Below are 144179 nucleotides of genomic sequence, written 5' to 3'. Positions count from 1 at the left end.
ATAAAATTTTAAAATTACAGGGGACAGTGAATGATAAGAGTCCTAAAAAATGGCAGGTGTTTTTGTTATTGTTGTTTTTAAATATCAAATTGCTAACATATTGCTGTAGGCAGCACCCACAGGTTAAGCTGAGTGGTTCTTCCAGCACAACATAGAGAAGCAGAGACTCCTGCAGATCAAAAGCAAGCATCTCTCTGCAGTTTTAGGGACTGTGTTTACTGGACTGCTCACTTTTATTTTATAGTATTTCAGTAGTGTGATGCACGTTATTAGTTTTATCTTCTGAAAACACAGCTTTGACTGCAGAGGCTCAAATACTTGACGCCTTTAATTCAAGGTGCTGGTTTTCCCTGACAAGGAGGTTTCCCCAAACTCTCTCATCTCATTTTTGTCATGCACTTGAGAGCACTCGTTAAGTTTGCAGTGAAAGGAGGTGGTTAGAGCAGAGCAAATTGTCAAGTGGACTCTTGCACAGAAGCTGCTTTTATAAGGTCATGGTCTGAACTGGACACTGCTGCCTCGATTTTCTTATGCAGGTATTTATATATGCATGTGCACAAGGCATAATTTGTGTGCTTTGAACAACATCCCCCAGATCTTTATGGGTAGTATTTTCTGATGACAGCCTCCATTTATGCACATGCCAATATTTAGTGCAATCCTTGCACAAATAAAGATTATTGTCTTCATCTAGCCAAAGCAGGAACCTCAAAAATAACACTCATGATAGATATGTGTACAGAGATTCAAAGATACAGTTGAAGCCTTCTATATTCATCTGTTATAATGTGTGCCAAACCAATAATGAAATGCAATGTTGCGTTCATAGTCAGATCAGAGCTCTGTGGTTTTACTCTCTTGGAAGTCCTATGGTTCTCAGGCTGACATTTCTACCCAATGTGCCCCTAGGGAGGGCTACAGAGCCCTGCTGAATATTTGCAAATGTGTCTGCTTCTTCTGAAAACATGATACAGAAAGTTTTACCTTCAAACTGTGGGGTGAATGCATCTCCCAGTTCATGAAGGAAGGAAAGTGATCATGGCTTAGAGCTGGAAGACTCCTTTTTTCTTTTGCGTTAGGGAGGTTTTACCTTGTTTCACAGAATCACAGAATCACAGAATTGAAGGGGTTGGAAGGGACCTTGAAAGATCATCGGGTCCAACCCCCCTGCCAAAACAGGTTCCTTAGAGCAAGCTGCCCAGGTAGGCATCCAGATGGGCCTTGAATATCTCCAGAGAAGGAGATTCCACAACCTCCCTGGGCAGCCTGTTCCAGTGCTCTGTCACCCTCACTGTGAAGAAGTTCTTTCGCATGTTGGTGCGGAACTTCCTGTGCTCTATCTTGTGGCCATTACCTCTTATCCTATTCCCACAAACCACTGAAAAGAGGTTGGTCAAATCCCTCTGTCTCCTACATCTCAGGTATTTATACACATTGATGAGATCCCCTCTCAGTCTTCTTTTCTCCAGGCTGAACAGACCCAGGTGTCTCAGCCTTTGTTCATAGGGAAGATGCTCCAGGCCCTGTATCATCTTTGTGGCCCTCTGCTGGACTCTTTCCAGGAGATCCCTGTCTTTTTTGTACCGGGGAGCCCAGAACTGGACACAGTACTCCAGGTGAGGCCTGACCAGGGCAGAGTAGAGGAGGAGGATCACCTCCCTTGAACTGCTGGCCACACTCCTTTTAATGCACGCCAGGGTCCCATTGGCCCTCTTGGCCACAAGGGCACACTGCTGGCTCATGGTCAACCTGTCGTCCACCAGGAATCCCAGGTCCTTCTCCTCAGAGCTCCTCTCCAGCAGGTCATCCCCCAGCCTGTACTGATATGTCTGGTTGGTCTTTCCCAGGTGCAGGACTCTCCACTTGCTCTTATTAAACCTCATTTGGTTTCTTCCTGCCCATCTCTCCAGCCGGTCCAGGTCTCGCTGAATGACAGCACAGTCTTCTGGCGTGTCAGCCACTCCTCCCAGTTTTGTGTCATCGGCGTACATGCTGAGGGCAGAAAGTATTCCCTCATCAGGGTCGTCGATGAAGATGTTGAACAAGATCGGACCCAGCGCCAACCCCTGGGGAATGCCACTAGTCACAGGTCTTGTGTTTCCACTCATGTTTCCATGAGTGAGAATTCAGTCAGTCACTGGAAACGGAGCAAGCCAAATTCCCAATTCATTGTACTGAGTTTTGTATTTTACTAAACCAGGAAGAACATACAGGAAATGAAGATTTACAAAACCATTAAAAAAATAGCTCGAGAGATAGTTTTTGACCAACTTATGATCTGTCTATCATGTATAGAAAGTCTCCAGAGGCGAGAGTTAAACAAACTCCCTCAAGTCTATGCCCAGTGGGTTCTGCCTTCAGAGTCCAGTTGTTGGAGAGCCTTAGATAGGTCACTAATTGCCTCACTACCACTTCTTTGAAGAGGATTAACCCAAGGACAATTTTTGGCCAATCTATCAGGCTGTGGTTTAAGTTGGACATATAGTACTCCTGCATTCAAGACACTCCAAAACAACTGGGGTGGATGTGGCAGAAGCTGCCAGGACAAATAGAGAAGAGTGGGTTTAGAGGGCAGCAATCCAATACCAGCACAATTCACACAGTACTCACAGCCTAGTAGCCTGCACGGGCAACAGCAATAAAAAAAAAAATGCTTTGGACTGGAGGAATGTTCTAACAATGGATTATCTTCTGTTGGCTGTGGGAAATAGCTGGTGCAAACCTCAGGAGCCGTCCTAACCTTTGAACGGTGGTGCCGCACCAGCTGCAGCACCGCTCCACTTCCTGCTTCAGCTGCCCTAATAGGTTATAAATATGTGCTCTTTCCTCCCCTAATTTTCACCATAGGATGGGAGCACCTGCCCCAGAAATATTTCCCTGGAAGGTATTATTACCATAAAAGAGCACATCTATATGACTACGTGAAAAGAGCTATACCACACTTACAGAGAAATGTAGGAAGGTGTCTTTTTCATCTAGAAAGGAAAATGGTTTCTTTCAGTTGTCAAATTATAATGTCATAAATAGTAGATTGAATGGATATTTATTAATTATTCCCCTTCAAAATGTCCCCCAGTGATGTAAATTGAAACTGATGGGTTTCTTCGGGGGGAGTTTTTTTAAATATTAATTTGCATTTGCTGGTTTTAATAGAGTTTAATTAAAAGAAGGAAAATAATACTGTTTAGTAAATGTCAACATGTTCAGGCTTTTTGTAGAATCCTAACAGGCAATACATTTTTCATTTTCCAAAAGCTATTTTTTGCCACAACACAAAGCAGATCATTTTTATCTGAAGTTCGATTTTACACAACTGATTTAAACACGCGAATTGCCATGTGTACTCAATGACATGCAGATAAATGCAGCTACCACAGAGCCTCGCTTGCTACGTCAGGAACACTCCAACCATCCAGGCACAGAGAGGTGAACCATGGCTCTTTCCTTCAGCTGGAGCTAGAGGGGATCTGCCATGTGGTGGAAGAAATCGATTGTATTTTCGCTGTTTGGAGCTCCTTAGTAGCCCATGCAGAACGTGCTGCCCATGATCTGGTCCCCTGTCTGTTCTGTAGGGGTCATTGCCTGCCCACACTGGGGGTGCTCTCCCTCTAGCAGAAAAATTAATTCTCCTGTATGCACTGTTAAAACAATAGTGGAATATTTCACTGTAAGATGCACTGTAATCACACCGAGGAATACTGGCATGAGCTGTTACAAATAGAGTTTCTGGTCCAGATTGTCAAAAGTAACAATAATTTATGTAATTATTTTATATTAATTATAGGTCATTTACTAAAATCTTTAATTAATTAATGCTGTAATATGATTATGTAATTTATAGTTACTGTTGGAAAAGGTTAATTTGTCAAGAAAGACACAAGGTAAACAGAAATGTTATTAAAACCCAATATAAACATTCAATTCAAAACTTGAACTAAACATAAAGAAACAGTACAAAGAAATAAATGCCTAACCATATACCTATATCTAAACACCCATATATCTATTGCAGGTTCACAAAATAGTTGGATTTCTTGCAGGTATTTTTTTCTCTCCTTACAATTGAGAAAAATATAATTTTTTATTTTTGTTTCAGTGGAAATTTTTATCTTAAAATGTATTTTTCTGGTCTCTTAGGGAAATTGTTCCTTTTGCAAAATTTTAGTCAAATGAATTGTTTTTATTATGTTTATTTTATTATTGTGATTTCCTTTACAGGGAAATTTGGTCTTGTTGAGGATAAATGTAAAAGAAAGCACAAGTAGTTCTGTAATCATGTCAACAATGCTTTTTAAACAGCTTAAAATTAAAGTCCTTCGAATCTAAGCCACATTTTCTTCAAAACGTATTTTCAAAGATCTTGGGTTTTTTTTCATTTTATTTTATTATATAATCTAAAAAGTATATTTATCACTGTCTTGGCTGAATTTCCCAATACCAGAGGGCTTAGGAAACAAGAATTACATTCGGTGGGATTCACAGATCATTCATACCCATACTTTCCACACTTGGAGTGGGCAAAGAGGGCTGTAAGTCCCCCAGACCTACAGATCCCCATTCTCACAGTACAGAGTAGCCGTCAGGTTTCTTACATCTCTAATTGCAGACTATTTTATGCCTGAGTAACTGTGCAGCAGAATATTTCTTCTGAAATGACTGGAATTGCTCTTATTTAGGAGCTGACAGCTGCTGAAGTTCTCTTTTTTTTTTTTCTTTTTTTTGAGGCATGTTGCCTCTTCCTACATGTTTTTGTAGAACCAAGTGTGTTTTGAGCAGGATAGTAACCCAAACCATGATGAAGGAGGCAAACTTACAAAAACCATGTAATTGAGAGCCACAACGTTAAACAGGTGTAGTAAAATCAGAATCCATCCCTAGTGTTTGTTACTGACATATGCTATAATACTATTGAATTATTTCAGCAGCCTGATGTGAGAATGGGGTGTGGGGTAGAAATTTGCAGATGGTAACAAGGGCAAAAAATGCAGAATGAATTTTAAATCTGTGCAGCATAACATTTTAGCATCAAAGTGAGCATTTAGTACCAAATACCATTAATTAACATTTCCATGGGCTTTTTATTAAATGCTTGCTCAGCAAGTCAAGTGTCTTTCAAGCCTGCAACAGCTGTGAATGTATAAAAATATATTGACACAGATATATTCATGCATGCAAATAATGTATTTCTTTCATTTGTTGTGGATGATTGTTATTATATTACAGGTTTTTAACAAGTTAGAAACTAATTTGCATTATCGACCTGAACAGCTGAAAAAGCTGTCATGCATTACTACCTGTCTACCTGTTTGTAATCACTCCATAGCATCTGCTCCCAGCTAATCCTTCCTGTGTCCTACTTGTGAGCAGCTCACCCCCAGGAAAGGGGTACAGACCCTAACCCAGGTTTCACTTACAGCATCTCTTTTAGGGTTACTCAGGTGTTCATTTAACCGTGTCTCTAAATCAAGGTAAGAGTCAGTCAACGCCAAACAAGAAATTAAAAGGTATAAATTAAGTTTAAAATAATGCATTGCAACGAGCAGCTCTGCAACTAAGTGCACTTCTTACAGCTTAATCGTCATATAGCTTGCTAATACCAGACCCAGTTGGCAGTCACCTGATAGCTTTTGTTTAAACCCTGTGATAGTAACTAAATTAATTTTTTTCCTAATAAAATATTTCAGGATGTTGAGAAAATACAGATAAGTAGACAGAATCCTTATTAGGATCATCAGTATTAACATAAAATCCTTTTGTGCTCATTAAAGAAAATACAGTCAATTTAATTAATGCACATTAATCCCTAGTTGACATTAAAATCAGCTAAAAAACAACACTGATATAGATTATTAAAATGAGACCAAAAGAAAGTGTAGAAAGTGTCCTCTATAGGAAGAAAATTATTACTGAAGTCCAACATTCCTTTTTTTATTTGTTTGCTTGTTTTGGTTTTGGTTTTGGTGGAAAATGTAACCCAGCTGGAGCCACAATTGCCTGACCCTAGGGAAAGTCTGCACCCACCAGTGGGACTGGGGAGCAGAAAGCCATGCTGGATATGAAAATCTGTCCCATGCAATGGTGCTGGGGAAGAGCCCTAGTCACTGTTACACTAGTCCTTGTGGAAGTGAAGTAGGCTTCCACACAGGATACTGGGCTTTATTTCTTTCAGGGATATTGCTAAGCTTGAGATACTGTTTTCCACCTTCCTGCTTTTTGTACTTTTATTGCCATGGCCATGACTCAGCAGAGTGTTAAGACATTGCATGATCTCTAAGAGGGTGAGTGATCTCATCCCTGTTCAGCGAAGGCCTCAGTCTCACATTTTATTTCAGACATAAGGTGTCTTGTTGAAGTCTGTGAGATATCTCAAGTGGCTTCGGTCAAGAAGGCATTTAGGAGTGGCATTGTAAAAAAATGCGTAAGTGATTCAGGTGTGCATAAGGCTTATTTTCCAAAGTATTGTAAGTGTTTAGACACCCAACGTTCACAGGTTTCATATGTGGACTCAGATGTGTCCTGTGTGCTAGCTCTGGGAAAAATGTAGGTATATCAACCCCACCCAGTTAGGACCATTTTGCTGGCACCATGGGACGTGAGTTGCTTGCTCAGGGACCTCTAAAGCCAACTCTGCACTGAGGTTTGCAGACAAGCTATGCCAAGACGAATTTCCAATCCATCCTCAGGGATCCGGCTGCCTTAGGTGAAGCAGGAATCAAGGGGCCATTCAACATCCAGCCCCTCTCCCTTAAGAGCTGAAACATCAGGAATTGGGGGTGTCAGGGATGAGATTTGCAGCATCAATGCTTTTTCAGGCTTGCATGTTCTCTCTGGCCCAATTTTTCTGCAAAGTGGAACTGTTTCAGGAGGAATTCATGAACGTATGGTCCATTCCCCCTTATTCTCCCACCAGAGCTGGGGCAGGAGCTTATGTCCTCTCTTATGGAGCAGGACCTTGAGCATTGATCACCCCTCTGGGGCAACTCTGACCTAATGATATGAGGACAGCACAACTTCCAGAAGGGAAAAGGCAGCAGGTCAGCCCCCTTCCTTCATCAGGTCTATTTTCTCTTTTAAAGCCCTGAGAACTCCCCCTGAATGAGACCCCCTGGGTGAGCACAAAGGCCTCGTTTTGAAGGGCTCAGCGAAAAAGTAGAAAACACTGCGCTGTGCAGCACTGCCAAGGGACAGATGACCCCAGAACTGGCAAGGGGCAATTTCTAGGACTTGCCAGGCTTTAAGGAGAAAATCTGCAGTGCCTACAAGCTTCAGGTTTATTTTGACCAGCAGCCGCACAGGCGTTTTGAGAATCCATATTTTGGACATAGGTGTGTAAGAGCCTTTGTACACCTAGTCTAAGCTGCTTTTGAAAATTGGTTTTAGATGGCTCTGCAAATATTATCTTATTATTACTTTGTTGAATGGGGACCAAAATCATTTGCTCAGAAAAGGTGTGTGTTGGCTAGAAATTGATCTTCAATGTGTAGCTTAGATTTCAACTGAAGATGGCAGAAAAGCATCCTAAAAGGAAAATGTAATAAGTTCTGGTTTAGAATTCTTGTGTATATAGCAAAAATCAATTCATTTTTATAGAATCTAGGATCAATAATATGTATCTGTTCTCCTGGACACAAGTATTTCTAAAATACCATTCAAGTCACGGCAGAGCTTATTTAAGTTAATGAGAGTTTTGCCATTGATTGTTCGGTTACATTTCACTTTATATTTCTTCATCGGTACCTGGTGTTTTTGTTGCGCACATATTTTAACTCCTCAGTGAGGATTTGTTTGTTGGTTTTTTGTTGTGTTTTTTTTTTCCCCAGGTTTTCTGTCCTCTACTAAAACCCTATGCACTCCCTTCACTATTGATTACATGCACAGAGACTCGTGTCTTCACCCTATAACTTATTTATTCATTACTTGAAAAGAGAAGATAAAACATCAGAAAGGAAAAAGTTAATTGTGTGATTATCCCATTAACAGTACGTTTTTTTGAGAACATACCCATTTTCTAACCAAAGAGAAGATTTTTTTTAATGCCGTGACATGTTCCAAACTATGATAAGGTTTTGGGCTAATTAAATAAGAACTAAGGTTTGTTAATGTACTGTTTTAGTGATAGATGTTAGTATGTCGAGTCTTTGCTTCTCTTTTGCTTCATATTTTAAAGTTTCCTTTTATGTGTGTGAAAAATGAGTAAAAGCGTCAAGTCTTATCACACCTGACCTTGCTTTTTGGCTAGCCCTTTTCCCTTATCTATCAAACACATTACTCTCCCCATCATAACGTGGTAGTGCAAATATCGCAGCTGGCCAGCAAACATGACCAAAGCTACCTTTAAACTACCTCTAAACTCTTTAAACTCAACTAAAAGGCTGATTAGGTTCCACCTCTTTGGTCATTATCTCATTTCGATAGCCACGCAATGAAAAAGCAATCTAGTAAAAAGCTGTCTCATAGGAAAACTAGTTAAAGTGTGTGCTTGCTTAGGACGGCGTACTTAAAGAAAACAATTTATTCGTTTCTCCAAACCTACTGTGTAAACTAGTTTAGCTGTTTGCCGAGGCTTGGAATGAACAAACTTTGTCGTTTCCTCCCCGAAGCTCCCAAAGGAGGAGAGGGGAACGACCGGAGGCTTGGCGGGGCCGCCGCCGGCCCCATCCCGCGGCGCCCCGGGGCCGCCCGGCCCCGCGCCCCGGCGGAGCCCCGCAGCCGCCCGCGGGCGGGGCTTCGTGCCCTCCTCCCCCCCCCCCCCCCCCCCAGGAGCTGAGCAAAGCGATGGGCACATAGCCGTGCCCCGCTCTTGTTTGTGGCCAGGGGATGCTCGCCCCGGGATGGCCTGGGACGTGCGTTCCCCCTCCTTGAGCCCTGACGCCCCCCCCCCACAACCCTCTTTCAAACCAAATTTAAAAGGAAGAGATTAGGAAGGGGAGGGAGAGGCTGAGAGGCAGGGCGGGGTGCGAGGCTGCAGCCCGCATATGTAGGAAAACCACAAGCCTTTCTCGGGCGATGTTTGCTCGGGTTTCTTTTGCAAGCGCGGCACAATGGCAACTATTCAGGAATCGGTCAACATGACCTGGCGCTAACAAGCCCTAAAAACATATATGCTTCATGCTCACAGAGCCTAGGAATCATGTTTTTAAGTGGGATTTACTTTACTTTGTCAACAGAACAGGTACTGTGGCAAACCCCTGCTGTAGAGGGAAAGCGGTCAACGTTCCCTCCTCCCAGGAGACCCCAAAACCTTAGTGGGTCCTTGTACAGGGAGTCAAAACCTACAGGATTTGTCCAGAGCCAAAACTAGCCTGGAGAGGAGAAATGCCCTGGGATGTGCCCAGGCGATCCGCCCGGCCTCCCCCACTGGGCATCGCCCCCCCCCCCAGGGCTACCCGAGGGGGGAGCGGGGCGAGCTCAGCCGAGTGCCTGCAAGAGAGCACGGAGAGGCGGCCGGCCACGAAAGGGTTACGAGCAGGCGATCGGGGCTATTTGTCACCGGTACCAGCAAAAAATAAATAAAATAAAATACTGGTAATAATGAATTACTGATTAACGTGATCTGTCAACACTCCTTTGCCCCGCGGGACTGCAGCCGATCTATTAGCTGGCACCTCCTTTGCCATCTCCCTCACCTTGCTAAGCCTTTGCATCTCTCGCCTGGCCCTGAGTCACGGGTAAACAGCGCCGGGTGCCAGGCTGTGCCCGGGGTACCAACCCGGGGCAGGCACCTCCCGGGGCCGGGCGAGCCTCCTCGCCCCGAGGCCAGCTCGGAGGCTCGGCCTCGCCTCGAGGTTGGGCTCCGCTTGGTGCCGGGGGCTCCTGCGGGAGCAGAGCGTAGCCTCCAGGGCGCACAGGAGCGAGCTGAGCTCTCCATCTCCCCGAGGTGCGCGGCCAAGGGCAGAGGAAAGCCTCACCCGTAGGCATGTAGAGCCAGGGGTCGAGGGCTTGCTCCGGAGCGCATCCCTGACTCTGCAGGAGGAAGGGAAAAAAAATAAATAAAAGCAATAATTAATAAATTTTTTTTTGAAAAAGCTCACAGGTAGTTGTAAAAGTTTGTTTTGTGCAGCAGAGCGTGGCTGCTCGCAAAGGAAACGTGCAAATAAATAAAGTCAAGAGCACCTTAATTAAAATTGCTGGAGATGCACGGCCGCGGGGCTCGGCAGCTCCGCACCCCCGCCCGGGGACCCCCCTCTCGGGCAGCCCGGGGGGAGCAGCAGCAGCCTCGCTGCGGGGAACGGCCGCCGGGCAGCAGCCCTCCCAGCGCAAACTAATTCATCACAGAGCTTGTTAAACAATTTGCAGAGCGGGACTGTCGCGGGCTGTGTTTTATTCATTTATTTATTTATTGTTATTATTTTTCGGGGAGGGGGGTGGTGGTTTTGTTTTTAACCCCTCTCCGGGGGCAAACAGCAGCTGGCAGCCAAAAGACTTTCTGAACTGTTTCATCTGGGGAAAGTGTGGAGGAAAGCACCGGCTGGCTTTCTCCGCATCTAAATATGCTTGAATATAGTTGACCGACCGCCGCTATGAAGCATCTGACGTGGCTGATGCTGCTGTACTCAGGTGCTTTGAAAGTCCCAGGAAATGCTCATTTACAGGGAGAACTTGTTAAAAATAAAGGGCTCGGATTAAATGAAGAGGCTAAAGGCAATTGTTTGTGCGACCGCTCGCATCACGGTTGCAGAAGCACTCCTACACCCCTCTCCGTGTTTCAGATTTTTAGTTCAGAAAAGCCTGGTAGCTGTGCGGTACTAGTTCATAGAAATCCTTCACCGTATTTCCCGAAAACCTCGTCTGTGCTGTAGGACCTGCTGTGTTAAATTATGATCCAAAGGCTGTGGGGTGGGAACAATCAATCAGAATACCTGGGGTAGTGTGTAATGTGTGTGCTCTTGCCAGCGGGAGCAAGCGGCCCCTGAACACAGTCCCCCAGCAGGTTAAATAAATATGATACTATAGACAAACCGAGAGGATCACATGGCCGCATCAATCAGCTGTTGATAAAATACAATCTTCCTTTAATACACGCTGGGAAAGTTATTTAACACTTACAAAACCTGAATCCAATGCTGTTTCTTTTAGTAGAAAGGGAGAAAAATATTCTTTGAAGGTGCAACTCTTTTTAAAAGGCAAGGCGAGGTGACAGTTGCATTTTCCTGGGGGAAATAATAGAAAGCTTTTAATGAAGCCACAGACACCGTACAAAGTACGTGAGCCACGATGCTGGAAAAATACAGGAGCTATTAAATGAACAAGTCGGTCTCGAAGTGGCCGGAGTCGATGCGGGGCTACGCATTAGGGTTTATTTCCTTTTCATTCATGGTTTCACAGCCCGGGTGGCTGAAGGGCTCCCGAGAAAAATTTTTGCTTGGTGTGCAATTAGGGACGAGCACCTCGGAGGAGGGAGCCACCGGGGGCTCTCCCCTCCCGGCTGGACATTTAGGGCAGTCACCGGATGGTCTGACCAGCGGGGCGGACACGGGTGCCTTCAGTACGGGTTGTCAGAAAAACGAGAGGAGAATTTCCTAGAATTCGGTTCTCCGAGGTATTTTGGAAACAAAAAGTTGCCAGCAGTGGCTGATCGCGAGGGTGGGAGCGAGTGGGGCAATGGGGTGAAATGAGTTTCCCCTGTTCTCAGATAAGGGAGCGTGGAAGAAGGTTGGCTACTGAGAAAAAAAGGGCTGACACCCAAATACGCTTTGAAATTTCCTCCTATTCGTTACCTTCCCGCTTTCCCCTCGCTGACAAGCACTTTTTTTTAGTTACCAGCGGGGTGCCTCGTGCCACCGTCCCGCCGTGGCAGGCCCCGAAGCCCCCAGCGTGCTTGCAGCGAGGTGGGGGCAGCCGGGGGCTAAAAGCCCTTCCCCGGCCGCTCCCACCGCCCGCAGCCTCTCAAGGCACGGGGAGATAAGGCATAAATCACCGGGCAGCCAAAACCTCCAAGGGGAGAGGCGGGAGGAAATTCTGACAAGGCTTCCCCTAACAAATGAAGATTAATGCCCGCTCCATAAAGGAAGCGGTTTTAAGTGTTGTTTATAAAAAAGAAATCCTGGAAATGGGGGGGGGGGGGAATAATAATAATAATAAAAGAGCCCACGAGGCTGACAGTCCCAGGCTGATGTCATCCCAAGTGTTGAAATATATGGCTGATGAGCCAAAAAAGCCTTGGAAGGACGGTCTGTCCAGGAGGCTGCTGCCAGCGCTTTGCAGCTGGGGAGCAGCCGCGCATCCCGGCGGCCCTGCGAGGCTCTTGCGCGGCCCTGCCGGGCGTCGCGGGGATGCGCGGAGCCCTGCGAGTGCCGTCGGGGAGGTAGCAAAGCTTGGGAAAGCAGCGGGCAGGGCAGGGGCAGCCCACGCTTGGACGCGCAGCCCCGGGGTCCCCGGGACCGTGGGGAGGCGGCGGGACCCCCCCGCAGCCCCGAAGGAGCTCCCGGCGCCTCCGCTTCTCCGCTCTGTTTGGAAAGTTGCGCTAAAGAGCTCTTTACCTGCAACAGACACCCTTAAGCACTCTCCAGGGGCTTGTTGGGCAGATGTAATGGCAAGGCCAGGGGGTCTTGTTTGGCTAGACGTAGGGACATTTGTCATGGCTGACCTGTGAACTTCAGCTTCTGAGCCCAGAACTGTAAGAAGAGGCTCGGGCTAATGTAATAAAGCGAGAGAGACAAGAGGAAAGGCCTATCTTGCCCCAGGGCCACCACATGTTCACTCCGTTTTACTGTCAGTGCTACATGGAAGCGGTGGCTTCATTTCATATTCCATTAATATTTACAGCAGCGATTGAATTTCCCATTACAAAGTTCAGCATACACACACTGCTAATATGAAATATTAATAATATTGTGCACATTATGAAAAGTCTTACTATTAAAAAAAAATGCCGGGCAATTTGCACGGGTAAATTCATTTCCTGCGTCCACCTGGACGAGGGGACCCGCGGCAGCGCAGGGGCGCGCGGGTGGCACCCAGGAAGCAGCACAACCGCTCAGGGCCACCTCTGTCCCCAGTATGGTCGTTTGCTCCGGCTGGGTCACCTTTTCCGTCTGCTCTGGGGCATCCCCAGGGCAGGAGATGCCCAACGAGGCTTTACCCGGCGAAGGGACGGGGGTCAGGTGTGGCCGGTGGGGACGGAGTGCTTGCATTTTTATTTTATTTTTATTTTTGACCTCTTCCCCCAGGTCTGCTTTTCGAGCCAGTTTGGAGCAGAAGCAAACTGTATGAGTCTAAAAGATGAGTAATAGGGCATCAACTTACTTTGCAGACCGCAGCTGAGTCACTTCTGGGTTGCTGCTTAGGGCAGACAGAGAAATCCTATCTCCTGTGAAAGAAAAATTGGCCGCGAGAGTCCCAAAAGTGCCCTGAAGATCAACTGAAATGAAAGTAAACCGATAATTTCCAGACCGCGTGGAAACAGAGCAGCGTTGAATTCAGCTGGGGCAAACTCAGAGCAACAGGACGGCTTTCTCCTGGAGCACTTTCCTATTAGAGAGGGGCTACCCGGGATTCTTCTGCTCAATTTTTCACCCTGAACACAAACAGCCCTTCCTTTCCATGCCTCGCAGACCTGCAGGTCCTTGGGAAAACATAAACTTGCCTGCGAGCAAGGTGCAGGGTGAGAACCGAGCAGGTTTCCGAGCTGCAGCGTTGGCGGCTCCCAAGTTTAAGAGCCCCGCACCTAGCGCCTGCAGGTGTTAAAATAGTTGGGAAGAAAGTTGGCATGACCTGTGGGTTTTATGTTGGCTTTTTTTTTTTCCAGGGTGTAACACTTCAATTGCACTGGTTCGGGTCTGCTACTGAGATTCTTGGAAAAAAAAAAAAAAAAAGAAAAAAAACACTGTTTTGTATTAGGAGCTGGGCTGTATCGATCCACGCGGGTATTTACTTTCTGCTGATAGCAGTAAGTAAAAGCCGCTGTGGAGTCATTCTCTTCACCTTGAGTCTCGGGTGAAGGTTGTGCCTGAGCTCAGTTGGGAGCGCTTCGCCCCTGCTCTGCTCGGATCCTCGGGTCGGGGCCCGGGCTGAGCTGTGCCTGAGGCAGCTTTTTGACCATGGGGAGAAATCAAAGCCGGGATGAAGGCAGTGGGCAGCTCTAGGTGCTGCAGATGTGGCCACAGAGCCATCTCCTAGCGAGCGGGTCGCGGTGGCTCTTCTGTTTTCCCAAAGCATCCCCCACGCCCGAGGAGCAGAGGCTATTTATGACTCTTAATAGGTCTGGATTAAGGCAATTTAGGAATCCTTAGGTCCGTCTCTCGGCTCGGGAAGATGACAGGCTCTAGGAGGTATGGATGGGTGACATTTCCACCATGAGATCCGTCCTTCCCCCTACCCGCTCCCCCCTCCGCGTCCCCCCCTTCCAGCCCTAAATGTGTCATGCTTTGTCACATCCTCTGCGTGTGTGTTTTTAGAGAACATTTGAATAAAAGGCTCGATGCCAGGTATTGGTGACACAGTGGGTGGAATTTGCAGCCTTTCCACAAAGAGTTGGAAGCCTCCATTTGCATAAGGTCAGGGTACAGCTTCTCACAGAACTTTAGCAGCATCTCTGTCTCTTAGCAACACTCTTGCACTCTTGGTCCCTGCATTAAATTGACTGGTCCTTTCCTTTTCTTCCTTTCATAGGGAGGCTTACAATAAAATGTCACCCTTCCAACCTGTGCCTGTCACCCAGTAGGTCATCTGTTTCTCTTACACCTCCTTCCCCCCCCCCCCTTCATCTCCAATTAGGGGATGAGATTATTCATTTGGTGGATTCCCAAAACTGCTTCATTTTTTATTTTGTTAATTAATATTAATAACATTTCTCCTTTTGTATTAATAAAAAGGAGCCCTCATAAACAGAGAGGAGATAAGGAGCAAATTGCAGGCACCTGCAAAACAATGGGATTGGAGAGGGGTAATAAGGCGAGTGGAGATAGAGAGAGCAAGGTTTAGGTCATCCTCTCCACCCATTTAGTTGATGCAGGGTTGAACTCAGCATGGAAGCCTTCAATGTGCTCAGAATATTAGAGTCACCCCTCTTGGCTCCGGCATGGGAATTGGTGACAGAATACAGATGCTGATAGGTGGTGTTAATGGAGGGTCAGGCTTGGACAATAGTATCCATCACTTGCCTCATGGCTCTGCTGTCAGATGGAGTCATTTCTGACTGCTCTATCACCAAGATTTGGGAGGGATTCAATTATTACATTCAGCTTGGCAGCGCTAGATACAAATCTATGCCCAAAGGACCGGAAAAATCCCCACATCTCTCCCAGAGTGGGTTTTTCCCCCTTATAAATAATAATAATACATAAAGGGAATTAAAAATGAATGTTCAATATATCCTTTTACTGCGAGTTGCTAAACGCCAGTCAGCTGCAGCATCTCCGCCCGACAGGTACAGGCAGTTGTATGGGCGCAGTGAAAACTTTTTTGGGGGGAGATTTTTTGGGGGTGTTCAGGATTTGAAACCTGCATGGGGAGTTTGTGCTTTGCCTCCCAGGGCTCCAGCAAGGCTCCGCAGGGAAAGAACTGCTGTATGTAGGAGTGAGGGGCTGAGCAGCACCCGCTGAGAGCCCCGCTTCAGCCGGGCAGGATTTGAGGATTATTTGTCAAGTGCCCAGAAAGTGCCCTCATTGACTCTGAGGACGGGGCTAAAGGACAAACTTGAACCACGGAAAAGCTCTCCGTTTCCCTCTTCCTACTTTTAAAGGTATTTAAGTGGTGATAGCCGTTTTAAATTCAGTCCGGATTTTATTCCCCGGCTCCCTGTGGCGAACTGATCCACTTCTAAGGAGGAATGGCTTGTTTTCTCTAACACGTTATCCATCTCTTGAGTGGTGCAAATGCTAAGGTGAAACCTGGTGCTTTTCAGCGGTATTTCTTCAAAACTCTTATCCAAACGCCCCCCTCCCTCCTTGCTGCTTCTCCCGAAGCTTTCAGACACCGTAATTCCTGCAAGATAAATTCTCAGGTAATGGGTTCTGAGAAAAAGCAACAGAGGTTAGGAGTCAACTGCCTCCTCTTTAATAATTCACGTCATATTTCTTCCACTTTGTCAAGTTGGCTAAAGAAGATGGGCAGGGCTGAGACAGGCAGACACTTGAGTTTATTATCCACGGGCTGGGGGACCCAGGGAAGGGCGAAGCCCCCTCTTCCCCGAGCAGAGGGGCAAATCCTGGCTCCCGGGCTGCCCAGTGCCCCTGACCCCACAAAGAAACGCCTGGTCCCGCTCAGCCCCTGCCCGGCTTTCCCGTTCCTAGGACCCTCATGGAAAAGTCCCTCTCCCTTTTACCTTTGAAGCTGTTTACTACCCTTCGCTTCTTTTGCTAATATTAAAAACGAAATATATATATATATATATTTATTTTTTTTACAACTAAATCCTAGTGAAAGCCCATACTTATATATATATACATATATATATTTGGTTGGTTGGTTTTTAGCCAATGCGGTGTGATATAACTGTACCACTGCATTATAATGCTCTTTTGCATGGGTTATTTTTCTGTTCATACAAAAGTTTTGCAGCTCGCTAGCTCAAATTCGAACAGTTTGGGATAAGCAAAAGGAACATGGGGTTTATTAGTAACGTGAGAAAAGTTGGGGCTGGGCTGTGTTCTCCAAAGTACCAATGCAATAAAATATCGGCGGCTGCAAACGTGGGCAAAAACCTGTCCCTTAGGTAGAACATGCGAAGAGTTGGCCCTTCTGAAATTTGTCACCCTTCCTTAGGTAATACAGGTCCCCGAAGAGTATAGAGTTTATATATTATAATCCAATTAGTCCCCGATAATTTGTCTTTTCAGTGCGCTGTTAGAAAAACTTTTAGGATTTTCTGTCCTCCCCTTCCCTGCCCCATCCTTCGTGCATAGTCCCACCGCACTCCCCCAAACTTGGGGGTGAGGCTGGGTGCGGGACACTGTCCTGTACCGGTGCCCGTGTCGGCTGCATTTTGAAATAAAACACAAGAAAAGGGGAAGAGAAGCGGCTTCCCGAGCCACGCCGCCGGCTCTCGGGAGCGCAGATCCAGGTGAAAACGGGAGTGACAGCGGAGCGGAGACCCTCGTTATCCTTCTAGGAGCTGCCCCTGTCCCCCTCTTCCTATATCGTGATTTTCCTCATGCTGTGGTTTAAAGTAATACACTTTTTCAACAGTCTTTCATGTGAGCAGCAACACATTTTAACTGATCCTCTGCAGTGTGGCTGTAAGGCTTATCCAGCACAGTAAAGGCATCTGCCTTTATCTGCCAGGTTTCCGTAACTTTATACATGAAACGGAAGAGCAAGCAACTTTGGGGGATTTAGCGAAAGGACTTATCAGAGTAAGTAAGGATAAGGGCAAACCTTGAGGCCCATGGGAAGTTTGCCCTTGTGATACTGGCCGGGGTTTGTTACGTTTTTGGTTAAAGGCTCGTGACTTCCAGCCCTTCTGCAGGCATCGTTTCCAGCTCCAGGCAGCTCTGGTACGCGGTGCGCATCGCTCTGGGATTTCGTTGAGGTTTGTTTTTCCTTCGGAGGAAACCTCTCGTGTTACCGGGGGTTCAACACTTCAGAAATAAATATAAACCCGCAATCAGACCCCAGAGCCGAAGAGAAATCGCAGGCGTCAGACGCTGCCAGTCACCTGCCAGGGACCCGTGGGTTGTGCCCGCTGCTGCTGCCCCCGGTCCTGCCGCTGAAATACCGTGGCTCAAGGCTGGCAGGGGGACGCAGGCTGGCACAGAGGTCACCCCTGAGTTCCCGAACCCACACGCCTGTCCTCGGACTGTCCTTGCGATTGTCGCACGTCTGTGCCCTGGGGAGTTCAAGGGGCTCCCAGGGCGATGCTCCCCTGCCGTAAGGCACGGACGGAGTCACTCCGGCTGAAGCTCTTAAATTTACACTCTGACTCTTGGAAACTTTTTCTTTAGGATTATTCTTTTTGCCAGACAAGAGCACTTCTCCTTCTCCCCCGGCAGCCGAGATGGGAGCTGATTTTCCCGGTGCCAAACCGCTCCCAGAGACACCCGGCAAGCGCCGAGCGGGGCTCGAGGGGAGCGGCTGAGCCGTCCTCCGTTGGCAACCAGCAATAAACGCGCTTGAAAAGCTGCCAGGGAGAATTAGGATGGGAGCCCTATCCTGCAAAATCAGATGGTTTAAAGTGTCCTTGAACAGCTGTTAAGCTTGTCGGGTTTTTATTATTATTGTTATTATTATTTGCCGGGATATATTTTTTTTAACACCTGCGAAGTTTGTGCAGGAGGATGCCACTGAAGACAGAAGTACTGAGTGCTCGACAGACTCCGCAGGGTCCTTGGCATCCTCCTAACGACGTGACAGGTCCAAGGGCTGAGAGCTGGGAGCCGGGGTGTGAGCACAGCCCCGGGGGGGGCCCGGGCAGCAAAGAGAAGGGGCTGGGTGGGGAACCCGCCTGCAGCAGCAAAGAGAAGGTGGGGACCCCACTGCAGCTGCTTCCTCCTCTCAGCCGCACACAGCCTGTCCTGAGCGGCGCAAAGGGGGAGAAAAGCTCTCCAGGCGCTTAGATGGACCCAAACGGATAGCCAGAGGAAAAATGGAATGGAATGGAATGGAATGGAATGGAATGGGATAGGATAGGATAGGATAGGATAGGATAGGATAGGATAGGATAGGATAGGATAGGATAGGATAAAATGAAATAAATAAAATAAAATAAAATAAATAAAACAAAACAAAATAAAATGAAAATAAAATAAAATAAAATAAAATAAATAAAATAAAACAAAACAAAAATAAAATAAAATAAAATAAAATAAAATAAAATAAAATAAAATAAAATAAAATAAGGGAAGCGGGGCCCGGCGCTGCCCGGCCCTTTCCTCCCGCGGAGCAGAGGGCAGCGGCCCCTGGGGCTGCTCCGCTGCAGAGGCTGCGCAGTGCCGGCTGCCGCCGCTCTCCTCGGGGCTTTGCTAACACCTATCGCTTGAAGGCATCTCCGCTCCGTCTTCCCAACATCTGGAGCGTTTCCCCCCTCGCCCTTGATTCCGCTGGCTGTTTCTTCTTATTGAGCGCGCCGCGTCTCTCCGCGACTTGTCATAACCCGTAATCAAATGCCCTTGTTGTAGGGAGTTAAAGTCCAGAGGGCATCAGATCAATTTCCAGCTGACAGCAGAGAAGCGAGGCAGGACAGCGGCCGGGCGGTGGCTTTTGTCTGCCTCCAAGACTTTAACCATCCCCCGGCGATGCACCCCGAGGGCAGCCGCACCCCGGCCTGGCCCCCAGCTCCCAGGGCGGTGCCTTGCAGCCTGCAGCGGTCCCCAGCCCACGGGCACCTCACTGGGACCGGGGTCGGGTGTCCTGGGGAGCCCCTGTCCCTACAGAGCCCACAGGTGCCTGCTGGGACAGCCCTGAATGGCAGAGCATCCCCCTGACCCGTGGCCCGGCTGCTGGGCACAATTCTCATTTATTCTTTTATTCTTATTCTTATTCTTATTCTTATTCTTATTCTTATTCTTATTCTTATTCTTATTCTTATTCTTATTCTTATTCTTTGCTATTAAATATTCAGATATGACTGCCATATGCTATATATACAATTGTACATTATATAGAAGGAATGCGTCTCTTTATGTCCATATTCACACACATTAAGGATAATGCACAACCACAAATATGCAGTTATAAACATATGCTCTATATGTACCTATACTTATGTATATATATGTATATATAGACATACTGTATACATGTGTGTATGCACATAGAGTAAATGTATGTATCTAGACAAAGACAAGTTTTACGTGTGTCTCACTGCATATGATAGTGTGCAGCCTGCCCAGTCTGTAGCCTCCTCTGTTTATAGAGGTGTGTGTAAGATGGGAGAAGTACACTGCAACATAAAGTGTGTGAGGCCAATGAGTCCTTGAGGAGCTAAATATAATTTTATTTTTTTTAAAAGACCAAGCAAACCAATAACAAACAAGAAGCAGCTTAAAAACAAACCCGGCAAGGTGCACAGTGACCCCAGCACTGCCCAGCACGTCCTGACAAGGGGTAATGTTGTGGGGCTATGCCTCTGATCAAGTATTTATGGCCATTGCATCTTTCCATAACATTTACTTTGCTTTCTTTAATGGTTCTTCCATTCCTGTCCCTGCTCCTCACTGCAAAAAGCTTCAGTTCAGCCCCAGCCCCTGTGATGATATCAAGGAAGGTTTTTCTTTTTTTTATGGTCAAGCCAAAGCGAGGTCATTCTAATAATACCCAAGGTCACTGGTGGGAGCCACCGAGTCTCCCAGTCATTTTTCATTTGCTTGCAACAGTTAATGACAGTCACAGGGATGGAGCTGGGAGCTGACGGCCATGTGATGTCACCAGCACATGCTAGGGGATTATAAGGGCAGGTACAGGGCAAGGTTGTGGATTAAAAATGGTGAAGGAAAACAAAAATCACTATTAACCGCTTCACTTCAGCAGCTTGGTGGAACAAATAAATTATAGACAAAGGAGGGGGAAATATTCCCTCTCCACCCCACACCCCTCTAAATCAGTCCTTCAAAACGCCAGGTCAACTGCTCAACTTTTCCCTGATTCGGTGACTCAGCTGGAAAAGACATGCAAAGTGTGCCCGTGTGAGAGGGGACTCCGCGCACTGCACTGTGGACGGCCTGTGAAAGCAACCTGGCAATTACCCAGGGGTGGTCCCCTCCCTCCCACCCAAACCAAAGGCCTCAGCCCTCTCCTTCCGCTGCCACCGGCAAAACCCACGGGGACACCAGTGGGAGTCAGACCTGCAGGGGTCAGCTCTTTTAACTCCTCCTTTCTATCCCGGCTGCCCACTTGGAAGGAAAAGAAGGGATGGGAAGCAGCCCTCCTGGTTCCATCAACTCCTCTGTGGTGCTCCCCGGCTGGAGGAACCCTGAGGGCGGCGGGTATTGATCTAACCCCATGCACCAACTGCGAGGTTCATGCCGCCCGGTGCCCCTCACATGGCCATGCTCGCACCCAGGCGTGCCCCTCGCCACCCCAAGGGTCTTGGGCTTCATGTATGGCCCATTGCTTCCACCACGGCCCCGCACACCAGAAAGTCATGGCTCTGCACCAGCTTGCAGGGACCAGGGGAAGGAACTCCTTAAACAGCCTGGGTTCCAAGTTTCCTTTTAATTGTAAAGGGATAATTACGTTCTGCTCCAAAAAGGTGCAGAGGTAAGGAGCTTTGAACCTGTAGGGTAACTAACAGTTTGGAAAAAGAACTCTTTTTTACTGGGAACCAAACCAAAAGAATGATAAATTGCATATTAATTTCCACTCAGCCTCTCATATTGCCCTATTTTGTCTTACTTGTCTCATCTTATTGCATTTATTTATGAAACATGACCTTCCCATAGCTTTTGTTTCCACATTTTTATTCTTTTCTGACATAGCGACTGTACAATGACTATCAGTTTCATTGTTTATTGTTGTCACCACATATCTTTTAAACAATCTTGCTTGCCCTGATTTGGCAGAAGTCATAAATACCTGTTGAAAAAGAATTCTCCAAAGAAAGTTGGATATCAGGTTGAAATTTTTGTCCAATAACATTTCTTTGTTTTGTTTTTATTTTTTATCATTCAGTCTATGAAAGAAAAAAAAACGGTGGTCCAAATTAAAACAATTAAGACAGAAAAATAAAAAAAAAGAAAAAGAAAAAAATAGTGACTGCTTGGCTGATATGAGCACTGAAACTGTGGGCTGTTTCATAGCCTGCAATCACTCCTGAAAGTCTCACTGTTGATGTCAATGGACTTTGGATCGACTCCTCTTTAGGGCAGGATGGATCAATGAGATGCAGTGATGAATCCAAAGAGATGTAATTGTCTAAAATACTCTGGGATGTGTAAAACCTGCACTTTCTGTTTTCCATGCCCGTTATCTTCTCTCAATGCTCACTCCTGCAAATAACTTTTCCTTCAAATGCTGTGTCTCTTTTGAATGAAAAGGGAGAAACAGATGCAGCTGGAGGCTGAATTTTTGAGCCAAATCATGCTGTTATAAACAGCCATGGCTGCAGCGAAGTCCTCTGAAGGATGCTGGGCTATGGCAGGATGATAGCTGCTCTGATATGTGTTGTTAAGGATCTTCAGCTGTTACCCAGTATTTACTTAAGCAGTTCTGTCAGAATCAAAAGCTGATTTCTCTTTTTTTTTTCCCTTTTCTTTCTTTCTTTTTCTTTTTCTTTTTTTTTTTTTTCTTGAGAAGATACAAACCCATGTTCGGTTCCTTGGAAGAGAAGAAAGTGGTGCTTTCTTCCTATGTGCCTGTTTACCACAAAAGCAAATAATGTCCCCTTTGCAATTAGGCCTGACTTGATTTATCGTGATTAATAAGATTAGCGCATCAGCCTCTCTGAAATTCAAATGCACAAGAAGAGTGGTACCGAGATGCTGGTGTCGTTCTTCTCCTTCTGTGATGGGCACAATGACACACCTACGAGCAGAGGGGATTTGTCTGGTGGGAGCAAGTAGATTATCTGTATCTAGTGAAACAAGGCGTGCATGGCAACCTTTGCCAAGGCTCAAAGCCAGAACCTACTCACTATAAAATAATTGTGTCACTACCTAACCAATGCACTCTTCATGTTTCATTTATCTTTTGACTGTAATTGAATGGTTGAAAAGCAAAAAATGTAGACAAATTCCAGCTGTATTGAGATCTGTTTCTTTCTCTTCTACCATGGCCCATCATTAGATAGTTTCCCTCTCTGTACAGAAGGTCAGAGAGTATAAATATAAATTGCATTTTGCATTACTTCTAGATGAGTGAAGCTGTCAAAGCAATAATATAAGCTTTCAGTCCCACATTCTACCACTTCTTTCCCATTTTTTGGCCAGGAGGTCATGTGCAAATTGAACGTGACAGCCCAGACGACATGTCCAACAGGCTTATATTGTTAGACTGTTCTGCCATGGCACTCATCACAACATTAAACCCACATCGGACTTAGAGCTCTTCAGTAGCTGCTAACAGTATCTCATACTTCTTGCAGAAAAGTTTGCTCCACATCAAACTTACATAAAACCAACAGTTTTTTTTGAGAATCTCATTGAAAATGTAGACAACGGGAAAAAAATCTCACAGAAAAACCTAAAAGAGCTGATTATACTAATGCAAACTTTTATTCATTTGAAAGATGAATATAGTGTGTGTATACTCTTCACTTCTGTAAAATCTTGCTTTTTGATGAAATTTAGGTGGCCATTATTTTATCTCGTAATAAGCAGTAACTCAGTATTTAATGGATATTTTTGCTATCAACATTCAAATGATGGGGGAAAATCCCCTAATTGTTCACCTCTTGTTTTATGCAAACAAAGTTTGCTTCATGTCAGTTAGATAAAATATGTGTATGCAAATTAATAGTATCAGTGATTTGGAAGTAAGTATCTATCTATAGCATGAACATCCATGGACAGTCTCCACTAGCAGCTATTTGGATAATGTAGTCTAAAACTATTTGTGAAAATAAATGTTATCAAATATTGTATTTTATATTAACTTGGAGAAAAGTTTGCCTACAGAACACCCAAAGGACTGCAGCTGTTGTCTTCAGGTAGAGGAGAATCAGGTGTCAAAATAGGTTTAGAAAGTGCTTTGTGCTGTGCACAATGTTGAAGAAAAGATAATGCTGAATGACAGTGAAACAAGATCGCTCTGGGGATGGAAAACTGGATTTTGAGACCTTCACCTTTAGGTATCTAAAAATGCAGCACAGGTTGTGAACAACTGAAAATTCTTAGCATCTGGCAGCAGTCTGGTGGCCTGTGCTAAAGAGATGGCGGTCTTAGTCCAAGTCCCAGCAGAAAGGAGTTCACGTTATACATGGCATTATCTGGCAAATCTTTGCGATAGTCTGAGCAGAGGGCCAAGAGCTGACTTGGCACAGAAGCCTGTGCTTTCCCCCATCGCAGAAATGTTCTCCCTAGATAAGGGCTGAGGCGTACACACGGATCAAGAAAGGTCCCTGCCACTCTTGCTCTTCTGGCTTTCCATGAATTAACAAAGAACTTCATTTTCAAGGACTATCATGTTTTTGCCTTTTTTTTTTTCTTTTTTTTTTTTTTTTCCCCAGGAAGGGCTAAACTTAGAGTTGAGAGTTTGAGTCCCATCTGGTACAAATCGGTGGGGGCTTTGCAGGCTTCAGTAGAACTACACTGATTTACACCAGATGATGCTATTAGAGGACTGAACTATCCAACAATAATTATAAAAATGTCTTTGATTATGCATGTGCAACAACTATTTATGTTTACATTGCAGAGATTTGCATGTAGCACAGTGGGGAGTATTTTATCTCTTCAAAACATTGCACCAGCATAAATAATCCTCCGACATTCAAATGAGCAAAGAAATACCCGCTTTTTACCACAAGATGGACCATAAAGGTTTTTCTTCACGCATGTTTTCCAAACAGATTTGTCAATAATCCTCAAATGCAAAGTTCATTCTAAAGAAAGAAGCATAGGAAAAAAAAAAATGTTCTTTTCCAGGTGGCTACATTATAGACTGCTCTGAACTGCAAGAGTCTAGATGTGAGCCAGATAATCCTACATGTGAGAGAGAAAAGGATGGGGAACCAGGGAAAAGTAGGGCATAAAAAATGCCACACAAAAGCCATTACTGTACCTCATTTGAGAGTGTGTTCAAAGCATTCAGTCAAGGGATAGGAACCAGTTGAAATCCAGAGTGAATTCTTGAAGCAATTGGACACAAACCTATCAAAGGCAAAGATGGAGATAACCATGTGAAAACTGGGAGACGTTCTGTGGAAGTACCGGCCTGGAACGGCACAACAGGAGTTACCACTGGGGGAATTACACTGGCATTTAAGCTTTCAAAATAGCAATTGCTTAAAATATGCAGTACTATGTTGTACCTTTGACTCACAAGAGGAAAAGGAGATGAAAGCACAGGTAATGTTCCTTTGATGTTGAAACTACATACATAGGTCTCCCGCTTCAGCTTTTGCAGTGCTTTTTTTTTTTTTTTCTGTTTTTTCTGTTTGCTAATTTTGCTTTGGAGATTCTTTGAATGCATTAAATTTCTCAAATCAAGGCCTGTCACCCTACCCCAAATATAGCTTTCCTCCAGAGACCAAGGGAGAAAAGGGTTGCTGGAGTTTCAAGTATGATGCCCAGCAGAGAAGCAGAAGGTGTGCAGCCTCCTTTCCTCTGCACACCCTCGCTTCCAGAGGCCCCAGATGCTGGTTCCCATCACACAAGTCTGGTATGGCCACATGGATATGACTGCAAGGACAGCTCATTCCAGCGTGCATCTTTAGTTGAACTCACCACAGCCCCCACTCAGAGAGCCCGGGAAAGTCACTGGGAGGCCTCTGCATTGTTTCCATGCCCAAAAGGCCCCGCTGCATCCACATGCAGTCTCCACTTTGGCCAGAGTTGTTGAGGCTCTAGCAGGAATTGAAACACAAGAGTGAAGCTGAGACTTGACAACTCTGTGGCCTCAGCTCCTTCTTCTGCTGATATTTGGAAGAAAAAGCAGACAAAACAACAACAACAACAACAAAAAAACACAAGACACATGGGAACCAAGAGTAGATTTTGCCCCACGTGGGAAACCAGACAGCATTGCATTCATCTGAGTGATGTGGCAAGGACTTGGTCTGTGGTCCTGCAATAAAACACTTTGCCTCAGTTTCCCTATTAATAGAATGAGGGTGTGATAGTGTGAACGTGCCTCTTGGGAGCACTCTGAGCCGTAATTATTAATAATAATTTTTTAGCTCTTCAGAGATGAAATATGTCATATAAATGGTCAGAGTTATTAAATTGAATTTAATTGGATATCTTTGAACAAATGAAGGAGGTAGTGGACTTCACCCTGGCCTGAGGAGGCCCTTTTGTGCAACAGAACAACGCAAGAGCAGGACGGGGGAAGGAAAGCCAGCGCACCTGACCCTAACGGGAGCCTGAGGTGGTAAGTCATGTAAGGTATTTGCTCAGGATCAGTAAGAGACAGAAACCTGAGTGTAATTTCTGAAGAAAATAGGGTGAAAGTGAGCTTCTCTAGAGATGCTGTCTGCTCAAACTGATGGTAGAAGAGAAGGAATCAGGCCCATGTTCTTGCAGAGGAGTTTAACAAGGGGAGCACAGCTCAGCTGGGAGCATGTGAGCACCAGTTGGATGGGACAACTCCACATTTTTGTATCTTTGTGGATTTGTTTTTCTCTAAAAGCAGATCTCTATTTTTATGCCTGTTTGGGGAAAAAATAAGCTACTCTCTTTAAAACCCAGACTCTAATTCTGGCGAACTAGCCAAACCTCCAGGCACTCTGCTCACCAGAATTTGAGTACAAGAGGAATCTGTCACTTCATCACTGCAACATGGGGCCAAATTCTCAAAGATGTCCCTGCAATGAGACTCAGAAACCTGGTACTAAGCCATCAGGGGATTTGCATTCACAGTTTGCGTTTCCAACATGACAATAGGAAGTTTAACTCCAAATGCAACCGCACTGCACACGTGCATGAAAAAAATGTCAGAAAAGCCTCTCTTCATTTTCTGGGACAAGCATGAGTAAACCAAAGTGACAACTGTACTCTTGCTTCGCATACAGGCTTCCTTTGATTATAATGAGAGCTTGGACACCCAAAAGCTGTGTTTGTAGGAGCTCATCAGGAAAAGATAAAGTTTTTAAAACTTCTTCTCTAGTTTTGAAATTAATGAATGTTAAGTACTGAGGCCACTCACTGCGTATTCATTTAATACTCCTGAAACTTAATTTGCTAATGACTGTAAAGCTATCTCCAGATCCTTAGAGGGGCCACGTCTTGGATGCACAAGATGAATTGTTCTGACAGTCTAAGTCCAATTCTCTCCTTCAGCAGGGCGAGCAAAGGTACAGCCGGGTCACTGCAGGCTTGCTGCACTTGGAGAGGTGACAGAGAGGCTCTGCACTGCGCAAATGGATGTTGGGCACAATGGAACCAGGCACTTTCAATGCAGTTGCAGACTGATCTTCCTTAATGGCACCAGATACACAGAGTGTGCTTCTAAATCTGGTGTTTATTTTTCTCTTGGTTTTACTCTCCATCATGATTTAACCAGCTGGGTGAGCAACATGTCTCTTTCCAATTTTATTGCTAACAGGTTTTGCCATGGCTTCCTCTCTTCTGCAGTTTATGCATTTTAAATTGGTAGCTGCTTTATTAATATTTGCATCTAACGTCCCTCCCATGAACCACATTCACCATACAGTGCTTTTTCAAGCACCAGTGTCAGGGCTACTGTGTCAGTGTTTTTCATCCTTTTTCTCTATCCACCAGAGAAGTTTGGGATGGTCCATGAGAGACACTTGTGCTATATAAATTGGATCATTTATTTAATCTATTTCATAAGTTGTCACATTCATGCAGTCCCAAACGTGCAGGGTGTATAATTATGCACTGGGTGCTGGGCAAGAGCCTCCTTTGAGTAAAGTGCATCCACCATAGTTTAACCTAAATTGTAGGGACTATTCTTTGCCTTCTACCAATTCAATATGGATTGTGTGTGAATAGATACTTCATTAATTACTTGCATGTGAATTTTTTGTTTATATTTTCATGGTATGTAACAAAATATAATGAAAAGTGTTGTAAATATATCAATCTATAGTCTTTTTTCTTCTCCTTTTTCTTCTCCTTCTGCCTTCCCGTTACTAACTGATTAATAAATTAATTCTTAGAGAGCCCATATATGATGCAGAGAAAATGTGTGTTCAAACCATTCATTTAGCTTTCCTGTTTGCTCTGTGAATAGCTTCACAGCCGTTCATTTTTTTATTCTTACATCAGGATCTATGCCTCAAAGGTTTTGACCAGGAAGTCTTACCTAGACTCGAGAAGTCTTAAAGTTTAACTGAAAAATTAATGTAATTTATTTTGGACATTTATGTTTTCCAGTGGAAGGAATATATGCACATATGGGATTCAATCCACTGCTCTGGCTGAGGCTGAAGTGCTAAAAAGTCTCAGGGTCTCCTCTGGCAGCAGTTCTTAAGGCCTGTGGATGGACAAGTAGACCACGACCCCGTCCATCTTCCAGGGCTAGCTTCTGCAAGGGGGCAGTGCCTGAGGAGAGGGGAAACAGCCAGGGCTCCTCAGCCAGAGTGAACCAACCCTTGAACCAATTCACAGTCACCATTTGCTTCCCAGGTTATCTCCTCTAACACGATGTTATATCATCCTTATTGGAGCCTTGTGTTTTTTGTTTGTTTGTTTGTTTGTTTTCCCTTTAGAGAAAGCTGAAAAGCTGCAGTCTTCACCTTTATTTTCCACAGTTCTAAGATCAGTAATAAACACACAACATCACTTTCTTACCCAAAAGTATTTAATTTTCTGACCAACTTCATATCATATATGTTATAATAAGCTACCATTGTTACTGGGATGGTTAAGTGCTAATAAAATATTTCCTAAATAAAACAGTGCCAGATATATAGGTGTGTGTGAGCAGGAATGACTGACATTTTCAGTTACTCTTCTTCATACTTATTACTTGAGCAACTCAAAACACCAGCCCAAATTACTGCATCAGGTCTCCCCTGAGCAAGGCAAGTGCTGAGGAGAGGGGGTTGAAGAAATCGATCGCTGCACACATGTATTCTTTTGCAGGCATTGTGGCAGCTGCGTTCTCGCTGTCTTGCTTTGTCACCTGCCTCAGACTGTTGCTTTGGTGATGCCCGATGCAAGGCCAGCTGAAAAGAAGCACAGCCACGTCAACCGTTTGCACCAGGGATTGTGTTCTTGAAGGTGTTCAGGAGTCAGCTGGTCACGGTGTGGCAGGGTGACTCTGCACCATCCGTCTGAGTGACACCACGGTGCCCGAAGCCAGGCTCACCTGGCTCTGCAGGATGCTCCTGAACAGGGGCACCAGGTGGTGCAAAGCCATTGTAGTGGATCCGGTGCCATCTGCCCTCCTGGCCATGAGCATGGAGGCTCTCGGATGCGCCAGCGAGTCCTGGCTGCCAGAGCAATCCCTCGGTGCAGCTGACAGCTTGTACGAGGGACAGGACTGTGTCCAGATGGCCCCAGCTTTTGAGGAACTGCACTGAGAGATCAAAACTGAGCTCACCCCTCCCATGGCAGCGGTGGGGGCTGAGAGCTCCTTCTGCCCCCCTATTGCCTATATCCCACTCCTGTCGGCTGCCATGCCTGACAATATCTCCACCGACCTCGCCGTCCATCGCCCACACGGGCTGGCAGCCACCCCCAGCTCTCCCCGACCTGTGCCGCCTGTCACCTTCCCTCCGCCACCCCTCTGAGGTCCGCTCGGTCAGCTGCATGTCCCGTCCCCTCCTTGCTGCATCCCCTTCCTCACCGCAGCCTCCCATCTGTCATCCATCCCAAAACCAAATGACAAATCACTTTCCTCAGCCTCTTGTGCCTTTCTTCCAGGCATCCTTTGCACTCCTTTTTTCTTCCATCCTACGGCAAGGTCAGACTTCTTAACTTCCCTTTCCAGATGCCCATATGCTTTTTTTTTTTTTTTTTTTTTTAATGTCATTCTTCCGTACTATATCTCAGTCTCTTTTTCACCAGTGATGCCAGCTTGGATCATCTGTTTAGGCACATCTGCAACTATCTTTTTCCCTCCTGTCCCACTATTCCCTCTCCATGGCACTGCTGCAGCCAATGGGTGGCCAATGGTCCCTCTTTCCTATCCTGTAGGAAATGTCCCTGAAGTAGGAACTTTAAAAAATAGCCAAGATCTTGACAGGTGGGTTGAATGTAGCAGCCAATCTATCTCATAAATTGTCTTTTAATTTGAAATGGGGACCAAATGTAAAGTATGCAACAGCTGTGTAAGATGAAGGTGATGCAACCCTTCCTTCACCATTTGAAATTTATCTTGCAAAGCTTCAGGATAGTTTTAGAAAGTTTGGCTTCAAGGAGCACTTGCTGGATGTGGATGGACAGTTTTTAACAAGGCATTTGTTGTCACACAAAAAAGCACACAAGCAAACAACAACAAAAAAAAATAGCTTTTTTGTTTACTAAGATTTGATTTTACTGGGGATAGATTTCCTGGTAGGACTAAGGAGATTGAATCGCTCTTCCCTCACTAGCAAACAAAACACAGTTTCCCAAGAGAAGAAATAGAAGCCCGTGTAGACCCCCATCTCTATAATGATACTATTCAGGTCCATTTGTGAAGAAAACCCTCTCTGTGCTGCAAAAACAGCTCTTCTCACTAATTAATCTCTTTGCTCCAGAAAATATAAATGTTTCTTTCTGACTTCTTTTGTCTGCCCCAGGCGCACCACAAGCACTTGCTTATCATCTCCCTCCATTTCTCACCAGTCTCTTGTCACCAGTAACCACTGATAATGGCATGTCAGGAAACACCCTGACCCTTATTCTGAAGTTTCAAATAGGCCAGCTCTTCTTTAGTTTTTATTCTCACCGTTTGTACATCGGAGGTACGCAGCTCCGGGTGCTCGTCAGCTCAGTTTGCCATGCTGCCCAGCCTGCTTAGAGCAGTGTCTTGTTGATTGGATTACATCTGAATAGCACTTTAGCTGCCTTAATATCGGGAAGTTCACCAGAGCCCCTGTGATTGTCACCCTGTGTCTATCACTTAGAGAACACCGAGGCTCTATGTCTTCTTTGCTATGAAATAATGACTAACTGGAGTGCTGAACTTTGATCGGCAAAAACCCTTCAAACGTTTGCAAGTGTTCTGTCATTTGCCCCTCTGTGCTCACTGGAAATGTTATCGCAGAGCTTGGGGGAAGGAGAAGTGGCCCCCAAGCAGCAGCCGGCTCCACGGCCCTTCTCCAAGGGCTGGTCCTGCAGCCCAGACCATGACATGTGGGGAAAAGTCATGGAGAACACTCTGAATTTGTTTCTGAATGGTGCAGGATGAGACCACCCCCCCTTTTCCCAGGTGTGATTCCCAGAGAGGCAGCTACACCCCTCTTTCTGTTCCTATATGCACACAGATGAGTTCCTGGGAGAAGGAGGCACATTCAGATCACGAAGATGTGAAGGAGGCAGGAGCCAGACAGGATGGTTTCTTACCAGGATTTAAGGGTCCAGGATCTAAGGGTCCAGAGCAACACAAAAACATCAGACTCAGTCAAACAGCTTTTGAAGAAAAAACAAAAATGTTACAGATAAGAAAGACACAAGGAAATGTTCATACTTTAATAGCTAAACCGACTCTCCGTCTATGTAGGCCAGCGGTCCCCAATCCACAGTCCTCTGACGTTTCCTGTGGCAAAGGAAAATTTTGAAAAAAGTTGAAATTGAGACTGGCAGGCAGCACAAAATAAAGCATTGCTCGTGACATGCGAGCTGGTGTGTGGGCATTGTGCCAGGCTGGTGACCCTGACAGGCAGAGGTCTCCTCTGCTCCCGCTCCTTGCTCCAAGCACTGGCTTTCAGCCTTTGGCCAGGAGAGACCTTGTGGTCCGTGAGGAGTTGTAACACCAACGGGCAGGTCTGCGGCCAGTGAGAAGAATGGCAGCAGGGGGAAAAGTGAAATGGATTGAAAAATGCTGCCTCACGGGAAGAAATTCCTTTGCTTCTTTGCTTTTTGCTCCATCACTAAGAGGCGCCTGGACAGCAGGAAGCTAAAAAATACACCCATGGAGCTCAAACACAGAGATGTAATGATGTATAAACAGTCAGGATGGAGTGGAACTGAAGTTTTAATAGATGAAAAATTCAGCTGGCAAATCTACTTTTTATCCCATTACTTTTAAATGCCATCAAGATACCACAGTTCATAACATGTCCCCTGCACAGGGTGGCCATGCACGGAGCAAAGAGAGCTGGTTCTGTAATCAGGAGGTCCTGCTCTGCTCCCTGCTCCTGGTCAGGGATGGAGTTAACGTGTAAGAGCAGAGCCAGCTTCACGTGCCACAAGCTGGTCAGTGATTGTCCCTGATAAAACCCATGGCATGACAGACCAGAGAGCAATACGCAGCGGGGGGCTGCACAGGACATCATTTTAACTGAGTAGGTGAGCGGGGGTATTCTTCTGGCCCCTTGCTTCACACCCTCCCTTCTCTCCTTTTGAATGGAGCTGTTTCTTGTACATAAGTAGATGCTCATATATCATAAACAGGACTTTTCAGAAAGTTACAGTAGTTTATGCACCTTCAGGATGCGGCCACTAAGCCCTTCGCAAAGCATTCAAAGCAATGCCTCACAGAAATCTGCTTTCTGAATGAATCCAGACTATTTTAGACTAGGATATTTTTTGATGCATGAAAATCTGGCCAAAGAACCATCGGCAAAGGGAAATAATGAGAGGAACAAATTATCAAATTATCAAATTTGGGGCAGGTGCCCCCAGAGAGAGGCTGGGCTGTCCATGAGCTCCCCTTTAAAGGCTTATTTTGCGCAGGGGAAGGCTCCCACCTACCGCACTGCCAGTTCTGTCACACATTAATAGTCTCTTTCCATAGCAACACCTGACCCTTCCCTCCCCTTGCTGTGATTATACATACATATATACATATATACACATATATATATTCTCTGCCTAGGGAAAGGATGGGCAGCTGACAATTTTCTGTGGCATCAGCACAATTTAATGAAAGGAAGACTTAACAAAACAGCAAGAGAGCTGGAATGCTTCTCCTACAACAAGAAATATGGCGAGTCACAGGCTCCACAACTGTGTCAACAGCACAACAAGCTGTTATCAGTAGCTTCAGACTGGCTTCTGCTTCCAGAAGACGGTACTATGACAAGTACTGAATAAACACGGGTGACAGCACTTTGGAAATGGGCCATTGCCAGGGCAGCTGCAAGGGACGTGCAGAGAAGAGCTGCAGTCCGGTGAAAGGCGATCGCCCACTCAGAGGCAGCGGTCCTCTCGCAGGCAATGCGGTAATGTATGTCTACAAGAGCCTGGCTGAAATCCTGGCTCTACTCCTACCATCGCTGGTCACTGCTCTTTGAATGAAAAGCCAGCGTTTTGTGTTAGAAGCAGAAAAGTCTTTCCTGGTGTTGTTCAGCCCAAGGTATGTAAAAGAGGATGGGCAAAAAACAGCCTCCTGACACCTCCTGTAAGGAGGAAGGTGCACTTAAAAGCAAAAAGAGTTGCACCTAGGAGTAAAGTGGTAACCAGCAATGGAGTAGGTAGGAGCTGGAGAGGGATTCCTTCCTGGAGAACACTCCAGAAAATACACTGTGTTTACAGAAAAATTTGCATAAGTTTGCACAAATACAGAAGCGAGAAGTAAATCTGTGCACAAAGCAGACCTATAAGCAAAGGGAAAAATGTGCTCAGGTACAAAAACACACCATAAAGCCATTCAGAGTCAAGACGAAGCTGCTAATAGAAATCCCTCAAAACAAGGGATAACATCTCTTGATAAAGCAGCCAACACATGCAAGTGCCACGCAGCGCTGAGCCACAGACCTCTGTGGGTGATGGGCGATGCTGAGATGTCCTCGGGGTGAGGAGGACCAAGTCCTGCAGGCCTGACCCAGCACGCTCACAGGATGAGGAAGCAGCTGGAGGAGGTGAATTCTACAGGACAAGCTTGGGGTAAAAGCAGATCCCCTGATCAGGTTAACAGAGAAACAAAACAGACTTTTAGCACAGATAAAGCTTCAGAATTAAAAAACAATAGCTTGCACGGGAGATGTCATTGTATCTAAGAAATCCAGCACAGGATGGATCCACAGCCTAGAGATATGGGAACGTGCAGGTAAATTGAAGGCTGGCAATGACCCAAAACTGCTAAAGAGAGCACTGAAAAACATCAAGTGCATGCTACCGATACTCAGTGCTCTGATGTGAAGAAAAGGTATTACCCAGGGAAAGAAAAAATCATTCCTCAGAGCCAATAGATTAGGTAGCTTGTTTGTTCCAGCTGTGAGGAGCAGGAGGCAGCCTATCAACATACCAAAATATCTTCGCATCTCTCATTAGAGCTGATGAAATTTATCTTTTCTTTTTTTCCTTTCCCCCCCCCCCCTCTGATGAAACAGATGTCCAATTCATTGCATCTGAAACATTTTGTTTCATCCCTGAAGATCTGAGTGGCTCGCCCTGGGGTACAGCCCCGCTGAGGCTGCCCCGCAGCTCCCAGCCCTGTGAGCACGGGGAGCCTGGGGGCCGTCGGGCAGGAAGAGTCCCGGGTTCACGGCCCCGCAGCAAAGCCAACAGGTGTGGTTCAGGGGAGGCTGAAACAAAGGGGGGTTGAAATTCCCAATTTGTTAACCTTATGGACCCTCTGAGACTGCTCGCAGCCATAGGAGTTGAAAAGGATGGGAAAGGGAGTGGAAAAAAAAAAAAAAAAAGACTGCATTCCTTCTTGATATTATTACCCCTGGGCCAGCATGGGCTGGGAACCACTGGGGCAGAACAAAGAGTCAACGCAGTCATCAGTGTGCTCAGACGGAGGGTCCCACTTGCTGAATGAACCAAAAACTTTTGACTTTTTAATCCCAACCTCAGTCAGAAGGTTATTAGACCAATGACTGGTGGGCCTAAACCAACAGCAAGCCCCTGAGTGACAATTTCTACTGATTATGCTAATAAAACCCAGGACTTCTTTGAAGCCGAAGCATGTTTCTGCTCTCGCCATCCACAAGCCATCCCTGAGAACCACATGTGGTGCTTCCCTAGCATGGTTCGTCTGGCATTCTTGTGCATCTCTGATGAAATATGGTCCCACTAAAGGCACGAGCAAATTACATTCAGCTGTGGTGCAGCAAGGCAAAAACGCTCACGTGTATGTGTAAGAAAATCCTGCTTCTAAGTCAAACTGAAGAAACTCCCAGGCAAAGGCAGCTTCCTTAAACAAACCTGAGGGGGGAAGCCAAAAGGGAACCGTTAGCAACAACGTTCGATGTAGTAAAACTCTTGTTGCAGGGCTGAATCCTTCCTCGGTGTTTTCACCGAGCTCTGAACCTTGAGGCTGGATTAAGGGTCAGTCCCTAGAAAAATACCCAAAACTGATGTTACAGGCTGAAGCAATAACAAACTCCACAGGTCCTTTAAAATAACAGTTCAAGATATATTATGAACCTTTAAAATGCTGTTGATTATAACATTTTAAAAACTAGATGCTAGAAACCCAGGAGACAGAATTATGGTCCCTACGTCTAGCTGTGGTTCTGGTCCAGCCTCGCAGTCTTGCAATCTGCTCAGTCTGTGCTGGCCAGGTAGTTTTATATTGTTTCTTTGCACCAAGGTGTGAATCAGGAACTGGGGGCATAAATCAGGAGGAGAGATTCCCGAATAATCCCCCCAAAAGGCAAAGTTCTTTTTAGTTTTCATCTTATAGATATATATATGTAAATATATATATATATATATAATTATTTATGCAGAAAACTGCAAGGATTTGCCCTCTTGGGTGTCCAGAAACTTTACCGGCGCCCACCTGAAGCTGGTTTATTCCCTCTTGGAGAAGATTTCTTTACGGGGAAGAATATGTCTAGATTTACAGTTGGGTAAGTGAGAGTAAAACTGGAGTTCTCACTGGGGTAAAACAACCATGGGACACTGGGGTTGCCTTCAGATCAGCCCAACGGACAAAGGTTTAATCAGAAAAAGCGACCTGATCTTCGCTCACGATTTCCCACCCCACCTTCTACGAAGAATCTGCTCGGAAGGACAGACGGACAGCCCCCGAGGGATGCTGTGCCGGGCCGCTGAGCCCTGTACCGATGGCAAAAACTCCCAAAACTCCGGGCCCTGCTGCCGGGGCCGCCGTGCAGGCGAGAAAAGCCCGAGGAGGGTGGGAGAAGCTCGCCGGAGGAAGGGGGGCTCCGGGGGTCCCCCTCCGCGCCCCTCCGCGCAGCGGGAGCCCCCCGGGGCTCAGCGGGGGGGATACCAGGGGGGGATCCGCAGAGGGCTCGGGGGGGCCACGGGCGAGCCCCCATCCCGCAGGGCAACCCCCTCGGAGCTGCGCCACGGCCTGAGAGCGCAATTAGCGTTATCGTGATGAATTTATAGGCTGCGAGTCCTTGCTGTGCCTTTCAGGAGTCGCAGGGCACTCTGTCCCCATCTGTTCCTTTATGATTATTACTTCCACCCCCTTCCTTTTTTTTTTTTTTTTTTTTTAATAGTAATCGTTGACCTAATATATATGACTGGGGGAAAGGGGGAAGATGCGGCTCCTCCAACGTCAATCAAAACTCTTCCTCAAACCCTTCCCACACGAACACTTTCTATCTCCCAGCGGTACTGGCAAGATGTTCTTAGCCAAATACATGATTCTATTAATGAGCGCTTATATTTGATAAGGAATGCAAATTCTTTCTCTCCGTGTATTATTAGCTGTATCAGAATGTTTGTCCTTTCAGTCCTCTTTGAAGTTGAAGGAGGAAAGGCTGTTATGTGGCACTGAGAAGAAAAAAAAAAAGAGAGAGAGAGAGGGAAAAAACACTTCTAACTCCTCCGGGTTTTTATTTGTTCTCTTGCCAAAAACGCCAAAGGTAGCAAAAGTTACAGAAATTATTTAAAATGTGTGGTTTTTTTTCCTCTAAATTAGATAGATTTTTTCCAACTGATCGTCTCCTTTTACTAATAATGGGATCTAATGAACAGCCTGCTTTGAATCGACTTTACAAAATCATCTCTCTGATGCTCTGGAGGACCCGTTTCGAGTCGGAAGGAAACAAACCCGTCCGCCTCCCCCGGCGCTCCCCAGCCTTGCTCGGAGCCGGGGCCGCGCTGCGCGGACGCGGAGCGGGTTGCGCGGGTGCGCAGCGGTTTCCGCAGCGCTCCGCGGGGCCGCCGCGGCTCGGCTGAAGTTTTTCTTCCAGATAAGAGGGGAAAAAAAATAATAAAAAGGGGGCCTCTGCGGCGGCTAAACTTTTGTCATGTATCACTTTTCCTCTTGAAAGGTGTTATAACAGCAATTCAATTACAGTAAATAGTGTACATCATCTTCACAGCTGGAAAATTCTGTAACTAACTGTGACCAAACGTTGTAAAGGAATATAGCTTAACCGGTATTACTTTTTTTGTTGCTGACCACAGGTTAATTAATTTCAAGGAGCTTAGTATATCTAAACAGAAACACACTGAGATGCTGGCAAGAAATCATAAAATATAAAACGCGGAATTAGGGAGATCATGGGAAATCTCCGCAGCAGCTTTCGGTGCCTGGGAATAACCGCGGCGGCCCCCCCACCCCTCTCGGCCAGGCCCCTGGGCCCTGCTCCCCTAAAAAGCAAGGGGATGCGGCGACCCCAGGCAGGCACCCCAAAGCACCCACGGGCGGCCGGGTGCCCACGCGTGGGGGCGCATCCCCCGGGGCGGCTGCAGATGCCAGGCGGTGCGTGTCAGCACCACACGCTCCCAATCCAGCTGTGCCCGGAGCACTGTTTGTCTGTCTGTCTGTGTGTCTGTGTGTCTGTCTGTCTGTGGCAGGCCGTCCGTAGAGGTTTTCGCCGGGCATCCACTTTCAAGCCCAGCGCGAAGCGTGCGCGCAGAGGTGAAGCGTTTCAAGTCAGGGCAAAGAGGTGAGGTCCGAAAGAAACGCTAAATCACCCCCCGTAAAAAAAAAAAAAAAAAAAAAAAAAAAAAAAAAAAGAGCGAAACTCCCCATAAAGCGAGCGCAGCTCTCATTTCAATTAATGTAATATTAGCTGCCCGGCTCCTGTTGCAAAGGGGAAGATTTAAGGAGGATTTAATTCACTCGCGGCTTTATGAAAAAGGCGTTATGTGCCGTAGGAGGTGTTTGCGGTTCGACACATGGAAGCGATCCTGTTTCCACCTCGCCGTGTGGCAACCGGAGGAGATCCCTGCCCCTGCCCCAGCCTCCCCAGAGGCACCGGGGGGGTGCAGGATCCGGCCCGGGGAGTCACGGCCAGCAGGCAGAGCCGGCCGGGGCCTGATCCTGCTGCGGGAGCTGAGCTCGTCCTGCGTGGCTGGGGGGAGGCTGGGTGATGGGGGGAAGATCTGAGGGGGCAGCCCGATTTGGGGTGTAAGATAATATAAATACACACCCGAAAACAGAGAGAGAGGGGAAGAGACCAGGGTGTGAACCAGGTGGATTTCTCTGGGAAAGGGAGGCAGGATCGGGCCCTCTCTCCCGCTCCTGACCCGGGTTAGGGATGCTTTCGCCAAGCGGGCTAGAGTCACCAGAAAGGTTCCCATTAATTTCCACGTTCAGCAGGGAGCTGTTGGCCACGTTTCCAAAAAAATAAAATAATAATAATAATAATAACAACAATAAAGAACTCGAGCTGTGAAAACTTTGTTAAACAAAAACCTCAAAACCTCTCTCTCCAGCGAAGGACCGTTCTGTTTGCTTTAAAGAGAAAGCGACCACCGGTCGCCACCTCCAAACTGCAATCCTCAGCCCCAGAACAAAGGTCCGAGCCCCCACGTTTTACAGTTGTCAGGACAATCTTGTCCAGCTCTGAGGTGAAAGGAATACAAAATCTCTGCCTCCTCTCCCTCAGCCCCAGCAAAAACCCGCAGGAGGGGGCACCGACCCGGAGCCCCCCGCCCTACCCGCAAGACAGCTGTTTAATATTTCATTTTTTTTCCCTCTTCCCGAGGAAGACTTTGAGAGCTGAGCTCCTGCCCCGCTTCCTTGCCCAGAAAAACAACGATTCCCTCCTGAGCTGTTCGTTTGGGGCTCGTACCCCCCCCCCCCCCCCCCGCGCCCCGGGGCTCCCGGTGGCCGGGACGGGAAGCGAGGGGCGAGCACAGTCCTGCTGCTCTCCCGAGCACCTCGACCGCTTCCAGCTGCCACCAATTTTTATACTTTTTCCCCCTCCGACTGCACTTTGTTAAGCCGGAAGCGGGAAATTCGGCACTCGAGTTGTTGTACTCGTGCAAAAATACTTATTTTTTTTTCCTCCAAATAGGAAAATAGTTCTTATAAGTAGACTTATTTCTTTTCCTTCTCACCTGCTAAATGCATTTAATTTGCCTTCATTCTAACTCTCCTTTCCCCAGACTTTCTGTGCTTATTCCCTTATTTCCAACTTTGCACCCGAAATCCTGGATTGCAAGCACATCGCCATCCAGATACGAGCAAAAGATCACAAACGCCTGAACCCCCCCTAATTCTGGCTTATCTTTTTTATTTTCTTTAGGGAAAAAATTCCCACACCAAAAGATATTTCTGGTCGTCCTTTAAACCAACCCATCACTGATTGTTCGATTTATTTTAAATTCTTTAGCCTTGTTTATTATCTTCAGGAAATTGCTTCCCCTACCGCGTAGGTTCATTTTTGTGCCATCGCCCAGAAATATTCCCAGCAGAGGAAAATGCACATCAAACGCATCTCAAAAGTTTTTCTTCACACCGTTAAGTTCGTCGATAATTTTCTTTCTTAAAATTATCATCTTTCATTTAGAAAAGGTGGGGTCCATGCAAAACGGGGGGTTATATGTAAATTATCTGATCACTTCAGATGGCAAGAAAAAATTGAATGTTTTGTGCATTATTGAGATGTCATTTGCCAGAGGTACCGCTGTCAAATTCGGAAGGGGGGGAATGGGAAACTTTGCTTTTTAAAATATTGGTTTTCTTATCGTACCTTCAGCAGTGCAACCCCCTTCATTTGGGGCGTTTTGCAGAGGTTATTTTCTGCTTCTCAGTTTGGCAGGGCAGATATTTTTTATTTCGAAAGGTATTGCGAAACTCCGGCTACTCCAAACCCTTTTTCATCCCTTATAAGCGGAGAAATATATATATATATATTCCTCCTTCTTTTTTGATAATTGCTTTTCTCTCCCAGAGAAAGAAATGCCTGCAGCCAACCTCCACGGGCACATTTTCGCAGCTTCCCTGCGCTGCCCTCACCTGAGGAAGCCCACCCGGCGCCAGGGAAAGGTTACACGATTAAACAAACAAAAACCCAGCCGGGATGCGAGACACGGGGCAGGTTTTTTTTGTACCGCTCCAGATTTGGGCTTTACACAGCACCTAGGAGCAAACCGCAGAGGGGGGACCCCTCCCCTGCTCCGAGGTCCCCCGGGGCTCGCCTCGCAGCTAATTAGGAAGGAGCACCCCGGCAAGTTCCCGTTTCCAACCCCACCTCGTTGCTTTCGGGAAGTTTCCCGCTTCGTTTCTTTTCGAAACCGCAATAATTAGACCTGAGCTGAGTTAACTTCTCTTCCTCCTGGTCAACAAATCAATAGCAATTAATTTGAAATAGCTGAGATGATAAAACATTTCCTATTACACCTGACCTTTCCCAAAGAGTTGCAAAGTGGAATATACCGAATCTGTGTTTTAACACAGCTCCCGTTTGTTTAATCCGTCTTTTGCTGTTCCTCGGCTCCTAGGAGGAGACTTTTTATTTTCTCTTTCGGTCTGTTATTCCGACTTTTTTTAGACTTTAAACAAAATTCCTTAGAACGATTAAATGATTTAAATAAAACACTAGTGATATGAGATCTTTGTAGCAAAAATCATCTCTTTGCAATAAAGTTTAAGTTTAAAACCGCAATTTATTTCATGTAAGCGCATATGATAGATTTTTTACAGTATCAGACATGAATATACATCTAGCCGGTATTATATCAGTTATGCACAGGGTTTCTGAGGACCTGAATTGATCTAAAATTGAAATTGTAGAGGAGAAGAAGGTGATGGGGTGGGAGGACTGTAAAGGGAAGAGATCAGAAACGTTTAGGTGTGGAATATTAATTATAAAACACAGAACTCTTCACTTTTCTTTGCTTGATAAAAGAGCCTCGTCTTCCCCCTCTCCCCCTCTTGCTCCCTCTCCCTCTCTTTTATTGGAAAGAGGATCCTAAATTCCTTTTGACTGATAGGAAGTTACAAGACAAGATGCTATTTTCTCTTTCTTTTCTGACAACTCTGTCATCCCAGGGATCATAGTCATGTCAGAGTGTCTGTCTGGGAGAAAAAAAAAAAAATCACTGAAGCCTGTGGCCATCTTTGCATCAAAATTTTCCAGACCTCTATTTTTGATTGTGATCCCGCTGATCTGAGTTTGAAATGCGAACGCAGCAAAGCCCCTAAGCCTTCAATCGTGTGAAATTTTCAAAAGATCTCTAGAAGCAATCTCAGGCTGTCTGACCCCTGACAGGCGGAGATCTCTTTATACCTCTCTCTGCCAGCACTTCATTTGTTGGAATATCTTTCAGATTTGCACCTCCAGATGACAACCTGAGTGTTTATTATGTGTATGAATCTGAAATCTTCACTGCAGTACAAAGGAGACGTCTTAAACATCATATTTAATTTCAGATCACAATTACCTGCTCCTCTTTTGCTTCTAATTATCTATTCTTCCTTCCTTTCTGTGGCATGTTGATATTTTGTTGATTCTCCCTTTTAATCAGCCTTTCTTTCTTTTTCTTTCTTTTTTTTTTTTTTTAATCGTATTAGTTTAGTCCACGGGGGAATTAAACATGTCACGGTGGACACACATCATGCCTATGTGGAGAGAGAAAATTCGAGCGAGGAGCGTGTGCTCCCTATGGCTGTCTGGATACATGTATGTGCTCTGGAGAAATAATAACTATTCCTGCCATTATAATCCAGGTTGTTAGTATGCTTCATCTCCCATTAATCTTTATACATCAATTTAAATTGGCAGCAGTGTTTATGTTTTGTCCCGTGACGTAGCACCAATGTCACTTGGTAGCAACCAAAGCAGCCGAAGCCCTTTAGCGTCCTCCCTTCAAGAAAGCAAAAGGGGGGAAAAAGGAGGGGGGAGATAAAAAAACTGCACCACTTCTAACTTTTTTCTCTTTTCTTTAAGGGTTCTTACATATCTCCTTCGTGCCTTCCCGTTCACCTGTTTAGAAGAAACCCCTTTTCCCCAGACTCTTTGGAGAGCTGGCTACGCCTGTCGTGGTTATTTTAGTTTAATTTGTTGGCGTTGAGATCTCAGGTGAAATAGCCTCTGGTTAATGGCATGGGAGGTGTCCTTCCCAGTGCCTGGCTCATTGGCACAGCCTTGCCGGGGCAGCATCCCGCCTTGCTCCGCACCCTCTAACGGGGGAACGCAGCCCGCCGGGCTGCTGGGGACCCGAGGTCCACCTCCCCTTCCTGCCAAGGTGCTCGGGAGCCGAGGGTAATTTTTTTGTACAGGGATTTCCCATAACTTGCCCTTACCCCTATGCAATAGATCCGTGGTGTTGCTATGATTAACTTATTAAAATAACGCGTCATTAGTTTAAATTGCCCTGAAAACGCCTGCCTATGTGTTCAGATGTTTCTGTATTTATCCATTTTTTCCCATAAAACTTGTATTAAAACAAAATGTTACTTTTCTTTCTCTCAGGAGCTGTATATAGAGACCCTCCCTTTTTGAAATAGACCGCAGGGACTGTCATTAGATCAGATGGCAAGCCTTTATAGAAAGTGTTTTGCATAATTACATACCAAAGCCAGAATAGTCACCCTCACATTTTATGGGTCACAAACCATCAACAATTGGCACATTATTGTCCAAGAAACCCCAGTCCATTCACTGATAGAGAAAACTAGACTGCCTAATCTAGAACTGAAGAAGATTGAAATTTCTTCTAACAAGAACCCAGAGAAGATTATTTTCAAACTGACAACGTGTTTACATATAGTTATAAAGTTCAGAGGACCGGTGGGGAGAGAGAAAGGGTATAAACCACTAAACATGATTAAGAATCGCACAGTGGCCTAATATAGATGGTTCATGAAAAAGGAACAGACTGAAAGCTCCCCCCCTCCTCCACAGCCCCTCTCCTTTTCAGATCTGTTCCCTTTTCTACCGTTGTGATTCAGTAATTAAGATATTCTTATTTGGACAGACAGCTCCTCTGGTAACTGAATAATATTAGTTCCCTTTGATGTCAAACTTTTGACAGTTATCACACTAGCATTGGGCAATTTAGCACAAATGCCCTCTTTTTTTTTTTTTTTTTTTAGGGGGAAAAAAAAGTCTTTGAAGAAAAGTAATAAGTGTGATCGCTATCAGCAAATGATGTAAATCTCAGTGGACAGGCATCCCTGGGTATAAATTACATTTTGTTGTATATAATGAAGCGAGTTTTGTTTTTACCTCATTCGCTTATCATTGTCCAAAATTAAGGCAATAATCCCACTTCCTTCACACCAATTCACCACAGTCCCTCTCCCCCCTGATTATTTTCTTTTCTTTCACGGGAAAATTGGACGGCTCGCCGAACCCTCCCCCCCCGCACCGCTTCCCACCCACCCACCCGGCGCAGCGCGGAGCCACCGGCGCTGCGGTGCGGGGGAGCGGGCGGCAGCTGCGGGCGGCGCGGGGCTGCGGCTCCCTCCGGCTGCGCTGCTTCACCTGAGCCCGCCTCGCCCGGGAGCCCCTCCTTTTTCCATGCCTCCCCCCCCCCCAAAAAAAAAAAAAAATAGCAAGACGTATACTCCTGTTGCTGTGCCGCTTGGCAGCACCGGAGTGCCATAATAATAATATAATAATAATAATAATAATAATAATAATAATAACAACGTGGTAGGGGAGAGGAGAAAGGTGGCTGGCTGGGAATGGGAGAGTTGGAGCCTGGGGGAGTGGGGCAGGGGGGGATTTTAAACCTTGCCATGCCCAGCTCCTGACTTAGGGAGAGCTCTGCTGGGGGCTCTCTGCTTCTTTCCATCACCCCCTCCGAGTGATTTCGGCTGCAGCTTTAGGGGCGACCTCCCTGCCCCCCCCTCCCCTAGGCCCCGACTCCTACGGAGCGAGATGCTGCCACGGCAGCGGGTGGTGACGAGGTGGGGGAGACTCGTTTATTCTGCTTTTTCATCACAACTTTGGTCGGGGGGTGGGGGGGGGGGGGGGGGGAAGCGAGGCAGCTCTCGCCAGTTTGCCTTATCGCGAGATCTGGGCAATTAAAATAAAATGAAATGAAATCAAGCCACGCTTCGGCTCCTGGTGGAGTTGGATTTGGGGGGGGAGGGCAGGGCAGGGCAGGGCAACGCCCCCCCTCCCACCCCAATCTGCAATGCCCTCGCTAAGCGCATGATCCCCGCGACAGCTCGGGGGAAGCGGGGCGTCCTGTGTGCCCCCCCAGTATCCCCCAGTGCCTCCCCGCTCATTCCTCCGCTCCTGCGAGCAGCACCGCCAGAGTAAGGTGCCCGCCCCGGGGGCTCAGCACCGACCCCCAGCACCTCCCCAGCCCCGATTTGGGGCGCAGAGGGGAGGGGGGGCACAACCCGTGTGCGCCTCCCGGTGCGTAAATCCAGCTGCCGCGCTGCCCGGCGGCCCCGGCCAGCCCTCCCTTCGCTTCCCTCCCAGCCTAATTAGCAGCCATGGGGAGCGCCCTGATTAATTTAAATGCTTTTTGTAACACTGTAATGGCGAGGGAGAGGTCTGCGGCCGCGGACGGGTGGTGGTATTTTGGGGCTCACGTTTCGGATGCGCCCCGGGCGGGGAACGGGGGAACCGCGGAGGATGCGCCCCCAGCATCACCCCCAGGGAAGCGGGCAGGCTTTTCTGGAAACTTTGCTCCAAAAGGCTGTCCTCGTGTTGTGTAACATTTTCCGAGGATTTTCATTACACGTTCAGCCAAAAGTAACACAATCATAGAGGGGAAAGTTTCCTCCTGTGGCCTTTCCCCCGGGGCCGGGCACCTTGAAGCGGGCAGGGGCAGGGGACCTGGCGCAGGAGGGGGGCACCTATAGGGGCTGCTGAGAGGAGAGGTTGGGGGGCAAGGGAAACGGGGCCGAGGTCGCCCCCGCACACTCCTGCCGTAGAAATAAATCTTCGCCCGCAGCTGCCTCTGCATCTTCCGTGGAAAAAAAAAATATATATATTTTTTTTTTTTTAAATGGGGGAAATCTCCCCGCAGAGCCTGGAAAAACACAGGGCACGGGGGGGCGAGCACGACCCGGGCCCCCCCGGCTGGGACTCGTCGGGCAGAGCCTGGGAGGCAGCGGCAGCCTCCAGCCACCGGCTGGAGTTTTACGCTGCGGGACTGTGGGGGGTAAGAGGGGGGGCTGGTACGGGAAATGAGTGGGGAAACTGCACTTTGGGGCTTGCAACAGGTATGGAAGTGTTTTGCCTTTCTCCCAAGCTCCTCTCTAAAGAGAGGTGATTATTTTTCGAGAGAGGAAGAGCGTCATGCAGAGGGATCAATTGTTTTTAAAAAAGGGAGAAAACGTATTTGCGTCTCAATCTTTTCAAGGATAAGGGGACTTGAGAAGAGCAGTGGAAGCAGAAAGACAGGAAGACAGGTTCAGCTTTGGAGAGAGCGTAGTCAGCCAAGGAACTTCACATGGAGTCCTTGAGCGCTAAAAAGAGAAAGTGTGGAAACTTCCCCAAAGGTCACCTTTCAAGCAGCAGACAAACTTCTCTCTCGACTTCTCGGGGGTGAGGGCTCCGAGGATCCTAAAATCGATAGCACGTTAGAGAAGGAGACCGGACACAAGGTGTCCCCGGCCGGGGGGCGAGGCCGTGCCCCGCACACCCGCTCCCACCGCCCGGCTGCAGCTCGCCCCCGACTATCCCGGGACAAAAAGGGCACTGGCAACTCCAGGAGAAGTTAACAGGGCTGGGGAACGACTGAAGGCAAGCCCTTCGATTTCCTCGGTTTTCGGGGGGAAAAAATAAATTAATTAAAGTAAATAAAATAAGGAGAAAAAAAAATCCCGGCCCTGTGTTACAGACGCAGTTCCCGTCGTTTCTTTTCCTTATCGCATCTCTTTTTAAACTTATTTTCCAACCTCAAAAAAAAAAAAAAAAAACCTCTTTGGGATAGCCAGGCGGTGTCCCCACTTCCCAAGGAGCCACGGAACCTCCTCGGGGCAGCCACGTCCCGTCCCCGGCCGCAGCGGGACGGGGCCTCCGCGCCCCCCGCAGCCGGGAGCGGGACTCGAGGAGGGCACAGGGCGAGCCTGCGGGAGCGAACCCCCCGGCACGTGTAATCACCGTCGTTAATTCATTCCTAATAATTCATTAGAAAGGAGCATTAATTACTTCCTTTGCTATATTTTCGGGTTGCAGGCGCAGGGAAGGGAGCAGCGATGTCCAGCCCGCTCCGAGCGCTTGCAAGGAGAGAGCCTCCGCCAGCACAGATTGGCTTTTTTTTTTTCCCCGAAAAGGATCGACCGTTTCCTCTTCTGTTTTTCCTCCTGCCTATTTTTTTCCCCTCACACCGTGCCTATTTGCACGCAGGTAATAAATTAATCAGGTAAAAGAGAGGAAATGGCCCATATTTATTTTGAAACTGTTCCTGCGTGCAGTGCCTGGCGGACGTGGGGTCAGCGGTCGGATCGGTCTGGCCTTAAAAAATAGTAATGCGGCGAGACTTGTGCTCAGAAGGCCTCTAGAAATGAAGAAGGAAAATAGCAGATGCCTCCCTTTCCCAGCTGGATGTTGGGGATCGTTTAAATACCTCTTTTTCCCTTAGAGGATCCGTAATAAAAGCAGTGAAAATGACACTGGTTTCCGGGCAGCGTGGAGTATCTGCTGCTTTAGCGTAGGTTTTTGTTGGTGTGGGGGTTTTGGTTTTGTTTTTTGTTTTGGGGGTGGGGGGGTGGGGTGGTGCATCGGGGACAGGCTTGGGGACAAGGCTTGGAGACAGGGCTGCAGCACCCAACTCCGGCTCGGCTCCCTGCAGCTCCTAATGCGACACTGTATTAACTCCTAGTTAAGCCAGCAAATAATATTGTTCATTCATCTTTTTCAAAGTTGATTTATAGCAATCGACAGGTTAAAGCGTCATCTGACTTCATTACTTTTAAAAGCTGTCTATTTCAGAACTGTCACTTTTCATCACTTAAACCGAATAAAACGGTTGAAGAAATGAATTGAGAGAGACTTGGAGATCGTGTTTATAATTCTTTGTCTCGACGTTAACATTCCTAATGACCTGACCTGCGTTGGGAACCTGTATGCCTAACGCGGAGATTAAAAACAATAAGAAAAAAAAAATCAACACACGAGGCTCCAAAAGTTACAGAGCAGGTGAGAAAGTGTCAGGGGACAGAGGAAGAGGAGGACAGAGATGAAACGCACGCACTGAGGAGGCATCCTACAGGCGCTGCCCACACCAGAGGTGGAAGTTAGCACCGAGCAGTAAATAACTCTCTCCGCTTCCTCCTCGCACCCCTACCGCGGCTGTTTAAAATGTGGAAAACAAAACAAAACAGAGCAAAGCAAAACAGGAAAAGATCTCTCTCCCTTAGCTCACTGAGTGTTTTTTCATATTCCGTGAAAGGCTTTTTTTTTTTTTTTCATTTTGGAGAAGGTTGCAAGATGACGCAGGTATTGCAGGGAAAGAACAGACCCATAAGAGATCTTTTTTATTATTTTTTTTCCTGCCTTAGAGACGTTGAAACAGTAAATAAAATCCCAAATCACAGAAATGCAACCCGAAAGGAGAGCATTCGCCAAAGCGTTCAGGAACTTCAACCACATGAAAACTGGCTAGCTTGGATTTGCTTGCGATGCTGGGAATTCACCTTTGTAGGAGTTTTTCTGCCTGCGTGTTCAGGTTTTCGTAGTGTATTTTGATCCCAAACTACTGCCAACAACACGCGGTTATTAATAAATCCGCAGCCGAAGCAGTGCGCTTTCAGGGGGCAAAACAGTGGGAGAGGAGGAATTATTTTAAACAAACTACACAGGTTGTTCCCGTGCATTTGCTTTCACTTAATGCCGTGGGCGTGATGGCTCGCCTTCTAAAATAATGCAAAAAAAGCGCAGAGGTGCCCGGCTTCGCCCCGGGAGGGAGCTGCCCGGGCCCGGCTGCGCTCCACAGCCGAAAAAAGGGGTACGAGGCCAAAGGTGCGGGTGCGGGCTGCGCGGAAAACCCGCGGCTGCGGAAAGATGGTGAACATCCAGCTGCCTTTCGCGAGGTGCATTCGTCGCCGCCTCCAGCCGGGATTTTTAACGATAAATAATAATAATAATAATAATAATAATAATAACAATAACAATAACAACAATAACAATAATAAAAATAATAAAAATACAGAGAGGTCAGTTTTGGTCCTTGGAGCCATGCTCGGAGGAGGCGGCTCCGCGGCCGCGCAGCGCTGCGCTGCCGCTCCGCGCCTCCACCGCCCCGGGGCTGCGGCGCGGCGCCCGCCGCCGAGCGCCACCTCGCTGCGCACGGGGGCACTGCAGCCGCGGAGAGCTCCGCGCCCCCCGCCGCACCTGCGGAGCCGCCCGCGGGAAGGGCAAAAGCGGCGGCTCGGCTTGCACCGGGCCCCGGGGTGACCCACGCTGCGGCCTTCCGCGGGAGCTGTAAAAAAGGACACACGGCTTTTCTCGCCCGCCCTGCAACACCATTTTTTCCCCTCTTTTCTTCCTTTCTCTTATTTTATTTTATTTTGTTCTCGTGCCTAAACTTTCGGGGGGGGGGGGGGGGGGGGGTTGACCTCGAAAGTGTCCTGTAACACAAACAGCTACAACAGGCTTCTAGGTTCGGTTCAAAAGAGAAAAACCGAAGGATCGCTTTCCGCCGGTGATGACACAGACGCACTGCCGTAATTTCTGCACGAACAAAAAATATATAGGATTTAACTACTTTGTTTCTGTTGATCAAAATGGCCCTTAGCAGGCAGAGTCATTTCTTTAGCTACAAGGAAAACGCATAACTGTGACATTTCCCTGAATCCTTTTATATTTTTAATCTCTTTGTGTTTTTTTTTTTTTGGGGGGGGGGTAAAGCTGGAAAAATACACGAGCCTTAGCTGATACACTTCGAAATTCTAGTATCGATAAAAGGAATAAAAAGCAGCGAATAAACAAAGGTAAGAAAGAAGATGAAAACATGAAGTCTCGAAAACAGTTTGAGCCCTACGAGGACTCAATTGAAAATTATTTAAAAATGAAAAAAAAAAAAAAAAGGAAATAAAGGAAGGGGAAAGGGAAAGGAAGAGACCCTCCAGGCTAGGAACAGGGCCAGGAGCCGCCCGGCGCCCCGCGGGTCCGTGCGCGGCCGCTCGCAGGCAGGCGGGGAGCGGGGATCCGGGGGTCGGGGATCGGGGAACCCCCCTGGGGCACGGGCAGCGGCACTGGCTGGGAGGAAAGGGGCGAAGGAGCAGCCAAAGCCCAGCGCTGGGTGCGGGTGGCAACTGAGGGCGAATTTCTCCTGGGTCCGCTTCGCCCTCCTGTTTGCAGAGGATGCCTGCCCACCGTCACACATGGCGGGTGTTTAGCATGAAACGTGCTATTAAGTATTGATTAAGAGCATCCACATGTTATTCCGAGAATATAAAGGGCTATTAAGAGCCATTTGACTTTACCAGAAAGTAGCGAATATTAGTTAATGAGTGATGGGGAAAGTACAAACGCGCAGCGGCCGGGCCCCCGCCCGGCGTTAGCACAATTGGACTCTTTCAAAGAAGGCAGAAGAGGAGAGAAAAAAATCGCTCTATTTTTTAATTCCAGCGAGAATTTGTACCGGGAACAATATAACCCAACAGCTGCGACAGGTGGAAGAGAGATAATTGAGCAAAGGCTGCTTTTGACAGTTAATATTACGGGGAGATAACGTCCCCGCTCCCGTTTTGTTGAGAGCCGGGGGTGCGAAGGGGCAGTGCGGGGGCAAGGGGAGGAAGCAGCAGAACCCTGAGCCAGAATTGTGCAAAAAAGGGAAAAACAGGAGGGGGAAAATCATCGGGAAGAAATTGCCACTGCCCGGTGCGGGCGGCAGCTCCCACGGACTGAGAAGTTGCCTCGTTCCCCCTGCCCGTCCTGCCCTTTTGCTTTTTGGTTCAGAAAGGAGTGTTTCTGGTAGACAACTTAATGCCCGGAGTCTTTTTTAAAAATGCTTTTATTGCTATTGCACTTCCTACCACAAGATGCAGAGCAAGTCAGCGGAGTTTGTATTACAACTATGTCATAATGTTTCACTGATGCAAAACATGTAGCCAGAGGGGGTTGCTAATGATTCCTGGATTAGAGAGAGGGAGAGCGAGAAGTGAGAAAAAGAAAACCTGGTTTCATTTTTTTAAAGCTACGTAAACCCTACCCATTAATATCCAGCTCTTGCAACATCTCAGTATCTCGCTCAGACACGCGGATCTGCCATGAGCCATTTAAACACCGCAAACGTTTTGCATATTCCACCTATTAATTATGTTTACAGCCTATTCATTTCAGTAGGCTCTTTCCTAGAGAAGAAAACTTCAAACTTTGTGGGGGGGGGGGGGGGCGGGGGGGGGAAGGGGAATCTCCCGGGGCTTTCCACTCGGGATGGAGACAGCTGCGAGGGTGCTGGGCTGGAGCCAAACCCAGAGGGGTCCCCACTCCCCAGACACGCAAAGAGGGTGCCCTGGGTGCGGGGGACAGCGGGCCGGCTCCTCCCGGGGTGTGAGCGGGGATGAAGAGGGAGCTGGGGATTTTCCTGGGATTAAGGAGCATCCCGCAGAGATACTCCAGGGGGCTGTGGGGTTTTCCTCGCCCTCCTCCAGCGCTGGGCCCGGTGGCACCCGGGGCAGGGTGGGTGGTTTGGGAGCCGGGGTGCATAGGGGGTGTCCCCCCGAGGCCATCTGCCCAGAGAGGGGAGGGATGGGGAGGTTTGGCCCCGGGCAGCCGCTCGGCCCCTTCACTCCGCGGCCTCCCCCGGCAAAGCTGAGAATAAGAAAAATTCCCCCTCACCCTTTGATAAAACGTTTGTCATCATGATTTTGTTCGGTTATTTATTTCTTCTGAAATCTGGGAAGTGCGGGCGGGGGATGACGGGGCCGGGCAGTGCCCTTGAGGCCCGGGGGGCCGTCCTGCCCCCGACCGTGAGCTGGGCGGAGAGCCCGGGGCATCGGTCCCGGCACCCACGGGCTGCAGTCCCGCGGGCCTCGGCTGCGATTTATCCCCATCCGTCCTGGGGCTCCGCACCACTCCTGGCATGGCTCGTTTTCCCCGCCCCGTCCCTATCTCCTCGGCCCGGCCTGGCATGACCCCCGAAGAGAGGCAGGATCAGGCCCAGAGTGGGCAGAGGAGGAGGTGTGTGGCTCGAGGTGATGCGGAGCATCGCGGCCGCCCAGGTGAGACCAAAGGCCCGAGCCCCGGAGCATCCTCCAGGGAGCAAAGGGCTGGGGCCAGGGCTGAGCTCTGCCCCCATATCCCGCCCAGGGAGCTCAGGACCCGCGGGCAGCCCCCTGCCCCACAGCCCCCTGGGGCACGGCCCTTTTATCTCCAGATCTCGTTCGGGAGGAGACGAAAAATAAAAAGTTTAAAATGTGACCTAGTTCCATCTCCCCCTCCCCTCCCCCTTCCCTTTAAATATTCACGTCATCTAATAAGTTGGGGGGGGGGGAGAAGAGAGAAGCTAAATTTACGAGGTCTGGTGGGTTCTGGAGTCTGGGTGCTGGGAAACAGGTGTTGGCAGTTCGCTAGAGTGTCAGTCAACTTTTGGAGATGAAGTCATTAGGGAGGTAGTCTCCTCGGAACAATCTGGTGGTTTCAGTCGGAGTTAATTTATACCGAAAAAAAAGAGAGAGGGGAAAAAAAAAAAAGGAAGAAAAGAAATAAAGGGGAAAAAAAAAAAAAAAGAGCCTGTAGAAATACCGAAAGGGACAAACATAACGCGAACAGATTCACACTCCTACAGATTATGCCACTTGGAAGTCACATCCTGAGAAAAATAGCCGGCTCCTGCAGAGCCGCGCCGCGGGGCTGGGGGGGCTGCGGGCGGGCTCCGGCCGGGGCAGCAGGGCCGGGGCCGCCCAGTGGGGGCTGCCCGCAGCGGGGGCTGCGGGGAGGGGGCCGCGGGGAGGGTCCTGCCGCCAGCCCTGCCCGCAGCCCGGCCCTGCAAGGGGGGTTCCCAGCGCATCCCGCCCAATCCCACCCCGCTGCCCCCCCACCCCGGGCCGAGCCCCCTCCTTGCCCCCCGCCTCCTCTCCGGCTCCAAATGCGACCCAGAGGCGAGGGGACAACCGGCCGGGAGGCGGCTGGCCGGGGGTCACCTCCGCCTGTCGTCCCCCCCCTACACCCTCCTTGCCACCGGGGCTGGAAATTGTCAGTGACCCTGAACTGTTTCTCGGCTGTGTTTGAAAAGGCAGGCGATCCGCAGGCCGAGACAAAAGGTTTCATGTGCACAAATACAATCTACTTAGGGCCTAAGCACGGCGCTGCTCGGCTCTGATGCCGCACGTCCCGGCTCTCGGCCGCGCCGCTGCTCCGGGGAGAAACGGGGAGGGATGGAGGGGGGCGCACCGGGGGGAGCGCTCGGCAAAGGCGTGGTCTGGGAACCGCCTGTTAGGCAGGAGGCACGGCACGGCACGGCACGGCTCGGCTCGGCACGGCTCGGCACGGCTCGGCACGGCTCGGCACGGCTCGGCACAGCTCGGCACGGCACGGCACGGCACGGAGCGCACGGCGTGGCACGGCGCGGCGGGGCGCGCACGGCACGGCACGGCACGGCACGGCGCGGCAGGCGCTTGGCGCGGGGGGGGGAACGTCCCGATGCTCAGCTCGGTTCTCCCCCCCCCCCTTCGGAGCCGGGTGACAAATCACCTCGGCGGCACCAACCACTTGTTTCTTTCAGCAGCGCGGGGAAAGATTTCATTAATGCTCCTCCGGCCCCCTCCCCCACCCCTCCCTCCAAATCCATTCTCTCGCTCCGAGTGCGTCTTCTAATCATAATTAAAATCGTCTCATATACATCGGCGTCTCTTGTGTGCATATTGAATTGCAGGTGACTGGGCGGAATGTTATTTCACTCGCGTCTCTCATTTTTACATTTCCACCCAAACCGGCGCTGCCTTCCCCGGCCGCAGATAAGGCGGATTGTGAATATCGATAGAGGGGAGAAAGGCGATAGTCACAATCGATCGCTTACCAGGCAGCCGTCATGCATCATGTTCAATTCCACGGCAGCCCGGTACTTCACTTAATATAATTAAGATTAAAAACTCAAGTGGTGGCGGAGGGCCAGTCTATCGATGGCTCGCAAGGACAGCAGCCGGCATCCAACGCCCCAGCTCGGGCGGGCAGGGGTCATCTTTTAATCCAGCCTCTTCCCCCTATAGCACACATATATAGGCGCCTATAGCACATACACATAGGTGCCTATAGCACATATACATAGGTGCCGCTACGTCCCGAGGTGCAGGCTGCGCATATGCGCAGCGTGGGCGTAGGTGCGGCTCTGGCCCTGGGCAGAAAGCTGACTTTTTCTATTTTTTTTTTTTCCCTTAAGAGCAGAAAAAAAAAAAAGGATGCTTGCCGTTATTTACAGCCTCCGAATGAAGGCAAGATGATGGTTTGGAACCACCACTGCAGCCCCACTCGCGGCGGAGGGAGGGGAGGGCTGGAGCCAAGTTTATTGTCTAGCATTTCAAGGGGTTAATTTACGCGCTGTTATCATTTCTGTGCGTCTGAGGCCACGAGCAAAACAGAAATCGAGGTGCTGGGGTTTCATTCCAGGCAACGTGACAGCGCGGGCGCAAGGCGAGGAGGCACTGTGGGAGAGTTCAGCGAGCGCTGAAAGCAGCCCCACAAGCAGGGCTGCCAGGGCTTTTCTTCCAGGCTTACATGGGGGGGTACCATTCGTTTCTTTCCCCTTTCCCCCCCTTTTTCGGATTTGCCTCTCTTTTTGTTATCATTATTATTTTTTAACAAACGGACACGCTTGGCTCGTTTCATTTCCCGACACCATTTTCGGACTCGGTGCCTTAAAGTCCTTCTAGCGATAGGTCCGCTTTTACCTCCCCTGGAGCAAATGGACAATTCACCTCGGCTTAGAGGCTGCAGAGAAATCTTCTCCAAAAGCAGAAGCTCTGCTGAGCAGCCTGGTGCTGCTGATTATATAGTGCAACTTGAAATGATCTCAGCCGGTGGAATATTAATCAAATCAATCAGGGTTGACAAATGAGAAATATTTGAGGGAAGGTGGTAATTTACAACTTTGTTATTAGTTAAGAATCTCCCGCCTTGTAAGAGTAATTAATAACTCCTGGATGGGAACAATTTGGAGAAGGAAAGAAGACAGCGTCTTGAAATAAAACAGGATAAAGAGAGGGGTTGAAAAGTGAACTGCGCCTCTGTCAAAGAAAAATTGCAAATGATTTTTTAAAAGATGTCTACAGGGGCATTATACGTATAATATGTATATAATGTATACACACGTATAAATATGGCATAATCAGAGAGAGGGCGACCGAGCGAGGGAGACTACACAGGAAATAAGTACTGAAAAATAAATCAAAACATTGATTCTTGTGGTCTCATCTCCCATCCAGAGATTAGACGCGATGCTGGATTTCAAAGTACTTCAAAGAAATTATACCCAATATGCCAAAGTGCAAGTTAGAAACCAAAGGAGTGACTCGAAGCTGATTTGAGAAATGTTTTCCCCTCTCTCTCGTTCACCCCCGCACACTCTCTTCAATGCCTGATAAATGTGAAGACCCCTTTTCTCCCAAACTCCCGCTCAGATGGGAAAACTCAATTGTCTGTAATGTTTATAGTGTTAACCCTACTTATCTGAGGAACACTCCCCTCCCAACCCCTCCCTTTTCACTTTCCATAGACACACATTGATTATTAGACTGTATGGACCCCCCCTCCTTTACCACAACCCCACCCTCAACAACTGACCAAAATAATGACTTGTTGGAAAACTATAAATCATTTTCGTGTTTGAATCCCTGAAGACTCTATTTAAGTAAATAGGCTTACTGTGAAACAATGCATAGATCCAAGTCCTTCTCCGGATTGCTTCCAAATGCTGCCATCTTCAAAACTTTTATTTACAAGAGAAGAAGAGGAAGAAGAAGGGGAGGAAAAAAAAAAAAAAAAACTTTGGCAAACTTTATCTCTTCTTTATTATAAGCTTCAGCCTTGCCTTGGTAAACCCCAGTCTGTTCTACAAAAGGTGGCTAGAGATTGAGATTTATTGGTTTCCAAATGAAAAGATTCATTCGATATAAGAGGTTAACTCAAAGTTCCTTAAACCGTGACTAGCATTGGCAAGGAGCTTTGCCTAGTCAGCACAAAGGCAGTTCAAAGAAACCTTTAAAAATACACACAGATATACATACACACAAACACACTCTCACACTTTAGCCTCAACTGCAATTTTCTTTTCATTTTTGTTTCTTTCTGCCATTACAAAGCCCTGAGCCCCTTTGTAGGTAGCTGGAGGGTTTTTTTTTTTTTTTTTTTTTTCCAAGCTGAACTTTGCCATTTTGGTGTTGACCAACCCCCCTTTTCTTTTGCAACCAGTGAATGAAAAGACTCAAGGAAGAAAAAAAAAAAAAAAAAGATTAAGAAGTAAACGGGGTGAGCAAAAAAAAAATCCTTCTGATTTACAGCGAGCAGATCAACATTTAAAAAATAATACGACCCCAAAGAAAACTCCAAATCCGTACAAGGATGGGGGGGTCAGGCAAGGTGACACGCAGGAGAGAAAGGGAGCAGAGGAGGTGGTGGTGCCCGGAGCGGGGCTGCCAGGGGCTGGGGAGCGGGCATGGCACACGGGGTTCTGCCTGTCTGTCTGTTTGTCTGTCCGTCTGTCTTGGGGGTCTGTCCGTCTGTCTGCGAGGGGGTTGCCCGCCTGGGAGCCGCACACGGAGGCAGCCGGGGCTCGGGCTCAGGGCTCCGTCCTGTGTGTGGAGCCTGAGCTATGGAAATGGTAATGAGGGAAAATTAACCCGGCCGTTTGTTACATTGCAGGGAGATCAATGCCTGACCCAGGGCTGAGGGATAGCTTACTTCGGGAGGAAAGATATGAGATAATCGCTCTGAAACACGCTGGTGGCGAGGACAAACAGGGACCGAGCTGAATATCGCGTTTCATAATAATAATAACACCGAGCACGAGAATAAGGGCAAAGGAAGCCCCGCAAGAGCTGGGCGGCAGCTGCACGGAGCGGCCGCTGCTTTCGGGCTCCGAGGCTGCGGGGGCTCCGGGAGGCCGGGGGGGACCCCGGGGGGGTCAGGGGGAGCCCCGGCTTTTCCCGGGGGCTGCAAGAGGCCGGGAACCCCCGTTCTGCGGGGGGGAAGCCGGCAGGGGGCACGGCACGGCGCGGCCGGGCTGCTGGGGCTGGGGGCGGCTGGGCTCCCCCGGCCGGACCGTGCGGAGGGAAGCGTCGAAATAAAGGCTGAGAAAATGAAGGGGTTGGCCAAATTCAGCTGGAGGAGAGACAGAGTGAGCTGCTGGCTTAAAAGCAGTCAGCGGAGGCTAATGAGACCTTTGGGGTAGGAATAGTGTACTTCTTCTCTTTTTTTTTTTTTTTTTTTTTTGAACTAAGACATCAGTAAACCCACAAAACTGGAAACAGTGACAGTGCAAAATGAATCATCCTCCTATAAAGGGAATAGGAAGCGCAAAATACGAGCGGGGAGGGGGTGTCTATCAGGCGGGGATCATAATAAAAACAATTGTTTCAGAAGGCAGCACAGGAAGGTAGCGGTTCTGCCCGGGCTTCAGCAGACACATGGGCAGCGGGATGTGCTCTGACCTGCCTCCTATTGTACAAGCTCGCCGTTGGCTTCAGGGAGGCAAAGATCGGGTTGTAGATGAATAAAGTCCAGCAAAGTTTGCTGGATGGCAGCCCTTCCTCTGCCTCCTTCTCTGAGCTTCAGTCGGAGCCGTTGTAAAAGCAGCCTGGACGTCAAATGTCCCTCCTAAGGCTGCTCCCGCAAGCCAGTTCGCATATGTTTCTCCCAGAGGTTTTACCATTATTTTTATTTCGTGATTTATTTTTATTTTTTTAAGTTTCTTTTTAAGGCTCAGTGTAACCGCCAGCCGAGAGGAGGAAATTTTAGGTCAGCGTACAGTTAATTTCCAGGGGTCGTTAATTAGTAATGTCGCAGGAGTTAAGGCAGAAACTTGTTGGCTGAGATTAGATTCTGGAGGAAGGAAAAACCTGCCAGTGGACTCCATTACATCCACAACCGGGGACGACTTTCTCCGGAAAAAAAAAAAAAAGAAGATTTTTCAGGCCGGCCCGTGGGCTCCAGCCACCGGCCGGGGGCCGCTGGGGGGGCTCCGGGGGCCAGGGCTGAGCCGAGCCCAGCGGCCGCAGCGTGGGCACCGAAACGCGGTTCCGTGGGGGACAGCGGGCTGGGGAGGGCTCTGGGGCAAGGGGGGAAAAACACAGGGTGGGGGGAGATGGCAGTTAACGTGACGGAACTGTCCGTGATCAAGGGAAGGGGGCGGCTGCTGAAGCCGCTTTCAAATTGGGATTATCCCGAACCCTTGGAATTAAGGGTGGCTGAATGGGGCAGGGCGGTAGTGCGTAGGTAGCGAAGGATAAAGTTTTAAGCCTGACGTCTGTCAAATGGAAATATTCACAGTAATAGTTAAAAAGACACTGGGAAGAATCAAACGGGATCAATAAAAAAAAAAAAAAGAGAGAGAGAAAACATCAAACCGCGAGGCTGGCCGAATAGCCCGAAAGGGAACAAACGGGGGGAACGCGGCGAAGAGGAGAGAAAATGATTCTGTGATGCCTGCATATTCCGACAGGAATAAATGTAGAATGAGAAATCGGAGAAGCGACTCTGTGCAGCCTGTCTGGTCTATATAGCAGGGACTTAAAAAAATTACATCTGGAGCAGAGCTGTCCTTGCCTGGCCGTTTTTACAGGTGGATTTTTTTTTTTCCTTTTAGCAACAAGTATCCATGCATCTAAACTAATTGATGCTGGAGTTTCTTGGAATTTATCCAAAGAGCAATACAGTTTTAATTGTACGTTGCTTAAAACACCATTTCTTGAACAGTGTGAAACAAGTCATAAAAGTCATAAAGCGTATCGCAGTTTTTTCCCCCACCCATAAATACTCAGCCGACACTCACAATTCCCTCCTAATACTCCTAAGGGGGGCAAAAATAATTTCGAAGACGTGTAACTACATCATAAACTTGGGCACTGTTAATCCGTTTTAACTCATTTAGAAGGCGCTTCTGAATTTATTTTTCTAGGAAAAAAAAAAAAAAAGAATCATACACCTACCCGACTATTTCCATTTACCCACGAACAAGCGAGATTTCGAAATCTAATTTCAAACCCAAACGCTAATGTTGCAGTCCGGCTCCGGGGGTAGAACTGGGTTACTGTGCAAACTACTTGGGTGGAGATGAAAAGGCCTGTAAAGTTTATATACATTTCTGTTTTCCCCATCCCTTGCTTGGAAACTCAGCCAGCAGCATCCGTAGCTAATCAGCCAGAACCAACCTCAAAAAGCTAACTTTTTTTTTTTTTTTTCCAATTAACAACAATGTATTTTCATCATTAGAGGCCATGGCTATAAATATCTATTTCTTTTCTTTTTTTTTTTTAAGAAAAAAATAAAACGACAGAAGAGTCACTGTCTCCCTTCCCCCCTTTCCCCGCACACCCACACTTTTCTTGTCTAAAATTAGCACGAAAACTATGCACTGGAGAGAAAGTGAAATGTAGCTAAGGCAGGGAGGCTTCGTTAGTTCCCGCAAAGGCTGGGGTCTCAGCCTGGGCCGCAGACACAGCAATCAAAGGAAGCCAACTGCATCTTTGCAGATCATTTTGGCGCTTCAGAGAGCGATTCAGGCTGGAAATCTGTAAAATCCACGCAAACCTTTCTCCTCTCGCTACTAGCCACCCTTTGACACAGTCGTATTGAAGTTGGGGCTGGAAGGTCCTTGGAGGTCTCCGAGTGTGACAGTACTTAGAATAGCGGGTAGATGGCACAATTTTCTAACATTTAGAGAGAAGAACCCACGCTGGGAGCAATAAGTCCATTTAAAAGCCCTTTATTTAAGAGGAACAAAGATAACTGACAAACAAAGTACAGAGACATCTCAATGAAATTTCTAGAGAAGAATAAAAAACTCTCCGCAAAGGAAAATACAAGTTCTCGGGTTTATTTATTGTTATTTTAAGTACAATACCGAAATTAAATTAAATTAAAATATATATGTAGCTAACAAGCCAATATTGCTCCTAGAACTGTGGATGTTTAAATCGGAGATCCAGAATAGTAAAATACAAGCAGCTATTTGAAAGGAAGGAAATTCAGAAAATAGGGTTAATGTTTCAGAATGAACACAGCTCTCGCACGCCCGTTGTTTAAAGGACTCCATCAAATCAGCACATGCATTTTTTTTTTCCAAGGCGAATCGCAGAAAGATGTGGTCAAGGGGGGGATAAGACCGGGGGAGGAGGGAGAAACGTGAGGTTAGGAGATACTTTCTAGGAAAGGGAAATAATCTGAAGGGCCCTATGTGGCCGCATTTCAGTAATTTTTTTTACAGTGCTCGAATCCAACAATGAATGGTGGTTCCTTCTGAGTTCACTCCTTTTATTCGCATACACGGTAATGGGTAGGGATCAAAGCAAGGACTAAGAAAAAGGAGAGGGAAATTTCGGCAGAGGTGGGCAGCATCTCCCCGCGGCGGTGCGCCTCCACCAGCGGCTCCCCCCCCCGGCACCATCCATCTTGAAGCCCGAAACTCGACGACTTTTGGTACCAAATACACATATCGTCGACATTTTGGGGGTTGAAGGAAAGAAGTAAAGGGGGAGTGAGGGGGTGTGAAGCAGAGAAATCAGGCATTGATCCGGTTTGATCGAGTCTGTGGGCTTCCACTAGCAATAGGCAGGCAAACACTCCCAAAACAGAGACAGACACACGCTCCCAGCTCCACTGATTATGTTAAAAAGGGGGAAAATAAAAGGAGGACGGAAGATTAAAAAGGGGAAAAAAAAGGAAAAAAAAAAAAGAAAAAGCGGAAAAAAATACAGAGAAAAGGCAATAAGCGGTACTTTCCCTTGAATCTATGGTGCTGTAAAGAAATCAGGTTCCGTATAAATGATTGTATTTGGGTGGGTGCTTTTCCGACTTATTTGTTGAGTAAATCTCCCTCACTGCGCTGAAGGCGAATCCCTGTTGATAAATCCATCATTACCGTTTGGGTACAGGGAGACAGCAGCGCCACTAAATTTATCTTACATTTGTAGCGCTTTAATAGACATTTATTAAATGCTTTTAGAGAGAGACATGGGGCGCCTGATTACATCCTAGTTATAGACAGAACATAAAGACACACGTTAACAGCAATTTACAAGATGGAAAAGAATAAAGAAAAGAAAACAAAGAAAAGGCAAAGTTTGGGAGCAAAGCTGCTGGGAGACAGTCATTGTGCGCCTTTCGGCATGGACGCCGACCACCGGCTTATTCTCCTGCATTTCTCGGAATATTAATCGTGGCCTATAGACTCGTGTGCGTGCAGCCATATAGATACGTGTATAGGACATGCACACGGATGCAGAGGGAGACGTGCGGATGGATCAAACGGCGCCATACGCGCATTTCTGTTCCGTAAGACAACATCAGAATACAGGAGAGCAGTTACAATAGATTCATCACCCTCTTTCACACTCGCCCTCCACCCCCCGCTCCCCCCGCCAGCTTTTAACTCTAATTTCAATCTTCTTCAACTGGAGAATCTCCAGGGACCTGGGCAAACTTGTGTAAAATAGTTAAACCAAGCGTGTTTCAAAGAGGATTGCTGAGTTCCTCTTCCTGCCTTAATAAACCGAAAGGCCCGGTTCAAAGCAAACACACTGGAATCAAAATTCAAAATATCTCACGACTCGCACGGATCGAGCAGGCTCGGAGCAATGCATTCAGTCTCACGCGTTGGTGGCCACGTAGTGACAAACATTTCGCCCTGCTTTTTGTGTGTGTGTGTGTGTGGAAATCCTTCCTTTGTGCTTTATTTTTTTTATTTTTTTTCCCCACTATCATTTTTAACCTTTCTATTTTTCTAAAAATCCATTCCGCTGTCTTTCAGGTACACGATTAAAGCCACCTCTGGCTTTTCTAAACTTAACCCGCTCCGGCAGAGCTCGGACCAAATCCGGCTCAAGCCCGCACCGCAGCGCGCCCGCCCCGCGCCGCCCCGCTTAGGGAGCAGTGATTTTTTTAAATTATTATTATTATTATTATTTTTTGCGGGTGTCTTGCGAGCATCGCTTCTGCCTTGCCTTCCCACCATCCGAGTCATGCCAAGGACAGCAGCGGCCGGATTTCGCGTTCAGCTCGGAGCTCATCCCCCTCCAAGAACCCTTGGGTCGCTTTTAGCGGGGGACAGGGAGGCGCACACCCTCGGGAGATTCTCCGCAACTCCAGAAACAAACAAACAAACAAACAACAAAACCAACAAACCACAAACGCGAAACCTTCCCCCCCCGCCTCTGCCCTTTTTCAAGAACACTTCTTCTATCTAAAAGTTTCCAAAAGAAAATAAATACAAGTGACACTGTGCTGGGGGAAAGCTCATTAGTTCGTTGTCCAACTCTAATAAAAGAACAGAAGTGCAAATTATAGAGTTCAGCTTCAACACACGCTCTGTCAACTAAAATCAACCGAGTGCAGGCTTGATTCAAATAGCTGCGAAGTTGGTCCGCAATTCAAAACCACCTTCCCCCTCCTCCCTTCCCTTCCCACCCCACCTCCACCCTCCGCCCTGCCGCAGGGACATTTGGTGGAAAAATATTGTTCCAAGGAAGGTAATGATAAAGCTTAACATTAGGAAGAGGGGTGCGCAAACTCATTTCCCCATCGGTGATCCCACTAAAACGAGCGTAGTGCTGCGCTGGGCAGGGCTGGGATAGGGGCTGCTTGGGGGGGGGGGGGGGACGGGGGGAGGAGGGACGGGACTCCTGAAATAACATCTTCTTTCCAGCAAGGTAGAAGAAGAAACGGCCCCTTTGTTTTGATAATTAGCTAAGCCCAAACTAGGAAAGCAGATGTGTTTGCTTAGCTAATCATAAGACAAGTTTCTTTCAAAGAACTTCATTGAGCGATTGCAATTGTGAAGCAAGGAGAAGGATTTCATTTTCCTCTCCCTCGCCTCCCGCCCCCCCGCCCCCCCATCTATATTTTTTACTCCTTCTAATACGATATAAACGCTTCCGATTACCTAGCTGGGAAGGAGGTGAGCCCTGCGCATCCCACCGCGGGCATCGCCCCGACCCACCCGGCCGCCCCAGCCTTACCCCGGCGGAGCTGCTGACATTGTACGTCGGGGGGATGGGAGAGCGAAAGAGAAGGGGGAAAAATAAAGTTTTAATGACATGTATGACATATTAAATTAGGCAGTTTTACAATTGGGTTTGAATGCGATGCTAACTGATTACAACTGTGTTATCAAAAGGGTGATAAGATTTATAACTTCGCGAGCACAAGCCTCTCCTCTTAATGACAATAGATGTTCAATAGCAAAATCTGGTTTCTATTTTCCAAGAAGAGACGCTGTGTGTCTCCGTTGCCCCTTTATTACCGCGGGATTCAAGATCCTCTCTAAAACAGCTTGGCACTTGGAAATGCGCAGGCCAGGAATACCTTTATGGTCCCTATTAACTACTGTGTTATTTACACTTTCGCTGGTGCTTCTCACTCAATACCCGTATCACATACGGGGGATAACACAGCCCCTCTCCTTCCCTTTCGCTGCCTGTTTTGGATTTAAATTTCGCATTTCTTCGCTTTACAGAAGAAAAAAAAAAAAAAGATGGGGGGAGGCAAAAAAAAAAAAAAAAAAAGGTCGCTCTGCCTCTTACACCCTTCTCCTCCCCAGCTCCCTAAACCAACACATTAAGCAAACTTTAAAAACTGGGTTCCTATTACAAAGCAGCGCCCAGGACTAACTGCTTTAAAATTACTGCATAATTAGATTTAGTTGAATTTCACCATTAATTAGGCAGCCGCACTGCGGGGAGCCTTTGAAATCTGAGAAAATGGGAAAAATCATCTGAAGCACGTTTTTTAAACCCAACTTCAATAAATCCTGACAAGGCCTGCATTTCTCCGTGTATCTCTTTCCACCCTACAAAGCAAAGCGAAGCGAGCACGATCCCCAGGACTCACTAAAGTTTTAATTAAAATAAAAATAAAATCCAGCCAGCTTCCCCCAGCCCTCTCGTTATCGGCGGCGGGCGCGGAGAGCCTCGCAACGTCCCGTTCCTCCTCCTCCTCCTCCTCCTCCTTCTCCTCCTCCTCCTCGGCCCCTCCATCTCCCCGCTGCCTCCTAAGGCACCTTCCCCGCTGCCCCCCCGGGGCTCACACCCGGAGTGACTCCGGCTCCGCTCCGCTTTCACCGGAGGGGAGAGCCTTCCGCGGCTCGCGCACTCTCCGCGGGACCCCGAGCCGCCGACCCCCGAGCTGGGGCACCCCCCGGCGCCCCCCATCTCCAAGCACCCCCCACCTTTTCCCCATCCCCCCCCCGGGCTGCGCGGAGGGGTCGCCTCCGCGCAGCGCCCCGGGGCCTCCCGCGGTGGAGGCCGCGGAGGCTCCGCGCAGCGCGCACGCAAGTGCCGCGGACGCCATGTTGGAGGCCGAGCTCATCGGAGGCTGAGCCGGGGCGGACTTTCCCACGCGGGGAGTTACGCGGCCGCGGAGCTTTTCCTCCTCCTCCTCCTCCCCCCCCTTCTCCTTTCCACCCATCCCTCCCGACCCAGCCCGGCCTCCGGCGGAGCGGCCTCCGGGGGAGCCCCCCGCGGGTCTCGGGGCTCTGCCCGGCCTCGGCAGCCCCACGGGCGGGTTGGCACCGCCCGCCAGGCGCCTCCTCTCGCCCCGGCCCTCCGCTTTTGTCTGAACTTGGGAGAGCCGCCTCCTCTCCGCGCCCCCTCCGCGCCCCCCGAGCCCGGAGGGTCGGGGAAGGTTTGGGCGAGAGGCGGCGGGGAGGGAGGAGGAGGAGGAGGAGGAGGAGGAAGAGGAGGGGGAAGAAGAGCTTGCCCGAGCCGTGGTGGTTGCACCGCGGGAGGCTGGTGCAGCTCTCGCTGGCGTTCCGGGTCGCCTTTGGGGCTTTCCTCCTCGCCAGACCCCGCGCCGGTGGCAGGGGTGGTGGGGAAGGAATGAAGCGAACTAAGATCGGATTAAAAAAAAGAAAAAAAAAGGAGAAAAATAAAAAAAGGGAAGGTTAGGAGGGGGAACGGCAAGGGAAAAAAAATTAGAGGCTTAAAGGGAAAGAGTCGCCATGTTTAGCAGCTTTTTTTTTTTTTTTCCCCTCTTAGAAAAAAAAAAAGATCTCAATTCCACATAGAACAAGCTTCTCGAACCCAACCCTCCTCTTTTGTCCAATTCAATCTTTGGATAGATCTTTTGTTCTAACTCAGCATGAAAAGAAAAACTTTCTTTAAATGCTATAAACTTAAAACTAACTGAAGTCCCTAAACAAATCCTCCTCTGAGCATTCCAAACATATATACATGGGGCTCGTGTGTGTGTGCGTGCATGTGTGTGTGTGTGTTTTTATTTAACCCTGGTGCATTTTCTGTTTACTATTATTCTCTGTGAACCAAAGCTTGCTGCAAGAAACTTATAAATACAGAGATAGCTTACAGGCTTTAAAACATAAAAAGCAGAGAATGTTTTGGATTTGAAAATCATAAATTATAATTTAATGCCAATAACAATTTACAACAAATGGTTGTTTACAATAAACTAACACAAAACAAACAAGTCAAGATCCTGTGTTCTTAGTAAGCATAAAAACTTCACACACACACACTCACATGGATAGCACTTGCAATAGAAAAAGCTAAATCTAGAGGTCAGCAATCCCCTGCAATAATAGTATATTATATATTTATATATATTTATATATTTATAGAAAAGGAGCCATGATTCAGATGTGAAACTCTGCTCAAATTCACAGTCACACGCCCCTCAGCCCCCAGTACAGATGTGTCTGACTGGAACGCACCAAAGATCAGGCTTTAATTCGACTTTACAGAATGATCTCTCTCCCTCCCTCCCTCCCTCCCTCTCTTCTCGTGAAACCACAACATGGTGTAGTAACGTGTGCTGGAAGGGGAGAGGGGAAGCCTCAGCCGGGAACAAAATTGCAAGCTTTCACATACAAAGCATCTGCTCTAGACCAAGGGGAGAGAGGGCGGGCGGGGGGGGGGGGGGGGGAGAGAAAAATAAAAAATAAATGACACGCAGACCACACGGACCAAAATCCACCCCCCTGGGCAAAGCACAGCGTCTTGCCTCCAGTCTTGCCTTCCTGCGGGGCTGGGGGGCTCCTGCTCGGGCCGGCGCTGGCCGCCCCCGGGACCCCGGCCCCGGCGCTCCGCGATCGCGCTCCCAGCAGCGGCGGGGAGCGGTCGGGGCAGGGCTGCGGGCAGGGCCCGGCATCCACCCAGGGAAGATGCCCGGCCGCCTCCGCAGGCGTGTGTGCCAGCAGACACACGGGCATGCATCCCCTATGCAAAATATAGAGATGACCTGTGGTCACGCTTTCACAGTCTAAGGTAAAAAAAAAAAAAAAAAAAAAAAAAAAAAAAAAAAAAAAAAGCAAACCCACTTGAGAGTATATGTACATTAAAAACCGAGTCCTCGGTGCTAGAAGCTAAAGCCACTCCATTTGAAGACCTCTCAATGACAACGATAGATGGCAACTACACAGTATTATAAAAAAATCACACGTACTTAAAGAAAACTCATTGCAAACAACTGACCTATATTTACAATACTGCTATTACCTTGCTTGAATGATCTTGTGCGCGTATGTCAGACATTTACAAAAGATTTTTCGCCCCATTCTGATCATAAAATAGATACTGATCTCCAGATTTCTAACACTTTTTCACAACAATACCTTTCCTACGCAGGCACTTAAGTGTGACAAAAATAAGGGCCTTTTTTTTTTCTCTTTTTCCAGAAAATCCATTTTTAATTAACATGAGGATTAGATGAATGGGGGATGATGGTTTACCATTTCAGCATGGTACTTCCTAAAACCATAGATAAACCACGAACTTAAGTCCTCCACCCCCATCCCGGAATTAAACAGGTAAATACACTACAGTACATCTGCTACAAACTTACTGTGACAAGTAAACAAATCAATCGCCTATGGACTTAAATGACTGCAAACTATAGAGAAGTAATGCGGTTTCTGAAAGACATTTATGACAGCCAAACAAGTTTCAGATATCAAATAATATTTTAATTTCTGAATACTTTCAATTTTCCTTGGAATATAACACACAAAGACTCGACCAAACAGTTCAGTTATTATAACTTTTACAGTATACAGAAATGTTGCACTTAAAAAAAAAACCTTCAGTTTTTTTAAACACAAAACTGTAAACTCTAAGATACTGAATCAATCACGTTATCTATAAGTGCCAACAGTGTTATTTTGTCATGCTGATTTCAATGGTATTTTTTAAAAAGGGAAAATATCAACAATTATTATAATACAAAGGGCTTGCAAATATACAAACAGATAGAGGAGTTTAATAACAATTCATGATGAACTATGTGGAACCCAATTCAAATTACAAAAGTTCACTTTGCTAGTTTGTTTGCTTTTAAATCAAAACCGCAGTGTGTCTTGGACACGAATCCTTCTACCTATAATAAATCCCCACAGTTCATTTTCTGTCCGAAATATCAAAAAACCTAGATTTGGGGGGAGTTATATGACACGTGTGGTTCATTCGGGTCTATATAATTATAGCTCTCTCAGCTTCAAGCTAGATTTTGGGTCACCACCTTAAGTGCGCTTCCATCATTGTGTTGTTGAGTGGTTTTTTTTTCTCTTTTCCTTTCTTCCTATGATACTTTCGTGGACTCAGTTTTAATTCTTTCAGAACATATATTTTAAGGATACACAGTTTTTTTTTTTTTTTAAAGAAGCCAAGATTATATCAAAAATTATTATAGAACCACAGAATAAACTGGTTTGAAACCAGAAAAATACAAAAAAGAACAGCTATAGGTACATAGACACATAGGACAATTAATAATTTGGAAAAAAAAAGACTTACTTTCTTCCATTCTGCTAATTTTCTCCAAATTTCCTTTAAATGCACTTTAAGCGAGAATTTTTTAAAAAGTTTACCCCAAAAAAAAGAAAAAAAGAAGAAAAAAGAAAAAAAGAAAAAGCCCACCATCGTTTCTTTTCTTCTTCTTTCTCCTTTTTCTTTCTTTCTTTTTTCTTTCTCTCTTTTTTTTTTATTTTTTACAAAAAAATGATAAGTAGCAAGTTTTTTTTTTTTTCTGAACGACACGGGAGTTTTTAATGCATTCTGTAAAAGTTCATTTGACAGTCTCTTTTTAAATTCACAGTCCATTAATTTTTTTCCTGTCTTCTCTTAGCAAACTTGTAACATCCTTTTACATCCTTTCTTAGCAGAAGGAAATTTAAGAAACAACCAGAACCCAAATGTCATTTGCTTTCCTTTCACTCTCTTTCATCTCCCTTCTCATTTTTTATTTTTTATTTTTTATTTTTTTCTCTCTCTCGAATATTTTATTGAATGGACATATAAGGCCAGTTGAAACTGCTGCCAGACAGTAACATATCCCTGATTAGGGTTTCTATGGGGGTTTTACCTACCAAACGGACGAAAAAACAATTGCTCTATGACAGAAGAGGAGACAGTGCGAAGGGAGGGGAGACGTAGTAATAGCTTCCCGAATCGTGTTGGCTGGTTGGGATACTGGCTCCTAACATACTCTTCCAAAGCACACTGTGACTTCTCCTGTAAACTTTCAACATGGGCTACATCAGAGAGACCACAGGCATCTAGAAGAAAGTGTATTAAAAAAAAAAAAAGAAAAAGAAAGAAAAGAAAAAAGAAAACAATCATCAGATTAAAAAGTTTTTTTTTTTTAATTTTAATTTGATTTTTTTTTTAATTCGCTAGAATGAAGTGCGCCATTACCTTGCCCCCCAGAGCCTGAGTGGGTTTCACCAAAAGGGACAATCTCCCTCTTTGCTGCGTGCGTCTGCGTTTCTCTCTCCTGGAGGGTCTCGTTAGGATGGAGAGCAGCTCCAGGAGCGGGGGTCGGGGCTGCACCCCACAACCAGGAGGTGCCGCCGGGCCAGGTCCCTGCCTCGGGGTCCTGGGGGCAAGGCCGGGGGCAGGGAAAGCTTGGGGCGAAGGGGGGAGAGGCAGCTTCTCTTCCTCCCCCACCTTTGGAAAATAAGCGCGGAGAGCCTGAGCATGCGATGGGAAGGCACACTACTGATAGCGATGGAAATAATAATCAGCATCATAATAATAAAAAACTGGCCCAGCCAAGGATAATGGCGCCCCGGATCCAGCAACAGATTCTCCCCCAAAGAAGACAACGCGTTTTTCTTCAGTCTTTGAAACTGATTTAAGTGGCCCTTTAAAACTGATCTTGTCAGTTTAGCCTATTCAGAGGCAGCCATGCAAACTGTGATCTCTCTGTTCATTTGAGCTGTTTCTTTTTCCCCCCTCTTTTCTTTTCTCTTTCTTTCTTCCCCCCCCTCCACTCCCCCCTCTTTTTTTTTCCTCTTCTTCTTCTTTTTAAACCTAAAGGCCCTTACAAGAAGAAAACTCCCTGATAGGGTCTGGACATTTTTTTTTTTTCTGATACGCTAAAATACAATAAGTTCCCTTTAAATCAGAGACGTCTGTGCTGAAAGAGCACAGGTTGTGACCTGACCTCCCTGTGGCTTTCCTAGGCACAGGGCTAACACATGCATATTCTGCGAGTCATTAGAACCCAGATTTAAAAAAAAAAAAAAAAAAAAAAAAAAAAAAAGAGGCAGCAGCAAACATTATATGCATCTCTGTGCGTCTGCTTTCCATCAGTGGCTGTTATTGGGGTGCTGCAGGAGCCGCATGCGTAACCCAGCTTGTGCACGGGGCTATCTCCCCAGAATCAGATAACAAGAACCGTTTATCTAGTTGGGAGGCAATTTACACGCCAGGCCTCACATTTGGAAAATAGCAATAAATTTAAACAGTTACGACAGGATCGGACGATTGCTTTCTCAGAAGGCTAAAAAAAAAAAAAAATAATAATAGTGGGGTTTTGGAGAAAGGCAGGGTTTCAGCTAAACTCGGGCGTGGGTGTGCGCTGGCCAGAGCCTGGGGCCGCATGGGAGCGTGTGTGGGATTCTCGCTGGGCGTTAGGGCGAAGGGAGAGGAAAATGCATCCTAAAAAGCGACAGAAAATCAAATGAGCGCCCCACGGCCAGGCAGCCCCACTCGGGATCCCCGTGTCCCCGTGGCGAGGGGCGCCCTGCCCATCGATCACCTCAGGACTTTAGCACGAGTGCTTGGGGGGGGGGGGGGGGGGGGGGGGGAGAAGTTTTTTATGTGTAAAGCAATAATATATAAAAGGAAGTTTAGGTCACGACCCAGAACCTGGACAAAGTCCAGAAAATGACTTCGTTCCCCAGACCCCCTTTAACACAACAAGGAACGGATTGTGAGCCCTTCTTTTCCCACATAAACTACATTTTTTTTCCTGTTTCCTGATATCAGGCTTTAAAAAACTCCGATGAGTAATTATTTTACAGGTCCTGCTTCCATTCATATGTTTATCGCGTGGCCACTTTCCCAAGCTTTCGAGTGAATTACAGAATAAATATATGTATTTTTAAACTCAATCCCCAAACTTCTAGGGCTCCAGCACAGTGGGTTGCCGCTGCAGCCTTAAAGTTAGCAATCTGAGATAACGTATTGCACAAATTAGCGAGCAGATTTTTTTTCAAAAAAAAAAAAAATATTTAGCCTCCAGAGTTAATATCAGGTTTATTACTCACCCAGGTTAAACTCTAGTGCAAGCTAATTAGATTTCACAACGCACTCAATTATTGCTTTATAACTCATGCACTATTTCGAGGCAGCCAAAGTTGACACATATTTTTCCCCCCTCTCTTTGATTATCCAAGAAACACCTCGAGCCCTGCCTCGGGAGAGGCGGGCTTGTGCCACCCCGGGACTGCACCGCCGAGCGGCAGCTTCCCTCTCCCTCCTCTCCTCTCTTCTCTTCTCCTCTCCTCTCTTCTCCTCTCACTTTTTCATGCTGTCCCTGTCTACTTATGGTAATGATCCCTTCGCACCCGCTACTCGCTTTGGACGCTGCAGTTCCTGCTGGGTACAAATGCAAACTTTTCCCCTCAGCTTAAATGACACAGAACTGCTCACTGCCACATTCTGTTTAAATCAGAGACAGCTCTTTGGAAAGTTGATTTATTTTATTTTATGGGATGGCAGGGAACATATTTTAAACTCAGCTTTGCGCATTTAACTTTTTTTTTTTTTAATTCAATTTTTTAATCCTGCAGGGCTTTTTTTTTTTTTTTTTCTTTTCCCTTCTTGGCTGCCCATAAAATGATCCTCTTTTTAAAGTGGGTTTCCCTGATAGGACGACTCGTATTTAACAACATCAAACAGATTTTTTGCTGCTGTTCGGATGCGTGTCATTAAATGCAACAACCCAGAGCTACACTGTTAAATAAAATATTATTTTCAATGGGAAAAGCGCAGTCTCTCGTGGCGAATGGGTGCCTCCCCCCCGCGCCCCCTCTCTTCCCCCTTCCCCAGCGCTATGCAGCGAGGGACCGGGGGGGCTGGGGGGGTCCCCTGCTCGTCTTTTCCTCGTCGCCGTAGCTGTTATTATTTAGCTTTTCGCTCGCCCTCCCTCGCAGGGGGGCTGCTGAGAGCCGAGGCCTCGCAGGGACCCCCCAGAGCCCCTCTCCTTGCCCGGGGTGCCCGGGGGGGGCCGCGGCAGGGCCGGGCTGCGGGCAGCTCCCCTTGGCAAGAGCGAGCACTTCTCGGAGGGGCCGGGGGAGGGACGGAAGAGCAAAGAAACGCTGCCTACCTGAGGTGAAGAGGACTATGGCCTTTAAACAGCTATATTCTGCGGAGTCGACATGCAAGGCTTTCAGTTTTTCGACTTGCTCTTGGAAGATTCGTATGTGGTCCATAAAGGCGACCACTCGGTCAGCAGACATGGGCGAAGCGTGGAGGCCGGCGGCTGCCAGGAGCGGGGCTACGTGGAGGGGCATGGAGCACTGGGCAGCGTTGAGCACAAACAACTCGCTCCAGGTCAGCCTGAGCAGGGCCACCTGGTCTGTGATCTGCAGGTCTGGGAAGAAGGGGATATTCCTGGCCCACTCCACCGCGCTGAAGAGCATCCTAGCTGCCAGTTCGCAAATGTTCTCGATGCCCATGATGTTGTTGGGTTGCATGCACTGACTGCCAAAGCGGGAGGTGGGGTAGGGCTCGGCTCTCAGAAGAAGGGAGATATATCCGGATAGGTAGGAATGGCAGTTGAGAGGGTCCCCGTTTGTCAAGGCGAACTGACCGTGAGTTGGCTGTGTGGGTGGCATTCTGCCCCTCTGGACCGCTGCAGTAAATAAAGAAGAAACTACAGCTATTAATATCTGAATTGCCCCTCTCGCTTCAAACCCAGCCCGCTTTGTGTGCCGCTGCCTGCCGGGCTGACCCGGGGCCGGGGGGGGGCTCCGGGGGCTCCGCTTCCAGCACCGGCAACAACAAAGCTGAGCCAGGCCGGCGGCCCCGGCGCTGGGAAACCCAGGATCCCCCCCCTCGTCCCCCCCCCCCCAGCCACCCCTCCTGCGGCTCCGAGGGGTTCGGCTTTGTGCCCCCCATCGGTGCGGGGCGGCCCGGGGGCGGGGGGCACCGGCAATACGGTCCCCAAGACCCGGAGCACGGTCCCCCCAACCGTGTTTCTCGCCCCCCGAGCACACGGGCGCCGCTGCTGCTGCTGTCCCCCCTCCCAGCACCCCCGGCCCCAGCCTCGCTCGGCCCTTTTATAAAAATAAAAATGAAGGCGGCCAGGGCAGCCCCCGCCACCCCCGGCAGGTCCCCCCGCCGGGCCGGGGGCATTATCCGGCGGCACCTTCCTCGGCTGCCGGTGGAAAGTGGGCCTTTCATTTTGTTAATAAATTTCCACGGTGACAGCGAGAGAAAAGGGAGAGAGAAAAAGGGCTCGGAGGCAGGGAGACGGCGAGGAGGGCGAACGCCTAAAACGTGCTTGATTTATATTTGTTCTCGCCCGCGTTACGAGGTTAGTTACTCTTGCAGAAACACAAAGAAGAGGAGCCCGGCAAGTCCCGAGCCCCCTCACCCTTAACCTACATAGCGGCGTCCAGCCCCGGAGCACGCACTGACAAACGGCAGGCTCACATTTCTCCTCTAATTTTATATCACAAAGGCTCGGCTCGCAGAGAAGCCGGGCACCCCTCACTTACTTCTGGGCTGCTCCTTTTCCCCCCAGCCTCCCCTTCTGGCCCCTGCCTCCGCCGGAGGGGCGAGGGCAGAGGGGGGAGAAGAGAAAAGTGAGCTAAGAAACCGGCGGGGAAGCGGGCACACGGCGCGGCCGGGCGCGCACCCACGCGCGGGGCTGTGCACGCGTGTATTTGTGGTTTTAAAGGAGGAAAATCCGGCTGGGAATCCACAGTGGAGTGCTGTAGAGCCTCGGTAGGGTGAGTTCCATTGTAGCAGTAATTCGAACCGCCTGGGTTTATAGGAAAAAAAAAAAAAAAAAAAAAAAAACAACTCGCGAGCTAAGGCAGGGTGCCGGGGGGCTCCGCGGGTGGGTGGGTGCGCGCAGCCGGGCGCACGGGGGGCTGCCGGGGCCGGGGGGCGACGCTGGACATGCAGCCCGGAGCACTAAGGACAAGCAAGCAGGCGTCAGAGCCACCGTTTCCTCGCTCGCAAAGCGGCGTGAAACTAAAAATCCACTGGCAATAAACCTCCATCAGCAAAATGAAAACAAACACAAATCAATTACGGGCGCGGGAGGGGGGGGGGGGGGGAAGCATGCAAGAGCCCCTGCCTCCCCTGCCCACCCTCGCCGACACCTCTTCCTTCCATTACGAGAAAACTTTCTGGCTGTTTATTCGGGGAGGGGGGGAGGGAGCTGGCCGAGGGATGGGGGGGGGGGGGGGGGTCAGGAGGGGGGGTAAAAATAAGAGGAGCAACAACAACAACAATAATAATAATAATAATTCAAAAGGAAAAAGGAAAACCAACAACAAAACAAAAGCAAAACGCAGTGAGTGAAAAAAATTGCAAAACAAATGAAATCCCAATACCTTCCCGTCTCATGCCAACTTTGAGGCATTTTTTGAGGCGGCAGTACTGACACTGATTGCGGTGGTGCTGGTCAATGGGACAGTTCCTGTTGGCACGACAAGTGTAGCTGAGATTCCTCCTTACACTCCGCTTGAAGAAACTCTTGCAACCCTCGCAGGTAAACTGGCCATAATGTTTGCCACTAGACTTGTCCCCACAAACCACACATTCAATGTGCTGCTGCTGCTGCTGTTTGTCTCCTTGGTTCTGCTGGCTTGGCGGGTTGGTCTGGGCTGGCGTACTGGGAGGGCCCCCGGGCCCGGGGTCTGTGGGGTGTGCGGGGCCCCGGCCGGGGGTCCCTGCACCGGCGGGGCTTGCGAAGGCTGCGTTCCCTGAGCTCCGGGCACATCGTCCTGGGGGTCTCGCCACGCACCGACTACCATTGCCATATCTATTGGACACCGTTTCCAAACTTCCTGTTCCCCCTTTATTTTCAAAGTTTGTTTGCTTTGCTTTTCAGCTCAGCTTTGCAGCAGTCTGGTTTTTTTTTTTTTTCCTCCTCCTCCTCTCTCTCTCTTTCTCCCCCACTCTCTCTTTTGTTGCCTTTTTTTTTTTCCTCCTCCTCCTCCTCCTTTTTCTGCCCCTCTCAGCGGGGTCGGGGCGGGGGGAGCTCCCGGGGCCGGCGGCGGAGGTGCGGGCGCGGGGGGGGGCGAGCGGCGCGGCGGCGGCCGGGGCTCCAGGAGAGCAGAGAGAGCCGGGGGGGTTGGGGGAGAAAAGGGGGAGAGAGAGAGAGAGAGAGAGAGAGAGAGAGAGGAGGGAGGAAAAAAAAAAAATCTCTTCGGAGATCTCCCCCTCTCTCTCTTAGAGCTGATCTGCAGCAGAGGAGTTGAAGGAGGAGAGGCGGGTGTCGGGGGGGCCAGGTCCAGGGAAGCTCGCAGTCAGCCATTCAGGAAAGCCATCAAAATAAGAATGAATAAAAGGTTAAAGATTACACACACAGCGGAAAAAAGCACGCACAGCTGAGGAGACTTTCTCGGCGCGGAGAGCGGACGGTCTCGCCGTAGTTTTGGGAAGTCCAGCTTGCGGCAGCAACATCAACTGCGATCGCTTTGTTTTTGTGGGCTTTTTTTTTTTTCCTCCTCTTTCCTCCTCTCTCTCTCCGCTCTGTCTCTCCTCCCTCCTTCGCTCGCTTTAATTCTTCCTCTCCGCCGCTCCGCCCGGGCGCTGCTCTCTGCCTCCTCTCTCTCTCTCTTTTCTCTCCTCCTTTTTTTTTTTTTTTTTTTTTTTTTTTTAATTTTCTCTCGGTGCGTGCGGGTGGGTGGGGGGGCTGTCTCTTTTATTAATTATTATCAGCGGTATCTCCCTGCCGGTGGCCGATCTCTCCCGGTGCTGCTGGTGCCGGTGGTGCTGCTCGGGCTCTTGCCGGTGCTCGGTCGCCGGTGGCGGGTGCCGGGGTGCCGGTGGCGGTGCCGGGGTGTGCCGGTGGCGGTGCCGGGGTGCCGGTGGTGGTGCTCGGGTGCCGCCGCGCTGCCTTATGCTGCTTGTGCCGCCTCGCAAGTGGGCTCTCGCCTCCGCGCCGCCGGTGCTCACGGCGCGGGCGGGGGAGAGGGGGGCGGCGGGGGGGGGGGGGGGGTTGCGAGGAGGGAGGGAGAGGAGGAGGAAGGGGAGGGAAGGGGGGGGGGGAGGGAGGGAGGGAGGGAGGGAAGGAGTCAACTCGGCAGCGCAGCGCCCGGCCGGGATGATAAAGAGGGGAGAGGAGGAGGAGGAGAGAGGGAAGGATCACAACCCAGCGCGCAGCATCGCTCTGGGGGGGGGGGGGGGCGCGCTGAGGGAGGGGTGTGTGTGAGGGGAGGGGGGGGAGCCCTTCCCCCAGCGCCCCCCCCGGCGAAGAGGGAGGGGAGAGAGGGAGGAGGAGGGAAGGAGGAGGAGGAGGAGGAGGAGGAGGAGGAGGAGGGAGGGGCGGCCGGGCGCGCTCCCCGCCGGCCGCTGGCCCCGCTGGCGGAGGGAGTGAACTTTGACACGGCTGCTGCAACTCGGCGCGCGTCGCCATGGCGACCGGGCGCCTTGCGCGGCGGGGCCGGCGCGGCCTGCCTGCCTGCCTGCCTGCCTGCCGCCTGCCTGACGGAGGGGCTGCCTGAGTGGCCCGCAGCGCGCGCGCCGCCCCACGGCCCTCATTGGCCCGCGCCGCCCTTGCGCGGCCTCGCCATGGCCGACGACGACGCCCGCGCGGTCCTAGAGGCCGCCGCCGCCGCCTCCTGTGGTGGCGGCCGTGGCGGCGGTGTGGGGCAGGGCGCTGCGCGCTTCGCCCCGCCGCCTCCTCCTCCTCCTCCTCCTTGCCCTCACCTGGGGAGCCCCCCCCCTCCGTCACGGAGGGGGTTAAGGGGGTGAAAGAGGGGAGAAGTGGAATAAAAATGAAGTGGGGCGATGTTAGGAGGGGGATCAACCCCGAGGGCAGGCGCCGCCCCGCTCCCTGACCGGGGTAGGGCGAGGCCGGGGCCGCTCACGGATCCGCCGCACCTGCGCGGGGTTTGCGCGGAGGTTCCGCGCCCGGCCGGGCTCTACCGGGCTCCACCGGGCCGGCAGGGCGCTGGGAACCCCCCGTGCCCCCTCAGCGGGGTCCCGGCCCCGGCCCGGAGCCGTCCCGCTTCTCCCTCGCCCCCCGCCGCGCAGCGCCGCGGGGAGCCTGGGCTCGTCCGGCCGCTTTCAACTTTGTTTCTCTGCGCTTTTTTTGTCTCTTTTTAACGTGAATTTTCTGTCACCCACCCTGTAGGCGCGGCGAGAGCAGCAGCCGAGGGTAGACCCCCTAAGGACGCGGGAGAGCCGCCCGTCTCTGCATACACCGCGACCGGCCGGGGGACGGAGAGAGGAGAGGAAAAAGAGAGAAAAATAAAGCAAAAAAAGCAAAACCTGAAAAAAAACAACCACCCAAAACCTTCTCAAAGAGAGGGAGAAACACCAGCTCCCAGCCACGCATCCGTGTCCGCTCGCCTCCGGCCCCGCAAAAGGGCTCAGCGCCCCGCACCTCTCCCCGCTGCCCCCGGCTCTGTGCCGCAGAAATATCGGGGTCCCCCTCGCCGCAGGTGCCGAGGGGATGGGGAAGGTGTCCAAAGCCCCCAAAAGTGCCTTTCCCCCCCTGCTCAGCCCCCACGGACGGGGATGCTCGGAGGCTCGGTCTCAAAAGATGAGGCTGCGGCATCCCCGTCGAGGCTGCCGGGGCGAAATTCGCTCTCCCCGAAGCGGGGACCAGTTGAGGCCGGGGAAGGCTTTGAGGATGGGGAGAGGAAGCTTTCCCCGGTAAAAGGAGAGCAACAGCCTTCTGGTTCCCAAACAACCCGGCCACCCGGCCCCGAGGAGGTCACCTTTCGGGGACAGAGGGGGAGAAGGTGGGGGTGCAAAATGTAGGATAGTCACAGATTGTTGCTGATGTTGAATTTCCTGAGGAAAAAAAAAAAAAAAGGCTTTCCTGTCTCGAATCTGACAAAGTAAACAGGATTAATTCACATATGCAGAAAAAAAGCATTAATACCGTCCTGACAAATGCAGAAATCAGAAGAGAAAGCGGTTTTAGCAGGACCTACGATAGGAACAGTTTGAACGTATGATCGTAAAAATGAAAAGCCATTGATACACGCTTAAAAGCTGCCGTATACGCTGATTGCTCAAGCATTAATGAAGAATGCCCCAGATTAACTATTTGCTCTTGCAGGGATGTAGCCATATAACTATCTATTAGCACCATTAGATGCCTTGCTATTTATTTGAAAACACCCCTGCGAGGGGGTAGAGGCAGAAGAGGCGAAGGTAGAAATGGTCTGCAGCTAATTCTGCTAAATAATATCTGCAAGCCGAGCGCCTCGCGAAGAAGGGGGAGATTCCCAACTGTCCTTCTCCGAGCCCAGTCACAATAGAACCGCTCTCTTTGAAAAGTCAGACCGTATTGGTTTCCCCAAATAAATAAACGCATCCCTCCTGCCATTTTACTGCAGATGTAAATTTATTTTAATGAGAGGGAGTGGAAGGATTTATTTTGCTAAAATAGAGTTGGGGATAGAGCCGGTGTAAATCTTTGGGTTTTAAAAAAGAGGAGGAAGGAGGGGGAAGCTGCTTTCCCGGCAGAAAGCTGCCTAACAGTCCTCTAATTCTTTCTAGATTAAATCGCAATATGAATACAGCATCGAACAAATAGCGAGTTTCGCTCTGAACTCAGTGGAAAGCAGTTACGTCTAACAGAATTCAATGAATTCCTCTTCTCCCTCAATGTAGTATGTGTGTGTTTTTCTCTTCCACCACACTGAAGTTCCATGAATAGGGAAAGTGGCTCCTATTGTGTGCCTCTGAACTTCCAAGTCAATGCAATTTTTAACCACTGGCTTGTGGTACTTTGAAAATCACCAGGGGCTGTCAGAGTTGGGTCCTCTGAAAAATTTACAGTGCTAAATCAGAGCATATGCTGTGAGAGAGGAAAAAAATTGCTTAAGATTGGAGCAAGTACAGTATCTGGCTGCCCCCTAGTGTAAGTCTCTTATCTGCCTAAAATTCAACTTTAAAAGAAAAGGATCTCTTAAAGGGAAACGACTTTTGGCTCACGTATGCATACGAGAATGAAACTTCTGTACATTTTAATCTGATTAATTCCTAAGGATTTAAAATTAATTGGCTTGGGCACTCCTAGACCGGACTATAAGATTTCTGCAGCAGGGTTTCTGCGAGCCCTGGACCGAATAGGTATTTTTAAGGCATAGTGGTAAGGGATGGGGGGGTGGGGGGGAAAGAGAGAGAGATCCTGTTTTGTGATTTTTTTTTTTTAAACGAGGAACCGTGCCTCGCACGCTGTTGTCAGAGCAAAACACTTTTGCTGCCTTAAGTCAGACCTGCTCCTTTTGCAATAATACAGGATAAATAATTGCCTTAAAGCCTGAGCCGCGCTGCCAACCACACCTTCGGCGGGTGAGTATATTCCGGCTTCTTTCCATTGTACGTGCTCTACCAGGGAAGCGACCGGAGGGGGAGAGGGGATCTCAGCACCAGACCTTCCCCACCGACCTTTTTTTTTTCTTTTCTTTTCTTTTTTTTTTTTTAATTATTATTATTTTTGGTACCTAAAACTGCGGCCGCAGCCGGCGGCGCTGGGCAGGTGCCGCCTGCTCCCCCCCGGTCCGAGCGGTGCCCCCCCCCCCCGCGCCTCCCCCTGCCCGGCCCGGCTCGGCTCGGCTTCGCCCGACATGGCCCGGCTCTGCTTGGCCCGGCCCGGCTCGGCTCGGCCCGGCTCGGCTCGGTTTGGCCCAGCCCGGCCCGGCTCGGCTCGGCTCGGATCTCTGCCGCCGCTCCCCGCAGCCCCGGCCCCGGGCTCCGCGTCCCGGGCGCCGCTTTGGAAATGACTTTGAGGCGCTTTCCTGCCTCGGACCTGGAAGCCGGATTCCGGTCGTTGGGTTTCGCTCGCTTGTTTGTTTGTTTGCTGCTTGCTTTATTTAGCTAAAGGACGTGCTAGCTGCTGGTGCTGCAATTCCACCGAGTCGGGTCTCCCCCCCCTCCCCTCTTCCCCTCCTTAGAGCAACCCACGTAACCTTAGAAACGATCGTTTAAGACGCACGTTAGCTAACATTTGCTTTTTTGGATTTTTTGTTTTCCTTAAAAGAGAAACACAAGAATCACAACACATTGCCCGAAAAAAAAAAAGTGTCAAAGAAGAAGAAAAAAAACTATAAGTAAACATACCAAAACCATATTTGCCTTGTTCAAGGTCCCAAATCGCTTGCATCTTCCTTTTTCTACCTCTCCTTTAGTTTGGCAGGTGAAACAAACAAACAAAAAAAAATAATCAGACCGCTGTTTGCCCCCCAGAAAGATGTGCGTTGGGTAATTAAAGAGAAGTCTCCTTCTTGGTGTTTATCTAAGCGATTGTGCAAACTGATTTAAAAAAAAAAAAAAGTAAAGTTACAGCCTTCAGGGGGGAAAAAAAAAGGAGGCAAGGTGAAGGGAATAGATTTCCCACAACCTAAAGGGAAGTGCTTTCGATGTATTATTAGCGATCAGCCTTGGGAGAGAGGAAAAAAAAAATCCTGAACACACTCTAACTTTACACAGACAAGATTTCAGGGGGGGCTTTGTACATAGCTGCTTAGGAATGTGCGCCTCGCCTTTAAGAAAAAATCCCCAAGCCCAAGGTAGGAGATGTCTTTGAGTGATCCTTGTCTCTCATTTCATTCCTTAGAAGGAAGAGCGTCTCGCTACACCTTGTTTGGAGCTGGAAAGGCGAGACTTAAAAAAAAAAAAAAATCACAACCCACCCTTCCAACTGGGGAGAAAAAAAAATAAAGGGGGAAAAAAATAAGAGGGAAATCTCCTAACTTAATGACTGTGGGGGTAGGATGGATGCGACCGATTCCAGCCCCCCCTTTCCCACCTCCCCCCTCCTGGGCAGGGAGAGAAAGAAAAAAAAAAAAAAAGCCAACCGCAAACAACTACAGGCTGAACTATCAACACATGCACCGAAGGGGAAAAAATATATAGTGTCCTGTGTAGGGTCGGCAGGGAACGCAAGCACACGCTACAGCAAGTTGGGAAAGAATCCGAGCTAATCAGCAATCTCTTTCTCTCTCTCTCCCTTTCTCTTCCTCCCCCCCCCCCCCCCCCCCTTTCACTGCCCCTGAGATCCCAGCTAGAAAGAGGTACTCCACATTTTTTTCATTACCAAAAATCCGTTGCAATAATCATTTGTTGCTAATTGAAACCCTTGGAGACATTTTCCCCACCCCCTTCACAAACATGGCAACTTTTAGGCATGGCAAGCACGTTTGTTTTATTTTATTAAAAAAAAAAAAAATACGGTTCGGGGGAGGCTGGAGCCCTCAGCCACGAGGAATATCAGCTCGTCAGCCCCCTTCCCCAGGGGGGGAAACGGGACCCCAGTACAGTGAGGGCTTGGGAAAATTTGGAATACATTATACCGCCTTTGGCAGGAGAATACTCTCCAACTAATGGATTCCTGCTCCTTTTTGTGTGTGTGTGCGTGTATCAGTGTGTGGGGTTTCTGGAAAGAGGGGTGGTGGTCGTGGTGGTGAGGAGCCGAGCTTTTATTTTCAGAAACTGTTATGGTGAGAAGTGTGTCATACTTGACAAATGGAACAAACGCTCTTCCATTTCTTGCTTGTCCTTGCCTTAAAACAGGAATTAAGTTAACCACAGTGCTGCATGTTAATTGCATGTTTACTGGGCTAATGAAAATTACAATGGGGTTTTGCCACCAAGAACAGGGATGAAAAAGTATGGAGGCAATTGTGACCGCAGCCCTCGGGGAGGGCCGGGGCGGGGACGGCAGGGGGGGGGCGGCCACGACCGGTATCGATCAGAGGAAGGAGAAATCCTATAACTGCCCCTTACCACCACGCACAAGGGCTCCGCAAGTTCCCACTCCTGCCAAGTCCATCCAGCACCTGGAAGATGGAGACGTGTCCCACTTGAATGAATTTTTCCTATCGCCAAGGGGGTGCTGGCATCTGGAGGGGGTCCTTCCCCTGTCCTCCTCGCCCCCCAGCCCCACGATGTGCCCCTCTCCTGGCAGGGGTCGGTGGTGAGAGGGGCGCAGGGGGCACAGCCCCTCTTGTCGCCCTCTCTCCCCTTTTCCAAAAGCCCCTTGCCCTGCAGGGCTGGAAAGGTGGCGGTGGTGAAAGCCCGAAGGGGGAAGGTCGTGTGTTCCCCCCCCCCCCCATTTATTCTCGAGGTCCGTGGATGAAAGGATGACCTGGGAATTCAGCTGGGTGCTAACCATTTTCGTGCCTGAAAACAAACTGCCAAATTAAAGCTAAATGGAAGGAGCAGTGGGAGAGGCAGTGGGAGCAGGGCATTTCGAGCTTGCCCCCACCTCTCCAAAAGGGATTGTTGGGGTGTGGGGGGACACAATTAAATAGACTGAAGATGATTTAAATACCATCCACAAATAATTCCAGGGAGAAGTCTCCCTCCCGGTGCTGCAGAGCCCTGCATATGAAAACTTTGGCCCAACTTGTGGCGATAGCTACGGCTCTGCTCCGCAGGGTCAGAGGTGAGGGCTATTTTAACCCTAAAAGCCTGCGAGTGACCAGGGCTCAGGCTGGGCTCGCAGCACTAATAGCCATAATTACCTCCTCCCTCCCTCTCTCCCTCCCTCCCAGGGACATTCCTCGCAGCAGAAACGTTAGACGCCGAATTGAAGAAAATCCTGGAGCTGAACATATCTTGTAGGGGGGGTGTAAAGAGGGGAGGGGGGGAAATAACAGCAATATGAAGGAATTTCAGAGCTCACCCTTTTGCTTGGGGGGATTGAAGCTTTTTTTTTTTTTTCTCCTTTTTTTTTTTTTTTTTTCCCTTTGCCAGCATTCCCAAGGCGCTGGGTCTTTGTCTTAGAAGGAATGGAGTGTCTGAATGGTGTGAAAGGGACAGAGAGGGTCGCTTCAAATCGATTTTACTTGTCCTCTCTGTCTTTTCGGATCAACGCCCTTCAATGGACACATAGGTGCTCTTTCAACCAAAAACTTGTGCAACATTTTCTGCCTGTATTGGTGCTAAATACAATAAATGCTGGGCAGATTTTTTTTTTTCTTTCTTTCCAAAGCAGAAAGCACCCTAATTAAATTGTTTTATATGGACAGTCAAGACAGACCAATTAAGTATGCATTAGTATAAAGATATATTCGAGAGATAAGCGCTCTATAGGAGCCCTGTCTAGGCAAGGTGTGTAAAGCGTCCTCTCGAAGAGAGGATGTAAGCAGGTTTTCATATGGATTTTTCCCCTCCATTGCCTCCCATACCCGAGTAACGGGCTGAATAACCTCGCGGAAAGCCATTAGGGAAAGTGGTTTCTAAACAAAGTTAACAGGTGGATGGAGCCGGGTTTACATTCGGATAACAGGCGCCCGGCTGCCCAACCCGGCCCCGTGTCTTTGTGCGGGATCGGGGCTGCGGGAGCCCCCCCGCAAAGCTCCGGCACCCCCGGGGCTGCGCACCCGTCCCTGCAGCCGGACACCCGCGGGGGCACCCGGCCGGGCGCGGAGCTGCCCCTGCGTGGGGAAGGAATCGCGGGGGGGCGCTTCCAAGGCCGGGCAGGGGGAGAGCTTCACACACGCCCCAACTCCTCTTTCTGCACGGTTTATCACCCTGGGAAAGCTCTCGTGGAGGGTCGACCCCAGGAGCTGAGCTTTAAGCTCTTCTCCATTCCCATTTTTTTTTCCTTCGATGCAGGTTTTCCACGTTGTTAGAAAAATAAAAAATAAAACAACCCAGCAGACAAACAAGCCGAAAAAAGCCCTCAGCCCCAGCCCTGCCCCAGCTGAGCCCGGGGCAGGCAAAGCCGCAGCAGGAGTGTGAGCACAGAGCTGGCAGCCGGGGGGGCACCGCGCAGCCCCCCCAAACCCCGGTGCCCTCCAGGAGCCCGGTGCCGGGGATGCTGCGGGAAGGGAGCGGGGACCGGCCCCCGCCGTGGCACCGAGCCCCACGGCTGCCACCCGTGGGACAGGGGGGCTAAGGGAAGCCAAGAGCCCGTGCGACGGCTGCCTGGGTTGCCATTCCTTTTTCCAGCAGCTTTTTGGAAGCCCCAGACCACCAGAGAGGGACGGGAGGTGGGGAAGAGCAAGGCAGTCCTTGCTTAGGTGGCTTAACGCCGCGGTAAACAGGTTGGAAAGAGCCACTTTTACAGCCTCAATTTCTCTCCTCGCTGGTTACCTTCGAGGGTAAATCATAACAGGCGGTATGGGGGCAAGGAATTCATCTGAAGGAGATCTCAGCAAGTCACTGCCCGGACAATAGTGCACCTCCTGTTGGGTTGCGTATTGATCAGCAGAGGAGCTGAAGATGTCGCCACACTAAATATTTACTGATCACACACAAATAGCCGGGACTTGAACGATTTTCTCCTGTGAGGAGAGCAGAGAGAGAAGGGTAAATCATTTTATTAGTGTGTATAAAGCAAAGAGCACACTCTGGCTTGGAGTGTTTTAAGATGTGTCTTCAGCTGGATGAAAAGAGTTAGGGAAATCGATATGGAGTGATTAGACGAGCCAGTCGTGTCAAAGAGAGAGGCTGTGAATTTCATGGATTTGGTTATACCGGGAGGGGGAAAATATAGCGGGAGATTAAAGGGAGGAACCCGTTGTAGCAGAGCCAATGAAAAAATAATATCTAATCAGACCCGGCAAAGGTAGGGACGGGATGAGACCCGCATTCCCAAAGAATCACACCAGCTAGGGAGGACTCGGGGACACGCGTGAAAGGGGCGATCGGGGGGAGAGCAGGAGCCTAAAATGTTCCCGAGCAAGGAGAGGGGAGGCAGAGGGAAGTCGCCACCAAAATGGGGACAAAAGAGACAGGAGCGAGGGGAAGGCGAGGGCTGGAGCAGGCGCCCGCCTGGCTCCGAGGTGAGGTGCGGGGTCGCAGCCCCGTGTCCCCCCCCAGGCAGGGAGGGCAAGCAGCAGGAGGGGAACACGGCCCGCGGGGGTGCCAGGGGTGCAAACCCCTCTCCTCCCACTTAGTCCTCCCCTCTCTTCCCCTCCCTCGCCAAGCAAACGTGGCGAGGGAAATGGATTTTAGCGTTTAACCACCTCATTTTACCCATGTAATGACAAGGCTCGTAATATGTAATCTACAGATTACTGCCATTCGAGGGTGACCACAAGTGGCATTATAAAAAAAAAAAAAACCATAAAAATAAAAAAATCAGCATTTCTGAAAAGGATAAAATGGCTCAAATCAGCCCGAGCTGGACGGGTGGCAGCCGGGGGGCCGCCGGAGCAGGGCACGTTTGGGGGAACTTTGCTGGGGACGAGCAAAGGTGGCAGAGCCAAAGGGCACGGAGCTGGGAGCAGGGCAGGGCTCTGCCCATCCACGTTAGATATGTTCTTTAGGGAAGCTCCGCTTCTTGTTTTTTTTTTTTTTTTCCTTCTTTTTTTTTTCTTTGCCTCGACTCGCTGCTCTTTGGGCCGTCTCCCAGCGCTGCCTGCTCTCCGCGCGTTTGCCTTTAGCAGCGAGGGGATGCGACAGCGGAAGGCTGGGGGGAAAGGAAGGACAGAAAAGAAAGTTGGAGCCGCGGGGTGAGAGCTGCTGGCCGCCGGGAGGGCGGACAGCCCCCCAAAATTAGGACCCGAGCAGCAGGGGAGGTGCTGGAGCAGCTTCCAGTCCCCCTCCGAGCGCCCCTCTCCCCGAGCCGCACGGAGCCGGCCGGGCAGGAGTGGGGGGCGAGGAGAAGGCGACTTTTGGCCACCGCTTTAGGGGAGGGGGCCCAGGGGTTCTTACCCTGGCCCGTGGGCATCTCCCGTGGGGCCCCCACCCGTGCTCGGGACGGGCGCCGGCTGCGCCTTTTTGGGGGGAGCCGTGGAAGGTGGGGGGGAGGACTGGGGCGATGCGCTCAGGTGTGAGGCTGCGAGGGCCTGCGAGCGCTTTGGCGATCAGCCCCTAACCTCCTTACCTAATTCCTTAGATTGCAGATAGGAAGAGTCTGACCCCGGAGGTCGGGAAGAGCTGGGTTTCATTAACCCTTCCCGCTCCGGCCCCGCCGCGGGTTAACGGCGCCGGCCGGGGGGGGGTTGCGCGGGCGTGTGCCGGGGCGGGGGGCAGGGGGAAGGGGTCAGGGGGGGCTCTGCTCCCCCCAGCCCAGGGCAAAGGGGGCTCAGGGGATCGGCTCCGCTTCCCCGGCACCGGGAGCTGCCCGAGGGACCGCCACCGGCCCGGTAACGCGTTCCCTTCACACCATTCCTGATTTTTTTTTTTTTTAAATTATTATGATTTTTTTAAATCGTTTTCCAAATGGGAGGAAAGGCACCAGTCTGGAAACGCCACATATTGCAAAAGGCAAAGCGGGCTCCATCTTTAGGACCAGCAGCAACCTCTTTAGCTTGTCCACAGTCAAACATTAAGCTTTAAAGATTAAATATATATATATATATTCAGGCAAGCTTCTCGGGCTGTATTTGGCTGGTAACACACCTGGTTTATATTTTAATAGGTAGTTACACTGTATTGATTCAGGGTACATCATTGATGTTGAAAGTTAATAACTCTCAAATTATATCTATCTGCCTCCATACATAATTGCATACACAGTATAACACTGGAAGAATTTGCATTTTGCTGCACATTCTTTGTTCTTAAATCTTTTAACACATTGAATTGTTCCTTTGAAGAAAATGCTATTGAACCGCATGTTTAAGGAAAAGATGCTTCTAAACTATATGTTTAAGCAATGAAATTGTTGAGTGAAATACAGGTTTCTTTGTATTTCACACAAACCTTGCCATCCGCCAATCTTAACCTATACATCTGAAATGCCTTTTTTTTTTTCATCTTTTTTTTTTTTTTTTCTTCTCCCAGTCAGAAGGCAGAAATATGTGAACTGCTGAGAGAGGTGGGTACTTTTTGGTAAGTATGTTTAGATATGATCTTCAGATACATTTATTGTACTTTCAAATTCTTTGGATACTAATTGAGCTAGCAAACAATATCCCAGCTGAATGTCTCAACTCCTTCCCTATTTAACAAGCACTTAATACAGATTTATATTGTAGCCATCCATCTAGTGAACAATATAGCTGAGCAGTCAACAAAAAATAAAAAAAATGTTAAAACCAAATTATACGTGCTGCCTTATATCTGACTCCTCTTCCTTTCTGCACCCCTGAAATTGAACTCTTTACAGATTATATATTTTTTTTAATTTCTGAGTGACAGGTCAAAAATAATTTGCAGAATCAGAAGCGGATGGAAGTTTCAAATAATGTCTCTAAATATTTCATATTCCTACTTATAATACCAGCCCACCAGCTGTAAAAAGGAACCATTCCCTATTTTTTTTCTCTGCTAGTTTAAAACTACAGAAGGATAGATTATTTAGGCTGGCAGTTCCTATTTTCCAGGGCCTGCCTCAGAGATGACATAAATAGAGATTGAACGATCAGAAAAACAAAACAAAACAAAACCCAAAATAAAACCCACAGCCTGGACAGGAATAGAGACAGACAGCTATATAACTGCATCTGAACAATGTTACATACTACATTAGGGGGTGGTCAAAAAAATAGATTGCATATTTATAACCTCATAATTAAAATACATCCTTATCTCTCTCCTTTGAAAGGTTGCAGCTTTCTTGGAAGTATTTTGAGTGCATATTTTAAGCTCCATGTCCTGAATTGAATTAAGATGAGCTGTTTTGCCCAATACTAAAATACTAGTTTGCAATTTAAGTTTTAAGTTTCAACCACCTATCAGTCACTCTGTCATTTTCTTTGTATTTTTCTCTCCTTATGTTCGCAGACCTTATATAAAACAGTGTTAGTTTATACCAGATTCTAATTTCTGCATGCAAGAAATTAGTTAATATCATCCAAAAGAATTGCCTGTGTTTGACAGAGGTAAATTGGATGAGATTTTTTCTCATGCAAAAAGAGTTCAAGCCAAACCGAAAACTTAAAGCAAAGGGATACCAGCAAACAGTGAAAAATGGCACGTCTGCTCCCTCTTGACAAGCTTGCATTATATCACATGCTAGGAAACACAAATTTCTGAATCTAAGACCAGTTTTAGTTTTTAATAGGAAATAATTACATGGAACTTTATTTCCAGCGAGAACGTCCCTTCCAGCTACAGAGTTCTGCTTTGATCTGAGTATTAACTGGTAATAAAATAACCATATTTTGGATCCCAAGCATATTGATGCTTAAAGGAATGTTATGCTTTCAATCAAACTCTAACTTCAGATTATCCAAAGGTATTCATCCTCCCTTTGTCAGAAACCAATTTGTTCTTTTACTCCAGCAGCCACTTACACGTGTTTTGCTATATTTTGTCATTTTATAGTAGAATTTGCACTATCGAGGCGGAAAACTTCTACATGGAGTAAGATCATGTTCCAGCCTGGCAATTTGTGCTGCTTAGCACACAGCCCCCCAGCCCGGCCATTCTTTGCACTTGTTGTACTCCACCACCATCGCTCATCTCGGAGGGTGACTACTGCGAACGCCTTCTGAGCAGGGTTTTGTTTTAAATCTCCAGATTTTTATTTTTTCTTTTAGATTTATTTTTTACCTGCCGAATCAATCACTGGGAGCCATCCCGAACAATTAACCTCCCCTTTATATGATGGACCCAAGCGCAGCGCTTCATAAAGACATGAAAAGGACATCCCAGACACCAGGACCCGAGCCCAGGCTTGTCACAGAGCATAAAAGGAGAGCGAAGGGGAGTTTTTATCTCCTTGCCCTGCAAACTCTTAACAGGTCTAAGTTTTGGTGTGACAATAAACCAGTTTTGATAACGCAGCTCATGGGTTTCTATGCCACATAAAGTTTTCTTAATAATAAAAAAGAAGAAACTTTATCCCTGCTAAATTAAAATAGGGCAGATGTTGGATATGGTTCGTGTTAGCCAGCCTTTCACCCCTTTGCCCCTGGCACTAAAGTTCTGACTTTTGCTTTATACCATGTCTGTTTCTAACTGGAAGGTATTAGTCCTGCCCTCACTCTCTTCTCATATTTGTTTTTTCAGCATCTAAAATTAAACCTATTCATTTAGCAACATACATTCTACTTCGGCTTGCTAAACCTGGCCAGGGAGGGGAAACTTTTTCCAAAAAGTGATGCACCACTGACCCTAAAAGAAAACACAAGGCAGGGAAAACTGTTCTTAAAAGGTTTATTTCTAGAGAGTTTTGTAGCTCTGTTGACATTACAGGGATAATGGCTGTATTGCAATGGGCTTTCAAGGCCCAAGAGGTTTACGTTTGCTTCTGACCATAAGTATAATAAAATTTTAAAGGTGCAGGAAGTCTCATCACTTTATATATTTAAAACTAGATTGAAAAAAAAACTTGGGAAACATACATTACAGTGGGCAGCCCTGCTGAAAAAGAAGGGCATAGGCAAACTTAAAAAAACCCACCAACATCCCCCCCAACCCAAAGCAAAAAAAAAAAAAAAAAAAGAAGAAAAAAAAAGCCCCAAAGCTCCAGCTTTTCCATGCTAGCTATATGAAAATCCTGGCTATTAAGCTCCTAGGATAGTACAGCTCTTTTCTCCAGGGCTGCGAAGACAGAATTTATTGTCCATTTGGAGCGATCAAGTTTAGGCTAATAAAAGGCCCTCTGTAAGCAGAAATGCCAAAGTTGATGTTTGGCGTAGTTTTCAATGGCGGAGTTTATATAGGATGGGGCTCTGCACTATTTGAAATTACTCATATCTCAGCAGCTGAAGATGATTTGACATACAGAAGTAAATGATAGTAGGCAACGGCTGGAGGTTAATCAGCCTTGCTTTCCGAACCGGACATCTGAAAGCAGGAAAAAGTGAAAGCTGCTCTCTTTATTCCTTCCTTTTTCTAAGGCGCTGCTAACTTTTATGATTTTTTTTTCTCTTCTTCTTTTACTATCTGTCTTTGTGCCTGAGGGCCAGTGAAAGAACACTGCAGATTCTAGATTGCTTTCAGAGTTTCCCTTTGCTGATGATGGATTACCATGTCAATTTAAACGGCATAGGATTAATTTGTTTCAATGATTTCTCTTTAGGCTGAATGCCAGTCTTTTTTTTTTTCTATCTCTCTCCTTGCTCTTCAGAATAATAATAATAATAATAATAATAATAAATCCTTAAAAACCCCAAATGCTTTTGATATCCCACATTAAAAAGACAATAATAGAAATAGACAAGTTAGGTGTAATGTTGCAACACAGTTATAGGTTTGAGTGTTTTTATCTCATTCTAAGGGGCTGAAGCATACAGTCAGTCACATTAAAATGAAATTGGATCCAACGTTTATTCAATAAATACTTGTCTTGTAGGTAATCCAGAGCAGAGTGCTTTTGACACATAAGGACTTAATTTGTCTTGGATAACAAGTTATTAATATGGCACATTTAAACTTGCCACCTACAATAAGGTCATTTAAACCTATAATACGACTCATGAGAGAACTTCATAAAGCCAGAAACAAAGTTTGAGGCTGCCTTGGCGTGGGGCAGCGCTGCTCCCCGAGCAGGCGCGCAGCTCAGGCTCCACTCTCTCGGAAGTAAGTTCAGAGCAGGAGGACGCACCCAAGGCCAACCAAACGGTTCGCATCTGCTCTTCTCTGAAAGGCGAGCGTAAATGGAGTAAGGAGGAAAAAAAGAACCCAAACACACAGTTTTGAATGAGTAATCTCGAAAGCTGTGCTGCGTCTGCTAGCAAACTCATCACAGCTTTGCGAGTGAAAAAAACAACATTTGGTTCCGAGGGGAAATTCGCCCGCATTTGCACCCTGCCTCGTCCATGTGCTTTGCAATTTTCTTGCTTTTAATAATAAGTGAGGAAGTTGGAACATAATCCACCCATAAATGTTATTGCAGTAATTTGACTGTGCTGTGTTTGTTCATGCATTAGCTGTACACGTAAAGAGAAGTGGGGCTCTGTGGTGGTGATCCTCCCACAGCCTGAACAAACAGAGATGTTTTGGTATATATTGGATTTCAGACCCCAAATACTTTGCAATAGCTTTAAAATTTGGAAAGCTGGAGTTGGGGTGTTTAGTTACAGACCTCGCCTAACCTAACCATGCCTGCAAGAGTCCCAGCAGGACAGGAACACGGGGGGCATGCTGTACAGGACACGGCTTGTGGCTGGCAATTCCTTCCCCACGCTGCACACGTGAGCTTCACTGTGCTGCTTTTCAGTATTAAGCTCTTGATTGCTCTTGCCCTGGCAGATTCTGTCTCTTTAAGTAACTAAATCTCATTTTTAAGCTCTTCCTGGGAAAAGGATGTTACACATGAGTAGAAAAATGCAGGCAAGAAAGGCTAATTGAATGAAAAGAGAGAATTAGGTTAAAAATAGAGTACAATCTAGTATCACATTTTCACTAGTGTAACCTGAAATGAAGGTGTCTCCAAGTCCCTAGTGATGCCAGAGTGTTTAGATGTTGGGCACAGATGGAGACACCTATTGAAATGTGTCTGAAGAAGATTAATAGGACTTGTCAGTGTTGGGAAAGCACTGCTTTGCTGTAAATTTCTACTAGCACAAGATGAATTACCGATGAATGCTCAGTTATCAACCCCATCACTATCATTGGACACTAAATCAAATTGAGCAGTTATCTACAATCAGAAAATTTCTTTTAAAAATAGGCATACACCTTTAGGCTTAAACTCTTTAATAAGACAATAGTCTCGATGGTATGTGTGTGTTCTCTAAGGGATGCATTTTAAAGTTCCTACACAAAAAGCTTCTGTTCTGAAACGAACTCCAGGCTTAGTGTGAAATTGGGCTTGTCAAACAATAGAAGATATTCAGAAAATACTGGTTGCACGATATAATGTTCTGCTGGGGGCCGGATCCAAAACGCATTTTCAGCCGTGTCATTAGATTTTGGATCAGGCCCTATTTGTGAATGGCTTTTTGTCATCACTCCTCTCCCTTTTTTTTTGGTGCTGGTGAAAAACTTCTCTCTACCTTAAAGACTGAGCATCCTAATCATGTAGTAATGCAAAATAGCTGTCAAGGCGCAGGGTGTAAGTAAAATAATAACATCCCCCCTCCCCAACATATTTAGGAAATGACAGCTTAATGTAATGAAATATGTGATGAAAGAATCAATGAATAAAATTTTACCTAGGAATATTTCTTCTTACTCCTTTAAAAAGGGGAAACTGTCACAAGAAAAGCTATCACAAGCATTCACTAGCCCAGTGATAAAGCATATTAGCTGCATTCACCGTGTGATGCTGCTGCTGACAATGATGTTAAATAAGCATTACATATTTTTAGTTTCTAAGACTTCTCTCCCTCTCACCCAGGCATGGTACTGCTTTATCCAGGGAGATTTATCGTGGCATGTTTTCAGAAGTCAATTTTTCCCTTTTATTATAGACAAGGGCAGTCATTTATGTTTAGGGAGGGAGACAGGTACGGTGCCTTTATCTGATCGGTGTCCCCAGCCCCAGCCACCTTCTTAATCGACGGCAAATTCTCGCTGTGCAGGATCAGGCCCCCTCCGGGCTCCTTCTCAGCCAAGGAATGTATCCTTCCCTTCTCCTCCATATATCTTACCTGTGATGTATGCTACTTTTCGAGGAGGGAATAATATGCCATTTACCACAAAGCACAGCTTCAAAGCCTTTGTGTGTTTTGTATCCCCAGCCAAAGCTTATTATTTACCGCCTTAAAAATGTAACCGGGTAAGGGATAGTAGCCGTTATTGTCTTCATCTTTACACCCTCATTTTCATGCAGCAAACATCCCATGTTAGGGCCAGATTCTCACTCAGATGGAAGTTATTAACTTTAAGCAGAACGGAGCTGATTTCAGCCAGCCGAAGCCCGTGCCCTCCTAACACAGGCTCTTTAAAGCATCTCCTTGTCCGTCTTTTTTTTTTTTTTTTTTTTCCCCTTTGGAGGGCATGAGTCTTTAAACATGCTTGCTTTACAGAGAGCGGTGGTCGATTTCTAACTTTTTTCCCCAACAAACATGGAAAGAGAATATTAACAGGGAATATTAATAGAGCTGAGTACGGCGCGGTGCTAGTTAGCTTGTAGTAGCTGAGAAATACGAACTAGTGAACATAATCCATAAACTCCATTTGGTTACTATAATACTCCAATCTGTATTTATTACAACCCCACTCTGATGCTTATACAACTGCAATTGCTAGATTTATACACTCTAATGGTTTCACAATAGGAAAAACCTGTGTTCTTTATCTTTCTTTTCCTGTCCAAAATAACCCCTTCCACATATACTTCAGGCTTCTCTGGACCTTGTCTGGGTTTAATCACAGGCTGTGGGACAAAATGTGCATTATTAAGAAATATAAATATTTTCAGAAGCAATCAAAGGGTTGAAAGATTGATTCGGCATGTAGATTGGATTTAATTCGAAGCAGCTTTGTTCTAATGAGGACTACTGGGATACAAAGACAGCAGCCGCTTATGGCCACCAGTTGGGAGCTTGGATTCACTGCAGTAACCTGTCAAGAATTTCACCCAACTGCCAGGTATTAAACAGCAAAGTGCGGGGGAAGGCGATTTTCAGCCTCCTTCGTCAGAGGCTGGATTAGGATTTCAGAGCCCCTGCTTTACTGAAATGACAATTCCGGCTAATTTCTCACTGTCCACAGGGCCAAACCCTGCAGTCCGAAACTCCTACTGACTTCGGTGGCTGCTTTGCCCAAGGGAAAAGTGGCAAAGCTTGGCTCAGCAGCAAGTGCAGCAAACCCCAGAGCTCCGCAGCAGTTTGCCCTGGTGAAGCTGCTTTTGCGGTGACTTTTTCTTTTAGATTTCACTACCTGCGCTCCTAGATGTGTCGGGACTCTTTTATTTTCATTTTATTTATTTATTTTTTTTTTGCATAGGGAGGTGCTTTTGTTTTTCCCTGCAAAAGTGAAATGCAGCTCACTGTTGGCTTGGAAGCTTGTGTCCTTGATGAGTGACCCAGCAGAACTGCCGCGCTCGTCCTGCATCCCAGGGAAAAGCCTGCAATGTCCAACAAAACATCCTTGGAGAGGGAGCTGAGCAAAAGCGGACACTCCTCCGCTTTGCCCTCAGACTTTAAAAAAAAAAAAAAAAGTAAAATTTCTGTGCGTGCTGCAGGGGGGTCACGTCACAGGTACTTGGGGAGCGCAAGACCCTGGCAGCTTTCCTAAATGTTGAGCGTACAGTCGGAATCACAGCACACACAGGATCAAACACTGACTAGTTTCTCCCTCCCCTTAGCCCCCCCTTGCCTACTTTTGTCCATAAAAGCAATAGAAAGAGAGAAAGCTTGAATTTTCTGAACTGTTTCACCCATCCACAGCTGGAATTCCAAAGTGAAATGAAAATGCCTTTAAAATCAACCCTACATGGGAGCCTGAGAGAACAAGTTTTCCTTTGTTGTAGGGTATAGTATTATTTGCTGTAGGTTTTTGATATACATTCTAAATTAGGCCTGCAAAGGAATGCTTCATCTTTAATTCATCACTCTCAGCTGAAAGAGATTAGCAATGTCTAGCACGCACCCTTCGTATGGTGCTGACCTCATCAAGTATGGCCTGAAATTAATTAGCCTCATTCATTCCAAATGGAAAAGGATAATGGAGCTGCATTTTAGAGATGACCATCACAAATTGTATGCAGCATATTTAAAATCCCTCCCCCCTCACTCCCCTCCCCATTTAAAAAACTATGTAGATTAAAATTCTTTCCAGAACTTGCAATATGTCAGAGTTATCAAGGCATTGGGAGCAGAAACCACTCAGTTTTTATTTGTGGAACTGGGAGCCACATTTTGTGTGTGTGGCTGTAAAAGCAGCAAGTCTGTCTTAATGGCAGAACACCTGGAATTAATTTGATATTTCCAGGTGCTCTGGAAAACTGGGGCATCAAGCACTTGATGTTTAAACATTCTTCCACCCGCTCGCTTAAATCAATATGAAAGTGGTGTCCCTTTGTCATTCATACATGCAAAGTGCTAGCACAAACTCCAGCTTGGCTTCAGAGTCCTACATCACTCATAATCTAATTAGAAATCAGAGCAGAGCTGAAGCAGCATTCTTTGTGGATTCTTGGGCAGCAAATAGGGATACTTGTCTTTTGTTTCCCTCCCCGATTGCATCGTTCACAAGCTTTCACACCACATCTCTAAAGGTGGTTAGGTGCCTCAAGATGTTGACAGGCATGAAGGACAAGATTATTTAGGTATTTAGGTGCCAACACCGGGTGATTTCAAATGGAATTAAGCAACTGGATATTACTGGGCAAAAAAAAAAAAAAAAAGAAAAAAGAAAAAAGCTTCCAATGCGAACGAAAAACTCTAACCTTAAACACGACTGGTGTTTTTTCCACGGTAATATCGCCCACAGGGTGATTTAACGGAAGTCTGCTGATTTTTACCATGGTCCAGCACTTAGCTTTGGGCAGCGCCTCCGTGGCCGGGCACGGCGCTGCCCCGTGCTCTGGTTGCTTCCCCAGAGACAGGGAAAGCAGCAAAGGATGCGGGGTTTCCCCCAGGATTTTGGAAGACGCCTCAGACAATGGTGAGGAGCGGGCCAAAACCCAGGTCCAACCTGGATTCCTCCCTCTGGGTACTCTTCTTGCCAGCGACGACTGCTGATGGATCACAGCAATGTGGACTTTCCCCTCTCCTTGCTCCCCAGCAGCAGATTGCCAGGAGGCCCTGAGAGAATCCTGTGGGTAAGAGATACGTTTTTCCTCACACCAAGTAACGCCTTTTGAAACTCTGGGTTTTGAAATGGCAAGGTCAGAATGGTGCCTCCGATGCCAGGGGCCGGAGAATGCCCCTGCAGATCTTATACCCAAGGCTGGATACACCGGGAAAAGTTTTGAGAAAACTGAAAATTAATTATTCCTTTTTAACAAACAAATATTTGTCTTCCAAAGACTCCATTCATTAAGGCTGCCACTGAATCCAGGATTGAACCTGTTATTATTAATCCTAAACAAATTCACATTTGTCTACCATGAACAAAGCTGCTGGCCATCTGATAATCCTAACTTGCTCGGGAAAAAAGAATGAGCAAATGTTATAAGCAGCAGGTGAAATCATACCACAGTTATTAAGCCCTCTTTCAGGGCAAGCACAGGATAGATTAAATTGTTATGTTAGGCCATGTTGTGAGCCCACGTCAATTTTGTCTGAGATCTTATCTTAGCTCAGAACTGTTTCCTCCTAAATTAAACTAAATGCTGAAGCCATGAGAAGCATATTGACCCAAAGATTCAAAACTTTGGACTCAGCAGCCTTCTGATCTTTTGTCCACAGAGTATCGAGTTGTAAAGCTGCAGAATATTAAATAATCATGATTATCTTCAACTTGCCTAAATTCATTCGTCATACAGAAACACTGGCACGGATTTTCCCTACTGTTTTTTCAGAACAAGGCGTTGATTCTGCCTGAAAGCCGGTTTCATTTGCCACAGAACTTATAGACTGTGGTCCTATGCTTATATTAAGTCCCATGCACTAACCAGGCTTGGTCATTTATTCTGTCTCCGGTGCTCTTAATCTCCCTTTGCCAAACCCCATTGTCCCATACACAAACAACCCAAATCTTACAGCCAAAACGAACGAGCTATGCTGGTACTTCATTCAGCTGTTATCATGCACAAGCAGTTCTTGTGATTCAGAAATGCACTGTAATTCACCTGGGATAAGAAATCAGATTTAGAAATGAGCTGAGCAGACATTTTTAGGAATAAGTAAGTTTCTAAATAAACCGGCTTTTTAATTCTGCCTTTTCTATATTAGTACTGTAAATCAATATAGTCTGCACTTGGAGGAACCCAGATGAGTTTGAATTGTCATAATTAAATATTGTCCTATTTCTCCCAGCACAGCCAAACAAGGAGTTTTACTCCTGACACAAGACTTTTCTCAAGTAGGGACAACTTACTAACTTACTACAGCAATGATTTAAGCTCCAAGTGGTTCCACAGTTTTTTAGAAAACAAATCATTACCAAAATGCATAGCACAACTCATCTCTGGTGTCAGAGCACTGAAGAGATGGAATAATAGAAGAAGTAATATTATTTAGCTGCTCTTAAAGGCAAACATGATGATGGCACATTAAATAATGTGATCTACCCAGCTGGACTTCCAGTTACGTACAGGAAAACTGTGTTCATCCATCACTTCACCCACCTCAGCTATAACTGGTGGGCATTAGCACTAAACCGTAAGTTGGAAGGGGAAGAAAAGGGGAGTGCAAAGCTGTATATTAGCTTAGACAAGTGCGATGCCATTGCCAGACTGAATTAGTTGATGACACCAGGCATTAAGTAAATAAATCTTTACCTACTGAAGCAACAGTTTGCTGCCTTTCAGGAATGACATCCAGGAGGCAATGCAGCGGATTTACAACAGCAGGTACCTATGCACTGGCTGGAAGCCCTGAGCACAATACAATGATTCAAAATGGAGGCTCACCTTTACCCCCCAAAAAAATCTTTTTTTTTTTTTTTTTTTTTTTTAGTGTCATTGCAAATGTTCAAGAGTTTGGGTTTGATCTTTTTGGCTGGGGTCAGGATTTCTGTCTGTGAAGTACTGAGCACACAGTTCCAGCCATTTGGGGAGTTTCCATTCTCACCTAGCAAATACTACGGAGATGCTCAATGGCACAACAGGGGGGCTGTGTGGGAGGTCAGGCCCTTCTGTGGGTTCTGGTTTGCTCCAGACATAAGTTACCTATAGTGGTTTCTCCTAAATCACTGGACACTGACTCCCCTCCCCAGTGAGCACATGTGTTGGAACTATAAGTATGTTGAGTAGCTATTGATGGTTTTTATCCGAGGTACATTATTTGGCTCCTCTTCTGTAAGATTTTCTTCCCATACTTCTTAATGCCACCTTCCTTTTTCCCCTAATAACAACATAAATGAATACTCTATGGGTGTAATTACAATAACGGTTCTTTTACTGCAAATACTAGAAGTCTGTAACCTGTAATTCACTTTTCTTGGTACTCCTTTATTCTAACCCTAGACATTATTTTAAAATGTCTAGGACCTCAAAGCTAAATTTATATAGTGGTATGTAACGGTAATGGGAGCTAAGCATCCTCCTTAGCCCAGGCTTTAGAGCTAAGCTGCATCTCTTTGCCAACTGGAGCTTAGTTCACCTACCAATACCATACCCACCACTCCCACCAGGGCTGCAGTGTGAAAGTTAAGCAAGAGGAAGCATCTCTATCTGCTTATTTTAAGGTAACAGCCTATGAAAGACTTAGCAGCCTTCAATAAGCCTTCTCTTGCATTAGTCCATAGTAGATCCAGGTGCAATAAGAGTATTTGCTCTCTCTACCATGAATTTGCCATTCCTTTTGTAACACCAGCTCTCCTTCTCTTTCAGGGATGAACCTAAGAGGCTGGAGAAGTGCTACATGGACTGTGCCTATCCTGGCTCCTCCTCATCAGTGCCTTGAGCCATGTGAAGCCCCAAGAACCAAGCCACCACCGAGGGCATGACTGAGTGTTTGCTCCTCTCACGGACCATACCTGAAGCACAGCGCCAAGGCTCATCTGTAGCTTCTGCAGGTAGGAGCACTTCGTGTAGGCTCACTCTAGTTTACAGGTTTAGTGTTGGCGATGAATGAGACAATAATGCAAAGATAACCCGTGAAACCATTTTCTAGAACTGACATTGTTTCATCACTTTCTCCATTTTCTGGATGAAGCAGCCAGCATGAGGAGGGCATGCTGGCACACATCCCACTCGATAGTCGAAAAGAACAAACTGACAAACGTTTCTAATTTGCTGAAGTTTATCAACATCCCAGTGAATAACGGGTGAATGATATTTTTCTTTGGCTATCCGTAGATGTACATGGAAATGCTGATAAATGGACACTTAGTCCAGGGACTGTACAGAAATATATCAGATACAATATTCCTAATGAAAACCTTTATGGAAAGTGTTTCTGCCCCAAGCCCCTGCTGGGAGACACACAGTGATGCTCCCTGAGACCCGGCAGCCCTTCGAAGTGAGCATATGGCCCGCTAAGCTCTTGCAGTACCAGTGCACAGTGAGTAAACACTCTGCAATGTCAGAGCAAGCAGAGGGCTGGTTAATAGCAAGAAGTTCTGTGTCTCCTTCCAACTTTACTGACACTTCGGGAATGGATTCCCCTTCTCTGCTGCTGAGGCGAGCACCGCTTGCAGGAGAGGTAGGAGAAAACGGAGACGATCTCTTTGGGGGCAGGTGGTGTTTGTGGCCCTCTCCCACACAGCTGCTGCTGCAGCGGAAGGGTCCTGGTGTGTTAGAAGATGGGTTTTCTGATGGACCAACACTTCCTGCTTTTTTTATTTTTTTAGACTCAATGTAACCTGTATGGTAACTGGAAGAGAGGAGGGACCTGAAGGTAAAACCCCCACTGTCGGTGCAGGTGGCGAAGGGCAGATCAGCGGCTGCAGGAGCTGTGTCTCCGAGGCAGCCAACAAAGCCAGGCTGGTCGGTGCTAGCAAACAGATCTGGTCCTGCCCCTCCGCTTCTTGCACTGGCAGAACACAGCACTGAAATCACTGGAGCAGGGATCGGGCCAGGAATGAGCGGCTGAGTTGCAAAGCAAATTAATTCCTGCCAAAAAAGTTCAGCTATGCTCAGAAGTATGTAAAGTGTCTGATTTGAGAAGTGTCAAGTAGCATTTGTGACCAATTATCCAAGATGAAGGGGGCAGAGCTATGTTTACATATACTAATCTTCAGCCAAAGTTTGAAAACTCCAATTCATGGACACGCATCAAATTTCCTTTCCAGGCTTGGCATTTGCCTGTATGCACGCACGCACATTGCTCGGGGATGACAGGAAAACATGATTATGACTCGCAAATAATACAAATAAAAAAAAAAAAAGTGAGGTGAGCTGCCATGCAGCAGCAGCATGGTAATTAAGCCTATACTATGATAAGTGGGGGAAAAAAAAATCACAGACTGCTGTATGAGTAAAATAGCTTTATCAGCTGAGCTGAAATATTACGGGTGATGTCTCTGCATTGTTATTTTTCCACAACCTGTGAAGCCCTGGGAAACGATCTACACAAAAGAATAAGAAATGAAAGCTGCCTCTGCCATCTTCTGTTTAATTAACACAGGTATACCGATTTAATGCAATTAATCAAGATAGTAGGGATTAAACAGTAACTCACAGTTGACAACGACAATGTTATCAATGCTATGGGCACAGAAGGGCTAGAAAATGATTGTGGTGACTGGAAGCACTGTGGGCACGAATGATCTGACTAGTTTTGAGTGGGTTTCAGGGGCTTGTGCACATCTATTGAAATTTAGGAGCAGCTGATTTTTCATGTGGCTAAGTGTTTTTCTGCCCTGCCCTTCCCTTTCCCCTCTCGGACCTTGCAGGGTAACCCCCAGAGCAACAACAACTTTTAAAGTGATTCCTCTTTCTTCTAACAGGTTCCTGACGCCAAAGGTCTGACCTTAAAATGAGCAGCACACAGGGCAAGAACGGGCACTGAAGCGAGCTCCTGGCCTTCAACCCTCCACACACGGCTATTTTGGTAACCAGAACACCGTAGTCATGTTGGGTAAAGGAACAGAGAAGGATTTCTCAGCGTATTAACTCTAGCAGTGCTGGACGCTCTGTCCCTACAGGGGTTGCCTGCCTCTATATAAGACCCTACATGCAGATTTTCAGAAATCTTTGGATTTCTTGCATGCAGGAGAGGCACAGCCCCATTTTCTACAATGCTACTGTCCTCATCAATGTTCATCTGGGACCACTGCTGCTAGGTAAGAACATGGCTAAGTTTTCTGGGCTCATTCTCTTGGTTTAAGAATGTTACGTTGGGTGATAATGAGTAGTAACTGTGCCCCTTTTTATGGTGAGGTAGATGCTTGCCTTCTAGTAAATGGACAAGGAGATGAGCCTCCTCATCTCGCACAGCTCACCAGACGGCACCAGGATGGTAAGGGTTATTGGTCATTTACCAAACTGTTTGACTTGGTTCATGGGTGAGAGGCGAAAGGCGCTATATTGTGTTACCAGTCCCTGGGGCCAGTCCATCCCCCTAAAGCAGCATTTTATTTAACAAGGCAACTGCTGGCCCACAGGAACCAGGGAGTTAAGGAAGAGAGGACAGTCACAACTGCAAATGCTTCCTTCGAGCAGATGTCTTAAAGCCGTCCTAAGCCTCACTGCTTCACTGCTGCAATAGCTGCTACTGAACGCTCAATGGCCAGAATACTTTTCCCATAAGTTATTCCCCCTCTTCCCACCAAAACTTCCATTAGGTTAACGCGGTGTTTCTCTCTACCGTGGTCTGTTTTGCTCCATCTTGCTGGGAGATGTCCCTTGCTGTTGCAGTGTGAACCACGAGACATTCAGAAGTCGCATTTGTTGTTTGCTAGCGTTATTTCATTGTGGTAATAATGCATCTGCTGAGTCAGCTTTTTTTTTTTTTTTTTTTTAATTTAATAACTGATTTCCAACAAGCTTTTGTTGCCCAGTTCCTGCCAACAGCCAGGGAACAAGCACAAGTCAACACAGAAAATGAATGACTAGTAGGTAAGTGAACAGACGAGTAAGTGCAGGCCATTCATGTGACAGGATCCGATTCATTTTTGTGCCAGGGAGATTTTTTAAATGGGACTTCTCCCAGCGGAGAGCTCATGCTGCTCAAGGCCTGCTTCACTATAAAGACAACACAATTATTTGGGGCTTATTATTACTTTTTATCACTAGTTTTCCAGTCACCAGGAGCAAGGGCAGAGATGAGATCAGGACCCGGTTTACAGCTATGCATGGTACACACTGTACAGTATGCTCTGCCCTAAAAGCCCTATAAAAGGTGCTATCTGCTCCATGGGGTTGACAAACACACCCAGGATGAGGACCAGGTGGGTTTGAGTGCAGAACCCATCAGAAGCAAAACCAAGAACCCAGCCCGAGCTTCTGTCCTGGGATCCTGATGCCTGTTGATTCCTTTAAAAAGTAAACCTTTACATTTCACTTTTGTTTGAATCACCAAAATGATCAATTGAATAAATGCCACATCCTTTGAAACACTATTTATTGTATTTATAGGAAATACTGTCTGTTCTCCCAGGCTAGTGGAGATTATTAAGAGTGATAAACTCATCAGGAAAAAATGTAGGTTGGGTGTGACTGAGGAACTTGTGTTTTATCCTGCAGTGCCACCACAATCCCTGGCTGTGCAGTCCTGGGATCCTCTGCCATCCTACTCTCTGCTTTCAGGCTGTGCTTGGAAGAAGCAACTTTCATGGAGAAATGTGAATACTATTCTGAGGTAAGTGGATTTTTGCTCAATTTGGGTTTTATGTAACATATGAAGTCTGTACAAAGTCCAGCATTTAATCCCAGCCTAGTTATGAAAACACGTTTTGAACAACCTTGTCCAATCCCATAAAGCATACTTGTGTACCATAGCAGTACCTGCTCCGTTTATATATTATAATTATTTTACCAGGTCAGCCCTTTGAGAGTTCACATTTCATTTGCAAAGGATTCTGTATCACACATCAGTTGTGTTATCTCTCTACCTTGTGATCAACTGAGAGATTTTCTTAAGGCTATTTATATTTTAATTTATTGGAACATTTCTCTACTTCCTTATTTGAATAACTGAGGATTTTACAAAAATAATACGATCTAAAAATAACTCTCCAAGACCAAATGGATACTCATTATCATTTTCTCTTTAGTACTTGCAAGTCTTGGGTTATCTTATGCAACCTTTACATGTTGGCTAGTGTTTTACTCTTTGGTAGCTTTGCTCAAATACGGAAGGTAGTGATAACAGATAATGCATGTTATAGGTTTCTTTACAGATGAAATCAATGAAGTGTCCTGAAGTCTGGTAACCACTCAATACCAGCAGCCTATGTGGCCATCTGTGCTATTACTGCTGCTTTGAACCAATTTATTTAGCCATTTTGACTTTACTTGGATGCATTCCTTCCTGCTGCCACAGCAGGGATACAGAAGGTTTTAAACCATGTGGTCATTTCCATCCTGGATTTCATGAGGGGTTATTCTTGTCGGAGTGATGAATCATTCATACATCCTTCTACGGATTCCAGGTGAGTTACTCACATTTAGGTGCTTCCAAGTAATACATAGAAAGGTGCTGAGAAAATGACAAGACTCTGACCAGTCAGGAAGCTCAGCAAAAGTAAATCTGAGCAAAATGCTTGCACTAGGGCTCAAAATCTTTCTAGAGACCTAGGGCAAAATGGCTTCTGCCTTCAAAACAGCACAGCCAGCAGGGAGGTAGGGTGTTTGCATTACTGACTGACCATCAGCTGCCCTGTCCTCAGAAACAGTTCAGGAGAAGACTGAAAGTACCTGAAGGTATGAGAAGGATAATTAAGTTTCATTGTGGGAATGAGTGTAATCTGTCCAGACAAATCTAGGACCTAGTATTGAAAACTGTAGTATCTGAATATTAAAAATTAGTAATTTTTGAATAAGGATGTCTATCAGGGCTGTAAATTTAGGGAGTAAAAAAGCAGCTTTGCTTGACAGACCATCTCTCCATCATCCTCTAACTCATTTTCTTGTTCTTTTCTTCCTGTTATGTTATTGCAAAAAAACAAACAAACAAAAAAAACAAAACGTATAAAATCTTATATTGAGAATGCTTTAGCTTCATTTCAACCTTCTCTTCTCACAGTTTTTTTTTTTTTTTCCACTGTGAAGTTTCCCCCTGTGAGATAACCCAGGCCATGGTGGTGTTAGCCTTGCAGGGCCACATTTGCTGGCAGCATAGCTGTATTTTTGGGGGGTCTCCAAGGAGGCCAGCTTCCCACTCTTCTGGGGCTCTTAAGGGTGGTTTTGAACTGGCATGAGAAATCACCTGGGACTCAAAGCAGAGCAAGGGTGTGTAGGACAGTATTTTTTCTGAGCCTTCTTTGCTGAGCAGAATAGCTGCTCTATAAACAAATGTGAGTTTTGCCTCATTCTTACACAGCGTGAGTTATGAAAGCCCACTCTAGACATAATGAATGTATAGATCATTTTGACCAGATCATAATCTATGAGTAAATGTTCCCTGAAAATGTATAGTTGAAATAAAGAACTTCTTGCTACTATTGCTATATTGGTTTCAGGGATTACTGATGAGGCCTACATGATCCTGAGGCTTTGTGCTAATGATGTTTAAATACAGTGCAGAACTAGCTACAGGGTTTGGTTAGCAATTTCCTTCCCATGTTAGGGTATTTAGGGTTTATACTGCTGGAAACAAAACCTGAAGCTATACACAGCTTACCTGTCCCCAGACTTTATCGCAAGCCCCAAACTTAAGTTCATTGGCAGGCCCACTAACATTTATATAACTTTTCCATTAGGCTCCCCTGATTTTGGTAATGATATTAATAAGCAAATCACATAGCGATATATCAGAGCCCTATTCCTTCTGAAAATTAAGTACGTACAACACCTATGACTTCTTCACTGTATAGAGGAAGCCTGAGGACACCAGGCTGAGACCTATGGCTGATTGCCACCACAGCCTCTAGGCCATGGGTAGGTTAAATTTAAAGAAGGTGGCACTTAAGTGACATCTGTGTGACATGTACTGTAGTGTCCAGAGATTGGACTCTATGTATTCTGCTCTAAAGCTAGAGAGCAAGTCACTAGGAAAAAAAAACGGAAAGAAACACAAGGGAATAAAAGTACTTTTGAAAGAGAAGAAATCTACATTTCAATGAAAATCCTTTCAAGGCATTCAAATAAGAGTCTGAGAGAAATAATTACAAAGTTTGGAGAGAAAGAACGTTAGCTTTGATATCTTTTTCTTCTATGAAGCAATTAAAATAAGCAATTTTTCAAATACTAAGCAGAAAATTACTAATGGCTGAACCCAAAAGCTTTCATTTCCTTCTTGGGGCCTTTATTCTTCTAAAAAAAGACAAAAAAATGTGAAGGTGGTTTTCCAGATAGATTAATGCATAAAGCAGTCGCTAGTTGGATGTCATAAAAACTACAGCAGCATAGAATAGCTGAGATTAAGAGCTAGATTTAAATCATGCAACAGTCCAGTTAATATCAATGTCTAATTAAGAAATGCATAAGAAGTCTGTAATGTTGATTTGATGGAGAAAAACTCTAATAGGGTTTCTTTTGGAATTTTCCATTTCAATTGCTGTGTAGACTTTTAATGGATGTCCTATCCAGTCTTTGGTATTAGCAGGAATAATCCTCAAATTAAATCCAGGGCCAAAAATGGAACACAGGTAGACAAATTAGCTTGTCTGGGAAGCAGTCTGGGTAGCATGACAGTGTGAGCTCAAGATGAAATTTTAGTACAAATAAAAGAGAACAAATGTCTCAAATCTGGCGTGGAAGCCCTATCTGCTTATCATTTTAAACCCTGTAATTTCAAACAATGCAATGCTAACCCATTTCCTCACCTCCCTCAGCCTGCCAAAATCTCTGACAATTCATACGTAGAAATCCACAGACCATTAAGAATTATCATTTAGCCTTTTTAAATAGGAAGACTTTCTATAGCCATGTATATTAGTAGCGTGTAGAGGTGGGCTCCTTTTTTGCTTTCAGTGTTTCAGGGTTTAGAGCACACAGCTCCCTATCACTATCAACGAATGCCATTAAGCTCCCACTCTTTTCCGGGTAACTAAAGCTCTAAAACTCTTTGAGCAAAACGAAACCCGTGGCATCTGCCACAGATCATCCAGGATGTTTGGTCTCTAGGTATGAAAGGGGAACTGGTTTTACACCGCATGCCACTGACACCCTGAAGTTGTTGCATTATAAGCAGTGTAACTGTGAGCATGTACAAATCCACACAGCAAAGAGGGAGGAAGCATAGCACTGGATTAAAGCAGCAGTGTATTTGTTATCGCCACTTTGTTGTTGACCCAACAAATCCAGAGGGAATTATCTCAAGAATCCAGGAAGACAGCAAACTCAAAATAACCCCTATGACCTAGGGAGCGAGCACGCTGGGGAGCCATTTTTAAGTTCATTAGAGCACATTAAAATACAACACACTGACCATAGTAAAGCAAGGCATATTATTCCATCTGTCTATATATTTCTTTCCAATACTAAATCCATCCAGAGACCTTTCAGAATGATACCATTAAGCCTTGCCACTTCACTTAACAAACAAAGTGGGAAAGACCAGAGGTAAAATCACAGTAACAGTGAAAGTTCTGCACTTCCGAGTTGCCATCATTGCCTGAAATGTTGGGGTCTAAATCCTTACCTGGCTTTACTCCATTGACCAATGAAGCACAAATACTTAAATAGCAATGCCATGGCACTGAGGGTGCCCCAAGGAATTTTCTCCTTCGAAGAGAAGGGAGCTAGGGCATTCTCAGCAAGGCATCCACCCTCTGAATGATATGAAGGTCTAACGCGGGGACATTCTGGTCAAAGGAGTTTGATTTTTTTTTTTAATTTTTATTTTTCTTACACCCCCTCCTACTTGACTGTATGACTTGGGAGCTACCATGGACAAAGATGCTTTTAAATCAAAATGGAGCAGTGCTTTTGTGGGGTGCTCTCCCTGCAAGCTTGGATTTATGCAACACTTAGAAAATAAGAGCACGAAGCAAGCTGCCTTTTACAAAAGCATGCAACAGAAAAATAAACAAACCTTAACTTGCCCAACACACTTGAGAGCCACAAAGCTGCTTAGTTTTATTAAATGAGAGCACAATTTCTTCTTTCCTCCATAAAACTGTCCTTTCAGACATTACTACAGTCATGACCTCACTGCAGCCCTTGGATTCTTTCTGAAAAGATTAAAATGAACCAATATACCAGTGATCTCATCAAAGCATAAAGGACATCTTATAGAGGGGGGAAAAGACATCAGGAGAACCTCTGTGCTTCATCTGCATAAAGACAGTAGCAAAAAGACTGTAACATTGTGGAGAAGCACTAAAGATACAATGCCAAAGAGGCATTTTTCCATATCTTGTGAACTCTTAGGATTTGTCCTTCCTGATCCTACCTACCATCCTTTTAGCTGCCTCCACGATCCATTCTCTTCCTTTTCCTCCTGCCTTTATCAAAACCTTCCCTTGTCTCTTCTGTGCCCTCCACACAAGTTTTAACATACCTGACTGTTCTTTGAATCATATGCACTACTATTCTCAACTACACCCAAAATACATTTTGCAGGATATATACACACAATGCTGTTAGATAGAAGTATTCACACGCTTCACGTGTAGCTTAAGTAATCCTGGCTAAGGACATACTTCCTACTTGTCTGTGCAGTTTGGAGGCCAAGGGCCTGGATCATGGCAGCTCTCATCTACTTTGGGGCACGTTCTAGCAGAAGCCAGGAGGGCAGGCAGGAAGAGATGCTTTCTGTTTTCTTCAGTAGGAGAAGCTGTATTGGTGTAACTGAGAATCCCACCACATTTTTAAAGTTGTGACAGATAATTTGGTTGAAAACAAGACAACCTTCAGAACACGAGAACAGCGATAGTAACGCAACCTTATCTCTTGCACCCGTAGGTGCACCTTGCTCTGGTCTGAGATCTCTCCAATAACTGACAAGGTGACGAACTGGTTTCCTGACTCGTGCTGAAGGTCACGTAGCAGCCCCAGGCCCACCTCGGTGTGCTCGTCCACGTCCCCTGACTTTTCAGGGAGGGACGTGCCGGCATGGCCGTTCCTCTTCCCAGCCGGCCACGTCACCCCAGGCAGGCAGGAATAGCTGCCACCACTGCCACCGCCCGATTGCTGTATGCTTGGCAGGAGGCGACAAAGCTGCTCATTTCCATCTGTGACACTTCTCAGCCAGGAAGAAAGCTGCCGGGCATCAGCCCGTAGGCTGGGAGGCATCAGAGCAGCCACCTGTTAGATGCTGACAAAGAAACCTCCCAAACCCATTAGGCAGAGATGAATTCCCAGGACCAAAGGAATCTGATACAAAGGGTGGCAATGCCCTTCTACCCACCCAACACGATTCGTTCCTCCTAGATGAGGCAGCAGATGAACATATCTGGCCCCATATGCTCCGCAGTTGTTAGATCTGCTTTGGTGAGGAGAGCCCCGATCAGTAGGACAGGATAATACGTGCTGCAGCACTAGTAGAAGTCCAAATGGCCCAAGGAGCAGTGCAGAGCATCTGCTACCACCAAGGAAGCAGCGGGTGTAAAGCTGTTGGTTTGTCTGGAGGCACAGACTTCCCAGCACCGAGGTGGGTGGGAGAGCTCTGGACGTGCACCAAGATCTTCTCTACCCACAGATTTACCAGCTCAGCTCAGCCCAGGCCAAAGGAGCAGGGACGAGGTCCTGGGCTCTGCTCTGAGTTCACTGCTCTATTGATTACAAAGCGGTATTTACAGCAGATCAGGATCCTGAACTGAGCCAGCTGAAGCTGTACAAACTAAGCCATATATTCCCCAAATATAGATAAAAGCAATGGCCAATTTTACCCTAACGATCACTTCTGCCAAAGGAAAGAAACTCTTTGAGGTAAGTTCCCTTGGATATAATTCTTTCTTTACAGGTTAAAGCAGGGCTGTAGCTAATACATATCTGAGTCGTAACATGGATTTGCACCTTTCCCATTAAATACAACTGGTTCATGTCCAACAAATCACTTCTATTCCTAATGCTCACTTATATCTTTACAACTTCTGCATTAGCTGCAGGTGTGAAATGCCAACTGATCCAGACTTCTCTTGCTGTCAGCAGGAGTAATGCATGTAAAAGGCCTGATTTTCAGAAGTGAGGTCACCAGCATCCTCACGCACGTCTGCTTCAATAAATAAATCTGTGGAGATTTGCAAGGCTCAAATATGCACAAAATGGGATGAGTTTACTGGGGTCCATACATAAGAAACTGAAACTGTTCACAGTCCTCATTTAGTAGGCAGGTCACCATTTGCTCTCTATACAAAATATTTATTCTTTTACAAGAGTAATAAGCAATATATTTGGTTAAATGGAATGTAGACCTACTATTCCAATAGCAACAAATTTGAATTAAAAACAAGAGATTTCAGAAATCTATATCATATTGTGAAAAGACATGAGCAGAACACATAGGTCAGAGCACATTTGATGAACATCTAAGATCCCAGACTTGAGATGATGTTGCTCAAAACATACACCTCCTTAAAAAGGCTGTTAAAAAACATTTACATAATAATCAGAAGAGATGCACTTTTCATACTGGGGAAAGGAAGCACTTGGTTTGTAATAACAAGGTTGATTTTGGAAAAGACTGTTAGGTTAAAGGAACCGTGCTGTCACAAACAGCATGGCTTGTATGGATCTTCATGGAAGTGGCTATTCAACCAAGGTGTCTTTTCCCCCTGAAACTTACACCAGAAATTCAGTGCAAAGGTTTTTTTATGTTTCATCAGGCTGGCTTCATTACCTTCCTGAGTAATAGAAATTCCACTTGTTTCCCTGAGTGGTGGAATACGTACACATAAGTCCATGAAAAGAAAAGGGGAAAAATAAGAGATGTGGATTTTCTTTGGGTGAAGTAATACAGGAAAAAAGAGGGCTTGACAAACGTTTGAGTGTAATGTGCTTTGGGTTTTTAACAAAAGTCCAAAGAAACATTTTATAATGCATGCCTGTTAGTTTATCTTCATTTCTGTTGCCACATATAATTGAAAAACTTACAGACAACTCATAAGACTTTTAGTTTCTGTTGAGAAGTGCCTTTTCCAAGATAATTCTGTAGGCTATTACTTTAGCCCACTGGGTATCACGTAGGCAAGGTGTAAGATTATGCACATGAATATTTCTGTCTACCACTTCTGTGTGCTGAGACAATATCAATTTATACTTTCTTCTGTCATTGGTCCTTATTCCGCAGAGGATATTCTTAATTACCAGCAAGACAATTTGGTAATATCATCTAAAGTGTTACAGCATCATTCCTGGGATGATTTACACCTACTTAGAGTCTGATCATTGAATTTTAAACAATATATTAAGCTCAGAAGGTGGAGGATATATTTTTTTTTTCTACGGGACACCATTTCTATTTTTAATAGAATTACTCTCCTTTAACTTATTGGCAGGGTTCTTCTAAAAGATAGAAGTTTTTGAACACAAAGACACCATTTCTGAACATTTGAGCTGCTCTGAAAAATTCAGAGCACACTCCTATTCCAGTTCAAATCCACTCAGGTCTAAACGCCTAAATGCTAATTTCGATGACTGCGCATGAGGGACATGTCTTTATGGGGATTCTAAAGAATACAAAACCAAAAATACCTCAGCTGCAGAACAAATTCACTGTATTCCTTCCTCCACTTTCTGATTATGGTTTTACATATATTCAACCCTTGCAGGTTTACTCCAAAGTCTTTGGGAATGATGGGAATTACTCTATTGACGTGAAACTCTGCTTTCTACTGGATTATGGAAGATGTTTGGGCATCAGGTTTGCTGGCGATGGCACGCTAATGAAATGGAGAATTTTGTAAACACATCAGGGAGGGTAAGTGCCCAATAGAAAAGATGTCATATAGGGATCCAGAAATTAGTCTGCTTGTAACAAATAAACTAAGGAATGCTTACTAATGAGTCATGAATTTCTTTATAATTGTTTCCACATTTGGGGCATTTTTTTTTCCTAAATAATCTACAGAAACCCTGCAACTGAATGGAGTTTTGTCACATGAGATGTGATGTTCTGATCATAACCGCACCAAAAAATAACACGTTGGGAAAGATTTTTTGCTGTTCAAATTACTTTTCCAAGGCTTTATTTCAATCTGAAGCCATTTGCTTATCCTCCTCCTCATTTCCTATTTCTAAGATAAAAACAGGAGTTCATATCAATTTAGAAGAGTAATAAAACTAAAGAAAATTCAGGCAGAACTGTAAAGCACGGTCTATTTTAAAGTTCCAAGGCACATAATAAGAATCTGTTTTGTGCTCTACTTCTCTCATGAACTCAGCTTTCCATAGTGCATTCAGTGTTGTAATAATGCAAATCAAATACAAATTTTAATAACTCCTTCCATTAAAATGATCTATTAATGTTTTAAGACTCCAACACCTATGAGCATGATTCTAATTGCATGATTTTGCTCCAGGCAGGTTTTGCAGATCTGCCTGATCATCGGATATTTGCACCGCTAGGATAATTTTAAATAAGTTATTTTTTGGAAGAGTTTCAGTAACAAGAGTTTTGTTTGATAGTGGTTGTCTTGTGGGTAATTGTATGTATCTGCTTCCATGTGAGGAAAAAAATAGCTAAATTTAGAACCCTTGGAAAAGAAGGTGGCTGAGGTTTATAAAATGACAAATGTTGTGAAGAACATTCTGAAGAGGAAAATGTTTACTCATCATTTAAACACAAGGAGCAAAAGAGGCTTGAAGTCAACAAAATTTTATATTTGTTATGCAGCCCAGTAAGGTTGTGGGACTTCCTGACACAGAACGGCAAAAGGAAAATGGATCAGGAGAAGAACTACTTTGTGTTCAACTTCCTCTGACATTTTTCTGTAGATCTGCTAGGGGTTTCTGCCCCAGATAGCATAACAGGCTCGCTGGACCTTGGGTCTAACTCAACACAGCTACTTGAAAGCGAGGCAGACGGTTGTTTGAAAGCTTGCTCCTCTCTCCGCAAGGCTGTGCAAAACCTCAGGTTCTCATCACTCTGCAAACAGGGATGAGCAAAACGAACAGGACAGGCCTTGTAAAGAGGGCAGGCAGAGCTGCAAAGAAAGCATCTGCTGAGTAGCTTGTGAGCCCTTACCTTGATGCGGTCCCTGGGCTTTATCTCTGGCAGCCAGCTCTTGGCTGCCAGCTCTCCTCCGACATCCTGCTTTCCCCTCGAGCATCACTCAAGATGTACAGCAGGTTTCCCTCCTTTGATGACCAAAACATCAACAGTCTTGCATCCATGATGCAACATTTCTTCTGTACAGAATTTACCCCAGCTATTGTTCATGACAAATGCCTACATAAGCCTCAAACAAATGAGCCTTAAAACTAGAAGTAGTCATTTTGTCAGGGGGTTAAAGGATTACTATTTACTGAATGTTGCTAATTGTACACCAAAAAGGGATTCCTTGTCTGCAAAACCAACAAGTTACTCAACATGTATGGCTTTACCCACTCCAACAGTGCTAGTTCTTCCACCTATTCGGCACATCAGAAGATATTTCCTCTGGCACAACAGAAGAGATTTCCTCTGATGTATATCAGGTGTGCATTTTTCTTGCAGGATGGAGTCTAACAGACTTGCTATGGAGCTTACACACCGGCAAAGAAAGTGGGCAAGCTGTGCAAAGCCTCCTAAGATATTTTTAGGTTAATGGAAACGTTTTGTGCAAGGGCACAAAGATCTCTACTGTTCCTTTCCAGAAGCCATCCCAAAGACAACCACCCTGAGATACTGAATTGATGATACAAATGGATTATGTCTAGGGTTTCCCATGAAAACCTTGTATTGGATAAAGCCAAACAGGCAAAAAGGTTTGGAGGGAACAATTCAGTTTTCATGAGGCTTCCCAACTGAAATAGAGTTAAAGATGTTAAAGATACATCAAAATCATTTAATGTGCCCTAATAGATACTTTTCAAAATTAACATTTGCTTTGAAATATGCTTTGGTTTAAATTTTTAATTCATAAATGAAAGCAAAAAATGAAATATTTTGAAATTACTGAAGGAAATGATTCTGTGACTTTTTTTTTGCTCCCAAACTTATTGGTTTGCCAGAGAATTAGTTGGAAAAATGAAATCTTGAAAACTCCCAAAGGACAGAAAAAAGTACTTCTCTGCTAGCTACAGAATGAGAGGAAAATATAACAACATTTTCATTAGCACAAAGATTTACTAAAATACCCACATTTTCATGGAAGTTGCATAGACTTGAACTCAGACACACTTAGGGTTTCTTTCCAAGTGTGATGCTTACGTACGGTAAGTGATAACTTTTTTTTTTTTTTTATTAGACTTGATCATCTGCACTCCTAGATAAATATCTGGAGGTGTTTCAGCCCCCACAGGGCTTAGTCCCTTTTTCATACATTGTCACAAGAAGGACGGAAAGCATGGGCAGGGAATTTTACACAGTTTTAGTTCACAGACTAATGTGTTTAAACAAAAATGATGATTAACTCTTAAATAATTTAAAAGTGGGCTATCCAAGATGAAGGAGCCTTGGATGCCAAGAGGGGCTAGGTTTTGTAGGGGGCACACAACAGCTAAACTGTGCAGTGTTAACGGTGTAGGGCAGGAACATCCTTAGATGCTGGCTCAGTTTATCGTGATTTTTTCTGAACTATTACCTCCAGCTTTCTCCAGAACACTCTCAGTCCTTTTATCTGCAGGCTATCTCAAAGTTTACTGCCTGCCTATCGCCTTGGCTGAACCACACTAATAGTCAGCTAATTACATGTGAACACACTAATTTGCTTTATGCCTGTCTCAGAAAAAAAACATGCATGTGCAGGCATGCACGTGAGCAAACTTTTGCTCGTGCAATAAAGCTGCAGCACCGTGTAGAATGGGTGCACCAGCCCAAGCACTGGAAAACGTTACATGCTTGCTGCCCCCCATTGCTTGCCCCCACCAGGCCCCCACCAATGCTCATCATTCCTATTTGCAACACCACCTGTTGCTCCAGCACCAGGCTGCTCTAGACCAGAAAGTGGAGCAAAGAGAAATACGTGTTTGTCATTGAACGGAGAAGAAGGAAGACGAGAACGATAAGATCATAGCCTGCAGCACTTTGTTTATGAGAACATCCTTCCAGTGATATATGTCTGCACCAGGTGAAAGTATTGTGTCACCCCTAACATATTTTAAATGCCAGGGCTGTCATGCAAGAAGACAATGATGAACAAGTTTAAACAGAATATGGTATTGTAGCCATGCACAGTGTTACCCTTTAAAAGTTTGCATCAGTAGCATTTCTTAACAAAACATTTCTGGACTGTTATATTCCCCTCTAGAACCTCTTTTACATAAAATTTAAACTCAGAGATATTATTTCCATTGGAGAGAAACTGATGGGGTTATACATAAACCAGTGTGTTTTCCTCATGCAGGTTTTTCAGGCTATTTCAAATGCCTTCCCAGCCATACTATGAGCTTCCCCTAACTCCTTGGATAGGGACCTGGGGATCGCACTTCACTTGGCACACAGGTAAATAAAGGCACGTTTACACTGAAGAGCTGAAGAGTTACACTGAAGAGTTACTGAAGAGCAGGGACTGGCCCCAGGTCACTGCATGTCAGAGGATTACTTAGACGAGCTCTGGTGTGCTCCCGTTGACTGAAAGCCTGCTAGCTGCATCACCTGGTTAACTCTGCACATGAGCACTCACTTTGCATGCTCCAAGATTGCCTCGTGCTGCAGAGCACGGTAAGTGGGGTCAGCTGGAGAATTTACTTAAAGGGCACTCCTGGGCCAAGGGGAAATGCTACTGGAGAAGCACCTTTTGTCCCAAAAGAGGTATGCATGGAGCTACCATCACAGGGCAGTTTTCTTCCCAGATATTTATCTTGAGCTTGACTGCACGAACACCACCACTGTGCTCTAACACCATTGCACAACACAACTCCTCCAGACTGACAGCTCAAATTGAGCCTTGGGGAAGCCAGCATCCAACACACGGCATTGAACGTGGGCATGACCATATCCACCCCAGGGTCAGGTGAAAGAGCTGTAGCCATGAATGTCACATGGGAATGAAGGCAACCGTGACATCAGAGCTTTACACCTTGGAGGCACGCCAAGGTCAGAGCCACTCCGTGAACCATCCAGGACAACATTCAAAGTACTTTACAAGAGAGGAAAGGGAATTTGAGCACCTGAAAAATGCCCAAGGAGCTAGGATTTCCTAAGCGCTTACTGAGGTCCTGTGTGGGCTCACGTAACGTGCTCAGCATGTCCCCATCAGTTTTTGTTTCTGTAAAATGGAAACACCTTATTTTTCTCACAAGGTTATTAGGAGGACTTTCCAATTAAGGTTCCTTATAAATGTAAGTGCCTTGTGAACAGTATTTAATCACCTGACTAAAAATCGTCTCCAACTTCTTTAGGCAGAACATCAGTTTTTATAGGGACTTGTAAAGGTGCTTAGCTTAACATAAGGCTGCAGGATCACACGCTGCATCTTTAAGACATAGTTTACTCCTGAATCAGTAAATGTACTAGACAAAGCAGCCATTATTTATGCATTCCTGCATAGATGGCAAGGTGAAAATAATAGAATAAACATCATATACTTCATTATGATATCGGTTTACACTTCCAGGGTACACAAAAAGAGGCCATTTCATCAAGCTAATTGCCTGAAAGTAAAAGAGAGAGAACTTTAGCTATTAGTCTATTATGGGGCTTTTTTCTTAATCACAAATAGGGGCCGTGTGTCCCCAGGGGGATGTGTATTCTAATTTACAATTGAACTACAGATCAGAGCAATCAATCTTGTGCAGCACTTTTACAGTGTAATTGCTGCAACATAACAAATAAAAAAAAGCAGCCTAAGTCGAGTTTCAGCTTGAGGTGGAGATATTTACCAGGCATTGGGTCGGGGTGGGAGGGAGGCAGAGAGAGAAGAGAGGCGCCAAAGCTATGAATATGCAATGAGGGCTCATTAGTGCCCCAGTGTTGCCATGACGAATGGCATTATCCCCAGACTGGTGCAGCCTAAACATGAATTTTATAACGACCCATTTATCATGACTTGTCATGGGTTTCTTTACTGTACTTCCTACTGGCTCTCACACCTTCCTCCATTATCACCTCAGAATCCCTTCCTTTTATTTTACCTTACTCCAGTTTAGTTTTTGGTAGCGAGGAGATGACTGCGAGGGGCAGCCCAGTGGTGTTCAAGAGCAGCTTGGAGCCTCCTGAGCTGGAGAGCCACCGCCAGACACATAGATGGTCTTCAGTCCACTTACTAGCGGATAAGCGTCCTCGTTGTCACAAAGATCTGCAATCTTGTCAGTTGACTCAGCAGAAAGGTCTCGGATTGACTGAGCATCAAGACAACTATCTTTCCATTCTGGCAGATGTGATGGATGAATGTGTTTTGTTGACCTAGGCCTGTCTAAAAGTGCTCTTCCTCAGCCCACGCCAGCAATGTGCACAGTAGAAAAATTCACCCCTTGCCTCTACATCAACAGAAGTACTAAATCGGATAAATGGACAAAAATTACATTCTGCCCAGCTGCAGCTAAACTCAAAAAATATATAGTAGATGCAAAACTTAAGTGATAGGAAAAGCATTTACCTTCCAGGAGCAAGAGGTAACAGTCAACTCTACAGGAAAACAAAATTACTGCAGAGTAATTAGTGTGTCTGGCTTTAGCTCATTTTTGGTCGCTGCACGTTGTCTCTGGTTTACTGCTGTCCCTTTGGCCTACCCGATTCCACATTTAATATACCACTGCTTATAAAGAAATCCCTACGGCTCAGAAGGCTGAATTGCCAATGCTGGGGTAGGGCTTGCTCTCCAGTATATAGAGGCTTTCATTTCCCAAGTTATGAATCTGACATCTCATGGCCAAATCCATGCCAGTTTATTTCTGAGAAGTCTGTCCTCATTATTTACCCCAAATAGTTTCACTGTCAGTATGCCTTTTTTTTCCACTATGAAGTGGCCAGAGTATCTGAAAGTATCAAGCCTCTCTTTGTTGGATTTTACACTTTTGCTATTACAAGAATTTGTCTTTGGGGATAGAAAAATCAAGCAACTTATTTCCAGCTATTACTTGGATAGGACTTCATGTTCTTAAACAAGTTGTGAGCTCCCATGATCTCTGAAAACAACTCTCCCGAGGTCTTACATCAGGATAGTCCTACAGTTCTTTCATTACTCCACTGGATGTTTGAAAATATTAAAAGGCATCTAACATCCCAGTCCAGCAATTTACAGACTCGGAGTCTGGTGCTGTAGCCCTCAAAGCCTCTATTTCTTCCACAAAATCCGCACTTTGCTATTATTGTCGCCAAGACAGGCACGTGTTTCACTAGAGTAGCAGTTTGTCAAAGCAACAGTCCATTATCCAAAGATTCATCACAGGTTCCCACTTCAGACATGACAGAAGGGAGGCTGGATGGCAGAATGTGGTGGGGAAGGAGAGCCTCCTTGCTGCAAGGTGTGCAAGGCAGGTGGCACACCTTGACCCAAGCTGGGCATAGCCAATCAGGCTGGCATATGCCAATGTGTAATTCCCAGCCTTCTTTTTTCCAAACCCCTCTGTGTTCCTTTAAAATACATAGTTTTTAAAGCCCCAAACAGCACCTTGCACAAATCCTTGACCTTTGGCGGAGAACCCCAATTCTCACTGCAATACAGATGATGCTCTGTTAATTACAAAAAGACAAAAGGAAAAAATATCCCTCTTAAAGAAACAAGCCAGAAATGCCTGCTAACATTGCAGAAAGCATCCATTGCATTCACAGGGGTGCAGTATACAGCAAATATGCAACTGTTCCTCAAAATATACTTGCTCTGTGGCCTAGGTGATCCAGATCATCTGTTGTGTGAAGAGAAAGTTTTCAGAAACAATATGACAATTAAATTCTTTTAAACTCCTATTAGAAGTTCTAAAACTTGCTGTAGTCAGTGCAAGGTCTGACTGATACACCTGATTGCGGAGCCTCTATCTGCAGCTTATGAGAAGGAATAAGCAGATGCCTGTTTGAGTTGATTTTAGTAACTCAGTCCCACGCAGGGAGTTTTCTCTATTATTTTATATCAATACTTATGGGTCCCTCAGGGAAACAGGCTCATCTTTCTTCCACTTGTCTCATCAAAAAGGCAGACATTGAAACAAAAATTATTAGAGGCCAGCCAATGCAGATAACACCTAGCTCTGTCACCTTAACTCCCGGTATCACTACAATCCCACCACAGATGTCTAGGTTGAGATCAACAACCATATGGAGGGCAGCTGCCTGAGAGAGAAAAACATTAACTGTTCCTCGGTCCACAAGCAGCAATAATTAAAATAAAGTAATTGCAATCCTTAAAATATTAAGTCCTTGGTACTATATCAACAGGACTCTAATTATAGGAAACACTCAAGTCCCAGGAAAAAAACGAAAACTGGCATTTTCACACAAATCCAGCTTCCAATAAAAATATCATTGGTTCAAGAGAAATTAAAAAGTATAGGCAAGATTTTAAAGTGGAAGACAAGCATATAGCATGGGACTAATTGTTTATCCAGAATTCAAGGGAAGTTTAATGACTGACTGCTTTAGGATCAGAAGTTGGCTGTGAGCAAACTCACTTGAAAATACTACACCAAATATATTTGAATACAATCAAATCTTGACCACAAAATTATGCAAATTTGCATCCATCAGTTTGCCACATTTACGGATAGAATTCTTAAGATGCAAGAGAAAACTGGGAAAGAACTGCAGGTGTGCTGCTCAGGATCTGTTCAATTGACATATTTAGAAGAGAAACTAAAAATGCAGATACTGTTTCATTGTATAAAACAACACACTTTAAAGGCAGATGATAAAATGCAGACTTGGAATGAGTTTTGTACTCTAATTTCAACACCTAGACAGTGCCAGGAACACACCTCGCCGTGCCTGCAGAGATACCAGTTGTACTACATAAACCTCTGCACTTTTTTTTCCTTGTTTCTTTTCTGGATAAATCCCTCCCTTCTTAACTATATTTCAGAAAACGGCCTAATATTTTTCCCCGCTGTACTGTCTGAAGCTTAGCTTCAGGCATCCTAATAAACGAATGATCTTTTCCCCTGGTTCTGATCAGTTTTGACTTCCAGCTTTCTCCACCTTTCCTTATTCGGGGCCAATGTCTTGCTGCTTTCCACTTTTAAACAAACAAACAAAACGTCCTTCCCCTCCCTTCTTCCCCTATTCCCCCCCTTCTTTAATGACATCTTCAGTCATTAATGAGTTAATAAAAATCTCAAAGTCATCTGGGAATAGATAAGGGGAAAGAAAGAAGAGTATTGTACACATAATGACAGGCTCCCTGCTGGCCCTAGGATGTCATGGGTCAGCCATGTTAAGAATGTGTGTGCCCAATCATCTGCTGATTTTTATCAGCAAGGCCTCAAGCAGAATCTGACACGGCCAGTTTGGGAGTTACAATGAATAAACAATGACTTCTTGGATTGTTGGCGGCTGTATGATAGAGTGAGAGGGTTTATATATACTAAAACATGATGACATTAGCAATCAATATACCAATTACTGGACAAGTTATTGGACGAAGAATGCTCATGTCTTGAGCTTTGTGCACTTTGAACATACTACCAGTGATGGAGACCACAGAAATAATGGTACTTAACCCTTCCCGAGCGAGACGTGCTAATTCCCGACAATGCCTTGAAGTTTCTCAGAGCGTGTGGTAAAAGAAAACCTGGTCTGATTTAGCATATTAAGTCTTTCAGATAGAAAACATAAGCCCGACAAATTTCTTTTTCATTAGGACTTAAAGGAAGAAAGGAGCAGATTTTACAAGTGAGCATTGGGATGTTAGAACAACGGCTTTAACAAATTTAAATTGTTCTCCATAAAATCTCAGAGGAAATCAATTGCTTTTCACCCAACCACCACTAGCTCACTACACAACCTTCACTGAGAAGTTAGAACACACCTTTTAGAGGATGGTTTAGACAAGTATCCCAACAGCTCTCACCTGCCTATTCTGCAATAGAGAAAGGAAGATAAAACTAAGATACTTTTCTTATTCCTGTGCTACCAGAAACGCATTCCTGCATCTGTTCAGTGTCATCCTCTTTCTTCCTTTAGTTGGCTCAAAATATTCAGTGTTTACGAGTTCGTCTTCTATTATTCTGGAAGTGACTGTGAAGATTCAATGCCAGTGTTATAATTGAAGCCAGAATCAAACGTAGTTAAGTCAGCCACCTAATTCAAAGCACAGATGGAGAAAACAACCGAGGTGGAGACCAGAGTGATGGACAGACCTGCCATACCTGGGGGCACAGCAGAAGCACTGCCTAGGCTGGATTACACAGTGCCACCTCTCCACTGTCCACTAAGATGGACAAGTCCATGACCTAACAGAAAGCTCGTGGGTTTTGCCCTGAGATGACTCATAAATATGTGGAAAAGATTTTATGATGGTTCTCTTGCCAAGATCTGGGAAGCAGAGGTGCCATACACGCTCTTGACTTTTGTTCAGGTGAGAGCAAACAAGGCAGGGCATAAATATGAGAATTAACTTTGTCTCCTAGGGCATCAGCCAGCACAGCAGAAATTGTGCAAAAAAAGCACCACATTTTATGTAGATCAGGGGGCTGAATAAAAGCTTAAGATGCATCTCTTACAGACCACTCTTGTAACGTATGAGCTTGAGTGTTGCTCTACATTACAATCAACTCTGCTTCAGCTTCTCAGAGCACTAAGCGCTTCCCAGGGTTGTGTTGGACAGTAATGGCAGGGGGATCAGTCCCAGACATCAGGGCAAAATAGATGAGACCACATCTGGTTTTAACTGCAATGGTTATGAAATGTTCAGCTGTATCCTCTCAAATGGCTCTTCCTTTCCCATTAAGTTCTTGAAAAGTTTGGAAGTGAATTTGTCCAGCTCGTCTGATATGAATAACAAAATGCTTTTAAATGTAAATGTTTCATAAAATAGCACCATTACCTTGCATTACAGTGAATACAGTTGAAAAAACTCAATCCCTCCTCTGTAATTTACAATTAACTTTTTGCCTCAAGGTAACAGCTACGTTCACAAAAATAATGGTAATAGATTGACCTTGTTATGAATGGATAACAAGCTGGAAACAATATAGTTTGTCACAGAGCATTAACTGTTACTGTTGAAATTGTAAATAATGTGTATAGAACTCACAATGTAAATGGCTCCCCTTAAAAATATTAATTATGTCGATTAAACACTTGATGCATAATGGATTATTCTGAAACCTATTTAAGTCCATGTCAGACTGAATACACTATTCTCTAAGATCCCATTCCTAGACTACTGGAAAATCTACGGCTGTGCTCTGACTGCTCATGGTGGGCAAATGGCTTACAATGGAATATTGCCTTAAAGATATACGGCTGCTTCTGCTGTTTGGATTGCTGCATGATTTTTCACTGAGTACAACATCAGAAGATTAGACTGCCTAGAGACACTGGTCTCTTCTGAGATGCTTTTAGGCTGCTTTGGAAACTGATGAAAAGCAACCCTCACCCAACAGTGCTGGCCACTCACTGGAGGATCTCTATGGGACACAGAGCACTCCACTGGCTTTTATGCCACTTCATGATCACTGGTAATGGGACAGAGGAATACCAGAGAGTTTTTACACCTGGCTGGTTTCTTACACCAAAGTGGTACAACTCATCAAGGGGCTTTGAGGGCTGATGCTACTCAGCTGATCTCCTCTTTGTATGTCCTTTGGAGTCAGGGCTGCAGGCATCTGGGAGGAGATTGCTATCACGTGGCTTCAGAGAGCAATCCAAAACTGGTATATAACACACGACATAGAAAAGATTAGACTTTTCTCTCAAGTGTCTGGGGACTACTAATTCACAAACAGGAGACTAAAGCGTATTTTTGTGCTTTCCAACCACAGTAAGTGCTCCTCAGCTGTAGCTCAACACTGGACTTAACAGCACAATACTTCAGTGTTCTGGCTAATTACCATGTATAGACTGTTGCATTATAAAGGAGGGATTCCTGCTAGATTATCCACATAGAGAAAGTGATATTAAAACGACAAGCCACCAAGAGGTCAAATAACCAGTTGCCAGAAGTTAGAATAACTAGACTGTGGAGCAGCAATATCTGGGGAGCTGGCATGTGTCCCAGGACTGGTTGTCATACAAATGAAAGAAAAGACAGCTGGAATCTTTTTGGATTGGCTGTTATTTTCTCTGAATATAGTGTAAATCTATCACTTCGTTTTTTCAACCAAACGCCTGAACTGGGAGTTGAGAAACTGATTCAGTAAAATATAAAGTCTCTTTATACATCATTTCTCCATGTGTGAGCTTCATCTACTTTAAGTTTTATCCTTTGGGACCAAGGACTGTTCATACTGTGTGAGCATAAAGAGTAATTGTAGCTGGGGCTCTCCAGTACTCCTGTAATCCAGTCAAATACCTTCTTGCCAAAAGGTGTGTTCTCCTGTCTTGGGAGGAAAAGTCACTGCACGTGTATAACTGAACAAGCACCTCTTCCCCATGATGGGGTCAAAATCCCAGCACATGACTAGTTGGTAAGAAACGCTCAGATTTCCCTGCACCCCATACTTTTCTCTGGGCAGCTCTTGTTTCACCTTCAGATAAAGTTTAGCTGTTTGCTATACATTTGGTGCCATCTCTTTAAAGATGTACATTTGAATGGGCAAGAAAGTGAGGGATTAGCAATGGGCAGAGGTCAAGTCCGTCAAGACTTTAAGCATGTCGTTGGTTGTAAAAGAGATTACATTACTGGCAGCTCTTTGCCAGATCAGTACTTCGATGCCAAATGTTAATCCTTGCTGGGGACACGATGGCTTGTAAATGTTATAGGAGAACATAGCTCTTCCTGTAGAAAACAGGCATCTATGGTTAAAACACGGATTATTTTCTCATGCTTACATTTGCATTTCATGCCAATTCACTCTTGCTTGCTATGAGCTTCGCTTCAGTACTTACATTTAATCGCTTCAGATCTTTATTTCTATAGCTAAGGAGGGCACGGTGGAGTTCTTAAAGCTCTGGGTAGCAGAAGAGCTAGAGCTCAGCCTCAAGCTTTGCCAGAAAGCTTATTCTGTGACACTGGACAAACCCTGTTTGCTTACTGAACCTTAGTTTTCCCATCTATAAAATGGAGCTGCATGTAAAATGAATACTGTAAGTTTTTTTTTATGACTGTCAGAAGACCAGTATTTACTGGATTTATAAAGCAATCTGCTTTTTTAGCATCTAGCTGTAACTTTGTCTAGCGTGCTTAGTATCTGTGACTTTAAGTATCATCCTTTCCTACAGTTATACAGTTAAAGTTTCTAGGTCACACATTTTTATACCAGGACAGCCAAGGCACAAGTCCACACAAGATTTTAGAATATAAATCTCAATTGTCGCAAAGTTTGTTCTACAGTGGACTGAGAGCATAACTCTGGGAGTAGCCGGCAGCTGTTAAGCATGTGCAGGACACTGTAGGTGACTAAGCGTAGTCAGGAAATTAATATTGCACCAGTAGATCTGCAGCAGCTGACTATGCTTGTAGAGCTATACCTCAACACCCAGCCTGCAGAAAGTCCTTTGGCTGTTTACAGGACACCATGTGAAAGGGATGATACAGGAGCAAGCTGTGCTCCCACCTGCTCTTGGGATCTTGAGATCCCTCAGTGTGAATGCCTCAGTTTCTCATCTATCTTTAGGTAATGAAAAACTATGCTAAGGTAGGATCAATAAAGCTTCACTTTAAAGGGTTTGGTGAGGTCAAAAACACTAGTGCCTCCTGCTTGGGGGTTCTGGAGTAAAGGGGATTGTGTAACTTCCCAGATAGATTTGATAACGGAGTTCATAAAAGAAAAAAAAATTCAGCCTGGGGAAACCTGAACTGTTAGGTTTCATGCCACATACACTTAGTACCTATAAAATTATAATATTCTAGTAGGAAGGCATTCAACATGTATTTTTCTGGCAATAAATAAAAATGATATGCACCATGCTAAGTATTAAATTGTGTTAGTTTGGTTTTGTTATGCAGATGGATTTTTTTCTTTCACTACTCTTCAAAATGTTTTGAATTAAAATAGCTTACTCAAGGTCACCAAAGGCATATGGTCCTGCTCAAAACTTTAAACAAAACATTAGTTTTTACAACCTTTTGTAATTTGGTATTGTATACAACATGGTTATAGACGGAGTTTCTGTAATCTTTGCAGTGGGTGACAGAAATATGAGAGCCAAATTTATAAGCCATTTAGTGAAGCATTTAATCAATTTCATGCATAGGAAATAACACCGATTGCTTTGCTTTATCAATCTTGCTTTCTCAGAGACCTGCAGTCACCCCAACCTCAAAGCACTTAAGTGTTGGGGGAGAAACCATATGCAAAAATCTAATGCTGTCCACAACATGCCAGGAACTTCTGAGGGCTGCTTAAACTTACTTGCCAGCATCAATAATCCTTCTTAAGGCTTTTAATATATTTCACAGAGAAGGCAGAAAGTCTAATATATATAGGAAGTTGCAAGGCCTCTTTCTACAGTTATTCATTAAGCACCCTTTGTCTAGAATGAGTCTTTGACACTGTCTGGAGTTATGCTGATTAAGTTTGCCTGTAATACTGAAATGTTTGTATATGTTGCCTCTAATCACTTACACTTTAAAACACATCCTTGCATCACAAGTCCCTCTGTTTCCATAAACTATAAATGCCAAATATCATTTGACAAATTCAGAGACACTGCTTGAGACAACACACTCTCCACAGCCCGAAGAAAAACAACACATTGAGCTCTAGACTGTCTTCAACCATGTAAGAGTTAAAAGTCACACTTACCCATGGCTGTAACTTTGGGGCTGATCTGGGTCTTTATCTTGTTAGAAACGGCACTGAAGGACTAGAACAGTTCCTCTTCTAGTCTTCAAACCATGGCTCAGGATGACCCACCTGACCCTTGGCATCAGACAAGCAGAGGGGAAAGGCATGCTTATGCCATCCACAGGCACTCAGTGAACTGGAAGATCCTCAGCACTGTTCGGGAGATGGGGTAACACCAGGGTATTGGCATATGCCAGATGCCAGCATAAGTTACTACTCTTTCAACAGGAAAATATTGTCCGAACCAACCACATTTACTTGTCCTGTATCTGAAAACTGTAACTAGATTAAGAGGTAAGGCTTAAAAAGCTATTTCAGAGCACGCTTTTCTTTCTCGTGTACTACAACAGCTTGTACAATACCCCAAGCAGAGTACTACAGTGACTTTCTTTCCTGAGTGAAAAATTCCTGAAGGACCAAAAAGGCAATCTCTCTGATAATCATCAGCTGCTCAACTATATTAAATTTAGACAAGGCTACAATAGTGCCAGAGTTGTCCCCTGCCCTCTAAAATTAGAACTGAAAGAATGGCGGGCATAGCGCTAAATATATAACTCATTTAAAAATAATGTGCTCTCAGACTTTCCTAATGCTTGAAAAACTGATCATCATAAATCCCTACGGATCTGTTTGCACAGCCAGCCCACCTCCACCAGCCCCAAACATGTTTCAGTAGGATCCATCCTTTCCTGAACATCCACTTTCCTCTAGTAGATAGGAAAGAGAAGGAAAGAGAAAGCAGTAGTGTTTGCTGCAGTTAAATGATACATTGCCCATTTATCTAGGGGGACAAAACTTAACACAGCCTCTACCTTCTATATAGAAGAGAGGGAGGAAAAAAAAAAACAGAACAAATGAGAAGTTAGTATTTCTTATCTCTTCCTAGTCCAGGCAGAGTGGATTTAGCCATTTAAAGCACTAGCAAGCCCTTTAAAGCACTCAGAAGTAGTAACTTTAGCTTTTTAAGCTACAGAACTAAGCAGACCTCTATGGGGGGGGGGGGGGGAGGTGGAATTAAGAAGCCTCATCTCTCTACTTCTGTTTCTTAGACCTCACAAAGCCTAGCATTAGTAACTTTAGAACAAACAGTGGCAGGATGGGCCGGGAGCAGTTTTGTGGAGAAGTAGAGGAAGAGAGTGGCCTTATCCCTTCCTTCAGGTTCAGAGCAGCTTCTGCCCAAATAAAGCCTCCCCTTTCCTTTCCAACTTCACTCCAGCAGCATGCAGGGTCCCCCAGAGAAGAAGATACACTTAAATAATTGAGCCTGGGCCCCCCAAGTTTATAGCCAGCTGGGGCCTGTGGCAGAGATTCGCGCAGAGGAATGCTGGGATCTTGGAGGAGTTAGAGGTCTCCATTTTGTGAGGGAAAGTGTGTCTTAGAAAATGTAGGTTTTTATTTGCCAGCTGTTTCTCTTTTTCAGTTATTTTGACCATCAGAGCACCTGTAGCAGATGCTGAGCCTTTCAGAAGAGCAACATGAGGGGCTGGGGAGGGTTTTGTGGAGGAACCTGAACTCCTGTTTGGTGTTGTTCCTTGTGAGGGCAGGGAGCACAAACCTGGGATCTATAAAAAGCAAAACTCTGCTTGTTCTACAAAATAAGTCCTGGGTGTTGTGTGTGAAGTGGAGCTGTTTTAGTTAGAGGTAACGCTGCTCCTTCATTACAAAATTTGGCTAAAAATATTTTTATTTTTTTCTTTAGATGCCCCTTTACCTCCTGTTTTTGGGAAACTAGAGAGGCCCCAGGACCGTGTGCTTGGCCTCTGCGGGGCTGGGAGGTGCCTGTGCCACTGGAAGTGGGTCTGGACTTGATCTGCCGCAAAAATAAAAGCTTGTTAGTGAAGCAAACAGGTCACATTACGCTATTCTTGTGCCTTAAATAAATCAAGAAAGGTGTAAATGTGCTAGTTGTGAACTTATTTCTCCCCTGGGCTGCTTCCATGAGATGTTTCTTTCTCTTCCTTCCCCCTCTCCTTTCTACCTTTGCTGCTTTGGATGATATCCGCTTATTGGAAGGGTTTTCTGAAAATAGTAATATTGGAAAGGCATGTTCTCTGTTTGCTCATCTGGACTATTCTAGGAGAGATTAACTCATTTAATTCTTCACCCCATAAATTTGGGGTTCCCTTTCTAGTTTTGTCTTGCAGATAGGTTAAGGCAATAAAAAGTATACGTAAAAGAAGCTGCATTTTTTTTTTCCCTGGACAGAGATATACTTCTTGCAGTCTTAATCACCGGGTGATGTGTTGTTTTTTAAAATAGCAGCTGGAATAAAAATATCTTTATTTTTTTCCTAATGGAGGAAGACAGATCCTACCTGGAAAGGTTTGTCACAATATGAATCTAGGTTATAGGAAGGAGAGAAATACTACAGGAATTCAAAGATAAATATTTTTTTCAGGAATACGGCATTTGGATCCAGTGATAAGCAGGCAGTATGGAGTCTGTGCTTGGGGCTGGTGGCCGTTCACACATGAGACATCCTAATTTGATGTCAGGGGATCTGCCGTTGACTGATGCTCGCAAGGTACTCCCTAAAACTTAGCTAGCAGAAAGGCAATTTCCCTCCTTTTATCCTTTGTATCCCCAAGGAAGTGGAGGTTTGTGCTTATTCCTCTTTGCTCATGAGTGTGAAAACTTAAATCTTGTTGCTGGGAGAATGCCTTAATGCTGTCAATGGGCTGTTTCTGGGGAAACTTGTGTTTTTGATAATCCTATTCTTAAAATGGTTCCTGTGCTGCTCCTAGGAGCTGTTTGCTATTCTGTGGACATTTTTATTCGGGCTTGGTCTAGAGTTGTTGGATTTTTACCAATGAAAGTAAACTAGAAATAAAAAAATGGCACTGCCTGCTCAGTCTCCAAAGGTTGTTTTCTTGAACCAGGATAGACACAACAATTTGAAAACCTCAGTCAAGTTTTTTTTTTTTTTTTTGAGTGGGGGACTGTTTAAAAATCACATTATTTTATGGATGTAATTTATATACAGAAAAGAAGAGGGCTATTCCCAATATTATCTTTATCTTCTAGACATAAATAACAAACAACTCCGGTAATCAAAATTTACTGCAATTGTAATAGGTTTTGGCATTGTTTATGTATCACAGGGAATGTTAACATAATGTTGACTTTCAGGACTGAGGCCAGGATTTTTGTTGTTGTTGTTGGCTTTTTTTTTTTTTTTTTAGGCATTATAAAAAAGCCCCAATATATTTGTGGCTTTTACAGTATTCAAGAGTTTAATTTTCATAAATAACACTGTTTATACCTCCTTCTAATCAGAAAGTTGAAATTATCTGTGACAATGTGAACACTAAAAAGTTGTATACTATGAAAATATTTCAATAATTAATGCATGCACTATCTAGAGCAATTGACAGTGAGGTCATAAACATAATGGGCCATCTGTGTTTGATTTGTATCTGAAAATGCTTAAAGGGAAAGGCAGGTAATTCAGGCTGCTCTTGCAAATGTAGACAGGCAAGATTTTTCACCTTCTCAGAAGGTTGTTGAACCATTTCATTGCTTTAAAGAAGGGGGGAAAAAACAGTTCTTCCAGGCTACAGCCTTTTAACGTGCTTGCATTTGGCTCCTGTATTCTCTGACAAGCAGAGCACACTGGCGGGACTTTTAGTTTTCTTTTAGAGTGCACAGAGGGTTGTCATTCTCCCTTATTTACTTTATATTGTTTGCTCTATAAAAATGCCACTCCAGGCTCCCAAGCAATCCCACTAGCTCACTCTGCATTCTGGGACCTGGGTTTAAATAGTTTCCTTTGGACCTTTCCAAGTTCAAATCTGCACTGGCCTGTTGAAAGGCAGCAAAACTTTTATGCAGGGATCTGGCTCGTTGCACCTTTATGACCCTTCTCTGGATGTGTCCCAGCTTGTCTCCTGAACCTTTTCTCCCTTGTGAAAGTCAAGGTTCAGGTTACCGGCATATCTGGGATCAGATTTAATTTAGCACTAGGCTTCTGTACTGTAACGGGGAGAAATGGATTGTCCTGCTATCGTTAGGAATAACTCTTTATCTCTGGACTTATATGCATTGGCATAAAGCCAATATTAAGCTGGAATGACTCAATAAATAAACAACCAAATACCCCTCTTGTTTTCACTGGCTGATTTGATGACAGTCGGACTCCTGCTCTTGGCACTGGCTGAGGCTCTACCGAAGGAAATGCCATTATCTCTCCTGTGCCAGGCAGAGATTAATAAATTCTTAGAAATTGAATCCAGACAGGACTTCTAAATGATTTCATGTGACCTCCTGTATATCAGAGCTATTAAATACTACAAATTACCTATGATAAGCCCAGAGATTGCAACCTATTTTAAACTCTGTGCAATTTTTTCCCCTGCTCTGCCTTTCCTTGTCACCCAAATATTTAAGTGTAGGCAGAGAACAGGTCATAGCAAGGTACCATCAGTGTTTGGGAAAACTAGCTGAAATGTGTCCAGGTAATGCCATGCTGTAAGAATTGCTTCACTGTCCCTTATAATCTGATTTGGGGTTAATTTCCTGCTCAGATCTGAGTCTGGTGATTAGAGGGATCTGAGCATGGGAAAACAGACCCCAGCTACCACCTGTGAGATTTCCCCCATTGCCCTGACAGTTCTGACCACCTTTTCAGAACCTTAACCTTAGCATTGCAAAATCATTAGTGTAGCCCAGGGAAAAAAGAAAAAAATGGAATAAAGCAAGACCGAATTATACAAAGTTGTGAGAATTATTCTTGAAATTGCAAGTATCTGTCTAATATTTGTGACTGGGAAGTCAAAATTTCCTAGTGTTGGAAAATAAGGAAAATGAAAGAAGATAAGGCCCAAAATGTAGTGAGTAGTAGTAGGATGAGGGCTTTTGTCTATGGATGCTGACACTGGCAACTCACTTCAGATGTTTGGGTAAGCATCCCTTCTCTTTCTCCACATCCTCTCAAATATTTGTGTATAAATTGCTAGGTGTTCCAAGTCAGACCATGAATATAAATTCTACGTTGTCTCAATGAAAGTAGATAAATACCCTTTACCTATGTTTATCTTCAGCTGTACCATTGTGTCGTCAGCCTGAAGAATTTCTCCTAAGAGCTAGAACAGAGCTTTTACTTAGAGAGGAAATTTTGCCTTAAACACTTCAAGCCCACTGGTCTCAAAGTGTAGCAGCTTTTAGTACTGGGAAGCTGCATCGTACTTCAAAGCTGAGTTTGTGTAACTTCTGTATCTGCAGCTGGTCATGTTGGCAGCAAAGTCAAATACCCTGTACAGGTACCACTGCTCAGAAACCAAGTCCCTGTTCCTCCTTTTGGTCAAACTGCAGAAGTTGTTGATGCGTGGCACAATACGGCTTGTTTCTAGTACCTAGTTTATTTTTTATCTCCTATGGTCTTGCTTCAGTATTGTTGTCTCCATTTTGAAAGTAGAGCTGGACCCAGTTGTCTAGTGAGTTCTTACCAATGCTTTTTTTCATAGACAAGATCATTTCCTTGTTTCTACTCAGGTCTTTTTTGTTCTAGCTCTGGACTCTGAAGGCTTTTGTCTTCTTCATGCTGTAACATTCAAAGTAGGAGGAGATTAAACTCCAAATCCTTCAGGTTCAACTGTTTTGAGACAGTTTTCCATTCTGTAAAAGTGGCCTTGTTCCCTGACTTTTGCTGTGTTTAGCTACATTGCAGTAAAAGGAGAATAACACGCTGCTTTGAGTCAGAATCTTGTCCTCTCCCATCATTTGCTACAGTAATAAATCTTCACATCATCTACAGATTTTATTAGTACAATTTTAAGTTGTATTTGAAAATTTCATAATGAAGTTCATTGTAGTGTAAACGGCAAGTCGGGTCAAACCAAAGCAACACCCGGGCCAGGCATAGTCTGTGACAGATGCTTAGGGAGAGGCTGAGGAGTGGAACTCTGTAGCCTTTTTGTTTCCACAGTTAAGACATTCAAAGCTGATGTTTAGTAGTGCTTAGTGAATTTTCAAGTTTTTTTTAAACCCATATATACTTTTGTTCTCTGCAACATTTGTGAAAATGAGTTCCATCATTTAATTTGTGCTGAGGAGAAAAATACTTTCTTCTAATAGGTGCCACATATTGTATTATGAAAAATAGTGAATAATCATTCTCTACTTATCTTCTCTACTTTATTCTGGATTTCGTGGGCTAGATATCATGTCCCCTCTTTCTTTTAATCAGGTATTCTTTACTTTTTTAAAAAAATAGGCAAAGTGTTATAATCTTCTGTATCTATTTTGAATTAGAATGACCAGAACTACTATGGATTTATATGTGGCACAAAGATATTTGCTGGGTTTTCATTCTCTACTCATATTCTCGTATCCTATTTTCCCTTTTGTGGAGCACTGAATTGATGCTTTATGGCAAATTATTCACAATCGCTGAGATCTTTCTGGCATAAATGTCTAGAGCCTATGTGTGTGTGTTGTACGTGCATTGCTCTCCCCTCGGTGACACCGAATTTCTTCAAATTATGTTATAATACCCCAGTACTCAGTGAGATCTTTTAGCTTGGACAGTCCTGGATAATTCTCCGTCATTTGCACATACACGATCAGCATAACTAGTAACATAGGCTCCTGGGAGAGCACTGCTTAAAACCCCTTTCAAGTATAAAAAATAGGTATTTATTCTTTTAACCACCTCATCCTGTAATAGATCAGTTTAATGGCTTTTGCAGTGAAACCTTCTCAAAATCTTTCTGAAAATATGTGTACCCTCCGCAGTGCAGATGCAAGGGCATTTGGTGGTTCCTTCAGGGAACTCAGATCATAAAAGGAGTTTGTGGGTACCAAGGAATGGTGCTGAATATCACTTGGCATTAAAAACCGTGGTGTTTTTGTTTTACATAGTTGAATATAAGATCTACTCAAAAGGGGAGTGTGGTTCTCTACTTAGGACCATGGTCTGGCATTCAGGATCTGCAGGTTATATACTCCTACATCAAAAATCTGTTTCATTGAGCGTTTCATCTTTCTGTGGCTTAGTTGCTTATTTCTTCCCTTTTCTCTATTTAGCTCCTAAGCCTTCAAGGACAGGGGCAAAGTATTTATACGTATGGCTCTTTAAACCATTTTTGGTAACTCTGGGTAATGTCATAATCCAAGCTGATAATGCATTTTTTAAGGTCAAATAGTTTGATAAAGGCGCTATGTTACTGATTTTAATCAGGCTCTATTTCACTCTTTCAATTAATATATTTTTTCTAATTTTGGCGATACATTATCTCAATGGGAATGTTTGTTTTGGCCACTTAATCAACCAGCATGCTGTAAGCAGTTTTCAAGTTCTGTGTTATTTCAAGTAAAATAATTTTGCTGTTATCCTGCTGTTTTAAAGAAGCTAGTTGGACTCTGGCACTAATGTTGCCAGCAAAAGAACCAAAAAAATTTTTTTTTTCTCCTGAGATTTTACTAAGGTGTGGTAATTAAGAAACGTGAAGAGAACAAAAAAAAAAATCCCAATGCTTCTGCGCTGAAGATGTTGTGCCATAGGAGTCTGAGTAATAGCTGTTGGGTCAGCGACCATAAAACAGCCCTATAAATGCAGAATATAAGATCTGAGCTGGGGCATTGCCTTGCAACAATTATGCCAGCAGCTAATGGTAATATCCAGTGGCGTGCCCGTCCTTCCTCCTTCACCACTTAAAGTGACACCATCCCCGTCTTCACTCTGCATCTATCATAAAGACACATTGATTTCCTTTCGGAGGAAAACACATATTTCTTCCCTCCTGCTAAGAAGATAAATCTGACAGATTTTAATCAAATGTAGTTGTTCACAACTATAGAAATGTTTCCAGTGTCATAGATGAAAACCCTTTCCCCCCCACCCCCCTTTTTTTCTTCCTTTTTGAAAAGGAGGAGGTTTCTGGAAGCTAAGTTTATTTGGAGAGTACACCTGTGCTAAAAATCTTACTATATGCACCGGCAGTTAACATTTCAGGATGCCCTATGGGCAGGTTTAACTTTACTGCCCTCCAACATAATGCCTGTCTTGTAGTGGTAACCATGAATACTGCTATAGTTAAGGGTCTGTCAGTGGTTCTATCATAAACTCCCCTGTTTCCAGGGTTTTTATAACTCAGCCATAAAAACTCTCTCCAAGCTAAAGCTTAGCTTACCAAGGCAGACCTGATTCGGCTCTTGGAAAGGCAGATGATACATATCCCTCTGTCTCTTCTAAAATTAGCTGTGGTCCCCAAGGAAGGGCTCTGGCAAGCCATGGGTGCCATACATGTCCAGCAGTATGTGACAGATGAAGGAGGAATAGTGTCTTAGAAAGGCTTTCATCCTCTTCAAATGGCAAATAAATTGGCCTTCTTACTTTGAAGCAAGAGGAGTCAAACAACACTGTGCTTTCCAATTTAAATTGTGTTTTTACTTCAGTCTTTTATTTCTTAAAGTAGCTTTAGGAGTTCATTACATCTTAGCCTGGGCCACAGGCAACAATCTGATAGCATTTAGAAATGTGGAATATTATTCACAGTTGAAGTATTACTCTGGATTTAAATCAGTGGGAATAAACATAGAAGTGGGCATCCTGAAGAAAGATCAATCAAATCTGAGGAGAGAAGATGTGCAGAGCAACACAGAAACCATGGCTATTGTGGCTGAGAAATAAAGGAAAATGCCTTAAGAATGGAAAATTGCAATTGAGCTCTCTGCTTATATGACCGTAGACTTAACCCAGCTTGCAGGCCAGGCGGGCTGCAGGGAGCTCTGGAAGTAGAGGAAGTGTTGGTACATAATTATCTTCTATAAGGGCAGCTGGGATAGATTTGGAAATAGGTTATATGTTCTTCAGTCAGATCAGAATGTGGTGGATGGCTGCTGGTTGTGCTGATGATGTCTTAATGCCACTAATGAAAAAATGCAGCGAATTTTGGATCCTGGAAATGTTTTTTTGGGGAGCAGGAAGAAATGTTTGACTCTGCCAGGATATCCACAGGCTTTCCAATCTGTGGTGGTAGGTATCCACTGAGCTTGGAGGTGCTCCCAGTCCTCTTTGTTCTGTTCTTGAGTGTCCCATAGCTGAATACTTGCTCAATATTTTAAATTTGAACCTTTGTGTACATCTGTGGTCAGCACTAAAGAGAATGTCAAGGAAAGACCTTGGCTGTGACTATTTGGATCAAAGCACAGTGGTGCTGAGCCTCTAGCAGAATGACCCAAATTGTCACCTCTCCTACAGGTGTTTTGTTTCTGGGCACCACACAAGGTGCGAGGTATCTGCTAGCACTGGTATAAGTGGGAAATAGATGGGTTTGCTCTGCCTTGTACTCTGTCTGTCATTGGTAATGCTCATTTGGTGTGGCCAGGGAAATAACGGGCCATGGCATGAGCTGGTCCTGCCTCTGCTCCCTCCAAAATGCTCAGGGTCTGAAATGTGGTTTGGTCCCCATTTGTCCTGTGCCCCCCTGGGGCAGCCGCTGTGCTCAGCGCCCCCGCTTCGTGACCTGGCCCAGGACAGGGAGGGTACTACTGATCCGTCTCTCCCAAAGGGCAGTTTACAATAGATGAAGGAAGAACCATGGAAAGTGAAAACAAATGAAATAGGAAGGGGAAAAGTGCCTTTTATTTGCTATTTCTACACTGATAATGGAATGCTAATTTAAACCAGGACCCTTTTTGGAAATGAGTCAGAAGTAAACCCTGGCCAGATACTTTTAAACAGTATTTCTGCTTCTGTGTTGCTGGGAGCTTTTACGGCCCCTGCCCCTAAGCCAGATCATTAAGGCCTTACACTACTTTAGATCTAAGCCAACAAGATGATGTTCTGGTGACCAGGCTTTTCGCTGACCCTCGTGCCTTTACGAATCTCGTCAAGATCTCAAGGAAGCCTCTCCTTTTGAGGAGCCTAGTCTCCCAGTGATCTTGGGCTGGATTTGCACATTTAAGTCCCATCAAATGCTAATAGGAATTCCTTGGTCAAATCCTCTCCCCTGTCCCTCTTCATGCCTCACTGGGAGAAAAGAGCCATTAGTGTGTTTAAAACTAAATTTCAAGGTTTCCTTATTGTGTGTTCCAATGGCCGAGTTTGATTCCTTTCGTCCTTTTTATTTTATTGTGAGGCACCTTGAGTTATTTGCATGATAAGACACCCTGTAAATGGATTATATTGTAATGCATTGTGTAGGTTTAATGCTGACAACAGCTCGGTTTGGAAGTAAGATAGCAACTTCGGTTTTTAGTTTCTGATGTGCCGTGCAGAGAAATGCCTTTTGAGAAGCATGAGGCAAAGCAGGAGGGATGAGGAAGAGGCAGCTGAAGTTAAGTTGTGTGAATAACGCGAGGGAAAGCTGGCATTAAAGAGGAGCCGAATACATTAACTTCTCAGCCTCTGCACTGGAGAGAATCAATGGCACAAACTGGAGCGTCCCTTTCCTCTCTGCCATAACAGTTAATGTGGTTTTTCCTCTCCTTTTTCCAAGGATAGCAAAGGAATGGTAATGCTTTCTGGTAACAATCTTTCATATGTGATGAGTGTAGCTTTACAGTCACTGTGCCCAGAATATTATGTTGTTATATACTGCCTACTTAAAAATTGGACTTGGTCCCTTAGAGGAGCCCTATATTTCAGAAAAAGTGGTGAAATGAACAAAAATCTATTTTTTTGGAGAGGGGGAACTGGACCACGTAATGAATGCTGGTGCAGGAAGTTTGGTAGTCTGAGCATGAAGCATGGAAAACATACTCTCCCCAGGAACAGTATGCTTAAATCCTGGCAGAAACAGCTTGGCTTTCCCTTCCAAGGTAAACATGCAGTTTGCATTGAATGGGTATTTTAGATAATACCATAAAATATGAACTTAGTGTGGACACTAAAGAGCTTGTCATCTGTGCTGAAGTCCTGCACATGGCTGCCTTTAATGTCACATACTTGAGTTATTTTGTGGCAGACTTACGCTTTGTGCTCCATCTCTTTTGCAATAATTAAACTGGCCAATTTAATAGCACTTTTTTTTTTTTTTTTTTTTTTTTAACATCTATTCCAAAGCTTGAATAGAATGATTACAGACTAAAGATGAATAATTTCTGGTACTTGTATTATGTTGGCTTAATTCTGCGTGGCTCCCAGGACCCTTGTGCTGGCCTAAAGTTCTTGAGCACCTTGTCAGCTATCAGCATGCACGTGGTATCACTTCATGTGGATTGATCTATTCATGATAGTAAACCTCAGTTTGATAGGTATCGGTAAATATTTTAACAAATTGTTCTTTACCTCTAATGGTTGAATGGTGGAAGTTGAAGTGCAAAATTTATAACTCCCTTAAACTGAAACAAAGTGTTGCTTGGAATCGCTCTAGGTTTCTTTCTTTCTTTCTTTCTTTTTTTTAAACTCGAAGTTGTCGTGAATAGCATGTTTTAAAAGCACTTTGATCATTGCTGTCTTTAAAAAAAAATAAAAATTAAGAGGCGGGGAGCATCTTTTTGAAGCTGGGGGGAAAAGCCTTTGAAATCATAATGTGTAACCAAACTTAGCCAGCATACTGTGACCTGTTAGAAAGGGCTGATCCTATTAAAGCTCAACTGCATGTAGCATATATCTCTTTAAATACTTTAAAGAGAACTCTATAGATTTCTGTTTACTGACGTCAGCATGGCACAGGAGGAAGATTGGCTGTTCTGTGTTTTTAATAGAAAAAGAACTCCCTAGAAAAGCCACCAAAGCATTCCTGATTTATGCCGCTGTATTGATGATGATGCAACTTCTGGGACATATTGTCACTTGATTCAACTCCCTGAATCTGTGACGGTTCAGACAAAGGCAGTTTTTGATTTACCAGTCCATTCTTCTATAATAACATACACAGAGCTGCTTGTCTTCCTTGCAATTTGGGTCAGCTCCACAGCTCTGAGGAGAAAATTGGGCACAAACTGTCCCTTAGAGATGAGTGATGTGTAAATCTGGATTAGTTCTAGCAAGCTGAGGGAAGCAACATGAGGATATGTCTCACTTGAGTGTGTGGTCTTTATGCCGTTGCGCTCCAGCCTTGATAAAGAGACGCTGTATACTGGTATAGCCGGCACCAGACTCGGGGCAAGAAGCTTTTAATATTAGTTTAAATTAAAACAACTGGTGGCTTAAAATAGAGGAAGAGGTTCTTTGTAAAGTACAAATAAATTCTTCAGCTCTCTCTGTGAAGACGTCACTAACAACTCATTTAAGCACTTCTAATAAAAAGAGCGTTTGTGCTCTGACAAGAAGTTTTGCAATCTGGAACAAAATGTCACTGATTGGGGAGATTCGGTTCTCAGCTACTCCTGAACGACTGCAGATTTCATTCCGCTCATGCCAGTGCTGTTTTTCTGTATTGGCATACGGGCAATAGACCATACTTCAGAGAAACTGGCATTACTGAACCATTTATTGGTTTAAAAAAAAAAACACAAACAAAACATCTTTTGTCCCCAGAAGCAGCATTGTTATGCCTTTTGCAGCAGAGAATGCCTGAAGTAGGTGAAGGCAAAGCCATGCAACTGGTATTGCATTTCATGAAAATAGCTGGCTGTGGAGATATTTTCCTTTCCTTTTGTGGCTTCACCTGTTTGTGCAGCCTCTGTGCTGTGTGGGGTGAGAGTACGTATCTGGTATGGCCTAGCAGCAAATGCTTTGTAAAATAAATCAGCCTGCCTCTGGTATCAGGAAGAAATTTGGATTATCCATACAGGAATACAAAGGCTGGTACAGCACTACTGTTATCTGAATGAAAAACAGTGATCAAAATTGATAATAATTCTTCCATTAAGTGACAGATAAAACTTTAATTAAGACAGCCTACTCGAAGCTCATGATGCTTCATGTGTGACTAATTCTGACTGGCAAAAATACTGATTTTAACTAACATCAATTAGCAAATTTTTGTCTGTAGCAGGGAAGGCAGTTGTATGCGTGCCTATGCGCATGTGTCTGCGTATACGTGCACATAGGAGTGTGTGTGTGACATCTTGGGAAAAAGCACAAGGGTTTTCATATATCCTGTAACATTTAATACAAGGTTGTCTGGTGTCTAAGCAATGTGTCTAAACACATGCATGCATGAATTTCTCGGTACGATAGGATGCACTTAGCATATATAAACACTAGGAAGCCAGTGGCTAACGCGAGCTGTTCATACAGTAAATGAAGCACAAAGATTAGCGTGGCGATACCTTATTTCTTCTGTGGCACAGTGTCTGTAGCCATGCACCTCTAAAATGCATAACCATGCTGTTCCTCCTAGGAGGCTGTGGCAAACTGCTCAAGAAAAGTGGGCTCTGGAAGCCCTTTTGGGAGTCTTGGTAGTGCTTATAGATGAGGCTGCATTAGCACCTTCCAGTGGCTTATCAGGTGAGCACTGAGTTGGGGTTTCTCCATTTTTGTGTGCCTAAACTGAGGCACATTGGGTGAAAACCTGGCCCTACTGCTGGAGACTCCTGGCAGCCCCAGGGAGAGATGACGGCTCAGCTCTGACTGCTTTCCCCTCTGGCTGAGCAACCTGGGCCAGTTTCCACCTCCCGGAGCCCCAGCACGTCCCCATGGCTCGTAGCCGTGAGGGACTGCGTTGTCTCTTGTCTGAGAGCCAGATCAGGCTGAGGTCGGCAGCATAACACGCCGTCCAATTTCTGGAGACTAAGGTGACACCGCTGATGTTACGGGAGAAATGCTAAATGGCAGAATCAGCTGGATGTAGTGGCTACTTTGGAATACTTTAGCCCCGTGGCTTGAGCGTTTGGGTTATATTTTAGCAACTGAGATGACCATTCTTTACAGATATTAAGAATGCAGAGCCTTGTGAATAGCGGAAAATTTAACATTTCATGGATATCACAACTCATGCTCTTTTTTTTTTTTCAGTAATACTAGTGTGTGTTGTAATTCTTTTTTGCCCTCTATTATTCCTTTACCCTGCTACAGAATGTACTTTCATCTTTTGGAAATGACCCTTTAATGTAGTGACTAAAATTTAATTTAGGATATTTTGTTCTAAAAAGTACAAGCTTTGTTTCATAGGAGTAACACTGAGGCTTCCATGTTATTTACTGTGTCTTTGAGAAGCAAAAATGCATTTTTGAAGACTTTCTTTTTTTTTCTGACTGCTTAATCTGCAAACTCTCCTCAGACTTGCAGGCCATGCTGAGCTCCCACTGAGGTGTGTGCTCTTGCTAGCAACACGAATTCTGACTTCACATCCTTCTAATGATGGCTGTCTTGGCTCTTTCATGCTAAAACAAGCATAAAGTAATTTAACCTTAATTTTGTTTGTAAGGTATGGAAGGAAACATGTTTCTAAAGCACATGGGAAGAGTCTTTTGAGAAAGAAACTGATTTTTTATGGGAGTTTTTTTTTTTTTTTTTCCCAGTGTAATGCAGAACTTTGGATTTTGAATGACTTTTATTCTCCTGTGTGGGCCCTAATATAAAAGTTGTTACCCACCCTCATCTCTTGGAAGCTTTCAAACCATGTTTAACTGGAACACCAGACAGTCCCTTCAGCTGGCCAAAGAAATTTCAATTTCAAACATCTTTATAAAGAAATGCAAGAACAGATGCTTGTATCTTGTTATTGTCTTAGTGCCTAATTTTCTTCACTTGTAACTGCAGAGGACTTTTGCCTGTATTACTGTAAATTTTAGTTTTTTTTTTTCTGTGCAGTATCAAAGTTTTCTTCCATTCCAGCTACTGATGTTATTGCTTAATGCTGGCAATACTCAGTTATCTTTATCTCATCTTGATCTATGCTTTTTATTTGAGTTGCAAAAAACCACAGCCACAATTCAGCCTAAGAAGATAAACTAAAGTAATTCAAGCCCAGTGAATGGTTTTATTCTCTTGTGTTCATACTTTCATAACTTACTACTTGTCTGATCCATTTTCAGCTGTAATGTACATATAATCAACCTTTTCAGACTTCTCACAAGAAAAGCTTTTGTTCACTGTGCAGTAATCAGTATTAAAGGCCTTTAAAATGGTGGAAGTCAATGACACTGGCACATTGTCCAGATACATTGTTGTTGATGAAGCGAACTGATATTACTGTGAAAGACCAATTTCATCTCAAAGTTCTTTCATCTGTGGTGATCACAACATTTTTCACATATTGTTCTTCACAATCATGTAAGTTGGTACCCACCTCTGATATTTCATTCTAGCTTTTTTTTTTCTTTTCCCAGGATAGCTACAAAATGATTTGATAGCTTGGAATAGCATCGAATGGCCTCAGTCCATTAATGGAGCCTCAACAGACACCATTTTTTTGTATGGGCTATATGTATTATACCATTCGGATCAGTGAAAACCTTGGTGTGAGAAGATAGTCATCATGACTGTGATTGTGTCACTATGGGATTCTAAACCTAAGAGAGCAGCTCTTTAAAAATGAGCAAAAGCAGTGAAGTTATTAAGTCAGATATCTCTTTCTAGGGGAGCACAGTACTGCGTGCTTGGTTATAAACCTAAAACAGAGGTTTCAAATCCTTTAATGTTAAACTTTTGATTAGATGCTTCAGTGTATGGAATTGCTGGGGAAATAATCATGTATTTGTCTCCCAATTTAAAATGTTTATTTTTGACCCATTTCAAATTAGATTTCTGAGGTGCTGGATGTCTGAAATGAGGTCCTTCAAATTTTAGTCACCATTAATAAGCAACTTATAATGGTCTCCACTGCTTTATAGCCTGTTGATTCAACTGACATTCAAAATTTGGTTCTATACTAAGTTGGGGAACACCCTTGCATCACCCAGAGTTGCCCCGCAGAGGAAGAAAACACTGACTGGAGTCTCTGGCTCTGATTACTTTCTGTTTGCCCTTAGGGTGTCCAGCTGCTGAAAGGCAAGCTCTTATTAGTTTCACCACTATATGAAGCAGCTTTGAAGACAGTTGGTTTTGGGGCACCTTTTTGAGTAGGATACCAAGTAGAAGGGCTTACAGACAGTGGCATTCAAAATGAATTGCATCTGATGCAGTTTTATACCTTGATGTTGTCCGAAAACATATTTGGATGGAAACATTGGTACTTTTTAATCTAAGTCAAAGCGTATTAGGTGCAATGTTTTTTTGTTAGATACCATAATAAAACAGGAAAGAACAGACAGCTGCTGGGCATTGGAAGCCTTCCTTATGTCTGAAACACAGCATCAGGCTTGGCTAAATAGAGTTGAAAATAGTTGCCACATGTTAACTATATTGGAAATGTTAATTATGGAACTGTTTGATACTCATGAGAAGAAAATAAAGACAAAGCTTCTTTTCAGGTTTTCCTACTTCTATCCTGTTTAAAATAATAAATAGTTATCTTCTAATTTTTCTCATCAAAGAGAATAAGTAATGGTTTGGATTTTTTCCATCATTTTTCCTTTTCCCTCCTTTGCAGTCCCATCCTTCTCCCTGTTTTTACTAGTTTTTGGACTAACACTTTCAGATCTTTAACTCTGGAGAAGTTACAGAAGGGAACAAAAGAAAATTGAAACTCTCTAAAGTGGTTGTGCTAGTTTCATTTTTCTTTCTGCTGTTACAACTTTTCCAAACCAAACTGAAATTTTGGATATCATTCACTTATTCAACTACAGTAACAAAAAGGAAAAATGAGAGGAAATGGACAGGGAACAAAAACAATTCCAGCACTTGCAAAAAATATCATGTAAACAGTAGAAAAAAATCAAATTATTATATTTTGGACCTTTTCAAGTGGAAAACACTTGAGTTTTGATTTTTTTTTAATGAAAAAGTTCTTCCATTTTTCGGCTGCTTTGCAAAATCTGAAGACCTCAGCTGTTTTCATCACTAGTGTTACTGCATTTCTACTTGTCTTGGATCTTGCTTTTACAAGATGCTATCGCTGCTATGCTGTGTCTCTTCTGAATTAACTGAGCTTTTCAGCTGCATATTTTAAGTCTACATGAGTCAAACGTTCATTGGACTCATCAGTCATCAGCCCCATATATCACTAATGCCAACTATGATACTAAGATGACTCATGTCCTAATTATTTTGAATAACAAGTGTGCTCTTGTGATAGGACAATATGATTTTGCTTGCTACAGAATGGATTGGCAGAAAGTGGCCACATAAAGCAGGCTTGCAAAACATTCATGAAAATGCATGTTGGCACAAAATTGCTCACTCTTCCCTATTTTCACAAGTTGTTTTTTTTCCCCAGTGGGTCCATTAAGCCCCTTTCCCCTGGCTCTTCGTAGGTAACAGGTACTTGAAAGTTTAAACCTGACAATAAAATACACACTTTTAAACTACTTTTATGCAGTTGAATTATTTCAGCTGTGATGTGTTATGAAAACTAACTAGGCAAAAGATCCACCAAAGTGGTTGTATTTTTTTGTGTGACTGTAATTCCCTTTTGATCACTCAACACCTATAATTCAAGAGAACCTTGGTAACACTACTTTATGTCTATTACATCTTCTATACCTGTTAATAAAAACGAGAAGAAATCTCAGGCAGACCTGGTGGACATCATGTTGGCTCTCATCATACGAGAGAAATGTGGAGCCCAGGGAAACTACTGGACCATGGAATAGAATAGTTCAGGTGGAAGGGACCTACAGAGATCATCAAGTCCACTGACCACTTCAGGACTGAACAAAAGTTGAAGCATGTTATTAATGCTGGACTGTAAATTGTAGTGTCTTGAGTGGGGGCCTGTCCTGTTCAGAGCATGGCATGTGATGGTGTGAAACACTTTGGACCGTAATTGCTTGCCCTCTTCTGGTTTAACACCTCAATGATTCAGCACCCCAAGAATTTGCCAGGAGATAGGTGGTGCTGAGCTCTGCTCTCCTCCAAGCAGCCTCACTCACAGCAGTACCCGAGCTAGCTACTTTAAAGCATCTCTATGCTGTTCTTTAGTTTACTGAAGACTTTATATTTACAGCATTGGCCACGGAAGGCTGCCTCTCATTTGCAATCTTCAGATGTAGTCAAAGAGTTGTTATGTTCCAGCAACATCTATCACTCATTGACCAGGAAGACCCTTGTGCAGTTGTTGCCCCCACCTCCATACCTTGTAGCCACATGTTAATAGGTGGCAATTACTTGGTTGTGGTTTTATAACCATTTGGTTCCCACAGTACTTCAAGAAGCAATGAGCAGAGTTTTGCTTCCAAGTGAGCGTATTGGGAAGTTTCCTTTCATTCTTTGAGATGTGAAGTTGTCCAGACTATCCATGTTGTAGGCGGGTGACAGTGAAACGCTTGGCAAAGTTATCCTAAATCCCCATCAGCAGAAAACAAACTGTTTCTAAGACAAAGTTGCCCTTTTAAGCTGAAATGGAAAACAAGAAGGTAAAATGTAGAGGAGCATGTGGACCACACAAAATGTAAACCGCTAGCTGATCTTTGGCCTGATCCAAACAAATACTGTTGAAATCATTGAAAATATGCCAATTGACTTCTGTGGGATTTGCAGCAGGTTCTAAGTTGGCAACTATCCTTTCTAGCAAACAAATCTTGTCTACTTTTACATTTCAGGCTTGTAGTTAATCAAGTTACCGAGACAGAAATGTCTTTGGCATGGACATGTTTCTCTGTTTCTTTTCCCTGCAACTAATAATGTTTCCACACAAATCACTTCCAAAAAAACTCAAAGGCCAGTATTTAGATAAGCAATATCAAAATGCTTCAGCATTAAGCTGTGATAAGTATTTCCTCCTGTTTGTTGTAAGAAAGAAGGTTTTACACAAGCCATGTAGTCTTAACTTTCACCAAGTTAAATAAAGGTTTAGTAAAGGGTTTTGTGCCCTTTTAACCCCCAATAACCAGAGTGCATCCTGTGTGACCATTCATTACGTATGAAATGGCTGTAATTTATACCAAATGGGGTAGGTGAATTCAAACAGAAAGATACCAGCGATGATAAAAAGATAACACTTCTCCGTAACAGATGCTTCATTTTATGATGGAAATGGGGAAGCTGAATGCTGCAGGTGCCGGGCTGACACTAGGCCTGTGGAGAATCATTAGAGCCTCCTCAGAGATCTAGGTTTACTCTGTGTTTAATCAGCCACAGTCAGAAGAAATGGCTTCATTTCAGCTTGATGAGAGCCAGATTACAAAAGGAAGATAGATGGCCAATAAGGTTCATCACTATAAGCATATTGTCTTAATTTGAAGAAACAAGCTGGCATTCTGTGCTGGGGAAAAGTGAAGTGCAATATGGCTAGTATCAAAAACTAGTTATTTCAAGTCTCCCTGCTCCCCACAATGAAAATATTCTGGCTGTTCTTCCTTTGACTAAAATATTACAAAATATTGCATATGCTGCAAATGCCCACGTTTACTCAGAAGATACTTCTGCTTTGGGTTCTGAAATGCTGAAACCTCTCAAAGTCATTTTGCTTGTCTTAATTCTCCAGCCACTTATTTATACTTACATATATTGTAAACATAAATATGTTTCTGTGTAATCACTAGTGAAAAGGTTTGAATGGACTATTGATCAAAAAAAGTCTCTGAGCATAATATGAACACGCACCGTCTAAAAGGGTCGCGGTGCAGCCATCTATCATGACTTTCCACGACAGGACAATGAGGCTGTCAGCTGGGGGCTTGCTGTGGCAGGGGATGGGCCTTTGGGAAAAAAATAATAAAATAAAATAGGGACCTATGCCAGGGAACTTGTTCGTATAGAAGATAAACACAACTAGAGTTCTCTGCTTCCCGAACGAACCGTGTGATTCATTGCTATTGCTTAGCTTTTCCTTAGAGCTGGCTTTTTCCTCTTGTGCATGGACTGACTTTTATAAGGTTCAGGAGTGCTCCTTCGAACCAGCAGAGCTCTCAGGATAGGAGTATTGGGGCCTAGCAGGATGATAGGAACAGTATAATTATTACTGTTTATTTTACAGTAGAATCCAGATGTTTTTATTGAAGTTGGAACCTTTTAGTATCAGGCAATCTACAAATATCTGCAACAGTGATTTTTCTTCCTGTTTTGAATTGTGAATCCATAGGAATTTTCTCTTCAGTGGTAAATTTAAACATCCTAACAATAGGTTTACTTTTCTAAATTCTCACAGATCTCTTAAAGGAAGTCCTGTGCCCTGGGGCTACCCAGATCACTTGTGCAGAGCTTGGGGAACAAAACCACTGAGCATGATAGCTATAGTTAGGGAAAGCTGGGGACTGAATTTAAGATAAATTGGGAATTGTAGTAAATGAATCCCTGTCTCAAAAGGAGTGGTGTGATAAGTGCTTGATCCATAAAGCCTCAGAAATCAGACTTTCCAGTAACTTACTGGATTTTGGAGCAGACCCAAAGGTGTAAGAAGGCAGAAGACTTGGGGAAAAAGAGAAGACAGAAGGGAAAGCAGAAGACAGAAGAACATGGAAAACTGAAAGCATTAAAAGGATGCTTTTACAAATGCTATTGTGTGAATTGTAATGAGCATTTTAATGATTTTCTATGTGTTGAAGAATTAGTGTGTGGTGGATTGTTTTGATGGGTGAAACTATAGTTTATGGAGTTTGGGAAGCTCTGAGACTAATCCTGCTTGAGGGAGAAGTGGATAGTCAGGTTGAGCTCAGGACAAAAATGACTGAGATGAAGGAATGGTTGTGGGGGGGCCCAACTGGGAAGTGTCTTTGGATTAAAACAAGGATTTTGCGCCTTGAGGCAGTGGAGGAAGAAGAGGAACTGATAGAAAATACGAAAAAAAGCATGATACAGCCAGAAGAATTGGGCCTTAAGTTGGTCTTGAACAGTATTTTTAACAAAGTCCCAGAGGATATTGTGCTTTGCTCAAGACATGCTGCAGCCCGGCGGAGTCACTATGGCAGAGGAAATGGAAAAAAGATGAGCAGAGTACTTCTCAGAAGACGGGGCCTGAATGAGTGTTCCCAGATAAATAGTATGTTATGTGGAGGAACAGTTTGCTTTTGTTTTTGTCCTGACCCCAAGAAGACTGCTGGTGTTTTTGCTCTTCCTTACACTCACTTTGTAAAAACAGGCTCATTTATTTTTTTGTTCTAACTTCACCCAACTTTGCATATTAAGATGAAAGTGAAGCAAATCCTACTGACTTTACAGGTCTGAAGGGAATTAGGAATTTGACTCATCAAAATTATCTCTACTCCCACACTTTTTTTTTTTCCTGAAACACTAAAGAAATGCACTCCTTCATCCCTCACACATTTTCCTAATGTCTATTTGGAACAAAAGCAGAATGATCCCAAGCAAGCGGCCACTTTCAAACAGCTCAGGCTACACCACATCTGTGTTTCTGCTGTACCTGCTACCCTGCTAGCCTGAGACAGCCTGAGCTGCCGCCTTATTTTATGGCTGTACTGACACAATCCTGCAGTGAACCATGCGACCCCTGAAGTGTTTAGAAAGGTGCATTTGTGTAGGGGAGACTTTTTTTTTTTTTCCCTCTGGAGTAAATCAGAGGCTCCTAGATAATCTCGCATGAACACATTATTGACTCGGACCTTTCCCTAGGCAAGGAAGGCTGCATTTTTTTCAGAAAACGATACGCCAAAGCGTTCACAAAGTGGAGACTTAGGAAGCTTAACAATTGGTAGAAATATTATCATCAGCTATCATGGTAACATTATCCAGCCATTCCCACCCACAGATACACATGCACTCACGCTGGATTTCGGCTCAGAAAGCCTT

General features: G+C 45.4%; 1 protein-coding gene and 3 long non-coding RNA genes across 6 annotated transcripts; 3 read left to right on the top strand and 1 right to left on the bottom strand.

The window, feature by feature from the left end:
- Nucleotides 1-65713: 65713 nt before the first annotated feature.
- On the bottom strand, nucleotides 65714-73218 carry NR2F2 (nuclear receptor subfamily 2 group F member 2). Its single transcript, XM_035554706.2, is given in 4 exon segments — nucleotides 65714-67322; nucleotides 70382-70909; nucleotides 72624-72929; nucleotides 72932-73218. Coding segments are annotated over 4 exon segments (1152 nt in total). The 5' UTR covers nucleotides 73053-73218; the 3' UTR covers nucleotides 65714-67125.
- Nucleotides 73219-74863: 1645 nt separating this feature from the next.
- LOC118251971 (uncharacterized) lies at nucleotides 74864-76581 on the top strand. The gene is made up of 2 exons (XR_004780001.2): nucleotides 74864-75082; nucleotides 75374-76581. It is a non-coding gene; the product is annotated as an uncharacterized LOC118251971 (long non-coding RNA).
- Nucleotides 76582-77214: 633 nt separating this feature from the next.
- LOC118251970 (uncharacterized) lies at nucleotides 77215-87529 on the top strand. 2 transcript variants are annotated; one of them, XR_007708724.1, is made up of 4 exons: nucleotides 77215-77328; nucleotides 77417-77550; nucleotides 84940-84987; nucleotides 86640-87473. It is a non-coding gene; the product is annotated as an uncharacterized LOC118251970 (long non-coding RNA). The 2 variants fall into 2 exon arrangements; XR_004780000.2 differs by having other exon boundaries at nucleotides 84940-87529.
- An 8913-nt stretch (nucleotides 87530-96442) lies between these two features.
- On the top strand, nucleotides 96443-110561 carry LOC118251969 (uncharacterized). 2 transcript variants are annotated; one of them, XR_004779999.2, is made up of 7 exons: nucleotides 96443-96621; nucleotides 98497-98832; nucleotides 99536-99607; nucleotides 100235-100349; nucleotides 100879-101142; nucleotides 108367-108515; nucleotides 110253-110561. It is a non-coding gene; the product is annotated as an uncharacterized LOC118251969 (long non-coding RNA). The 2 variants fall into 2 exon arrangements; XR_004779998.2 differs by lacking the exon at nucleotides 110253-110561 and having other exon boundaries at nucleotides 108367-108594.
- Nucleotides 110562-144179: the final 33618 nt, after the last annotated feature.

Source organism: Cygnus atratus, chromosome 11 (assembly GCF_013377495.2).
Source record: "Cygnus atratus isolate AKBS03 ecotype Queensland, Australia chromosome 11, CAtr_DNAZoo_HiC_assembly, whole genome shotgun sequence".
In the NCBI taxonomy this organism is placed as follows: Eukaryota; Metazoa; Chordata; class Aves; order Anseriformes; family Anatidae; genus Cygnus; species Cygnus atratus.
The sequence above is the reverse complement of the archived record's forward strand: the minus strand, read 5'-3'. Positions and strand labels throughout refer to the sequence as shown.